Here is a 103,226-nt window from a genome sequence, read left to right as displayed (position 1 = left end):
TAAAGAATGCTTTCAGCACCTTGTTGAATCATTGCCAGGTAGAATTAAGGCAGTTCTGAAGGCGAAAGAGGGTCAAACACAGTATTAGTATGGTGTTCCTAATAATCCTTTAGGTGAGTGTACAAGTAAAATATCTCTCAAGTATATTCCCATTAATATTTAAAAAAAATTAGCACACCAGGGTGACTAGGAACATGAAATTGTCTAGCTATGACTTGTTTCACAGGAGTATAAATATGAGGAAACACAAAGGCCAAATTCCCTTAATCATCGATCAACACAATGAGTAAAATCAAAGAATATGTTCTGATGTGCAGCAAAAGATTGTTGAGCTTCACTAAATAGAAAGTGGCAGTAAGAAAACAGCTAAAGCATTGAATATTTCCACCATCATTTTGTGCCAATCTCATAAGAAGTGAAGATTTTGTTCTCTTGAACACATGGGATGGAAAAGATGCTTTATTTGCAAATGTTTTATGTGATATTCCAAGTTAAATTGGCTATTTTGAATGGAAAAATAGCTAATGTGTTACCATAAAAACACACTGCGCTTGAGTTAAAGTTCAACTTGACAGCGTCTCGAATATTTACAATCAGATTCATGTATTTCATTTCATGTCACAGCAGGCCTTTTTACACCATTTATGATCAGGTAATCACACCATGTCGTTCATAAATACAAACCCATTTGCCAATTTTCAGCATTTCTTCTGCATCCCATTTTTTAAATAACCTCGCAGAACCTTTTCCATACACGGCTGGTCAGAGCATCAGACGAGAGCAGATGCAGCCACTGGGTAATTTGTGTTCAGTCGCCCTCTCTCTCTCGTCTCTCTTTCCAAATGGAAATCAAGCTGTAGCTGTAGCACTATCGGTTAGCAAATAGCCCGGTGTACTCCGTGTGCTTTGTGGATGTCCAGATAGAGATAACCTTCAAAGCCTATTACCACCAGACTATCTGACAGATCCACAGCGCGTTATCAACTCATGCAAGATGTGTCGAGGGTCATTTGAATTCTAATAGGGTCATCTTTAGCTCCCCAAAACCTTGTGAAACTATGTTGTTAGTGGCATTATCAGATGTTTGATTCAACCTTATTGGGAAACTTGTTTTTTTCTTTCACACCTCCGACCTATTTAGATGCAGCCTTTTGTGTCAAGAACGAATTGACTCGAGTGAACCCACATCTCGCTTGTATGACGCTTCCCACACTTGAGTGGCTGCTTAATGTAATGGGTGACTCAGACGTCCTTTTGCCATTATCAATGATGAATTTGTGCAAGGGCTCTCGGAGGCATGTCGCTTTGAGAACTCTTCTCCCATGACTTTTGTGAAGTCTTTTTTAAGCTTCATGTAACATTTTCAAGGGCTGTTTTTATAAATGCCTCTTTTAGTTACATTAAATGCACTAATCGTGGTCTTAACATTTTCTAGCAAGGACAAAACTTCTAATTGACTCAGACTTTAAGAAATGGTTTCCGTATGTTTCAACAACAATCTTGAATGCTTGCTTACAGCTGCAAAGCTGAAGCGTTGGCTTACCGAGGCGCTCACTGAGGCTGTCAGTCGAAGACATGGCTTTAATACAGGTGCAGTATTATCGACTAGCCATATTGACCGGATATGCGCTCTTGTTGACATGGGTCACAGATTGCCTGTTCCCATGGTTACAATTAAAACAGGAGAAACTCAGATAGCATTTAAGGGGGATTTCTCCTGTCGTCCTGATAGCAGATTCCATCTGATGGAAAGAATTATGATTGCTTTTTTGTTGTTTTCAAAGTGAGACAACAAGCTTCAGTCTCATCAGATCACTGTAATGCCAAACTATTCGGATTCATAAATAGCCTAATGTCCTCGTGTATTGTTAAACATAATGTAGTACTTTCAGTGCATCGTTTCTGTGGACGATCTAAATTTGCACAATCGCACAGATTAGGCTGCACTGTCTTTGGATATTGGATCACATTTATACCGCTTTGTTGCAATCAGTATGCGATTGTATCCATTTGACATTTTGCAGCCGGAAGCTCTACTTGTCCAATGAACCTTTCACTAACAACAGGAGTTCTTATTCAGCTTCTGATTGCTGGGTCAGGGCCGTTTCATGGCATGCAGGCTCTGAAACTGCTTTAACCCTGCGGCATCAGCCAATAAGCTCATTTATTAAAATAGTGCTGTTATGAAAATCAGAATTACTGGACACACTTCTCTGGAATTTGTTATTTAATGTAGATAGTCAGTTAATGATCTTTGTTAAAAATATTTCGAATAATGATGATAATGGAGATCAGAAAAGATATTGATAAAAGATATCGATATTCCTTTTAGAGGTGATTTTACAGGTTTGTGATTCACCTCACACACCACAGAACTGGTCTAGACATTCACTGATGGTTTGTAAACTATAAATGGACTGATATAGCTCTGGTACGCCATGATGTTGGTCACATGTTCAATTCAGAGTGCATTTTATATAAGTGTTAAGGTTTAGTTTCTTTGTGTTTTAGGGTACGTTTACACGACAACGATATGCTTAAAACGGGGAAGTTTTTCCTTTGAGTTTTCCGCGTTTTGTTTCATCGTTTTATTATATTTTATTTTATATTACTATTTACTATTTTATTGTTTGTGCTTATTTTTTATTTTATTTTGTTTCTGTATTTGTCTTTTCTTTTTTGTTTCATCATTTTATTTTATTTAGCTTTTTTGTTGTTTGTGTTTAATTTTGATTTAATTTTATTTTTTTATTTGCTTTATTTTATTGTTGTTTGTTAAAAAATAAAAAATAAAAAAAATGACCAAAGTAATTACAAATAGTCATCAATGAAATTGACCCTTCGCTAAGCCACGCCCGAAAACCGCCACAGGCCAATCGTGGCTTAGCAACCGTAACTAGGCGCGGGAGGTCTGGCAAGCTTTCGAGCGAGGGAAACATGCCGAAGCGTCGTGCGTATGGATTGTGCAAATCTGATACCCGGTATCCTAAAAGTTTGGACGGGGTGGTGGATTTTGTTCCCTTCCCGAAACCTAAAACCCAAGGGGAGAAATGCCGGGCGTCATCTTCATTTATATAGCGTTTTTAACAATGTAGATTGTTCCAAAGCAGCTTTACATTGATAATAGTGTAACCCCATCATCTCACAAGGGATGAGGAGAACTCAGAAAGGGCCACAACCACAGTGTGTTTCGTTGCAAATATAGCAAAGTTTATTATACAAGATTCACAAAAAGCACATGGGGTAATTGGAGATGGCAAAGAGAATAAAAAAAACAAACAAACAAAATTGTAACCGTTACAGACAACAGGGTTCCCAATCCTATCCAATGGAAATTGCTCTGAAACTATGTGCACACTCACAAGTTCAATAAACACACTTTCACTCCAAACTCCACAAGTGTAAAGTAAATCAAAGCACTACCATCTGTTCCCAAAACCTTACAGAGTAAACCACATACAAGAAAATGGGAACCCCACCGTCAGTTGTAGGTCCACAACAAACAAAACCAGAACAAAATAAAACAAAACAAAACAAACAAAGACAATTTCACAGATTAAATCAATCCCTTTGCCACTTCCATACACAAGACCCAATTCAGCATTAAAGTCATCTCTTCAGACACCCAATAAGCCACCAATGCTTTCACTAAAGTAAACGGCAATCATGCATCATCTGTATTCTCAAATATATCTGCTTAATTCTCTGAGGCACCAATCAACACCATTCCCATAAGAACACTTCCCACTTCAGTTCTATAAATCAACTTGGTTTTTCATCTGCTATTACACAGCCTTGAAAGACACCAAACAGCTTTTCCTGTTTGCCACATGGTACCACAAAGAGGAAGTCTAAACAGTTTGGTTTCCCTTTATAGTATCTTAATTCATGGGATTTGTAGTCCATCCAATTTGTAGTCCTTCCCCTTCTACCCCATTACAATAGGAAATTAAAAGTAAAGTGTTTTAGCTTTATAGCAGCTCTAGAATAAAGTTATTGTCCAGCTCGTGGATCAAGCAGTGTGATTAAAGGCAAGACGGAGGCTCACTGACATAACTTAACGTTACTTAAAAATATATTTCAACATTTTGTTAATCGACGGCCAAACCGTTACCCCAATCCGATCGCGACTCTCCTGTTAGTTCTAGTAAAAGTAAAAGGTAGTAGTTAGTAAAAGGAGGGAACATCACGGGGCTTGCCGGAGATCTCCAAGGAAAAGGTTGGTATGCAAACTTAATCAGTTCATAACAGTAAGTTAGTCCGACGTGTGAGCAGTAACGTTAGCCTGGCGCGCTAAAAATATAAGCGGGACAATGGTATCATTGCAAAGTGGTCAGGCTAATGTCTTGTGTTTATTCCACAATACATATGGATAAGCTGTTTGTTTTATAAATATTAGAATATTTTCAAATTTCACTTACCCTACTGGGCATTCACAAAGCTGTTCCTCAAATTTGTGTGTTTCCCATTTGAATGGTCAGCATATGAGGCGGTTGCTGCTTGCGCTGGGACCTAACGTTATGCTTTAACTTCAATTTTGATGAAATTATTCTCTAATCGTTTGCATATTATGTCGTGGATATAGCCCTCGAATGCATACTGCAGTATTGCACTCTCATATGTTCACCTGTTTGCCAAAAATGACTAATTATCTCCTTAGGAATGTCTGAAACCAGTGCATACATACTGTAATAGACGTGCCAGGCGCAAAAGCTTGACAGGCGTAGCAACAGTAACTAAGGAGGGCGGGGCTTAGCGAAGGGTCAATTATGTGGTTAACTGAATATTAATGTCTAAAGCCAGCAATCTCTTAAAACTGATTTTTACTCGTTTTAGGCAGGTTGCTATTTATTGCTGGTTCATATCATAAAATACAGAACCACAGAGAATAGCGCTCAACCATAAATTTGTCCTCCAGTATTGCACCATCAGCACTAATGGCGGTTTAAAAGCGCTCAATCTTCAGGCCTGTACTACTAGCATGACACGGACTTTGATCAAGCATAGGCACCATCAGCTGAGCCATCTGTGGCTTGCCTGTATTTGGAGAGGCTCTTAACAATGTTCAGATGGGCTGGAATGGAAAGCCTGAAGTTTGTGTTCCTTTTTAGCCTCATGAGCATGATGAATGCTCGACCATTTTAGCAAAGACTGATGGTCACTGTGTTTGCGAACAACAACAAATTAGAAGGTGAATATAGACGGGAAATAAAGCGGAAATAATCCTAGTGTGCAGTCATTTTGCAGCAGTACATTACTCATAGGTCTGAACATACTATGTGGAAACAGTAAATCTTGCACTGGAGAGACACTAAAAAGAATATTTACAACACAATATGCCCTTTATCAAATGTTAAAGGGATAGTTCACCCAAAAATGAAAATTCTGTCATCATTTACTCACCCTCCAGTTGTTCCAAACCTGTATGAGTTTCTTTCTCCTGCTGAACACAAAAGAAGATCATTATTTTGAATGATGTCTGTAACCAATCAGTTGATGGGCCCCATTGACTTCCATATTTATTTTTCCATACTATGGAAGTCAATGGGGCCCATCAACTGTTTGGTTACAAACATCTTTAGAGTGGGTAAATTATGACATAATTTAAATTTTTTGGGTGAAGTATCCCTTAAACCTTTGATAAAGGGCAGACAGAATGTTTTGTTGTAAATTTGTTCTACTAGGGCCATTTGTGGATATGTACGAATGTATGTCTGACCATAGACTCTACATTTTTAACCTGCCACTTGGTTTATGACAAGCTGACAGATTTATAAGGACCTCAAGTAAATCTATTGTTCTTCTTGAAAGATGTCCCTTAGGTGTGAGAGAAAGTGTTGATAACCTGTCCGTTATATTTTTTTAGAAACTTATGATTAGCCCTTGATGTTTTCATTATTTTGCTCTGGTACAACAGCATGCAGAATGAGTAGGATTGCATCTCTGAGTTCCTTGCAGGCAACTTTCTTCGGCCGTCATGTGTAACACTTAATTTGTATCTGTAAGGGCCCGAATAATCCATTTCAAGGCTAGGAGGTCTGAAGTTTAGCATGAAATCACGCACATGCACTCTGAACGGTTGCACCTTTGTGAATATATAGGAATATTTGGTTTCCATGGAAACTGTTTCTAAACAAACTGATGCCTTCACACAGAACACTCCTTTCATTCTCCAAGGGCACTGAAAAATAGAAAGAACAATCCCACCGTCTCTCTTTTTCTCCCTCTCTCTCACACACTCTCTTTTCTTCAAATGCAAAAGAGGGAAAAAAACCACACTGATAAATTGTTCTCTGCATGATTCTTCTTTCTGGTCAAAATCAACAGGTCATTTCTCACTTTACCCTTGCTAAAGATGCCACACATTTGAGAAAGCATCATTCATTAGTGTAAAGCACAGCATGTATGTTAATATATTTGTTTTTGAAATGATCAGATTGTTCAGTTTCTTCTTCAACAATGTGTGTTCAACTGCTGAGATGTTAAAAGACTATATCATAAAAAAGATTCATGTGACTCTGATGGAGTTTTTTTTATTGTCCTTGACTTGATTTACTTTGAAATAGAATTGCTCCCAGATACATTTACCGTTTTATTTATTTCTAACATAACTTGTTGAATTCATCAGTTGACTTTTTTTCTCTTCTTTTTTGTAATTATACACATCAGCAGTTTAAAAAGACATACAAGTAAAAGGCTTTGGTCAGGTCATTACTCACATTAATCATTTTCACTTCTGACCAAAATTGTGTGCTTGTTTATTGTTGGCGAATTTGTCTAAATGGCATATATGGGGACATTAATTTTGTACACACCTTCATGTCGTTTCAAACATATGCAATTGGTTCTTCAATCTTCAAACAAATGTTATGATGTCAGTCTTGCATCATATATGCCATATTTGAAATGAGAGAAGCAGGGGAAGATTATAATGATTTATATTTTGGTCCATATATCATGTTACTTCAGAGGTTCAATTCAATTATGTGATTAAATATTAATGACTAAAGCATGAATCTCCTGAAACTGCCTTTTACTAATTTTTAGGCAGAAAATAATAACAGCATTGGGTTTTAGTAAATGAGGAAGAGTAAATGTTGGTCATCCAACCATTTAAGTTGTTGTCTTATATGGGTTTTAGCTGCCAAAATAATAAATAATGTAGGCAAAGTACTGCTACAAAAATAGTGACACTAATATACATCCAGTCAACTTACACTCAGTTGTGGTTTATGCATATGAATGTGTAGACTGAGAGAGAGAAAACAGCATTAATACAAATACTAAATAAAATAACTGATTAAAATATGTTTTCCCTTCACACAGCTGTGTCCTTCAGTGGGATTTTGTGACGTCTGATGGAGCTGTAATTATCTATAAGCCCTTTTACCTGAGGTTATGAAGCACTGTACAAGCACAAGTACAAGGGAGGAAACTTACCACACAAACAACACCTACCTTTGTCTCTTAGCAACATGTGAAGTTCTCCTATTTTTGCCTAGAAAGAACAAACAAGAATCTGCGTTCACGGAATGTCATGCTGATGAACTAGATGTTTATTGTGTCCATTACTTGTATGACAAGACTATGGTTAGATGAGTAAAATCAATAATGAAGAGTAAATAGTGGGTGCCATTAGAGCTCTTGCTGTGGTCGACCCTCAGTCATGTAGGCCTATTTTGTTTTCAATGCTGTTAATAGAGGAAAAAAAACAAGCACACGTACTTTCATAAAAGACACCATTTGGGTTTTACTGAGCCCTTTTTCTTTTTTCGCTTCATTCCATTTTTGTTTCTAAAATTGCCATCTAGAATGGACAAATATGTAATAGCAACCGGATGATATTCCATAGTAAGCCTGCATTAGTCTATTGCTTCTTCTCAACCTTTCAACCTTACTTCAGGAGCGTTTTATGGCCTATTTTGGAAAATGTAGTAGTATCATGTAACATGATAATCAGACCACCATATTGAACGGGGGTTTTTTTGCCACAGGGTTTAAGGGAGGCAGTGCTCCTTCAAAAAAAATATATATATATATAAAAAATATATATATATTTATTATGAAACATGAGATAAAGTAGTCTATAAAGCACTCATTTTTCTAAAATGACTGTCCAGCAGCAACAAGGTAGGCAGATCTCTGATCATCACCGTGATACACCTAACCCTAATCATAACTTTTCCCTAAAATCAGAGGGAAACGATAATCATAATCCTTGTTGTAAGACAAAACTTGATATAAACTGTAAACTTGTCCCTCAAATCTGATTGGTTTATTGAAATTTTGTTCCAGGATCAACAAAGATGTTGACTCAGGGGCTTTGTGGGGAGGTGAAAAATCATGTGGTAGACGCTGTAACTGGCTGATCACGCTGTTTGTGGAATAGTGACGATGTTCATACAGTTTTGCAAATGTGTCTGAAACTAGTGAAAATGGATGGACTAATTACCAAATAAACGACACACCCTCTCAATCTTCAACTAGGCTGCATCTAAATAAGCATACTTCCCTTAACTTACAGTATTCATTTTGAATGTTTCTGAAATGACTCAGATGTTGCTGTGGGTCACATGATATTGACAACATGGCGATGGCATTGTTGGAATTACCATAATTACAAGATTTCGGACTTGTAATTCTTGTAATTCCTAATTGTAATTGTAATTCCTGAACTTGTAATTCCAACTTGTAAACTCTGAATTTTCTGACAGCTTGGACTTGTACCACGTGACTGATGTACCACCTGACTGCTGCAGATTCAGTTTGGCGCTGATAGTGTTGCCATAATGTCCGTTCATTCCAGCACGTACTGATTTTGCAGAGTTAGACGGGTCAATATTTGAACGTCCTAAACCTAATCTTACCCATAACTTAACAAAAACACCTTCGTACTACCATTGGTCCATGGGGTGTAAGGTGAGGCTCCATCTTCTTTTACGTGGAAATCTCCTCTGGTTCATTTCTCCAGTTCAATTCGTCAAGGTCGGAAGTCTGCAAGTAAAAACATGAACATACTGAAGAGCTGCTTTATGGTAGAAAACAAAGTTGTACTACACTGACAATGTTTTTCTGTAAAGCTGACATATATAAATAAACGTGACTGAATTGCAGAGCTCATGCAAACATATTAACGTTGCAACGATCAGATGCTTTTCTTATCAGATTATTCGAATAGAAGGTGTTTTTTTAAGTCGAACATAATTTTGTGGGAATAAGACTTGATGCAATTTGTCTTTAATCAAAGCATGTCGTTATAAACATATATAAATAAGCAGGCTAATATATCTACACACACACAGTCTTGATTTCTTGTAGGCTATCTATTTAACCCAGAAACCATTCAAACACCAAATGGAACAGGCACGTGAATTTATATTGCTATAAAAACAAGACAGATGGACTTGCCTGTCTTCATTTCAGAAGACCACAAGCCATCACTCGTTAATCCTGTATTTAGGCTACGTCTCGCCTCCACTGCCCCACACAATCACACACATCCTTCTTTGACAAACTAATGCGATTTTCCCCATCTTATACGTCTCTTTGAATTAAAGCTATACTAATGTCCACATACTCTGAAGCGCTTCACTGGCTTTACTGCTATATTGTATATAAACCGCAGTCTCGCCGGTTGAGTTCTCACGCGACAGTGCGCGCGTAAAATGTCTCCAGACATGAAGTTTGGCGCGCGCCATCTCATAAAACACTAAAACTACTTCTTCAACGGTAGCAGTGTCTTACACTTTCAGATTCTTAAGACATTTTGGACATTTTGAAGACAACTTTATTTCCGCCGATATAGGCGAAGAGTGGCAGTGAGACACTACAGCTGGTTAAAGGAGACCGTCACATGAGATCTGATGTCATACGGGACGCGCGGCAGAGGCAGCTGCTCTCATAAGGTGGCAGTCAGTCATCAATTGAATAGGAGCAAAGAAATCAACGCATTGCGCACAGACATCATTGTTGTTTTAAAACATTGGGATTTTCAAATTAAATTAGCGGTTTGCAGTTTGTAATAAGGTAAGACTGTTATATTTGAGTGTTTTGCAAACTGTGCAACAGACATTTTAGGTGTCAAGTGCAATACAGTATCAGTTATCAGTATATACATACTGTATATATTTTAACAAATGCATATTAAATAATTATGTTGCAAAAAGCTGTCAGCTATTTTTTGTTTACCCTTTTTATAATATTTATCATGCGACTGAACTTTTCCAGTGACATTTGATCTTATTTTGCAAACCAACAGACGATGGACAGCAACGTGGTGCAGATTTTTAAGGAGGACAAATGCCCCTTATCTCTCCCCGAGAAGTGTTTGCCCAACTTCACATGGCAGTCTGCTGTCTCGGACATTTATAACTATTCACTGAACGAAAGCTGGACGAACGAGCAGGAAACTAGGTCCCCTATCATTCCGATCATCGCCGCCGTGTACTCTGTGGTGTTTGTTGTCGGACTGGTGGGAAACTGTCTTGTGATGTATGTCATTATCAGGTAAGAAATACCATTGTCCTAAGATGTACTGCCCGTCATTGATTATCAAATTGGGTCCTTTAAATCTCATTTTGAGAATATTTATCAAAAAATGTGAATAGCTGTTGATAGACTTTATTTTTAAACAGTCATTTGAAACGTTTTCAATTGGATGGTTGGACGAAATATCTGTTTTATGGAAAACATTTAGCGTTTTGCTCCCCCCGGTGGAGTAATATATAAACGCACAATGCAGTCAAAATTACCTTGACATATAGTAAATATATGCTGCTTTGAGCAGGGTCTGTGTCTGCTCCACATTCTGTATACACGAATAGAAATCATACTAAAACAGGGCTGTGATATATATATATGCCACTTCAGATGCAGCTGAGTAAAAACTCATTTTGGAGACAACATTTGAGATAAAAACTGCACAGATCATGCTTGTTGAATAATAAATCGCAGCACAAGCTGTTCCACTGCAGATATAATCAGAAAAAAATTAGATGGGCTTGACCTGTGAATGATATAATAATGCCTTTACACAACCGGCAAACCACTGAAAGACAAATGTTCCGTATCATTTGGGAATTTGCTGTCAGTTTGTGTAGTATACGACCTGAAAGCAATCTCATGCATGAATTTATCACACTGATGGGTTGTGTTTCATTAATTTTGACACTTTCCGGCTAATTCAATTTTCCTGAAAGATACACTAAAATGAAAACCGCCACCAACATCTACATCTTCAACCTGGCTGTTGCCGATGCCTTGGTAACCACCACCATGCCCTTCCAGAGCACAGATTACCTACTGAACTCCTGGCCGTTTGGTGAGGTGGTGTGTAAGGTTTTCATCTCCATCGACTACTACAACATGTTCACTAGCATCTTCACTTTGACCATGATGAGCGTGGACCGCTATGTGGCGGTCTGCCACCCCATCAAGGCCCTGGACTTCCGGACTCCGATGAAGGCTAAGATCATCAATATCCTCATCTGGGTGTTGTCCTCGGCTGCTGGGATCCCTGCAATGGTCCTTGGGAGCACTCAGACAAACAATGGTAGGGATGAACGATATAAACACTACTGTAACACCTTTCTGTCTCTCATAAGTCTATTCTGCTCACCCAGGCTGCATTTATTTGATTAAAATGCAGCAAAAAGCAATAATGTGATGTATTACAATTTAAAATAACTGTTTTCTATTTTAATATATTTTAAAATGTAATTTATTCCTGTGATGGCAAAGCTGAATTTTCAGCAGCCATTACTCCAGTTTTCTGTGTCACATGATTCTGCAGAAATCATTCTAATATGCTGATTTGGAAACATTTCTTCTTATTATCAATGTTAAAAACAGTTGTGCCGCTTAATATTTTCGTGTACATTTTGATACGTATTTTTTTCAGGATTCATTGATGAATAGAAAGTTCAGAAGTATAGAAATCTTTTGTAACATGATAATGTATTTACTTTTAATCTCTTGCATTCTTGCCGAATTAAATGACCAATTTCTTTCAAAAAAATATACATAAATAAAAATCTTACCGAATAAATAGTAGTGTATCGGCTATCGGCCAACATTGGAATCTTTTCAGGTGTCAATATTGGATATTTAGGGTAAGTCCCTAGTCATCTAACACTGGTTAATGTAAATCTTTAAAAATACTGAGAATTTAATAACATTGTTAAAAGTTATCTTTAGTGAATCTCAAAATGAATATTTCCATTCTGTACATTATCATGTTGTGATGCTTAAATTTACATATTTTTTTGAAACATTCTAGTGTTTTATTTTGTATTAATTAAAAAAAAAAATAGCATATAGAATTCTAATATTGGCAATTATTGGTTATTGGCCATAACACGAAAATAATGATCAACTCAACAGTCAGAATTTCAATATCGATGCATCCATAAAACATGGCACTGAATACCTGTCAATTTTAAGATTCAAAAGTCAAGAAAATAATATTTGTTGATGTGGGACCAAAAATAAATCCAAAAACAAATGTCCTCTATTAAATGATGGGACTGTCAGTTCTCTGATTAACCCTAATGTATTTGTTGTTCCTTCCCACCGTGGCTTCATTATAGCATGCATGATTAACCTGTTTTCACTTCTGATTAATAATTAACTGGTGTTGTTATTTTCTTCTGCAGGCACGACAGAGTGTGCTCTGCAGTTTCCAGACCCGTATATCTACTGGGACACAGTAATGAAGATCTGTGTCTTCATCTTCGGGTTTGTGGCTCCCCTCCTCATCATCACTGTTTGCTACACGCTTATGGTCCTACGCCTTAAAAGCGTCCGCCTGCTGTCGGGCTCGCGGGAAAAAGACCGCAACCTTAGACGCATCACCCGCCTGGTGCTGGTTGTGGTCGCTGTGTTTGTGGTGTGCTGGACGCCCATACACATCTTCATCTTGGTCAAAGCTCTCGCGCACGGAGTGCCGGAGACCACAGCGGTCATGGCCGCCTACTTCTTCTGTGTGGCGCTTGGATACACCAACAGCAGTCTCAACCCCATCCTGTACGCTTTCCTTGATGAGAACTTCAAACGGTGCTTCAGGGACTTCTGCTGCCGAGGTCGGGCCAAGGGGGACGGGCACGGCGTCAGTCGGGTCAGAAGCACTCTTCGTGAGCACACGTGCCCAGCGGAGGCCAAACGGGACGGAGGCCACGGTCGACCCGTATGACTAGCCGTGGAGCTGTCAACCTTTCATGGTCGAGAGGACTCGAATGACCTTGGACTGACACAGATCACCACCGCCATCTGAGGAAGAGATTGTGCCCTTTATGTTTTAACATTTACTAGCTTTAACATTTGCTTTACTTATTTAACATAACTATGGCTCGAGTTTGCAAAAACTGATCGTTTAGTGAAATCATTGTCTTGTTTCGTATGGCCATCCATATTCCGATTTTTACAGTATCACCTCATTCATAGAACTTTTTTTTTTTATGTCCATAGACCAAAGATGTTGTATGGTTAAAATGTAATTGCGTAATGTTGTTATAAATCCTTTGGGATATATAGTATATTACTAGCCACTATATTTTAATTCAAACATATAGTTTCCTTGGGTAGATATGATAAAACACAATGTAGACAAAAACAACAAACATTTTATGTTTGCATCCGTTTGTACTGTTAATTGTTTATTTTGGATTGTAAAACAGCCCTGTTTTCTATTAAAAAAAATAAAATAAAAAAACAATGTATAATAATAATCAGATTCAGCAGTGTCACATAATTATGACTCAGGAAACTATAAATGACGGAAAAATAAAAATGTATGTAGTCTATAGCAGTTAGTGTTATCGGAACTGCTTACTGTCTGAAATGTGCTTTATATTCTCTGTATTTGATTTAGATTGAAGGATTATGTATGAAAAGGATTATGAATGATTGTGGATAAAGGATTATGTATCCAAGTTGCCTTGGGAGTCTAAGGATTTTTGAGCTGTTTTTTGGGGCATAGGGCTTTAAAACAACCGACTGAAGGACTGAATCTACTTAGTCAGGTTGTTCTTGCTTAATAATACAGTGTATTATCCTTTCTATGAACCTGGGGGGAAATGATGTACATCTCTATTGCATGTTTGACAATGAAAATGTGGAAATCTTTGAGTAACGTTTATGTAAATACAGCTTATGATTAAAATAAAATAAAAAAGCATTCATGTGATAAGGCAGAGTGGCAGTAAAATGTCTCAAGCAAAACACTTCAAACAAATGTGTCAGGTGCCTTACACATTGTTTTGTATTGATATTGTTGACGTAAAAGTTGATTTTAATTAAGTATTTCTATACAGTGTATGTATACTATCAGAGAGCAGAGACATTCTGCCTAAGATGGCTTAAAAGTGTAATCTTTTATTGTTTTGTTCCTTGGGTGTGTGTGTGTGACTGGAGGCAGAAGTCTGTTATTGGAATATTCACTCATCAAAATATATATTATGACATCATCAGTGCTCTATTGCCACAACAGTATTAGGAATTAATTGCAAAATTCTTGTTTTGAAAAACGTAATGCCCTTTGCGCTTTTGGTTTTTCGTAAATCAATATAAATTACATTATTGCAAGTTTTTGGTCATCTTAAATGCTTTATTGGACAATGCAGAGTGAGAGAAGCTTCTGTAAGTTCCACTGTACTTTTAGTAATGTGCTTGTACTACTATATAACAGCAGATTTTGAATGTCTTAGAAAGTTTCCCTCTCAGCTTGTTTTAATATGTGCAATTTTAAAAAGAATTCATTTGAAATCGAATGAAATGAGCTTTGCTTTGCAGTCAGTTGTACCTAGCTTGTATAATATTACCTGTATTTGAAAATTATATTGTCATTAAATTGAACTGTAAGAATCAGTGTTGAGATGAGTCATGTTGTGTTCAGATGTCAATATAATGTAGTATAAATATTTGAAATCATGGAGCTTTCATCCATCACAGTTGAATGATGTGACAACAAAGCCAGATGAGAGAAGCGTAACCACGTAACAAAGGCAGTATTGCCATGGCAACTTATTATGAATCGTATAGCATAATAATCAACCAGCAAGACACATTTTTTTTTCACACCTTTGATGTTTGTCAGTAAATTGAGAACAGCAATGAAATCATTTTAAATGATTTCATTGAAATGAAATGAAAAATAAGTCATAGAGGATGACATCATTATAAGGGGGGAAAAAAGAAAAAAAAAACTATGATTTGCCATCAGTAAGTTTATCATAGTCATTAAAAGTCATTGTATTAATATAAAACATCAATTATTCATAAATATAATAGATTTTAGTTTTTTACACTGATTTCTTTGACTTTCTTTCTTTCATGGAACACCAATAGAGATATATAGCAAAGTGTCCATGTACAATAGACTACTTCATGCTTTGTTCAAATCTTGAAAAAATGGTAGTCATCGGAGAACAGAAAATTACAGTATTTTTTATTTTTATTACAGATCTGTCAGCACCTTGTCAGATTATGGGCACTAACACTTTTCAGAGTTCGTTCAGTACTCAGTTGAATAGTTCTGGGTATTGCCGTTGCCATGGTAGACATTAATGGATAAACATAGCGCTTCAAGGTCACTCATCTGTGCGACTGTGAAATATCTGTTTTGTCAGAGCAGCTCTAGAACATGTAGGCTACAACTAATTTCCTTGGAGTCTGTGAGGTGTAAGATTACAAATATATTTTGAGAGTTTAGTGTGTTAATTGAAATGACAAAATTAGGGGAGAGCGGGGCACAACCTAACGCTTTTTGACTTTCTCAGTTTGTGTAAATCTGCTTAGGGTTCAGAGTATTTATTTTTTCCCAAATTAATTTCCCACATGTACAAATGACATGTGAGGGGCACATTGTAACATGACCATATGACAGCTTAAAATGCTATCTGATCTAATAAAATATATAAATATAAAAAGACAAACTCAAATATTTTCTCAATAAAACACAATTATTAACTTTTTCATATAAAATAATGTCATTTTTTAATAATTAAAAATAAAATATTTTTTGAGTTTGACAACAAACACCCCAGAAAATACAGCTCTACAACATAGTTAAAAAATAAAAAATAATTAATAATATCTTAACATTGACTCTCAGTCTATATTCACCTTTTTCTCATGTTTTCTCAATAGAATTCATAAAAGTAAAGAATAGAATAGCATAGTTCTAATAGGGGCACATTGTAACGCAGTGTTACAACATGCCCCACCTACACAATTTAAACTCGACTGTCTTCTGTTAGCGAAGCATTAAAGAACCATATCAACTGTTAAAGTTGCTCTAAGCAATGTCACACGTTTTTTAGGCTGAAACATTTTTTGTCACATACAGCAAACATCTCCTCACTATCCGCTAGCTGCCTTTCCCCTGAACACACTGTAAAAAAACACGGTCTCTGTAGACAGCCCAGGCTCCACAAACGGCAACAAAACGACACCAAAGTCTCCGGCACGTACACCACCGTCTCCGGCACGGACATCACCGCACGGACATCACCGTCTCCGGCACGGACATCACCGTCTCCGGCACGGACACCAACGACTCCGGCACGGACACCAACGACTCCGGCACGGACACCAACGACTCCAGCACGGACACCAAAGTCTCCGGTACGGACACTAACGTCTCCGGCAAGGACACCACCGTCTCCGGAATGGACACCAACTTCTTCAGAACAGACCCCGGCACGGACACCAGCATCTCCGGCACAGACACCAACGTCTCCAGAACGAACACCACCATCTCCGGCACGGACACCAACGACTCCGGCACGGACACCAACGTCTCCGGAACGGACACCAACGTCTTTGGCATGTCTCCGCTGTCTCTAGCACGGACAAGTGCACAGACATTACCATCTCCGGCACCGGCACGGACACCGGCACGTAAACCACCGTCTCCGGGCACAGACACCAACGTCTCCAGCACAGACACCTCCGGCACGGGCATGTCTCCGCCTTCTCCGGCACGGACAAGTGCACAGACATTACCGGCACGGACACCGGCACGTACACCACCGTCTCCGGCACGGAGACCAACGTCTCTGGCATGTCTCCGCCGTCTCCAGCACGGACAAGTGCACAGACATTACCGTCTCCGGCACAGACACCGGCACGTACACCACCGTCTCCGGCACGGACACCAACGTCTCTAGAACGGACACCAACGACTCCGCCACGGACACCAACGTCTCCGGCACGGACACCAATGTCTCCGACACGTACACCACCATCTCCGGCACAGACACCAACGTCTCCAAAACGGACACCACCGTCTCCGGCACGTACACCACCATCTCCGGCACGGACACCAACGTCTCCAGAACGGACACCACCATCTCCGGCACAGACATCAACGTCTCCGGAACGGACACCAACGACTCCGGCACGGACACCAACAACTCCGGCACGGACACCAAAGTCTCCGGCACGGACACCAAAGTCTCTGGCACGGACACCACCGTCTCCGGCACGTACACCAACTTCTCCGGAACGGACACCAACGACTCCGGCACGGACACCAACGTCTCCAGAATGGACACCAACTTCTTCGGAACAGACCCCGGCACGGACACCAGCGTCTCTGGCACGGACACCAACGTCTCCGGCAAGGACACCAATGTCTCCGGAAAGGACATCAATGTCTCCGGCACGGACACCAACGTCTCCTGAACAGACACCAACGACTCCGGCAGGAACACCAACGACTCTGGCACGGACACCACCTTCTCCAGCACGGACACCAACGTCTCCGGAATGGACATCAAAGTCTCCGACACAGACACCAACGTCTCCGGCACGGACACTGTCTCCTGAACAGACACCAACGACTCCGGCACGGACACCAACGTCTCTGGCAAGGACACCACCACCGTCTCCAAAATGGACACCAACTTCTTCGGAACAAACCCCGGTATGGACACCAGCGTCTCCAGAACGGACACCAACGACTCCGGCACAGACACCAACGTCTCCGGCAAGGACACCAATGTCTCCAGAATGGACACCAACTTCTTCGGAACAGACACCGGCATGGACACCACCATCTCTGGCACGGACATCAACCATCTGTTTTTAAATGTTAAAAGTAATTTTAAATAAATTATGCGTGAACAGGCGTAGATGCATTCAAATCAGACAGGAGAACCGTGACTGAGAACATAACGTTGGGAAGCGTGTTTGTGAAGGCGTTTGTGATATTACATTTTGATTTGATGCGGAAGGACTCCTTCAGAAGGAGCACCAGGCTGGCTGCAATTTGACGGTGCACGCAACATTTTTTTTAACAATAGCCTACCATCGCGCTATCATTGATATTAATTAATCTATTAATTAGATTGATTAATTTAAGGCAGCCTATGGTGGCATTTCACTGGTGAACAGGGGTTAAAGTGGGCCGGAACATGTACACACATTGGATGTAGATGGACCAAAATAAAACCATTAAAATATCAAGTAAATAAGTATTGTGATACTTAATTGGTGCCACAGTGACACTCTTGTCCCAAAAAGTATTTTTGTTATACTACAGTACTCATAGTCATTTTCCCTGTTGCATCTACACAAAATTTGAGGGTTCCCCCACCTGCCAAATCCCACTTTAACTGCAGACCGCAACATAGTGTCGGCAATAATTGTAGACAATCCATTTATTTATAGCTTTCGTTGGTATGCCTACATTTCCTATATTGGTTGGTTAAAAATATATGGGACAAAACAATTTCAAGGGAAAAATGGAAGGAGTAGAAAAACACACCGCAATAAGAAGTATCGATTTTAAGGGAAATGCTATAGCTATACTATCCTCAGACGTGACTTTTATTATGGTGTGTGAACTCTCCCACCAACCGGAACAAGCCCGTTGAGATAGTCAGCATTTAAATACCTCTACAAAGCAAATAAGTATAAATCCCCTTTAAATAATGAACAGAATTTTCGGTCGGAGTAAACAGACGCCTCCTCCCAACCTTTCTGACTGCATAGGCAATGTAAGTACTATGTTGTGTGAATGTCTTGCAGTCTCAGAACATCAGTGAAGCTGATTGGTGTTTGCATGGCAGACATGGATGTACAGTGGATGCTGTCTGTGTGGTGTTCCCGTTATAGGTGGATACGAGGGTCGAGTCGATCGATAAGAAAATAGCGAGAATCGACGCAGAGCTAATGAAGTATAAGGACCAGATGAAAAAGATGAGGGATGGACCCTCAAAAGTGAGCATCAGAAACTCGATTTGATATAACGTTACATACAACTATATCATTCTACTGTACAGTGAGATCCAAAAGTCTGAGACCACTCTGTTTTGCATTTTTAATACATTTTTGCATTACACATATTATCAGCATAACAACTAGGGATTTAAAAAAAAAAATGAAGTATTAACATTCCTTAGTATTTTTTGTCCTCCTTCTGGCAGCAGCTCCAATTTAGTATTATTGAGATATTATTATAGTTTAATTAATATTTTGTTTTTTTATATATATTTTTATTTTAATTTTAAATGATTGTAGTCATTCTGTTGTGTTTTTATAATTTTGAACTTTATAACTTTTTTATTTCAGTTTTAGTAGTTTTAGTAAATCAATTTTATTTCAAGGAATAATTTTTTGTTATGGTTTTAGTTTTTAGTAAACTATAACCCTGACTCGAGCTTCATTCATTCCTAATGACAATAAAACTTCATGATCATGTTATCCACCATAATTTGAGAATGATCCAAAGAGCATCTTGTGCATTAAAACATCTGACCTTTAGGTGTTCACAAGATCACAAATGTACTTCATTTAAATTGATTACTGACCCTGACTATATTCTTTTTGCATTGTATTTTCAAAATTTAAATTAGACCTTGAATCCCAGATTTTCAGAGTGGTCTCAGATTTTTTGATCCCACTGTAAATCATAAAGAATTCTGTAAGCGTGAGATGAACGATCTCTTTACAGAATACAGTGAAACAGAAGGCGATGAGAGTGCTGAAACAAAAAAGAATGTGAGTTTTATCCTGATGAATATTCATTTGAAATGTGTGAAATGTTTATTTCAATATCTAGTATTCTGTTTTCATTTCACATTGATAAAGGATGTTTTTAGTAATAATGTTAAATGTTTTTTTTTTTACTGTATAATGCAGGTATGAGGGTCAAAGAGATCAGCTTTCCCAGCAGTCATTTAATATGGAACAAGCCAACTATACAATCCAGTCATTAAGGGACACCAAAACAACAGTAAAGACTTGTTATTAACTTATTTACTGCTGTCCATAGATTCCCAGCACTTTTGAATTTCATTTATTCATTAATAAATTCCAAGAAATTTGATTTGCAAAGAGCCCACTTCTTCTTGCTTATATTGTATTTTCCTAATAAAGTAAATAATTTCATAATGCATTGTTTTTTACTTTCTAAAATGTCATTCTGAGAATAATAATAAAAAAACTTTCTTTTTTACTGGTATCTGTGTTATTCCGAGCACTAAGACATTTTTAGTTTCATTTATTCATTCATATTTAAATTTTTTTAACTGTAAGATTCTACAAACCTTTTATACTTTTTTTAGGTGGAGGCTATGAAGATTGGAGCAAAAGAAATGAAGAAAGCATATAAACAAGTGAAGATGGATCAGATTGAAGTATGCACACTAATCATTTTGATATCACTGTTTTTTTAGTAATGTTTTTGATTTAAAAATTTTACCAAATTTTACCACTTTTTCATTACCAATGTTTGTGACTGATAGGACCTGCAGGATCAACTGGAAGACATGATGGAGGAGGCCAACGAGGTGCAGGAAGCTCTCAGTCGCAGCTATGGCACACCAGAGATCGATGAGGATGAGCTGGAAGCAGGTTGAGTGTGTGTGTGTGTGTGTGTGTGTGTGTGTGTGTGTGTGTGTGTGTGTGTGTGTGTGTGTGTGTGTGTGTGTGTGTATTTGGAACTTTGAGCTTCACTTTTTTCTCTGTTGCAGAGCTGGATGCTCTGGGAGATGAGTTACTGCTGGATGATGACAGCTCTTATTTAGATGAAGCCTCGTCTGCACCCTCCATTCCTGAAGGAATACCCAGTGACACTAAAACCAATAAGGTGCAGATTGCATTGATAATATTGTCAATGACAAGATATACATATTCATTATCTTTTGGGAATATTTATTTTTGTGATTTGTTCAGTACATTTTCTTTGTTTTTGTATTTGTATCCCTCAGGATGGCGTTCTGGTCGACGAGTTTGGCCTTCCACAGATCCCTGCCACATAAGAATCTGTTCTCTGATCAGTGTTTTATTTACATGCGTTGAAGGAAGTTATTAGTGCTGGTAAATGGTATTGGACATGTTTTGTTGTATTCATTGCCAATCTAGCACTTGGTATTGTAACTAACTTGGTATTGTTTTTGTTTGAAGCACTATTTTAATTAGAATTTGGTCATGTAAACATGTTAGCCTGATTGCCAATGAGATTCCAGTTTTTAGAAATTTAAAGAAATCTGGTATATACACCTTAAATCTACCTACTAAGAATTTCCATTGTTTCCTTAGCATACCTTTATATCAATGCATGTCCTAACAAAAGTAATTCTGGATGATATGAGATCCAAACAGTTACAAAAGTCAAGCTACTTTAAAAAATATATATAAAAAAAATAATTACGAACATTAAAACATGTAAACCCATATTATTTAGTAATATAGCAATTTCAGTTAATATTATTTTTTTTACAGTTTTACAGTAATTTTTTTACAGTTAATATTAATGTCTATGCCCTTGCTTCACTCTGGACTCTGAAGCTTGCTGAAATGTTGACAGAATTACGTTGACACTGATCAAGTATTTCACGTCTGTAGTTCTGTGTAGCATGAATGAAGAATCTGCCTGGAGCAGCAATGTAAAGCAAGGCATCAACTGGTCTGAATATTCTTTGAATTATTAAAATGACCTGGTTTTCTTGATAATAAAGCTCATTAATGATAATACATCAAGATCTGAAATGTGAAATGCATCACTGGAGTCTGTAAGAGTTGCAATAAATGGTGGTATTTAAAAAAAATAGTGGATAATTTTTTTTGGAACCACTGGGCTGTTTATTTGGCAGTAACACATTTTAGAAGAGGAGCAGATTGTTTTCTATAAAATTTACATTTACATTTATTCATTTAGCAGACGCTTTTATCCAAAGCGACTTACAAATGAGAACAATAGAAGCAGTTAAACTAACAGTAGGACAACGATATGCAAGTGCTATGACCCTTCTCAGTTTAATCTAACGCAGTACATGTTACTTTTTAAATAACAGAAGAGAAGAGAAGAGAAGAGAAGAGAAGAGAAGAGAAGAGAAGAGAAAGTGTTAGTATTACTGGATCAAGTGCTGTCGAAAAATATGCCACAAGAACAATAAAAGTATTACATAGTCTCAAAAAAACCAAAAAAAAAAAACAGTTAAATAAATGTCGGTGCTTTTAAAACCCTTTTCCAAAAAGGATTCATGTAAAATCTAAATTTATTTATAAAATGTAAGAAATTAGATTTACAAAGAGCCAAAGTCCCTCTCTTTGAAATAGCCCACTTCTTGCGTATATGGTATCTTCCTAATGAAATAAATCATTGCATAATGCATTGTTTTTAATATGTAAATTAAAAAAACAAATATCAAGCACATCCCCGGTTTTCTAAGGGGCGTGACGCATATAATGCGTCACTTCCGGTTGCATAATGTACACATTCTAAAGTTGTGAAGCCTTAGCTAACAGTGTGCCGATATGGCGGAGAACACCTTGACTGTGACAGTTGCTTATGGTAAAGATAACTGACCATTTTTAAAATTTCAAAACATGAAGATATATCGAAAATAAATGTAGTCGCTATTTTATTGAGGTTAGCTTTACACTAGCTGTTAAAGCTAGCTAACGTTAACTGTAAAATGATCCGAACATCACTCTAAACCTAGACACTTATCTAAGGCTATGAATTTATATCTTGAGTTTTCAAGTCAATTGTAATCTGATTAAGGTTAAATGAGTGGTGAACGTTAACGCTGGATTTGCAGATACAGTTCCAGTTAGCTCTCTCGATCATTTTGAGTATTAAAAACCTGTGATCTTCTGTCTCAGGCACGACCAAACACAGCATCACTTTAACAGCACAAGATGGACATGAACCACTGTTGAAGGATTTGTGTGAGGCGCTGACAGAAGCCACAGGAGTACCAGCACCATCCCAGAAAGTCATATTTAAAGGTAATACAGCATATACAATGCTTTAGGCACATGCTCTGTTTCTCAGCTTCCTGTCTTTATACTCGCTCAACTGTGTTTTGCGTATTAACTACAGTAACTGTCATGAGTTGAAGCTTGTGAGCTCAACACGATGCAGTGTTTGAAATAAAAGCATCATTAGTCTGCCATTGCAACAGTTACAGTGTATTGCTGTTACAAGAGAAACCTGGATCACTGGAATTGTAACCTTATGTTGTTCTGATTGTAGGGAAATCATTGAAAGAGATGGATGAGCCTCTGTCCGGCTTTGGGGTAAAGCAAGGTTGTAAAATGATGATGATTGGAAAGAGGGTAAGATGTGTAATGTCATTCATTCATTCATAAAGATATATCTGTAATTATTTCTGAGTCTGACAAGCTGCTTTATTTTTACAGAACAGTCCTGAGGAGGAAGCTGACCTTAAAAAGCTCAAAGACATTGAAAAGTCAGTGGAACAAACCGCCAAGAAGCTTGAGAAGGTGGATGGTGAACTCACAGGACTGAAGAACGTATGTGTGACATGTTTTTAAAAAATAAGTCTTTAGGTGCATCCCAATTCACGTATTTATGGCACTATTCTATGCCTTTTTATAGTATAAATAGTGTGAAAATTGCGCTTCAAATATCTGGATGATGCACTGTATTAACCGAAAAAGTGGAATGTTGGACGCACTCAACTATCGTAGCTTTAATTACATACCGATGAGGGGCTAACAGATTCTGATGTTGGATGACAAAATAACCTTATGAAATTCATGGTTGAGTAGTGGATAGTGTATAGTATGTCATTTGGGACACATCATTTATTTTTCTTCTTGAACAGTGTACCTGCTGTACGAGGCTTGGCAATATGGTCATTCTCATAATTGAATTCATAATGTAATGATTTTCAGGGTTTTCTTGCAAAGGAGTTGCAAGCTGAGGCTCTTAACAAACTGGACCACAGAGTGAAAATAGCCTCCGAGCAGTTCATGAAGATCCTAGAGGAAATAGATGCACTGGTAAATTGTTTTTTTTGTTTCTTAAAGTTGCTCAAAGTAAAACCAAGTAAAAAACCCGTTACACTCAAATGTAATGTCACAATAAGGAAGAAAAGATCTGCTGCTACTATATTAAATGTATTTAAATCCTGTTGTTCAGTAAAGTCGCTTTTTATTTGTGCACTTTTGTATTGATAAACTCCAACATTATTTACAGAACTTGCCTGAGAGTTTTAATGACTGCAGGATGAAGAAAAAGGGACTTGTGAAAACTGTTCAGGTAGGATTATGCCTTATTGATATTAAGTTTTAATTAAACACTTAAGACTTTAACATACCAATGACCATTATTTGATTTCAGATCTTTAATAAATATTGTTCTCTTTATTTTCCTTGTGCTTAGGGGTTCCTAGCTCAGTGTGACAAAATTGAAGCTGGAATATCAGACCACTTGGCCAAGATTCAGACAAAAAACTTAGCCTTAGCGGAGTGATTGTGAATGAAGACTCCTGACATCAGTAGTTACTGGTGCTGCTCTGTGAGCAACTGAAGAACCTCACTGAGAGCTTTGGCACTGAAGGTGGTCCTGCAATTCCTACACCCCATGATCTACACATGCACCTGTCATACGGAGAACGGGCGGCATTTGATTACTTATGAGTTTATATTTTTCATGCTAAGTGTTGGAAATACTTCTGGCTATGGATGGGACTGAAGAGTTTTGACCATCTGGAACGTTCTGTCGTTTAACTTTGTTACCTAGCCTAAGTTTGACAGATGTTGGATTCATAATCTTGTTTTGGTCAAAGAGAAAAAAAAAATGAATGGTGCTGGAAAAATGTCTTTTTAAAGGACCCAATTAAATGATCGAATTAATTAAATAAATCAGCATTGTACAGTAAAACATTTGGATATAAAAACGTGAAATTGTTTTTTGAAAGCAAAGGATTGTAGCTCGATAGTCCTTATTTTGTTTATATCATGATTAAATCTCAGGGTGCTCCAAACCACTGGTAGTTGTCTCCATCGATTTCTGTCTCTGATGTTGTTGTGAAGTTATTGAGAGAAATTAAACATTTGAAAACAGATTTTGTTGTCTTAGTTGGCAGTTTATCTTATTCTATACAATCCAAAATCTAGGTTTCAATGAACCAGATTATTTTTTTTATTTATTTTTTGTGTGAATTTATTTTTTCAATGTCATTACATTATTTGTAGCATATGAAACAAATGGATTTTTTTTTTTGTTGAAAAAAATATATGACCTCTGTAAAGGCCACCAGGACTTATTAAGAAAATAAAATGGCATGATAAGACATGTATAGGCAAAAGCAATGTTTTTTTTTTTTTTTTTTTTTTCAAGTACCAATTCATTTTTAGGTTTCAGGCTATTTTTAACCAAATTTTGTATAAAGATGATTCTCAACTGTTATGAAAGATATTACAATGATTTTTTTTCATTTTCCTTTATGCAATATGTGTGTAAAATGGCTGTTAATAGGTAGTCCCAATCAATATAATGTATCTAATTTGCATATTAATGTGTTCTTGAGGCAACATAATGATCTCATATTTTATAGGGTTATTGATGTATAATATATTTCCCTATTCACTCGTGTCTCCCAAAATGCCTGATAAACATGCTGTAAGTCCTGTTGTCCTCAGTGGACATTGGTTTTGTAAAAGAAAGTAATATTCGGATTTGAAACCACATAACATTTTCCTGAGATGTTTATTTCTGACAAACAATTTGAAAATTAGATTTAAATGATAATGATAATATTTCCATAAGAGTGCTAAATTTGATCATTCAGTCAGTCAGTTATTTTTAAAGACCAAGGAGATGTAGTTGTCATGGTGAAACCTGAAAAAACATTTGGCATTTCTCTTTACAGGACATCTAGACATAAAACTGTGATGTGTAAGGTCTTAAAAAATTAACTATAATATAATGTCCTCTACAGAGGAAAAATGTCTAACGTTATCCCTCGGTCTCAGGAGAATAATATTAATGACAATACCTTGATTTTAACCGATTTCAAAAATTGTGTTTTTTAACAAAATAATGTTGGGATAAACTCCAAACTGATTTTGTTTGTAAAACACTGCCCATTCTGTAAAGAAAACTTGATGACTTACCTCACATTAAATTGTTTATTACAAAGTGTAAATATATATCCAGCAACTCCAGGCTACATTGAATAATTCCAGAATTTATTTCTCAACATTTACAGCAGAACAGCATTCATTCACTCTGAGGTTTACCACAGATTACAAGTCTTTATGTAATTCATAGTTATGTACAAGTCTGCATAGACTGTTTGACCGTGTGTCCACCAAAGCGTTTTTTCAAGCGGCTGGCGTATTTTTCAATTGTTTTCGTTTTAAAACGCCATGAGCGTAACGAGGCGCTGAGCTTTTTTTTTTTTTTTTTTTTTTTTACGCTGAGGCGCGCGGCGTTTTTTTTACCGGTCGCCGAGAGTTGAAGAATGTTCAACTTTGGGTAAAATGCAGCGCTCATCACTGTCACTTTTTACCCAACTGTCCAATCACAGTGGAGGAGAGGCGGGACTAATACCTCACCGACCATTAATTTAATTTAAAACAAGAGCCAGAGAAAATACGTTACATTGTATCTACATTTTAATATAGAATCAACACAGAAACAAAATATGTGCGAAATGAGATACTAGTAACACTTTCGCGGATATTCCGTATCATAACAAGCAAAGTGTCTCAACTGAAAAAAATGCTGCGCTGCCAAAACGCTCTCAAGCGCCCATAGCTAGGCGTTTTCAGCAGAGCGCCCAGCGTTTTCAGCTGGCTAAAAACGCTTTGGTGGACACACGGCCTTTAAGAGAAGGTCCAGTGCAGTCAAATGATCTCACCTTGCTGATGAATAAATCCCTTTGCACTAGCCCATGTGGGGATGAATGTGGGGGAAAAGGAGAAAATTAAACGCGTGTAGTATTACAGTGTAGTTTTCATTCGTTTCAGTTGTGCTCGGCCTCATCCTAATCATCCTTGTCTTTAGCGCCGTGCTTCAGGATGCGTGTGAATTCCACATAGTTGAAGTTTCCTTTCTTGTCAATAGGAGCCTCTCTAAACAGCTCGTCTACTTCTTCATCTGTGAACCTGTCTCCCATTGTGGTCAAGAGCTCCCTCAGGTAGTCCTCCTGAATAAAACCTAGAACAAATTAGGCATATTGGTTATCAATGCTGAAAATAATTTCATAAATGTATACCAAAAACAGAATATATTCTATTTATTTTGGTGAATACCTTACTTGCTTCCCTTACTTACCTGTCCCCTCTTCATCAAAACAAGCAAAGGCGTTTTTGATGACATCCTCAGGGTCTGTTCCATTAAGTTTCTCTCCAAACATTGTGAGGAACATTGTGAAGTTAATGGGTCCAGGAGCTTCATTCATCATCGCCTCGAGGTATTCATCTGTGGGGTTCTTACCTGACAATGAAATAACTTGTCAGTCAAAACCAGTTTGTATCGGATTAAAAGTAGATTTTAAGTTTTGTGGCATTTAAAAATGATTTGAATTTGTTTTTTATTTAAATTCTTTTAAGTTACCAATTATCAAAATATAATTATTATTTTTATGGAATATTGCATTGTTTATTATGATTGGTAACACTTTAGTTTAGAGCTCAATTCTCACTATTAACTAGTTGCTTATTATTAGCTTGCATATTACTAGGATATTGGCTGTTTATTAGTACTTATAAGCACATATTAATGCCTTATTCTGCATGACCATATTCGACATCCCTTAATCCTACCCAATTCCTCTACTATCTTACAAATTATTAATAAGCAGTAATTAGGAGTTTATTGAGGCAAAAGTAGTTAATAGTTAGTCAATAGTGAGAATTGGACCCTAAAATAAAGTGACCAAATTATTTTCTATGGACATCATTATATAAAAAAAATGATTGTACCCTCATAATCTTTAATCAAAATAACTCCCCCTCCCCTTTGCAACAACAGCTCTTCTCTTATGACGTGTTCACTGGCGTCACATGATTAACCCCCTGAGTTTAAATTCATTTATGTCATACTATATTTTGTTATTTATTATTTAAGTAATTATTTTGTTGTTTTAATTTTTTTTTTAAATTACGTTTTTTTCTCTCTTTCAATGTATGCTGCTTGGATTTTTTCTGTGTTTGTGTTTAAAACATGCTAGTTTATTTAAAGAGATATTTGTATTTTATTATGACTTAGTGTTAACCATTTCAGAACACTATGAAAAATATGACCATATGTAGAGATATGACCAGTAGATATGAACCATATTTTAGTGTCCACTGCAACAGTAATGAGCCCGGGAAAGTTACAGGTCGGAGTAATGGGCATGCAGAAAGGTGAATTGCTACAACAGAAATTAACCCCTAACCCTACCCCACACCCAGACAGACAGCTTTCACGACCAATGATAAAGACCTTTTCCCACACCCATTTCATCCTGCAGATACCCACACTTGACAATAACTGATCTGGATAGTAGCATCCAGAGAATTACAGATAATTATAACTGAAATCCCATATAACAGTATATAGTATTTTTTGGTGGCACCAAATGGCATTAAAGTGAAACGAGTGTGGGAAAGTGATGTCCCTTGGAATGGAGGAATGGAAACGGGGTCATTAAGTGTGAAGGGCAGAAGATTAAACCTTTTTGCTTTTGGAAAACTACTTTGTCCTTACCTAATGAGGCCAACATATCATGCAGATCCTCTTTATCAATGAAGCCATCACGGTTCTGATCGATCATGTTGAATGCTTCTTTGAATTCCTGGATCTGTGATTGGTCGAACATGGCAAACACGTTTGACGTGGCCCGCTGGGGGCGCTTTTTGGTGGTTTTCCCCTTAGCCTTTTTGCTAGACATTTTGACAGTTCTGTGCTATTAAAACTGAAATTTTAAAAAAGACATTTTGCTTGTTAGACAAAAACATTTAACACAGATTATAGGAGTACAGGAGCTATTCAAAAAGAAGAATGACTAAAATTCATTTAGCAACGATGCCAACCACAGCAATGACATTTACTTTATTTAAAACAACTTACTTTTCAGACGAACGGATTATTGTGTAGGCCTATACAATACTGTGGTTATGAGTTTGTTTAGCTAACTAAGTACGTTAATATTAGCTGATCAGCCTACTGGATGAATAACGTTAGTTGTCAAAAACTTAGCACTTAAAATCTTTAAAGCTTACGTTATGTTTATTTTCACACATCACTTCAGTTCGTTCGTCCACATTTAATGACTTTGTAACAGCACTAATGGCCAATAAGAAAGCTTGAAATGTTGACAGGAAGCAGCATAATAACACATAATTACTAAGCTAACTAGCAACGGAGCTGGCTTTTTTGTAGTAACGTTACGTTAGTCTGTGTCGTGTGCTATATAAAAGTATAAAACTATAACGTCACATTCAACACGTACAAATATTGGAGATTGGAGATACTCGTGCAGTAAATTAAGAAAATTAGACGTACCTATTCAGGTAAAAAGGCAGAACACCCAAACACCGGCTGCCACACTGAAGCACCACAACAGCACCCCTCTAGATTAGTGTAATGGGAAAGTCCTGTCGACATATCATTACATTACGGACTGGAATAGCCCATGAGTGATCCTGAGGGGGTGGGTTCAAATTATCAAATAGGAAAAACGCCAAATTGACTTCTAAAATGAAAGGTGAATTGTTACAGTAAGGTAACGGGTGTGTTTATGGTTATTATGGTTTTCATATATTAGCTATAGGTCAGATTTAGTTTAATTAAATTAGTTTAATTAAATTACAAAACAACAACAACAACATTGAACATGGTATCGGCGTCAAACTTCTGGCTTTTTCCCCCACAAGCATTATGTTACATAGACATAGAGCTAATTTAAAAAACAAAACAAAAAACATAACCTCAAAAATAGTTTTTATGTATAATCCTTGTGTTAACAAAATGCTCATATTTATTATTTTAATATGACAGCAGAGGATATCTTTCACTTTAGCTGGAAGAAGAAGACAGCATTCCAAATTGCTTATAAACGTATCTAAAATAATCATAACCATTTATATGAGACTTGCAGTTTCGATAGGTAGTTCAAGGCTTTGCCACTCTTGGTGGTTTGGATTGTTTTAGAACTATTTTTCGTTTGCCTGGAAAAATATGACAACATTTACACGACAACTGACTAAATGTGTTAAAAGGGGTACTTTAGCGCAAATGAACCTGTTTAATGTTTATAAAACGCAACATCACACGCAATCGCTTCTGTTTTACAGAACAGTGCTGATTACGTTCGCCACGCCACGAGGAGGCCTACAACAGCAGTCTTATTAAAATGATGTTACGTTGCTTTTGTTGTGTTTAGAAATTGAATTACGCGCGTTTTCAGTGTTCATGCTAAAACTGCCTGCCGCCTGGTCAGGGTCTATATTTAACAGACCCAGTGGCCATACAAGGTCGTGCCTGTACGCCACAATCTGCAGAGTGGCAGCATTATTTTTGTTCAGCATAGTCCCGTCCTGTCGGCTGCCCCATACCCGCCGCCGTGCCTGGATTTTCACTGGCTTCTCATTTTTTTGGAGTTTGTTCCTTCTTTTTGAAAAACCAACTTTGACCTGGTAAGTGACTTTATATTTCTCACAGAGGCTAGCCCTTTCTCAATAAGGAAGTCATGTTTAATTCATCCAATTGTGTGTAATAGGTCAGTGTGGATTTATGAATTAGTTGCCATCACAACAGACAAAACTAGTTGCTAATCTTTTGTGGTCTGATAATGTACTTTAAATACTAGGAGTTTTAATTAATTAACCAGTTTTAATTTTTACATTAATATGCTTTTATGATGTTAAATAATTTTAGTTATTTAAGTCCTTTTAATTATTTATGCCATTATAATTTGAAGAAGAATGTTTATGTTACTATTCTGAAACTGCAAACAAAGATACATAGTCAAATGTATTGGATATGTGTGTTGGCCCATACATTATTTCCAAATAGTCAATGTACTCTCAGAAAAAAATGTGCAAAAATTGTACATTTAGGGGTACAACGGCTTGTCAATGAGGCAGTGCCCTTAAAAGGGACATCATTGTAACTTATTTACCACTAAAAGGTTCATAGTAGTACCTTAAGGGTTCGTATCACTACTCTAAGGTACAAAGATGTCCCTTTAAGGGTACTGCCCCAGTGACAAGCTGTTGCACGCATCACTTTTTTTCTGACACTGTAAATTCATTATCAAAATTGTAAGTGTTTGCAGTCAGGTGTTGTTTTTTGTGCATTTGAATTAACATTCATTGGGAATTGTACTTGAGACTGCAAGCGGAGAAAAAAAGGTGTCCTTGGGACGATCTAAAAAGCACCTCAGGATGTCAGAATCCTTAAAACTTCAAAAGGAACAGCAGCAACGGGACCTTGAGACGCGTTATGAGAGCAGCTATCACCACAGCTCCCTGTCATCTGTTAGCCGCCAGTCTTACGCTGCTTATGTGGGCGGCCATGGGTAAGAGGACATATAGGGGACAGTGTCCCTGTGCTCATGCTGCCCTGAAGAATGGTCCCTGTAGAGCAACCCCCTCACAAGCACTGCTTTTTAGACAGATACCAGTGCTTTTATAACACATTACATGCTGCTTATTTGAAAATGTGTGCATCAAATGAAGTAACAACACCATAACCCTTTCATTATAACCTTATGATGTTTGTTTGCTTTAAAACAGATCAGCACAGTACCTCCAGAAACATCTTTGTGGTTTTTGTGTTGGGAACTATGAGCCTAATGTTATGTTACAAAGAACTAAGTACGCTAATGCATTTTCTTTCATTATCTGTTATCAGCTTCACTTTGTGATGACCACAAATGACATCAGTGCTTAGTGATCGCAATAACAAAACAATCACAACTAAAGCCAATCACAACATAGTTTCTAAAAAATCTAATCATACAGAAAGACTTTTTCTATGACATTTGCAGAGATGTATCATGTTTTCATCTTTTTTTAGTTGCTGAGTAGGCTAAATAATCATTGGTGGTTTTATATGGATGATATAGTGCGCAACAGTTCCAGAAGCAAAAAATCTGCTATGGTTTTTTAAGCTATGGAGTCATTTTCTCCATAGATTAATTGATTTTTTATGATAACATATAAACCTTTCAAGCAATGTTAAGAGATGATATATGCTTTTGTAGAAGCTTAACGTCAGTGTCATTTCAGCTATAGTTTGTAAAAAGTTGTTTAATAGTCAAATACCTGTTGAATAACTTCAACATCACTTCACCAGTCAGAGAAGTTGTTGCTGCCATGGAAATGAATATTGATTCTAAAGTGCTCAGCAGCAACCGCACACTCCTGTGACTCCTTGGAGATTTTTCAGACACTCTCAAACTACTATATTGTGTATATCAGAATGTGTAGTTAATCGGTCAAACAGATGTGCTGCCTCGAGCTCACTTCATTGGTTGAGCCTGTTGTGACTGACTGATTCTCACAGTGTTTACACTAATATTAGTTTTTAATGTTGTGATTCATCTCTTCTCTAGTTGGTTTGGTTCATACTCATAGCTTAAATCTTATACGAACATACATGGGGAAAACACTTATAAGAAATAAGCTTGCTGAGTGTGCTGGTGCTGCTGTGCTCTATTACAGAAGTGTTTGAAGTGTTTTTAAAAAAAATCTATTTAGGTCAGAGACTTTTGTTATAGAGGAACATATGTGCCATTGAGGACTGCACTCTGTGGCAGGAAGAATTTGAGCCTCTGTGGGAATGGGCCAAAGTTATTAATGGTCTCTGAAGGATTATTTTTGGTCACTGGAAATTGAAATCACAGTAGTTTAGCTGAACTGTAACTGTACATAAACTGTCCAACACTTTGCTGCTTGAGCTGCTTTAAATGGATAGTTCATCCAAATATTAAAATTCTGTCATAATTTACTCACACTCATGTCATTCTAAAACTTAATTCTGTAGAACACAAAAATATATTTTGAGAAAGTTTTGAATTAATTTGTCCATACAATGAAAGTCAATGGGGTCCAATGTTGGTTGGTCAGAGCAATCTTCAATGTCTTCTTTTGTGTTCCACAGAAGAAAGAAAGTCATACAGGTTTGGAACGACATGAGGGGGAGTAAATAATGACCGAATTTTCACTTTTGGGTGACCTTTTAGGCAGAATACCGAGAAAATGATGCAGAACACTATAGGTGCTCTCTGATATCTGATATTGTCATATTTTTTTTTACCAGTTATGACAATTTTTTCTGATGGTTGTTATTTGTGCTCCTTTAAGTATGACAAACCAAACACTCTTTACTCTGATATGGTTAATTTCATTTTTTAAACTTGTCGAATGTTCTTGACAGCAATTCTGAATTGTTGTAATATATGTAAATATTTCTGATTAATCAACTTATAATCTTGTATTGTTTAGCCTATAGTCGTTCAAGAGAACAATTAGCAAAATATGACAGCACTTTGTATTATTGTATTTCTTATGAAACAATATTCTGATAGACTGGAAGCTGCTATAATCCTAAAATATTTTGTAATAGTGTTAAAGATTAAAGGTTAAGTCTCTCAGATCACAGACAGAGCTCTATGATTTATCTATAAATCAGTCCAAAGCCTGTAATGTTGTTGGCAGTAATGAATGAGTGTCAGGATCATATACGATTTATCTCCTGCTGACATGACATTTCAAGTATGTTTATTTCCAACTGGTCATGATAATTCTTTTACCAACAATCAACAAAAATGAGCATAAAGTTAAGATAAAACTTTTTTGAGGAACAATGTAACATGTATAACTATTATGGAGTAAAAAAATTTGCTCTGTATATTGGTTTAATTGCTTTTTCTAAAGGGCTGCTTATTTCAGGCTTTTTACATATTTTTTTAATTATTTATTATTATTATTTTTTTAATGCTTAATTTAGTGGGTGTCTGTGCTAATATTTACTTTATACTAACGCACTAAGATTGACTTTCAACTGGCTCTATTCCATCCTATTCCATTAACCCTGCTGAAATATTCAACGTTTTGTTCCATTAGCGTTAGGAAACTATGAAGAAAAATAAACAACTGAAATTTTTTGATGGAATAATGGAATAAAGTATTTTCATCCATTTCCAAAATAGTGGCTTTGATCTTTTTTGCCATATAATCCTACTGTTTGTTTTTTGAAATTGCTGATGTTAACTGTTGTTTAGGCACAAGATCTCAGGGAAGAAGGAGAAGAAACTGAGCGCGCTCTCCAAAAAAGAAAAGCGTTCACACCTGGCAGTGGACACTGAAGACGAGGTCATTGGATACGTTGTGCCAGTCTTCAGAAGCAGGTGATTGCATAGTGCAATTAGGTTGTCTGAAATAACTTGGTTATTGTAGTTGATGTGGAATGTTTGCTTGCAAATGTCATCTAATTTTATCAATTAATTTTGACAAACTAAAGGGGACATGCCTTTATGATTTGCTAATTTAAATGTAACTTCTCATATTTTAGATCCTATTATAGATTTTATTATTTTGTTTTTATATGTAATTTTAGTTAAAGTTTTAGTAATCTTTGGTGTTTTTGTCATTTTTTATTTATTTTATTTCAGTTTTAGTTACATCAAGTACATCAAGTTACACTTAATGAAAAAAGAAATGTTATCTTGGCAACTTGCTGAAATAAGTACCTCTAGAACAGTTACATCTAACATGGAACTCATTTGTCAAACAGTAGTAGTCAATTTTTGGCCAGACTGTGCTCATTAACTTAATCCTCTGGATTAGTCATTTGGCCACCCAGGATCTGATGGAGACTCAGGAGGAGGTGAAGGAAGAGGGTGTGGGGTATGTCGTCATGAGGAACCTGTTCTCCAGGGAGACCGACTTCAAGATGAAAACCGTGAAGAAGACCAGAGAGACCAGTATGAGAGAGTCTGCTGAACGCCTGACTCTGAAGAAAAAGGTTTGACCTTATATGTTTAACAAGATGCTTGTGTAAAACATTGTGCCTTTAAATGTTAAAAAGGTTAGTGCAACTTTTTGTATGTCAGAACTGTATTTTGAGCATTATTGTACAGAGGTTATTCATACTGATTTTTCTGACAGTGTCAGTATTTATATGATTGTTTTATCCCAGGGTCTTAATTTTTTTTTTTTTTACTCAAGATACATGAGAAAGCAGAATTCCAAAAGAAGATGAATCCAGACAGTTTGACTCACCCCCCAGAGTTTATTGTGAAACCACGTGGCCAGACCGTGTGGGAGGGGAAGAGTTTGACGCTGCACTGCACTGTGGCTGGATGGCCCAAACCCCGCGTGGCCTGGTCAGAAACACTTCAGGATAGATATAATCATTAGTCATTAAACCAATGTTTAATTTAACCCTGTTCTGTTTCCCTCCGTCTAATTCTGCTTTTCAGGTACAAAAACAATGTTTTAATCGATGCTAAGGCTCACCCTGAGAAATACTTTGCAGAGAGCCAATACAACATGCATTCTCTGGAAATTAAGAAGTAAAGAAAGTTTTTATTTATTTGTTGAAGTTTTTTGGGATTCTTTATTATAATACACTAAATGTGTGGGATGATTTAATTTAGTAGTAATACCAGAGGGATGCAAAAAGATAAACAATAAGGGCACGGCTGTTACAAACTGCATAATTTTTTATTTTGTTGAATTGTTGAAATTATATCATAATTATTCTTGTGGGTTGCAGCTGTAATTTTAGCGACACTGCTGAGTACGGGATCTCCGCACTCAACGTGAAGGGAGAAAGTTCTGCGTTTGCTTCTGTCATTATTAAAAGTGAGTATTTTTTAATGCATTTCAAATCTTAAAACATTTTTCACATTTTTAATAAGTGTTTTACATGTGTTCAAAATCATACTGGTGTGGATTGACAGCTCAGATCTTGGCTTCATATAACAAGTCGATATTTTTCATTGACCTGAATTATTTTAGAAGTACTGTAATGATGTATATTTTTAGTTAATAAAGGTCATAATCAAGGGGTCATTCTGCAGTGCATTTTTTTTGTCTACATTATTATACTGGATGAAGAAACCGTGCTGTGTGCACCTACACTAGTGTGTAACTCTGGTCTGGTTTACACCTGCTGTCCTCTTGACATTCTATTTTAAGACTCTTACAGCACCTCAGTATGCCTTGTGTTATTCTAGAGCGTCTTTTCACTGCCTCTGCATAGGCTAATGCTATGAAATGTCTTGACTGGATCTTTATTATTTAATACATAAAGCTACATGTAACATTTATGTGCAAGGTCAATTTCAATATTTATAGGGAAAAAGATGGTTCTGTTTGCAATGCAGCATTCAGTTATGTAGTTTCATTTAAAAGCACCAAAAGTTTATTTGCACTTTCATTTTAAAGGATTCAAAGAAGGAGAAGAGGTGGTTGAAAGGCCCCGTAAGTTTCCCATACAACTTTATTCTTTTTTTTATTTTTGCAGTTGGACTCATATAAAGTACATGAACCTTTATATGAGTACAAATGTAATGTTTTGACCTTTACAGTAAATTGTAATAATATCTTTATTTGAATGTATAATAATATAATTCTTTGACCTTTTAGTTGTTTCTATTCATATTCTGCTCAGATGGTTACAGCCCTGAATATGGTGTGACCTTCAACACTGCAATCATTGACAAGTTTGACGTTTCTTTTGGCCGTGAGGGAGAAACCATGAGTTTGGGCTGTACAGTCATTGTCTACCCCACTGTGAAGCGCTACCAGCCAGATATACTGTGGTACAGAAATGGTAGGTATGAATGTATTGCACCATGTAGTTATTGTGCATCTTAAAAAGCTACTTGCAAATTCACTGAAGCATAAGTCACCATCTCCTAATCACTTTCGTCCTCTGTGTTATTTATTTGCAGTACCCATTGATTAAAGTGCAGTTTACAGTCTGTAATGATCCCTTTTCTTAATCAGGTGTCGTCTTGTCACCTTCTAAGTGGGTGCACATGCACTGGAGTGGTGAGCGAGCCACTTTGACTCTTGTGCATCTGAACAAAGAAGATGAGGGTCTCTACACCCTGCGTGTCAACACCAAGTCAGGCTTTAACACCCACTCTGCCTATGTGTTTGTCAGAGGTGAGTCCAATCTGCACATTTGTGCTGAGTAATCTTAAGTTGTCTCATTTCACTATGAAAGGCAATGTCTTATTGTCGGTGCACAAGTTGTGGTGCACTGTATCTTTAAGAAGTGAGTTGCTACAGTGTTCGGTTTCTCTCTGGGAATGTTGCTTCTATCTTTGGTTGATGGCACTAAAGACAGCCAGTGTGAAGAACAAGTTACACTATCGTTCAAAAGTTTGGGCCCTGTAACATAAAAAATATATATATATACTTTTATTCAGCAAGGATGCATTAAATGGATTTAAAAAATCTCTTACCGTAAAGAGAACTATAAAAATATTTCTATTTCAAATAAATGCTGTTTTAAACTTTGTTCATCAAAGAATGCTGAAAAAAAATGTACCATGGTTTTGCCATCACAGGAATAAATTACATTTTAGAATTGGATAAAACTAAAAATCCATTATTTTAAATTGTAATTAAAACAGAAATAAAATGTTAATGTCTAATGTTTTTATATATTTATTTATGAATAAAAATCGAATTATATCCACATCAGTGGATTTTAGAGTTGTCGTTGGCTCAAAAATGGGATGTGTTTTTTCCAGAAGTATTATACAAATGTTTTTTGGAAGTATCTTTTTGAAGCTTATATGATAAGATCATTAAAATACTTCCTAAGTTAAGAGAGAGCTGAAATTAGCTAGCTGTGTTCACAGAGTGGAGGCGTTGTCGTGTATCTTACTTTGCCATAATTAGATATGACAGCAGGGCGCTAATCAAGCTGATTTGTGTTTCAGATGCTGATGTGGAGGAGGAGGGGGTTCCTGTTGCTCCTCTTGATGTGCGTTGTCATGATGCTAATAAAGACTATGTGGTTGTTACCTGGAAGCAGCCTGCAGTGGAAGGCAGCAGTTCCATTATGGGCTACTTCATTGACAGGCGAGTCATATGCCACCAGCATTGGGATCACAAAGCCCATGTCAGTGCTCCTTATTTAAATATTTCTTTACAGGTTGGAGGTTGGCACTCATCATTGGACCCAGTGTAATGACACTCCGGTGAAGTATGCCCGTTTTCCTGTCACTGGGCTTATTGAGGGCCGCTCCTACACCTTTAGGGTGCGAGCCCTCAACAATGCTGGTGTGAGCCGTCCGTCCCGGGCCTCTGACACCGTAGTTGCCATGGACCCATCAGACCGGGCCCGTCTTAGAGGTGAAGGATATATGTAAAAGAATAACTACTGAATGGCGAAGAATAAAAACTGAAGAACAAAGACAGTCAGTTTTGCTTATGAGTATTATTTTTTTTCACAGCTGGCCCTTCGGCTCCATGGACGGGAATGATCAAATTCACGGAGGAAGATCCCACGGGTGAAATATTACACACACAATTTGTCTAAACTACTGTTCAAAAGTTTGGGGTTGGTCAGATTTTTTGAAAGAAGTATCTTATGCTCACCAAGGCTGCATTATTTGATCAAAAATACTGTAAAAACTGTAATATTGTGAAATATTATTACAATTTAAAATAACTGTTTCCATTTTATTTATTCTAAACTTTAATGTATTTCTTTGATGGCAAAGTTAAATTTTCAGCATCATTATCTTCTTCGGTGTCACATGATCCTTCAGAAATTGTTCTAAAATTCTGATTTGATGCTCAAGAAACATATTCTTATTGCTGTTTAATATTTTTGTGTGAACCATGATACTTTTCAGAATTCTTTAATGAATAGAAAGTACAAAAGAACACGTTTTGTAACGTTATAAATTATCTAAATGTCATTTTTGATCACTTTAATATGCCTTTGCTAAATAAAAGTATTAATTTTTTTTTTTTTAAATCTTAATAACCATACATTTTGAACAGTAGTGAAAAAAAACTAAATGCTGAAAACTAAAATCAATTGTATTAAATGCTACAAGTAAATTTTAGCATCACAGAAATATAATGTACAGATTTGTTATGTTACATTTAACAGTGTTAAATGTACTGTGTTATTTAAATAAATAACCACTATTGTGCATCTCTAATATGGAGCATATATTAAAGGGGTGGTTGAATATGATTTCACTTTTCTAACTTTAGTTAGTGTGTAATGCTGCTGTTTGAGCATGAACAACATCTGTTAAGTTATGACGCTCAAAGTTCAAAGCAAAGGGAGATATTTTCTTTTAAAGAAATCGTTTTTTAAGGACTACAACAAACGTCTGGTAGGGACTACATGACATTCCTCCCGGGTTAGTGACATCACCAACCCTAAAATTTACATAAACCCCGCCCCCGGAACACGATTTATAGATTATCAAGATAGAATATGCTAATCAATGACTAGAAGATAACTACACATAAGCTACATAAATTCACAGACTAACCATTCAGAAATGTTGTCTACATGTTGTCACTTCTTCTCGAGTCTCTCCATCTTTCTGACTTCGGTTTGAACATAAAAGGCTAAAAGTTTTTAAAATATCACTGCTTCACTGTGTGAGGTAAAAGGACACCGCCCCCTGTGCTGGGAGCAGCTCATTTGCATTTAAAGGGACAGACACAAAAATGGTGCGTTTTTGGTCGCCCTCAAGAAGTGACAATTTTAACATACTATATAAAAATATCTGTGGGGTATTTTGAGCTAAAACTTGACATACACACTCTGGGGACATCAGACTTATTTTACATCTTGTGAAAAGCGCATTATACCACCCCTTTAAGAAAACACATCTGGCCAAATCTGATTTCATGTTATAAAATAGGATATTTGCTGTGATTGTATGAAGCATTATTTCTCTTGTTTCTTTCAGTGGGTGTGGTCCCTGGTCAACCTACTGACCTGGCTGTCACTGAGGCGACTAAGAGTTACGTGGTCCTGAGCTGGAAACCACCAATCCAGAGAGGACACGAGGGTGTCATGTATTATGTGGAAAAGGTTAGGCAGAATGTAAACAGTTTAAAGTATTTGATTTCCCCTTGTATGTTTATCACATTTGAGACTAACATCTATTCCCAGTGTTTGGTGGGTACAGACACATGGCAGAGGGTAAACACTGGGATGCCAGTGAAGTCCCCCCGTTTTGCCCTGTTTGACCTTGCTGAGGGTAAATCCTACAGCTTCCGTGTCCGCAGCTGCAACTCTGCTGGAGTTGGAGAGCCGTCGGAGGAAACTGGGGCGACTACTGTGGGAGACAGATTGGGTGAGTATTAGCACTTGACACGACAAAAGAAAATAGGTTAGTGACACATGTTCTAGACTGCATAATAGATGGTATGTTTCAGTACTTCTGTGACAAGTGCCTCAAAGGTTGTACACTTGTATATTATACACATTCTAATCCTTCAGAAACAATCCATGGCAATGAATTTTGGACGGTACTAGTAGTATCAGTTCAGGAAAGAACTATTCAAAAGATTGCGGTCCGTAATATTTTATTAATCATTTTATTTAGTAAGGACACATTAAATTGATCAAAAGTGACAATACAGACATTTAGATTTCTATTTCAAATAAATGCTATTAGTTTGAATATCAAATAAACCTGGAAAAAAAACTATTATGGTTTCCACAAAACTATTAAGCAGCATAACTGTTTTCAACACTGATAATGTAAGAAATGTTTCTTTGGCACTAAATCTGCATATTATAATGATTTCAAAAGAACAAAAAAATGTTTTCCATGATTGCCATGATCCTGTAAATATAAGCGTAAGTATGACATGCCTTAAAACTGGATGAACTCTTAAAACTCTTGTTTTGTTTGTTTTTAGACCTGCCCTCTGTCCCAGGGGCTGTTGTTCCCATCAGAAACACTGACACTTCAGTGGTTGTGTGCTGGGGGGCATCTAAGGAGGTTAAGAATCTGGTGGGCTATTACATTGAGGTCAGCGTCAATGGCAGCGGTGTGTGGGTTCCTTGCAACAACAAGCCAGTCAAAGGCACTAGGTATGCCAACCAGGGGCTGACTAGGAGCTCTGAGATAGAAAATTGCTATAAATGTGCATTGTTATTAAAATTAGAGAGTTTTTTCAAATAAAAAACAATAAAACATCTAATGTAGATATTTATACCAAGCTATTGTTCTGTCACTGGTCATAACATGTCTTGAAACTTATCAATTTCTTCTGGTGTGCAGGTTTGTGTGCCATGGGCTGAACACTGAGGACAAATGCGTGTTTAGGGTGAAGGCTGTGAACGCTGCAGGATACAGTGGAAGCACCGCAGAATCTGAGGCCTGCATTGTGCAAGCGAGCATTGGTGAGTATTGCTGGTGCCAGTAACAGGCCAAGTACCCCTTGGTGGATATAGAGACTGAGCAGGGTACAAAGTTGCATGGCATGTAATTTACAAACTTAGTTTTGATGTTTACATTGAAAAGCCATTCAAATAGTTTTATTTCGCATTTTAATTTAGCTCTAAGGCACAATTAAATATTTAGCTAAACTTTAGCTTTGGTTTAAATTAAACAAAAACACTATATTAATTATTACTATTATTGTTACTACTACTACTACTAATAATAATAATTTTGATAATAACAAAAGTTAAAGTTTTTTAAAATGTTCAAAAAAATTTAATGTATGTAATGTTTTATATTAAAATGCATGTTGTCTATTGTTGTAGCTTTGGAAAAGAAACACTTTAAAAAACTTTCCTTGATTTGTGCCAGCACTTAGCACCATAATGTCCCATACAAAATCATCCTCCAGATTCAATCTATATGTGGAATATCTTCTTGCGTAGCCTCCAATGCTATCCTGAAGTCACCATTATATATAATGGCTGTGCTACTCATACTTTGCATATTAGTTTTGCCAAGCTAAAAAAACATAAAAATAAGCCTGCAATGCATGCTGCATTAAGATCTTATTAAAGCAAGTCCTGCCTCTGAATGCCCTGCCCTGCTATCAGTACTCCTTTAAGGAGCATTACCTGAGTGTATCCTGCGTGACACAAACATCCAGGTACTAAGATTAACAAAGCAGCCATGTAAAAGAGACTATAGGGGTATTTTGTTCACTTTCCCAGAATGTAAAACACATGTTGACTGAAAATCGGACAGTGTGCCTTGTGTGTTGTCATGCAGGTGTGTCTGTGCTGTATGTTTCGTGAATAACTGCAGGGTGTGTGATGCAAACCCATGCATGAGCAAGTTGGGTGGTAGAACAAGTTGAGCGAAGGTCATCTTGCATCCTTAGCACAGTAAGTATAAACCTGCTCAGACTTTGAAAAATCTATGTGTATCATTATACAGTGAGGAAAATAAGTATTTGAACACCCTGCTATTTTGCAAGTTCTCCCACTTAGAAATCATGGAGGGGTCTGAAATTGTCATCGTAGGTGCATGTCCACTGTGAGAGACATAATCTAAAAAAAAAAATCCAGAAATCACAATGTATGATTTTTTAACTATTTATTTGTATGATACAGCTGCAAATAAGTATTTGAACACCTGAGAAAATCAATGTTAATATTTGGTACAGTAGCCTTTGTTTGCAATTACAGAGGTCAAACGTTTCCTGTAGTTTTTCACCAGGTTTGCACACACTGCAGGAGGGATTTTGGCCCACTCCTCCACACAGATCTTCTCTAGATCAGTCAGGTTTCTGGGCTGTCGCTGAGAAACACGGAGTTTGAGCTCCCTCCAAAGATTCTCTATTGGGTTTAGGTCTGGAGACTGGCTAGGCCACGCCAGAACCTTGATATGCTTCTTACAGAGCCACTCCTTGGTTATCCTGGCTGTGTGCTTTGGGTCATTGTCATGTTGGAAGACCCAGCCTCGACCCATCTTCAATGCTCTAACTGAGGGAAGGAGGTTGTTCCCCAAAATCTCGCAATACATGGCCCCGGTCATCCTCTCCTTAATACAGTGCAGTTGCCCTGTCCCATGTGCAGAAAAACACCCCCAAAGCATGATGCTACCACCGCCATGCTTCACAGTAGGGATTGTGTTCTTGGGATGGTACTCATCATTCTTCTTCCTCCAAACACGTTTAGTGGAATTATGACCAAAAAGTTCTATTTTGGTCTCATCTGACCACATGACTTTCTCCCATGACTCCTCTGGATCATCCAAATGGTCATTGGCAAACTTAAGACGGGCCTTGACATGTGCTGGTTTAAGCAGGGGAACCTTCCGTGCCATGCATGATTTCAAACCATGACGTCTTAGTGTATTACCAACAGTAACCTTGGAAACGGTGGTCCCAGCTCTTTTCAGGTCATTGACCAGCTCCTCCCGTGTAGTTCTGGGCTGATTTCTCACCTTTCTTAGGATCATTGAGACCCCACGAGGTGAGATATTGCATGGAGCCCCAGTCCGAGGGAGATTGACAGTCATGTTTAGCTTCTTCCATTTTCTAATGATTGCTCCAACAGTGGACCTTTTTTCACCAAGCTGCTTGGCAATTTCCCTGTAGCCCTTTCCAGCCTTGTGGAGGTGTACAATTTTGTCTCTAGTGTCTTTGGACAGCTCCTTTGGTCTTGGCCATGTTAGTAGTTGGATTCTTACTGATTGTATGGGGTGGACAGGTGTCTTTATGCAGCTAACGACCTCAAACAGGTGCATCTAATTTAGGATAATAAATGGAGTGGAGGTGGACATTTTAAAGGCTGTTTTACTAACAGGTCTTTGAGGGTCAGAATTCTAGCTGATAGACAGGTGTTCAAATACTTATTTGCAGCTGTATCATACAAATAAATAGTTAAAAAATCATATATTGTGATTTCTGGATTTTTTTTTTTTAGATTATGTCTCTCACAGTGGACATGCACCTACGATGACAATTTCAGACCCCTCCATGATTTCAAAGTGGGAGAACTTGCAAAATAGCAGGGTGTTCAAATACTTATTTTCCTCACTGTATGTAACGGACAGGCGGGGAATCTCACAAAGAATATCCTCAGTCATAAATTTAAAAATACTAAAATATACAATTTATTATATTTAAAATGTGCACTTTTATATTATTTTTATTATAATTAAGCACATGTTTTGCCCAATTTGTTATTAGTGTAATGTGAACACTGTATTACAATGTGAAAACTGTATTACAGTAATGAAAATGGACACATAGTAATACCTATGAAATAAATTATATTTTTGTTAAATATGAATATCATTTTTATTTCTTATTTATTTTTCACATTACAGTTGGATACTGAGAATGTGAAAAAAGATTCATTTTATTAATGCAATATGTAAACTAAATCTAACTTTAATATTTTTTCATAACGAGAGCGGCATGCTTACAGACTAACTGATTTTGTGAAGATCACAAGCAATGTTTGCCTGTAATAATTGAATGTTGTGAATTAAAATGTTGTGAAGTTATTATTTTGACTGCATTGTTCAAAGAAAATAAAATGCAGAATGTGTGTATAAAGTAACATGATTTTGTTTTAAGAGCACACAACAGCTAAACTTCAAGTCATCAGACTTTGAAATGCTGATGTCCTGCAATGAAGATACACAACAGATCTTGTGCTCTTTCGGGAAGAATGTGCATTAGTTCTTTGTTGGGGTAACAGATGTAAAACTGTCAATGGGTGAATGGGTTGTTGGGCTAAACTAAGTCTTATCCTTCTATAGCGGTCCCAAGCCCTCCCACCGGTGTGACCCTTCTGGAGAGGGTCCGTGACTACATGGTGCTGGGGTGGCAAGCTCCTGCTAATACTGGTGGAGCAGACATCAGAGGTTACTACCTGGACTACAGAACAGTGAAGGATGGAGTCACAAGCAAGTGGCATGAACTCAACCTCCAGGCGGTCACTGGCACATCTTATAAGGTAGGTCATGATATCAGTGTTGGATTTAAGAAATAAAAACACATTTGGAAAACAACACATTTGACATTTTTGCTTCTAAAATTTGATGAAATTAACATTTAGGATGACAATGCTTATGATGCTGAAGATTGAAGACCAACACTGATGGTAGTGAATAACTGTTTTTCCTCTTTCTCTCCTACTGTCTCTTTGACTTAGGTGACAGACCTGAAGGAAAACAAATTCTACCAGTTCCAGGTGCGTGCATTCAATCAAGCTGGTATTAGTGAAGGCTCCATTCCCACTGTCAGCCTGGAGTGCAAGGAATGGACTGTTGCTGTTCCAGGTAAACCAGTCAGCATTTATATTAGGCAATGACACTTTTATAGACATACATTCTTGTTTAAATCAGTAAATGCGAGAGATTATAATGGGGAAAAGACAGACCACTCGTAGAAAAACGATTGGGAGAAAAAATCGTAATGCTCAATATGTTATATGAGCTATAGGAGTGTAAATTGGCTTTTTGAGTTAGTTTACTCTAGTACAGTGGTTCTCAACCTTTTTTACTCTCAATGCCTCCTATTATCCACACCAATATTAAAGGCCCCATGACTTTTTCATCTGTTCACGATTTCCTGGCTAAGAAGCTGATAAAATAGAAAAAAAAATATATTCATTATAAAATAAATTATATTAGTTATTTTTTACAGGTTTAGAAATCACACTATGTAAAATCGTACATTCAGGTTTTTTAAGACATTGAGAACACTATTTCTTCAAAGAAAAACAAACAGTTGTTGTTGAGGGTGATCAGGGTCACAGTGTGTAGTGAGCCAGGGTCCTTACTGTCCTTACCAGTGCCCGAATTCATGTACACAATATACTGATTCATGACCTAGGAAGCTAGGGAGTTGATTGAGATCCTCCCTAAATTTAATCAACAGCAATTACATGATCAGGTTTATTTGTCCATTTTACCTGAAGTGATGTATGACAGGTGTTTCTTTGTGTGCATTTTACTTTTCAACAAACCCAGGCCCAGCTTGTGGCCTCCGTGTCCAGGAGGTACGTAAAGACTCCATGGTGCTTCTGTGGGAACCGCCAACATTCGATGGCCGCAGTCCTGTGACTGGATATTATGTGGACTATAAGGAAGAGAATGGCAAATGGAGATGTTTCCAAGAGAGATCCACAAAACATACTTACATGCAGGTATTAAATGTGAAATTTCTTAAAGCGACTGGGTTGGTTCTCAAACTTAAGTCATTTTGTTTTATGCAGCTCATGTTTGTGGAGACAGAGCTGTTCTCATGGTGTAATTTCTAGCCAATTTCCTGCAACTGGCTTTAGTTTTAATTATGTTTTTGTTATGTGTCTTTATTTTTTGTGTCGAGACATTTAGTTATTATTCATAAGAACAGAAAGAACAAAATGTCAGAGGGCTTCTCACTCATAATAGTTTTCTCTGTTAAATAAAGTTATCTGGTCTACAAGAGGGTGTTTCATACAGGCTGCGCATCCATGCTAAGAATCTGGCAGGTGTTGGAGGACCATCAAAGCCAACAGATGCAATTTTGGCTGAGACCCGCCCTGGTGAGAATTTATTCAAGGACATGGATATAGCTGTGTCATAGAGGAAAACACCTGTCTATCTCCACCTGCACTTCTGATTTCTTTACACATGGTTACACAGGCACCAATGAGATTGTGGTGGATGTGGATGACAATGGTGTGATCTCTCTGATCTTTGAGTGCTCCGATCTTAAAGAAGACTCCCAGTTTGTGTGGTCTAAAAACTATGAGGCCTTCACTGACACGTCTCGTCTTACCATTCAGACTGCTGGGGGCAAGTATGTTGACTTCTGAACTGTCTAATATAGTCATGCAAAGTTTTATTAACTCACAATGTTTTGCTGAGTATTGAAACTTTTGGAGTTGAGTATTGAAAGTATTGTACTTTTAAAAATAAAAAACAACAACAACAACAAATACCCCATTCAGGTTTCTCTGACAATCAGAATCCAACAGATATTACTGAAGCTTTAACCTTGTATTTATATTATATTATATTAATTATATACAGAATATTACGATTAACTATATCTGCGAGTCATTTTTTTTATGCATTATTTTTGACAGATCCATTAATTTTCCTTTATGTAGGTCCAGAGCCATCTTTAATGACCCGTCATTGGATGACTTGGGCATTTACTCCTGTGTGGTGACCAACACTGACGGTGTCTCTGCCAGCTACACGCTCACTGAGGAAGGTGAGTCACTTTCCTTTAATACACAATCGCAGCTGGTGATATTCCATCCCATTATATTTCTTTGAGTGACGCTCATGCTTAAGAAGGGAACATAAGGAGATCACTGCTTCTCAGCATCAGCTGGAGTGTACAGCAGCTGCAGATTTCTTTTCCATAAACAATAAACAAATGGTTCCACACAACAAATAATTCACCTCAGTAATTTTCTCTTAGGGTCCAGTGAGAAAAGCACATAACATAAGTTTGATTATATGAAATGTTGTTTACTTTTTGTAGGACTTAAGCGCTTGTTGGACATCAGCCGTGACCACCAGTTCCCCAGTAAGTGGTTTAGCTAGTAGTAGACCAGCTGCAGATTTGTATATATATATATATATATATATATATATATATCTCTTGTGTATATATTATTGTGTGTTTATTATATATAATATGCTGTGTATATTACAGTATGCATACTTAATATGCATTTACCACTCAGTAGATTGTTATAGGTTAATTGTGAGCAATTTTCTTCAGTAATTCCCTTCAAAAGTGAAATGGCCATTGAGCTACAGGAGAAGGGCCGTGTGCGCTTCTGGGCCGAAGTTGCCAAGTTCACTTCTAACTGCCAAGTGGAGTATGTCTTCAATGATAATATCGTCCATGAAGGAAAGGTACGAGATATCAGAACATTTTAGCTCAAATGGACTTTACAGACATTATTTATCAAACAGTCTTGTACAGCATACATGAACATGTTTTGTTTCTTTTGCTTGTCAAACTCTTCAGAAGTACACAGTGAACTTTAACAAGACTACTGGCATCATTGAGATGTTCATGGACTCACTAGAGGTTACTGATGAAGGAACCTTCACATTCAACCTTGTTGATGGCAAAGCAACTGGTCGCACCAGCTTAGTGCTTATCGGAGAAGGTGAGGCCATGTCTTTATTTGTTTTGTTTTTTTGCCTATAGCATAATTGTACAAAGTCAAACTAATAAAAAAAAAAAAAAACATATAGGCAAATGTCTGAGACCAAATGCTTCCATTTCATAAATCGTAATTTCTAAATCATAACTACTACTAATATATAATATTAGTATTATATATATATTATATATATATATATATATATATATATATATATATATATATATATATATATATATATATATATATATATAATATTATTATATTATAATAATAATTAAAATCAATATTTTATTATAGAACAACTTAAGTGAAAAATTTGTGACAATCATACAAACAGAATTTTTTATATTTTTCATTAATTTCACATCATGACTTTTCTGGGGGGGTTTTTGTTTGTTTTTTAATTAATTAGATTAGATTAATTAGATTGAATCCCATATTTTGGCCCCACCATATATTTGTGGTCATTACCTGATCAAATATAATTTTGCTGCAATCCTAGCATAAACCAATCTCACTAGAACACCGACCTAATAGAGCTTTATTTGAGTATGTCCTTTAGGGGGCAGAAGAGTACCATTTACAAATTTACAGCTCCAAATACAAATGATCTAGACAGGTGGGCTGACAATGTGTTGTGTTCTAGCTCTGGGAAATGCTTATGAATGGCCTCTAAACAGTATTCGACACTCAAAATGAGCTGTTTTCTGCATGCTTTGATCATTTATTTTTATAATGCTGTTTTACAGAGTTTGCTGAGCTTCAGAAGAAATCTGAGTTTGAGAGAGCAGAGTGGGTCAGAAGGCAAGGTACGCTGTCCTTACACTGTCTTTTTTGTATTAAATCATATTTAATTTTTTCTAAGAATATTCTCCCACACACAGGTCCTCACTTCGTTGAGTATCTTAGTTTCGAGGTCACCCCAGAATGTGATGTGCATCTGAAATGCAAGGTAAGGCTCTAGGATTCAAAGGTAGGCACATGTAACCACCTTTCAGTGCTTCGGGTTGAAAAGATACTTGTTAAAATTCTTTCTCATGCTACAGGTTGGAAACATCAAACCTGCCACTGAGATTGCCTGGTTTAAGGATGGAATTGAGATTGAAGGGGATGATGAGGATGCCAAGAAGATCGGAAAATCTGATGAAGTGTTGACCTTTGACATTGGCAAGGTCAGACTATTATGGGGCTGTTTTTGAGCTGGGATTCCAGCATTCATATGATTTTTATAATGAATGCATTTTTGCTAGATGCAGTATTATATAGTACATATGCTACAGACTCTGCTATGCTACGCTAAAAACCACTCTCCTCTCTGACACACGGATTCATAAATGATGAGATATTTGCATAGTACTGGAGAATATTTGTTCTCTTCCTTAAGGAGATTTAATTTACCCTTCATGAAAAGTAATAGCTAATGTTTAAAATCAACATGAAATGAAACTTTACCGTATTTACTTTCTGAATACATGGTCCTGGTCTAATTTGTGTATTATTCATCCATACTTTTTCCAGAAATTCATCTTTGTAATCTTTTATCCAAATTTAATAACTTACTCCACCTTACTTCTATTTTCCGCTACTTTTTACTCATTGTAAAAAATCTTATAGCAATAATAGTAATAAATAAAATTAAAATCGCACATTATGGAAGTAAAATAGCCAGGTAAATATGAAATGGCATATGAATGGGGATACAATTGTTGCACTATTCCAAATAAATAGATTAAGATCCACAAATAAATGAAAAAGGTTTCACAAAAATCTATAAAATTCACAAATAAAAAAAAATAAAAAAAATTCAAATATGTTTTATGTCACAAACACAACTCTGCCTGGCGTTCATTTGTGAATCTCTTCTTGTGCATTTTTGGATCCTCGCACGCATTTGTAGATTTTGAAACACTTCTAACGTCAAGACGTGCAGACAAATCCACAAATAAGTGGACTCCACCCACCGTCTACTTAAGCCAGTCAGATAACAGCCACATTGCGCTGACCAATCATAGCATGTTCTCGCTACAACCAATCACACTTGCCTTTAAACTCGTGGCGCCACGGTTACAGATTCATTTTGCACCCCTGAAACAAGCAACTGTATTCTATGTACGCTTCGTTCAAACTGAGCTGAAGTGCTTTTTGTGTGGTTAAAACACCCGTTTCCAAAAGATTATTAGAGTTTAAGGCTTTATAAACTCAATGAATCAGGATAAACTCAGGATTATACACAAATTATGATCATTCACAGATCCCGAGCATCATGATCAGTAACACCCTCTCAACACCAGACACAAACGGCGCGACACAGTGCGTCAAAAGCAAATAGTATCAATTATATTCAATAATAATACTGTCTACACTGGACGCGACGCAGCGCAGTGCGACACGATGATTCACCGACAGTAAACGGATGCCCGTTCTACTTCTGAAGGACTACACAAATGATTTGCACATTTGCACGTGTCCAGTGTATAGAGCCTCACACAGGGTAGACATGATGTAAGACATGGCACAACGGCTGATTTTGCCTTTAAAAGCACAATCGTGGTGAAAAATATAGGACATAATATCATGTTTAATTCCAAATATGACCATCAGTGATTTAACCGTACGAGCCTCAGCATCACTGCAGCTGTACTGGGGTTTTGTGAATGGATAATGCAAATAAAAATCTTGCAATGCTGAAAAATACATCTTTGCTTTTATTTTGGATGCTGTCAGTAACTTTTACAATCAAAAACTATTAAGTCTGATTCATATGAAATATTATTTGTGTGTTCAAGTGTTTTAACCGATAAATAAATGCATATCGCTTGTCTGCTGGGCGTTTCACTTTTAAATGCATGATGATCTCTTTGAAATGCAACAACCTGCCATACGTTTAAAAAGAACCCACCTATATTTTCTCTACAAACAAAGGGATTCATACTACATGTAGTTAATGTTTAAAATACTAATTATAATGCTCTATAGATCGTTATATCCAAGGAGCTGCGCATATGCGTCATTAAAACTGCTTCACTGAAGAAGTAGGAAACGCTGTTGGCTGTTGTGTGACAGTAATTTCACCTATTACATAAACTTGCATGTTTATCATGAGGTTGAATCCAATTATTCATTGGTCAGCTACTTAAAATCCACAAATGCGTGCGGGGATCTACAAATGCACAGGAAGCGATTCAGAAATGAATGCAGAGTTGTGTTTGTGACATGAAACTCATTTGTACTTTTTTTTTTTTCAAATCTGATTTTATATATTTGTGAATTTCATACATTTGTGAATCTCTTTACATTTTTTTGTGAGTCTCAATATATTTATTTGGAAAAATGCAATAATTCTACCCCATACATATTGCACCTATGTTGGATACAATATTCTTTTATTATGTTTTTCATGTCCTGTACTTTGAACAGACAGGATGCATAACCTATTAATTTATGTATTATATTTATCAACATTTATGTCCATATATCATAAATATATGGTTCTTCCGTGTGTGAACCTTGGTTTAAAGGGAAGGCAGTTCCTGAAATCATTCAGATTCGGATGGCAGTTTGTAAAGTAATGGAAATTATCATTATGTGCCATTCTGACCTCCATTTTGCAATATTAATTAGTTATAAATATTGAAAGCCATCTTAGTTTGACTGAATTCAACTACCAATAAGGTGCCAGTCCAGATGGACTGAGAGAGGGGTGGATTTAGTGCATGCTGCAGAAGAGAGGCAAACTCCCTTGCCAATCCAGTAGGGGGCGCTGGCATTAACCGCAATGTTTGTTTAATTCACAGCTTGTTATTAAGAGTGAAAAGGCACAACGGAAAAAGAAAACTGAAACCGAAGAAAGTCCAAGCAAGCCAAAAGTCTGGAGCGTTGATTTATAAGTTGCCATCAATGTCACTGTGTTGTTATTTGTGATGGTGCTGTCTTTTCCTCTCTTACTCTGTTGGCCTGCAGCATCTTCCGCAGGAGAAAAGCATGGCTTTTCGGTCTTTCCTGTTTTGTTTATTTAAATGTTGTTCAAATATGTTTTAACTTCTGATTTGTATTGATAAAACTAGTGCCCAGTATCTATGCCTGACTGCTCCCTCAATTCCCCCAACAGATTTCAAAGAAAGATGCAGGAGTGTATGAGGTTAAACTGAAGGATGAAAGAGGAAAGGACAAAACTTTGCTGAACCTGACAGATGCAGGTAGGAACTACTTTGTCACCAGGGTTGATAAAAATTCTGAATTTAAGGATTGGCTCCCTTTCAGTCCATGAGATGGAATTTGCATCGAACTGGCCACATCACACAGGATGTTAAATTAGAATTTGAATTGGAATGACAGGAAGTGGAATTCACTCATTTGCAATTCAAAGAAATTCAGCACAGACACACAACAGAATTTCATTAGTCCAGCACTGCAACAAAATTGGATATATATATATATATATATATATATATATATATATATATATAAACACTGTTACAAGGGTGATTCAAATACAATGGCTGAGGGAGTGATGGCAAATTTGACATCATTCTTTCTTCTGACCAACATAAGCAATCTCTCTATAGTTTTTCCCTCTTTTGGAAAGTCATGGAAGGTCTGTAACTGATTTTGTCTTCTGCTATTAAAGCAAATGGAAATAAAAAAAAGTATATTTGCTGTCATCTCCCATTCACCACTATAGAAGTTTATAGTTTCCGCTTCTGAGAACCCCTTAGAAAATATATCAAATTTAATATATCATCGTTTATTCTTTGCATCTTGTTTGTCATAATCAGTAAATGTAGATTTAATTTTTTTTTGTGATTTTGTGATCTGATTTTTTTCTCAACAGGTTATCAAGCAGTGCTGAACGAAGTGTTTAGAGTTATTGGTAAGTGTTCTGCCATCAATCGTTCACCACTCAGTGTGATTGAATGTACAGTAACATGATTCTCCATTACGAATGTGCTCTCAAGCACTTGGATTGAATCAATGAATGTCATGTAATTTTCATGCATTTGTTTCTCTGTTCTTGTAGCCAACTCTTCTACTGAGGTCAAGATTATGAGCACTGAACATGGAATCATTCTCTACTCATTTGTTGTGCACTATATTGAAGATCTCCGTGTTGGCTGGCTTCACAAGTAGGCTTACTGCCCGCCTTCTCTATCCACTAGTGTCTGTGGTTTTTTTTTATGTGATTTAGTGTCACATTAAACTTAAAATTACATAATTTCTTCCAAAAACCAATCCAGTCCAAAGTTTTGTCAATTTGTTTGCTCACTGTACCATATAACCACATGAAACTATGGCCAATGACCTTGTATGTTTTCCCCTTTGTTTCTAACTGGTACCAGAGAATCAAAGATCTCCCACTCAGACAGAGTGCAGTGTGGAGTCACTGGAGAACAGCTGTGGCTCAAAATTAACGAGCCCACCGAGAAGGATAAGGGCAAATATGCCATTGATATCTTCGATGGCCAAGGCAGCGTCAAGAGAGTTCTTGACCTGTCAGGACAAGGTAAGAGCTCAGGTGTTTCAACACACAGGGCCTTGCAGTCCTTCTGCATTCATTAGAGGATGTACCCTAGTGAAAAATTAAAATGTATTTGAATTACATTTATTTTATGCTAAGTATACTACAAATACATTTACATATCTATGTACTTAATATAAATACCCTGCAATTGCACTTTTAGTATACTAAATTGGTATACTTAAAGTCTGCTAAATTGGAACTAATTTTGTACTTAATGCACGTTAGTTATCCGGAAATAGGGCTGAGGTCCAACTAAAGATATACTTAAGTATATTTGATTGTGCTAAAGTGGAACTCTTGGAAGTATACTTTAGGTACACTTTAAATATCTTGCAGACTGATATTATACAGAGATCATACTATCCTTACTAATAGTGATAATAAAACACATTTTAGGCTTAATATTAAGAAATGTGCATTGTGCCTTTAAGAAGTGCTCCAAATAAAGTTTAATTATAATATTTATATCAGTAAGTCTCAAGCGAAATGTCAGTAAATATGTTATTGGATTTGTAGTATACTTAGAATGAAATAATGTATTTTAAATACATTTTGGTACATGTGTTTTTTTCACTAGGGTAGCCAAATTACTTTTAAGTTTACTGTAATTTATTATATTTATTTTTATTATAATTTTTAAGTTTTTATATATATTTAAAAATATATATATTTTTTTATTTACATACCTGGTACTGCCTTTTATATTATTTTTCCCTGTCATTCCACTGCATAGTATGGGAGGAAGCATTTGAAGAATTCAAGAGACTGAAGTAAGTTTAAACTAAACCATCATATTCTATTAATGTGACAAGGATGTGTTATCTATCTCTTTTTCCATGGTCAAGACCTTCTTGCATAAGCTGTCACAATCACAACAATACTAAAATAGACCACCCATGAGTGCGTGCAGTGAAGCATTTCCTGATATTGAAAAGTGTGAGAAGCATGTATTACCTTTGCAGTCACTGACACTATTTAAAGACCTGAATAACTGTGTGTTTATCTCTCTTTCCTTCCTTAGGGCGGCGGCCATAGCAGAGAGAAGTAAGTGATTGTCTTTGTGTACAGATATCAAAGCAAGCTATACAAGCAATCCAATCTAACATTTCACTTGCAGAATTATTATTCTGTTTAATAGGCGTAATAAATATACCTAAATAAATATTTCAGACAGCTAGGAATGCAGTTCATTTCTTTAGAGAGAACAGATAACGATTTACTTCATCATGAAAACATAACATTTAAAAAAGCTTCTTGAATCTGCAGTTTATTAAATGATTTGTGTATCTATAGACCGTGCCCGTGTGGTAGGTGGCCTGCCCGATGTAGTCACCATTCAGGAGGGCAAGGTAATACAATCAATCATGTGCATCACATTTCTTAATGAGTTTATTGATAATGTGGTCTAACATTTTATCCCTCCTCGCCCTTTTCAGTCCCTCAACCTCACTGGCAACGTGTGGGGTGATCCGGTTCCTGAGGTCAGCTGGATGAAGAACGAAAAACCGCTGGTGTGTGATGAGCACTACACACTGAAGTTTGAGCATGGCAAGTTTGCCAGCATCACCATCTCCGCTGTTACCACAACCGACTCTGGGAAATATGCCCTGCTGGTGAAGAACAAGTACGGCACAGAGGCAGGAGCATTTACTGTCAGTGTCTACATGCCAGATGATGAAGCGGAGAAGTAGTAGTAAAGACGCACAGAGGGAGAGAGAGTTTTAACAAATGACCAGTATACCTTTCAAAGCATTTTAATTCAAAGCATGCACACCCACAGTGCAATATGATATGGTTTTACTTTAAATAAACTTGTTTGTGGTTAAAACAACTGAAGGAATTTGGGCAAGTTATGCCTGGATTTACTTCTGGGTTTTTCACACTATGCTTAACCCTGGGTTAAAATATTTTTTAACCCAGGGTTAACTATACTCTACTGGGTTAAGCAATGTTTCACATTTGTAAGGAGGTTAGGAAGGTTATGAAGCCCTGCTTCAGAAGTGTCAACCCCAAATTGTGGTGCCAATGCCAAACGTGTACCATGTGAATTGCTAACTTAGGCTAATCTATTAAATCATGTGGAAAAATTTACATATTGAGGTGTTGACCTCAAATTGTAGTACCAAAGGTATGCAGTCTAAATTTCTAATGTATAAACCTTATAAAATGCGGCCATTTATTAATCCTGGGTTAACAATTTTAAGTGTTCAAAGCCCATTTAGCAACTGAAGATATATGTATCTCATTGCTTTATATAATCACAATGCACCTGCTGCAGGTAATAAAGACAATATGAACATTTAAAATGCGTTTTGAATTAAAAAGCTTTGGGTGTTGCTTTATTTCTAAGCATAAACTGGAATGTAGTGCAAAATTAGTGTGTATCTCAACTGTCATCTCATTTTAATTAAAATTGGTGTAGTTTCCAGTGTGAATTTACTGTTTTTTGACAATGTATCATATTAAAAAATGGCCTAAAATTCACATTTAAAAGTAGACAATGTTAAAGTTGTCTAAAGGTTGCTAAACCAATGGAATTTTAGCAAATCCAATTCTCTCAAAAAAAAAAAAAAAATCTGGATAAATAGTCTCATTTTTGGTTATATGTCTGCTTAATCTTGCTTAATGCATATTGTGGCTTTATATGTAAACATAAACCTAGTAAATTAAGTTGGCACTGTTGCAAGGTAGTTTAATCTGTTGCTTTTCAGATATCACTGGCACAGCTATTGTTAAGAAGCTTTTGTTGTTTTGTGCTCATTTCATATGACAAAGATCTTAATCATAAAACCAATAGTCAGTGCTATGCAGTATTTAATAAAATAAGCCCGTTACAATGCAAAAAATGTGTTTGACTAGAAAACCTGCCCAACCTGGAGTGCCCTGGAACTGCCCTAAACATTTGCTTCAAGTGCATGAATATGAACACGTCAGTCAGGATTCGTAAATTAAACCGGTTGTTTGCTTTATAGTAACTGAACAAAATAATCACAAACAAACTCACAAAAGTAAAAGGAAGTGGTTGTGGACGTGATGGTTATCTCGTGAGTTCGAAACTGCTCACGGGGGAATTCTGCTTTGGCGGGTCACGTGACAGGCCTGTTTCTGAAGTGGCTGCGTCGCGTCACGTCACGGCCACCCGCCGCCGCTGTGTGAGCCGCTGCATGACCGGTTCGCGGTGGTCGTACCATTGATGTGACCCGATGAAAAACTGACCACTGTTATGATACACGAGGAAAACAGGAGAGATCCGTTCGGCGCTGAGAGGTGTAAATATTCGGTGCCGTCAGCCGTGCTCGTTCAGAAATGAATGAATAACGTCGGCGCGAGAGAGCAGCGGACAAGCAGACGGCGACATAACGTCCAATTTCGAAACAACAACAGCAACTGAAAGGTAAACATTACACGAGACATTTCTGAGTTAACCATTTTGGTCAAATATACCATATAAACGTATATAACATGTATTTTAATGACATAAACATGTTGTAATGTGACTGTATAACGTTAGAGATGTAAATGTCAGTTTAGCTGGTTCGGCTAGTCGAGCTAACCAGAATGCTGATGCTGTGACAGAAACATTCTCTGTAACCGAATATCTCGTTAAAACCAAACAAGACATGTATTTATTTTATTTATGTTATATATTTATTTATTCATTATTTATTTAGAATTGGTTATGGCTACATTTTGAGATAAAATGTCACTTATATGCTGAGTTGTATGCAAAATACGACAATTTCACTGAACAACAGCATTATGTCATTGCATTGGCCAACTGGAATTTTGCACACTGAGCATTAAGTGTGTAAGTGAACGCGATTTTTAGACTTCTCAATAAGAACGATTACAAAACTGTTGCTGTAATAACTGCTACAAACAATGAGGGCTGTTAAGCAATGACAGGCTCATACTTCAGTATTAGGGCTGATAAAAACAGCTGAACAGGCAAACTTGCCTGAACTTGTTTACAACTGCGAGCAAAAGCACTTTTGATTTTAACTAGGCCTAAGTATTATTGAGACTTTAAATGCACGACACCATGTTAACTTTTCTCTGCATCCATATTAGGTTACCCTTCATAGCGTAGAGAGTTATGTAGTATAATATAACCATCGACAATATTTTAGTATGACTTTGCTGTTCTCATATATGCTTGATACCAAGTCATGTTGTTTACTACTGAATGTCAAAGAATTGAAAATGAAACCTTAAACCTCAAGGGTGTGTAAACATTTGAGGAACTGAATTGTATAATCAAATTGGCTTTATAACTCTTTTACAGCAAGAAAGAATACACAAGACAGTATATTTCAGCTGACTTGATTGCCCTTTGTAACTGAACTTGAACCGGATCACCTTTTTTATGTTATGCAAGTGAATATTTTTCGACTTCATGCCGGGCCCCACATCTCATGACACAGCAAAGCACTAAACGTGAAGCAAAGCAGGTGGTTGAACTTAAAAGTTAGGTGCCATTTAGTAAATGCTCCATCCAGAATGACTCTTACTACAGAATTTGACCATTAAAAACCAGTAGAATGGGCTAAAGTGTGCTGCTCAAAGTCACTGAGCAAAAGTGATTTTGTTAAATTACTTTTTTTAACTGTTTTTCCCTGGTCTTAACTTGCAACCTTTGTGTCAGCAGCACAGCACAGTAATAATTTTGATATCCCCACCCAATAGCCATAAGTTCTTGCAAGTTTTTGTTTGCTTGTTTATTATGGAGATCACTTTGATTCATAATAACAGAGAGTCTAGCTAAAGAATAACTGTAATTGTGTTTTTGTGTACAGCCAGATATGACTGTGCAATAGCACTGTATCATTAAAGGTCAGCAGCCTTTGCTTACTTGGTCTGTCATGGCAAATAACAGACATTGCGTACTACACCTGATATTTTTCTAATGAGCAGCAGGACTGATAACATGTACCTAACAAATACACGTGCCCTCTGTAATTAGAGGCGTTCCTGGAGACCACAGGTACACAGACCAATTTGCATCCAGTCGAGGTATTGTTTGTCAGTTAAACAGAGCAGGTGAACATACAAACCTTTGGACGTCTTAGGTTAGAGTGCTTTATTTGACTAAATTGTAAATCAATAGAGACTATTCAGGATGTAAGATATATTTGCATCACACTGGCTATTGGTCGATTATTGGTTTTTAGATTTAATTACTTGTTTACTCTGCTGAAATCTTACTATAATATGTGTAATAAACTTTTTTTTTTAATTAAAGAAATTGTTCATGTATCCATGTTTTTGCATTTCACATGGATGTGTAGTGTAAGACTATATAGCTAGATTATTCTTTATTTTTCTTAATATGAATTATTCTTCATGCCTTTTAGTTTTGATGCAGTATTGTAAATCTTGTTTATTACATTCTGTGTTAATCTTAAGGCTACAAATAGTTATTATTTTCAACATAATCATTTATACCTAAGATTGTATGTTTACCCAACTCAATTTCAGACTACACTTGCAGAAGCCCGTTTATTTTATTTTATACCTAGAACTATTATCTAACCAGAGATTTTTAAAGACTAAATAGCACCCAGAGGTCTCTTTTCTCTTAATAATGACTTTATTTTAATTAGATCTCAAAATTAAGTTATCTATCTTTACTGTACATTTGTTGTGATGAATAAGTTTGGTCGTAGCATATAAAACAATGGATTTAATTTTAATTTTGTTTGTTTATTTACTTTTGACAAAATTTATATATTTATAATATTAATTAATTGTTAGCCGTAACATGAAAAGTATCGATCTGAATTTTAATATCAGTGCAGTCCTAGTATAGACTGAGATCAGGAATGAGATCAGTTTCATTATCGTGTCTCTGTGAGGTCCCATGCCGCTATAGAAGATATTCTGAGTTGAATCATTAACTAACGTAAGTCGAATGTTTGTCAGAATCAGCATGGAGGACGCTTTCCTCATGTGATTTCACAGACGGGTGCAATACAACTACTGTTTTCCTCCAGCTCCCTTTTTCAAGGCCCTTATCAGTGGTCAGCCCCTCCGGCCCCCTCGCCGGAAACAAGTCTTATCTGTTGCAGAACTGCTGACCCCTTACTCTTACCTCATTGGCTAGAGAGAGTAGGTTCTTGTACCTAATTGGTTGATTTCTCAGGCCTTCTCTAATATGACGTGATTTGACGAAACTAAAATACAGCTTCTGTTATTCAAGTGTATGGACTGTCAGAAAGGTTACGGTAGTTTATGTTTATGAGCAGATCCTAGAAGTTCAGTCATTCAAACCAGGTTGGTGGGCCACCTGACATAGTGTTTAGGGTGACAGAGGTAAATGGATTCTTTGTAAGGGAGGAAACTCTTGAGGTAAACGGTGATGAAAAGATTCCATCCTAGGGCAAAACCAGAACTCTCTGGCAGCTGCACTGAGGACAACAGTGAGCAAGATGAGTCCTCCTCATCCCTTAGGGCATCATCATGGGTGAGTGAGAAATGCAAATTAGACAGATCATTGATAACTGGCTGGGTGTGGAGTAAAGACTTCAGCTAAGCTTTAATTATCTGATCAGCAATTATCACCAAAAATGACTGCACATTGAGTGCATTTATGTGCGCATTTATCATGCACTGATTATGCCTAATGACATGACAGTGTTTTAGGTCACGTAATTGCCCTAAAACTTGTTTGTTTTTTTATCAGGTGAAGTAAACAGTTTATGAAAAAACAGATTGACACACCTATTTTCAAATCTTTTGTAATAAGTGGAGTTTTTGTTTTCCAGCTAATTTTTATTTAGTCTAAGATTTATGTTTGTTTTTTAGCGTAATGCTATTTGTCAGTGACTGGGGATTGCATCCGAATGGATTTTACAGATTTTGACAATACAATTATTGAATGAAATGAATTGTGTTGTGTTAGTCTTTCAGCCTTTTATTTGCTTACATTCTAAAACATTCACAGCCTTCAAAAACTTCTGGGCTTACATTAGGAGCTTATGTTTAGGATATGAAATTATTCAAAACGTATAGTTATAAAAAAAGATTGGTATTACATAATGATCTTTTTTTATAGTTGTTTGAACTATGTCCAGTTCAGTTTCATATGGTGTGTTGGAGCAATTAAAAGTTTTAAGTGTTTTGCACTTAACTTTTCACAGTAAGTTAAAGACTCAACTTGACCATCATATGTTGTCATATGTTTCACATCACATATTTAGATAAGTGGAGATAGCTGATATAAGTGTCACAGCTAAGATCCATGCAGTCCTCTATTAAGCCCAGTGTCCTCTATTACCCTGCAAATACATTGTGAGACTGGGGTCAGCAGAATCAACATTTTTTGTCAATCAGTGTCCCTTACCATTCAAATATTTGGCGTCAATAAGATTTTTGTTTTTAAAGATATTAATACTTTTATTCAGCAAGGATGCATTATATTAATTAAAAGTGACAGTAAATACATTTACAATTCTACAAAATAAATATATTTTAAATAAATTATACTTTCTATTCATTAGAATGATGAAAACGTGACGATTTCCACAAAAATATTAAGCAGCACAACTGTTTACATTGATAATAGGAAATATTTCTTGAGCACCAGCATTTTTTAAATGTTTTTTCAAGGATTATGTGACACTGAAGGCTGGAGTAATGCCTGCTAAAATTCAGCTTTTCCATCACAGGAATAAATTAAAATTTAAAATGTATTAAAATAGTTATTTTAAATTGTAATAAAAATTTAAAATATTATATATATATATATATATATATATATATATATATATATATATATATATATATATATATATTATATATTTTATTGTGTTTTTGATCAAATGTTGTTATTGGTATAGATTAGGGTGAGTATAAGAGACATAAAAACATCTTACCAACCCCAAACGTTTGAACAGTTAAATTAATTAAATGTCTATTTAGTACAATTTTTTTTCTGCCCCGTATGGCCAATTTTACCTCTACACAACACATAAGGTACTGTTTTGAGCATACTCTGAAATATTAGAGTCTGCCATTTGAAAGCATACTCTGTGTTAGGGCTGGGCGATAAAACGATAACGATAATTATCGCGATATAATTTTTCTCGATAAAACAATATCAAGAGTTCGATAATGTTTATGCGCCAAAAGCGGAACGAAACTCATTTGAACCGCGCGCCACACGGACCATTTATCCGCTCGGCTCAAAGTCCAAACGGCAGCGCAGCGCGAGCTCACTAGAGCAGATGCGTTTACTCTGATCGGTCTCGTCACGAGATCCAGTGAGAAGCGCTTGAATTCAGCGAAGAACACAATGTCTCAGTGATTTAAACCAGTTTAAAGTCAGATGAAACAGCGCTGTCAAACAGGAGAAACACTGTGCGCAACGATACAGTCAGAAGACTTTTCCGTCTACAAATTCCCATAATTTACCATGGACGTTTACTGTAACGTTATCCAAGTAATATTAACTGCACCATGAAATGTGGGATATACATATTGAATTGTATTATATTATTAATGTAGACATTGTATTAAAGGACTAATGGAATATAATTACAGTATTTAGTAATGTATTTAGGCTACTGTTTTTCATACAAATACCATAAAAAACAATAAAGTTAAATTTTTTCCATGATAGTGAGGTGCTGTAGGCTATGCCTGGTTTTATCTGTGGTTATCATGATCTAAATGCATGATACTGGATGACCAATGGTTAATTTTAATAAAGCTCAAACAGTCAGAATATTATATTTTACCAAATAAAAATGAGGTTGAGGTTTTTTTTAAACAGATGTTACTGTTTTTATTAATGAACATAAATTTAACATAGTAAATCTGCATCCTAACTCAAGCTAATACTACTGTCAACTCACTGTCAAATATGCGTTACGTGACAAAATATGTAATATTAATATTGCAGCCTGCACTGCAAACTGTGCTGAATATACGTCACATATATATCACAAACCTGTTTCAAGACTTAAAACAATATCCCCCATTAGCACATGCAGGAAACTAAGAAATTATTTTTTCTATTAAGATATTTATTTTGTTAAGGAAAAATGACAAATTTTGTCATTTGTCACAAACTCAGATTTGTGAAATGTTCACCTGTTTGGCAAGTGTTTGTCATGATATGTTCTGACAATAAAGAGTAGTTTAAAACCACAATTAACACTCTGTTTCTACAACTTTCACTTAGGAGCAAAAACCTGCCTTTAAACTTGAAAGAAATAAAGATTTGGCATTTATCATGATAATTATCGATATCGACTGATATAAAATAATTATCGTGATAATATTTTTTGGCCTTATTGCCCAGCCCTACTCTATGTACTGACATTTTTTAACAGTAATTTGCAGCATGTTATACATTTTACTTTAAGTGCACTTCCTGTTAGGCCAAGTGTTATTTACTCTTATGCTGTGCACAGCTTTTTGCACATCCCTTTTCTTTCTCTCAATAAAGGCAACTGCATGTGTGCAGAAACGTGCTTTATATGGTTTATGTTAATAGTGACTGTTGTGCCAAAGAGAAAGTAGGTTAGCCATGGGTGCAAAGTCTGTTAAGACCTTTCTGGCTGCCCCTATGGTTAGAAAGAATGCTCTACTTTTGTTATTTGCCTTTCACCAACCCCCCAGGCATTTATACAAGCTGTGATAGTATCTTGTGATTCCTTGATCTGATGTAGAAAAAAAAGAAGAAACCTATTTTCACATCATTAGACCTCATAACAACTAAAATTAGCCATGTTGTTAAATCAGAATTACTCATCGTCATTATCATAATAATACATTCCAGAAATAGTGTTTCTGTGAACTTCACTAACACAATCTACTGGGAATTAATTTAGCATGTCGCCTCGTACCCTTGGCATTAACCTTAAATTTAGACATGATTTTTTTTAAATAATTTAAAATAGTTTTATTTACAATTAAATCATTGTCATAGATAAACATGCTAGTCATACTTTTATACTCGTTAAACAGGTACTGGAAGTATGCCAGCAGCAATTCAACGGAAATGTACATTGATATTTACATTCAAAGTATGTCAGAAAAACAAAATTTTCTTTGCTCATCCTGTGTCCTTATGACACAGTTGTTTGTGATAAGTTTGTTCTCTACGTTCACCTTTTTGACCGTGGTGTTGAAACACATTCAGACGAGCACTCATGAAACAGCATTAAGCCGTCTGCGGGTCTGCTGATAAGAGTTTTAAAAAGGCAGACAGCCAAAGAGAAATGAGACTTTCACTTTCAACATGAGTAAAGGGGTGATTTTGCGACATTTGTCATGTACAAATACAGTATTGGAAAAAGAAAGCAGCGTTTGTTGTTTTATGGTTAAATGTGTTTTGCTTTCTGTTCCTCTTTTTTTAGGCGGGCACCATGAATTATGTGGGGCAGTTGGCAGGTCAGGTGCTGGTGACCATGAAGGAGCTGTATAAGGGCATTAACCAGGCCACGCTCTCAGGCTGCATCGATGTAGTGGTGGTCCGCCAGAAGGACGGCACCTACCAGTGCTCCCCTTTCCATGTGCGCTTCGGCAAACTGGGTGTGCTGCGCTCCAAAGAGAAAGTGGTGAGTACTGCAGTGCAAGTCGGATGTTTTAAAAAATAAATTAAATAATTGTGGGCTCATCAAACAAGTCCAAAGCATATAGTTTTTTCTCAAGCAACTGAGTTTCTGGAAACTTTACATAACAAAGAAAAAAGAAAAATCCACAGACAAGTCAATATTAGCTTTTCTGCTTTCCAGCCTGGAATCTATTATGATAGTATTACTCACTATTGTCTTGCACTAAAATGGCTGAATTTTAGAGCAAACACACGTACAATCAATGAAGTTCAGCTTTAATCTGACAGAAGTCTTCATGATTCTGATATCTTCAGATATGCCTTCATCTGTGCCTGTCTGTGATGGCTCATTTGAAAATACTGTACCAGCTCTATAAACATGTTTCTGTGCTGGCATGTTCGTGAGAAGATTCCTGCAGAGAGTACTGCATATTAACAGACAGTTTTCCATGTGTTATAGGCTCTGTGAGCGTTAACAGAACAGGCTAAATCAGTGCTTGAATGGAAAGACAGGAAAATCTGGATTTATTTATTGTCTTGTGAGAGCGGAAGCAGTGTGTACAATTGTTCTCATTTAAACAGTGAAATGATGTAGTTGTTGAGGAAATGGACTGTAGACTTAATCAGTCTGTGCATTCTATTCTAAGTGTTTATCTTCAGCAGTAAATAACAAGATTGTAGGCAATAAATAACATTTGAAAGCATTCTGGTCATATTAAAGCCATTCTGATGTTTTCAATAATCTATAGTACACAGGCAGAATGTGTTAGTGTTTAGCATAAAACATTTAACAGTGTGCATGAGCAACAGCAGTAGATGGGGGATGGAACATTTCTCACTATCTACAGGATGTGTGAAGAGGTTTAGAAAGAAGTGGTCGCTATGGCAACAGGTTTCTATGACTAAAAAGAGATAGGAAATGGAAGCAGAGGTGTAAGAGTTTTGTCAAGGTTGCCTCTGTGATTGGAGAGATTCACTTCCTTTGAAAGGTATTTCAAGCTCAGTTTTGCCATTTTTAATCCCAGTTTCTCACTGGAGTTTCTGGCAGAGACTGTGGTGTAATGCATTCGCCCACAGTGCAGATAAAAGACAGCTGACCTCTCTCTCTTACCACCATTATGAAATAGATCTGTGTTGTTTAACTAAATAAATGATATTGCTGATACAAAACAGTAAATTAAGAGTCACAGCCGTCCCTCTCTTCTCACTATGCTGTGAAATTAAATCCAGATTTTGTTGTCCATAAGCACACAAGTAAGAGAGCTCTCTGGTCGAGATTTACTCAGGGTCATAATTTATACTGACATTAATATTTTGCCCCATTACTCTGCACCCAACAGGGTTGCTGGGTACATAAATCACCCAGCAACTGTGATACTGAGGCTCAGATGCCTAAAAATAGACAAAACAAGTTGGTATGAGAGGAGCCCGAAGAAACAATTTTGAGAAAACAGAAAAAAAACAGGACACAGGGGAATAAATTGTATTTCCTTGGAGGTCTGTCTGAAGGATAATGTTTCTCTGGATGTCATCTGAGACTCAAACAGCTCGATGTCAGGCTGCCGTTGTGCTGGGTCGCAGTATCAGGTGTGTGATGTGATCATCTTTGCAGGTCATCTGGCTCAGAGCAGCACATATTCACTAATTGTGTTTGGTGACTACTGGCAAAATCCTCCTCCATGGGTAGTGTGTCTCCTGTGAGCAAACGATTAAAACTGCATGGGTGGACAAGAGAGGAAACCTTCTGTTTGTCCAAGTTTGGATGTGCACTTGTGGGAGAGTGAAAAGTCATGAGTTGAGAAAGGAATCACAGTGTAAATGTCAATGGATATTGGCTTTTTAAGGTCATCTAAAACACATGCCGTACATAGATATTTTTTTTAATGAAAATATAAATGAACATTTCAAAGGTCAGACATCTGATTTAGAATCAAAGTGTCAGACAATTAGAAAAGCACAGGTCTTAAGTTATAAGTTGTAACTTATTGAAAGTTTGAGGCTACATCTTTTGATGGCTTCTATATTAAGGCTGTTTTAAAAGAATCCTCTGCACTTCCTTCAGATTGACATAGAGATCAACGGGGAGCCGGTGGATCTTCACATGAAGCTGGGAGATAATGGAGAAGCCTTCTTTGTGCAGGAAACTGAGGAGCAGAATGTAAGTCCCCTAGTTCACAGGTGCTGTCTCTCATACTAATCACTGCACCAAACATCTTCATATGTTAGTATGAAAATGGAATTTTGTTTTGAAAAACATTTGCATTGCAAAGACTGCTTATCTGCCATTCTTTTTTTCTAGGAGATTGTACCAGCTCACCTGGCCACTTCCCCCATCCCCACTGAGAGTCACCTGTTTTGGATCGGAAGCGATCACAGGCCAAGTCAGAACCTGGATGACGATCCACTGGACCCCGAGGACCCTCCTGATCCCCCTGTTGCCAGCACAGGGGGAGCCAAGAAGAAGAAGAAACGGAGGAAGAAGCATAAAGGCGACCCACGGCGAGAGGAGCTGACCCCACCTACCGTCATCAGCTCTACTACCCCTTCAACAGAAGACATATTTGAGATGGAACTGAGTTCTGATGAGGATGCTGCTTCCAACACCAGGTAACCAAATCACAGATGCACCAGACCTACTGATATCTGATGTTGTGGACATCTGTGATTAAAGGAAATCTTTCTTTCAGATCATCTTCAATCAATACAGTTCGAGAAGTTGAACCCAGGATACCAACAGTCCGTCATTCTTTAGACAACTACCCTTACTCTGACGGAGACTGGTCTCCATCAAACAGGTTTGTTATATTGCCACACCTCAAAATATGTTGATCCTTGTAACATTGGAGGACTGGTTTTAGACTTTAGACTTTTTTCCTTTTTTTTTTTACTTTCACTTTCCCTTTTGCTTTTACCAGTTTATGTGAGTTACTGTTTGTTATTATATTTTGAGCAGTCATGCCATGTCAGAGGCCTTTTCTCCCAAGAGTGACTCTGAACTGGTCGTTCGGCCCTCAGAGAGCCTGCTCAAAATGGAGTCACACATGCAGTGGACATGGGGAGAGTTTCCAGAATCTACCAGGGTAAATTAAATGTCTCAAACTTCTTTTCTTTGAAATTCATGTTGTTTAAATTTATATCATTCACATGAAAAGTACTCCAGATTTCCATAGAATCTGAATGGCTATCCTTCATAATGTTCTAGATGTGTTTGTTTGTTTAATAAATAACAAATTTGATCATATTTAAATCCATTCTGCTGGAAAATCCATCCCCCAATTTTTAAAGAAAATCATTTTTTAAAAATCTGCAAATTCTGCCTAGGCAAAGTAATAAGTGAATATAGAATTTAAAAAATCATACTTTTTTATGCTATGATTTTGAGTTAACAGGTCATGAATAAATCTCTGCTCATCGCCACTTTCAAAAATGTGATTCCCAGGTTTCTAAGAAAGAGAAGATGGAGATTCCGAAGACTGTGACCATAACGCCTTCAGAGAACACTCACTTCAGAGTCATCCTCAGCTCAGAGGCCATGGAGACGGATGAAAGAGAACGGGCCTTAGGGGCTCCTGGCTGTACCATAGTCAAGCCTGAACCCCGCACCCCTATGACCCCCAAAACTCCCACGGAGTTGGAATTGGAGACGGTACCTAGTGGAATGTTGACCTCCACTCCTTCATCCATCCTCCCTGCTGCTCCCACTGCTCCCATTGCTGCCTCTGCTGCTCATGTAGGTGCAGACATGGGAGATGTTGGCCCCAAGACTGACTCACCCTCCAAGAAGAAAGGTCGGCCTATTAAGCACCACTCCCTTTCATACTTTCAAGGAAATTCTGCCCATAAACTGATTTTGCCAGTGACTGTTATCTTTATTTGATAGTGAAAGTGTGGGAGTAGATAAAGTTTAAATAAAGTTGTGGCTGATTCATGTTTAACAAGCCTAATTCAATGTGTTCTTGAAATAAAAATTGTGTACCTAAATCAATCTAATGTAGTTCTATCAAGATAATACCTCCTCAGTTCAGAGGGCTTGTTTTAGCACTTTACTGATTTAAACCTAAAATGCTGACTGCAATTTTTGTTCAGGCGTCCCAAAAAGAAGTCAGCACCAGGGCCCAGAGGACATCTACCTGGACGACCTTAATGTTCTGGAGCCTGATGTTGCTGCTCGTTACTTTCCTAAGAGGTAGAAAGCGAATCACACATCTGACCTACAGTATATTGCTTTTAAGATTAGATTACGGTACTTGGAGCAGTTCATAACAAGTTTATCAGGTGTCATGTGACCTTGATGTGTTATGTGTATTCACAGTGATTCAGACTCCGGCTCCAAGCACTGGATGGATTCTGGGATGCACTCAGGCTCTCAGTCCCCACAGTCTGTGGGCAGTGCTGCGGCCGACAGTGGCACTGAGTGTCTGTCTGACTCTGCCAGTGACCTGCCTGATGTCACTCTGTCTCTGTGTGGAGGACTCAGTGAGAACGGAGAGATTTCGAAAGGTATCTGAATCTTTCTGGTGTGTTCATTCATGGTGCGGAAATCACAGCTGTAGCTGTGGAAACAGTGGATATGGTTAATTCTGTTCATTATAATAATTAATGCATTTAGCACGTGTTTTTATTCAAAGAGATTTGCAAATGAAAATAATTCAAGTGATTTAAATGTCTCTTTCTGCTTGTTTCTAGAAAAATTCATGGAGCATATCATCACATACCATGAATTTGCAGAGAATCCAGCTATCATAGACAATCCAAATTTAGTTGTTAAAATGGGAAACAGGTTGGTTTGGATTTAAATAAAAGAAAAATATATTATAAATATATTTGTATAATGCTCACATTAGTAAGTAAATTGCCTTTTTTGTTCTTTGTTTTTTTTTTAGGTATTACAATTGGACATTGGCTGCCCCTTTGATCTTAAGTTTGCAAGCATTTCAGAAGAATTTACCTAAGGTATTTTGTTCTCCCTAATAGTATATTTTTACTTCAGAAACCCTTCAAAAGTGCTGTGACGTACTCTCAAATAGTAGATCAAATAGCTGTTGTCAATTATATGTTCAGGCTACAGAGGAAGCTTGGGTGAAAGAGAGGATGCCAAAGAAATCGGGCCGTTGGTGGTTCTGGAGAAAGAGAGCAGACAGCACTATTAAACAGGTAAGACCAGAGCGTTGTGACCTTTAGATATGTATACCATTTAAACATAAAGTTTTTTATGAAGTTATAATCAGGGAGTAGGAACAAAACCTTTAAGCAGTTATTGTTCTTTAATCCCACTGCATTCCAGCACTAGTCTTTAGACTTCTGTCAGCAGATCTGATTACACAAGCATCAACATTCACCTAATTGCCTTATCAAAAGGACAAGCGCACGTCTTTGTTGTAAAGAAGATGAATTGTGCTGCCTCTGAGATCTTCTCTCTAGAGCTTCTGCTGTCATTCAGGCCTCATACATCAAGCTCCTTCGCTGCCCTCATCTGGCACTTCTGTAATTAGCACCACTTTGCGGTGTGGAATTTTACAGCCTAGAATTAGGCCAGGCAGCTCATCAGACTATTAGTAATAACCTGGAGGCATGAGGATGAAATGGTCATGTAGTCAGTCACAACATGTCACAACAAAAGCAAATGGTGACATGTTTACACAGATTTGTTATTGCAGTTTTTAAATGTGTGGCAGTGTGATTTGATGTACTAATGCTTTTTTGTCTTGTTATACAGTCAGAAAGCACTGGAAAGCTGGAAATGAAGCAGTCCCAAATGGAGGATGGCAGCTCCTCTTTGTCAATGGAAAGTCATGCCCGCAAGTGAGTCAGAATATGGAATATGTGCAGATAATAATGAAACTGGTTGTTGTCCCTGAATATAGCCAAAGGTTATAGACTAGCTATGTTAACTGGCTTAGTTGTACAAAAACAAGTAAAAGATAAAAGTATCAGTTTTATCCTTGACCCTTCATCTGATTGATTGTTGACTAGTTTTTCCCCCCTTAAAGGGTTAGTTCACCCAAAAATGAAAATTCTGTCAGTAATTACTCACCCTCATGTTGTTCCAACCCCGTAAGACTTTCGCTCATCTTCAGAACACAAATTAAGATATTTTTGATGAAATCTGAGAGCTGGCTCACTTCTTTATAGGCTGCAAGATAATTGATATCTGCCAGCCCAGAAAAGTTAGTAAAGACATCGTTAAAATAGTCCAAGTGACTACAGTGGCTCAACCTTAAGTTTATCAAGCGACGAGAACATTTTTTGTGCGCAAAAAAAACAAAAATAACGCTTTAATAGCCTACGTTCTGACGTACAACCCAGAAGCGCTGTGCTGTTACGTGAACTCACCCAGAGGCCCACACAGAAGAAAATGAATAGTTGAATGAAGTCATTATTTTTGTTTGTTTTTCGCACAAAAAGTATTCTCGTCGTTTGATAAACTTAAGGTTGAGCCACTGTAGTCACTTGGACTATTTTAACAATGTCTTTACTAATTTTTCTGGGCTGGCAGATATCAATTACCTAGCAGCCTATGAAGGATTTCATCAAATTTCCTCTCAGATTTCATCAAAAATATCTTGATTTGTGTTTCCGAAGATGAACGAAAGTCTTACGGGGTTGGAACAACATGAGGGTGAGTAATTACTGACAGAATTTTAATTTTTGGGTGAACTAACCCTTTAATACACAAGAAGTGAATCAGGACGATCCAGCCTACTTTCTGTTTTGTCTCATTCTCTGTGGTGCCCTTTTAATCTAAATTAGGAATGGATGTAGTTGCAAATTTAGTTCACTGATTCCCTGTTTGCTCTGAGTGCAGAGTGGACACCAGGGACTCATCCAGCGATGAGGAGGGGAAGGAGGTGAGCGCTGCCGCATCATCAATGGAGCGCAAGGTCCATTCTGAACCACACGGCCACACATCCACTCACTCCTACCGCAAGTCCCTGCGCCTCTCCTCCGACCAGATTGTGAGTCTACATTTTTGTTAGAAGAAGGAGACGGAAATATTTAGTTCTGTAGACATACTCTATGCTAAAACAGTCACTTTACACAGTGACTATTATTTACATAAGCATCTTCAACACTTGCTCAAGTGGTTTTGACTGAAATATCCAGAGTTCTGTTGCCTGTAGTGCAACTGCTCTCTGTGAGTCAGTTGATTAAAGCTGCCTCTTAAGCTTCCTTCAGGAATTTATGTAAAAGCTCTGTGACTCATTCTGAAAGGGTAGTGTCATGACGTTGATTTTCACTAGACCGCCCCCTGTTGGCAGCTTGCGAAGCAGTTATGCAATAGAAAATCTACTTCATTAAATAAAGCTTATGTCTTTTCATAAATTTATGAGTTTATAAATTCATGAAGACTTTGTAGTGTAGATGAACTGATTGCATTGCAAAATTAAGTCTCAGGACTCGGGTCAAATTAATTTTAATCTTTAATCTTGTTTCTATTATTCAATTATTAAAGCACGTGTTTATTTATATATTTCGCAGGATTTTCGCAAGTGTGTGGTGCAGAGGATTATGTATCAATTAGTTAATTAATATTAGTTAACTATACAGATAATGTCACAATCCTAAACCCATAATTTGTTGCAATTGTGGTAATACAGATAGAAAAGATGCTATGTGGTGTTAAAGAGATGCATTGATCAGGTGGTATTGATTTACAGGCTAGTTTGAAGCTCAAAGAAGGACCCAACGATGTGACATTCAGCATTACAACACAGTACCAGGGCACGTGCCGCTGTGAAGGCACCATCTACCTTTGGAACTGGGATGACAAAGTTATCATCTCAGATATTGATGGAACCATCACCAAGTATGTATTCCACAGACATGCATCACATTAATGAAGAACATTTGCTGGGTTGTTTGTTGAAAATCCACCTTTGTTCTTCATTTTTATAGTTTACTGTAGTCATGAATGAGGGGAAAGGCTGAGGTGTGCATAAACATTTCCACTAGTTACTGCAGAAGGACTCATTCACTGCCAGGTTTTTTACTGCCAGAACCAAAAGAGGTTTATAGATCAAGGCCGAGCTTGTTTCATCAAAAACAAGTACTCAGGGTATGTGGCAAATAATGAACCGCTAATAATGATCTTGCATCGCAACCCACTCCACTAACGCTTACAATGACGAAGACTATGTGCATTTAACGGACAATGTCTCCCTGAGTTTTTCTGGCTGTTTGATGGAGTTCACAACTCCAGTATTAGTGTGATACCGGTCTGCCATTTTTGGTTTTTAATTACTGCAAAGCCGGCTGTAATATAAACGCATCTATGCAAACGAATGCTCTCCGCCTCCAGACTCGTGCCCTCAGTGGCTGGTGGGTGGCAAACATCAAACAGGCAGATTGACTGCCGCTTATTATTTCTCTGACCTGCTTGCCTGACACATCTCTGTGAGTCTGTGAAGCAGGGCGGCTGACTGTGGGGTGCGCCCAGACCAGGGTTGGACTAGGAGGAGGATGTCACCGTAATGAGCCAATTTAAATCTTGCTCTCTCTTAATGCCACTCAGAAAGAGTCTGAGATAAAACGCTAAAGTGGGGAGAGGATCCTCATTAGTAGATGACACAGAGTTTTGCCCAAGCTGAGAAAAAAATCTCTCTTCTTCGCAAGTCTATTAGTTCTAAGAATAAAAAGAATGTCAGAAGCTATATTTAGGAACCCAGTTGAATGAGACTTGGACTTCCTTCTAAGTAGAACAAATATGCGCCAGAGGATTTTGCTCCTTTTGCTAGTAGATGCCATGTTCACCCATATGTTTATGTGCTTTCAGATCAGATGTGTTCGGGCAGATTTTGCCTCAGTTTGGGAAGGACTGGACGCACCAGGGCATTGCTAAACTCTACCACTCCGTGGCTGAGTAAGTTTGCATTCTTAAACCTCAACCCCATGAAAATGCATTCCTCGAAGACATGTTTTAAAAGGGCTCGACTAAGAGTCTTGAAACACTTGTTTTGATAAAAGGGTGCTTGTGTTTTCCAGGAATGGATATAAATTCCTGTACTGCTCAGCAAGGGCAATTGGCATGGCAGACATGACGCGAGGTTATCTGCAGTGGGTAAACGACGGAGGCATTATCCTGCCCCGTGGACCCCTCATGCTCTCTCCTAGTAGCCTCTTCTCGGCATTTCACAGGTATTATACAAACTTCATAGTTTTTAAGTGATAGGTCAACCACATTTCGTTCCAAACAGGTATGACTTTCTTCTGTGGAACAGAAAAGAAGATATTTTGAGAAATGCCTCAGTCAGTGGTAACCAAAACATTCTTTAAAATATCTTTTAATTGTAAATGAGTAAATGACAGAATTTTCCTTTTTGGGTGAACTATCCCTTTAATAAGCAGAATTAATTCTAATAATAATTAAAAAAAACAATGAAGCAGAATTCATATACAAGTTCCAAGTAGTTGATTTCATTTATTCCAAATGTTTTCTTTGTCTCAAAGGGAGGTGATTGAGAAGAAGCCAGAAATCTTCAAAATCGAATGCCTTACTGACATCAAGAACCTTTTCCTGCTCAACAAACATCCCTTTTATGCTGCATTTGGAAACCGAACGAATGTAAGTTGGACTGCAGTTAACTTTCTTTTCAATGCATGCTGACCTCAGCAGCAGAGTCAAAGGTCCGCATAAAGATTTATGTGTGAGGTTTAGAACTTAGAAGCGCTGTCCCCTCAGGCTACACGCTCATGACCAGCTGCTACAGACCGGTTAGCTGAATAAATTCTAATGTTTGGGTGGAGGAAGACATTGGATGTTTATTCAGGCACGAATGCATAGGTTTCATCATAAAATGTCAGAAACTAGCATAGAAGGATATTTTTGTTTGTGGACTTTGTGGAAAGAACAGCACAGATTGGAGTCTGATCTTCTGACTGTGTATTTCAGGACGTCTTTGCCTACAAGGAGGTTGGAGTGCCACTCTGCAGAATCTTTACGGTTAACCCCAAAGGAGAGCTCATACAAGAGCAAACCAAGGGCAACAAGTCCTCGTAAGTGCGCACATTGATCTGCAGAGTTACATCAAAGTAACTCTGAAGTCAACCTCAGCTGTCAAAGATTATGCTGATGCGAAGGTGGAGAGCTGATTCTTGAACTTTGCTCAAGGTCTTCTTGAGAGTCGAAGGGTGCTTTTGTTTGTTTAGCTGTCTTACACTCTTTCTCTTTCTGTTTGTGTGTAGGTACAGTAGATTGAGCGAGCTGGTGGATCACGTCTTTCCCCTGCTGAGTAAAGAACAAAGTTCAGCTTTCAGTTTCCCAGAATTCAGTACCTTCTGTTTCTGGCGTCAGCCTATTCCTGAGATCCGTCCGGAGGACCTGAATTTATAGACCATGCCTGAAGGCCCATCTATTACATGGTCACGGTCATCCCTGCCATTGGAACCATTAAATGGTATCCTGCAACATCTCACATCTCTAGTTAAAGATAAATAAAGTGGCCACCGTATTCCACCTGGGAAACATGAACTCCACAAAAAAGAGAGGAAACATCAAAACACACCCCAGAGTCACATTAATGGGATGTAGGCAGAACTTCCACAAACTAAAACACCTGGTGCTGCTCCATAACAATATTTCTAATCTCTATCATTTTGATTAGCTGCTATAAGTTAGGCTGCTTCAGATCTGAAGGAATTTATTGCAAATGGGCTAATGTTTACAGTATTAGAAAGACGATCAGTGGCCAATTGGCCCGTGGAATGAATGTGCACTGCACAGCTGTTTGTTTGGGTATGTGTAAGGTTAAAGGTGGCATAAAAATATGCTTACAATTGAAAGTAATGAACAAAGATATTCTTTACAACCACTAATTTGCATTTATAGAGCATAGATTATTTATATACAAAGGCTTTAGTTAGAACTAACTAATTAACATGCACTGCCTCTAAGATGTGGTGACGGTATGACAGTTTGAATATGCATTGCCAGATGGTGTGAAATGAGCTCTGAATCTCGTAGATACTGGAATACAGAATGAGCCGTGCCACGTGAGGACACAGCTCATCATTTACAGTTCAGCAGATTTAGCGCGTTCAGCCTCGTATAGTCGACTGGATTTGTATGAAAAGTACACCGAGGAGTTCATTGTAATTGGGCTTTCTTGTTATTTGCCAACTGTTGACATTTTCATCGTCTGGTTGCTGCAGAACGCCTTACCGATCGCACTTTTTCAGCTGCAACCAAGAGAGGAAAAACATCAGATCGTCTTGCACTTAACTCACGACGGAATTGCAATAACGTTCAAAGCTTTTTAGCAGCCTTTTGTGCACAATGCGAGGATTTTATGTAAACCTCAGCAAGAGATCTGTATTAAGTTATGAAGAGTGTAGTATATATTTGCTTTCAACCTTGAAATAGGCTGCAGCCCGTGAGAGAGTAGTGGTATCAAATGGTCTTTAACATTTTATTTGTATTTTCCACTAACTAAGCCTTTGCATGCTTCATTTGGAATATAAATAGGACAGTTTATGTTTTAAAAATGCTTTGATGCTTTCCGTTGGGGTAGACAGTCTGAAGGGTTGTCACTCAAATCCCTGAGCTGCAGAAACTGAGGGTTTATTATTGGAAAATATTGAAGCTGATGTGCAAGTGAAGGAAAAAAAAAAGTGATCAGATCTTTCTACTTGATCACCATTGACGAATGCTCCCTTTTTTCCACTAGCTGGTCTCTAAGCTTTTGGCCACATATGGGCTTTGGTCAAGTTGCTTTAGAATCTCATAAGGGTAAGTTTTAGAGCACTGTGTGCTGGATGTTAAAATAGATGTACAGAATTAGAGCACAGTAAAATCATTTCTTTATGTGTTTATTTAAGTCAAATCATTGTTTAGGGAAAAATTGGGGCATTTCATGGTTCAGTTGACTTGTGATTTAATATATGTGTGTGTTGCGCTTCTTGTCTGCAGTTATGATGTTTGGAAGTGAAATATGTTTATTGTTAACAAAGGAATCCCATTCTTTCTATGAAAGTAATACCTCTTGTGTGAGATGAACACACTCATCTTGTATGAAACTAAAATTGATGGTAAAAAGAGAAAAAAAATGTTAACAAAAAAAAGCCTCTATTCATTGATGAAAATGCTGTTATAAGTGCTGAATGTGTTTTGTCATTCCTCTTGATCTTTGATGCCTTTTGTTTTACTTGCTTTTATTTCTTGCTGTGTACTCGAATGGGATGGTGTGTTTCATGGTTTAACTCCACAGGTTCACATTGCGTTTGACCAGCATAAATACCTTTAAATGGATAATTGAACTATAAATTTGGACGATGTTTATGAATCTATTAAAGATGTATTTAATACAGCTGTGTTGACTCTTTATAGTGCTAATATAATTTGTCACAATGAATGAATTGGTAATTTGCTCTGCTTAAGAATTTTTATTTTTTCAATATTTTGTTAACCTTTAATTAGTAGAATAGTGTAGATGACACATGAAGTAATAGAGAGGGGAACAGGCAAAGGACCTCAAACTGAGACTCGAACTCGGGTCGCCTGAAGCACAGCTGTGCCATACATCAGAGCGTTGCCTGCAAGGCTGAGTTGATGTCTTCTGGGTGTTTTTAGTGTACATTTTATACTTGGCTCAATAGCCCAGTTTGTGGAGGAAATTAATTTGATTATTTTTACTCATTTTAAAGATTATTTGGATGAAATAATGTAGGCTTCTTCTTGCTAAAGACGACAGATCCGTTTTTAATTTCCCACACCCAAATGTGAATTTTGTCACATTTTTGAAGAAAAAAAAAACATTTTGTCTCACCCAAAGTACATTTTGTTACACTGTATTGCAGCTGTACATATATATTTTTTGATCATATTTTGAAAACAAAAACAAAAACCTTGTCCCATACCCTAAAAATAACATGCACAAGCCCTTCAATCTTGGTGTTTTATTTTTATTTAATTTTTTATAGATAAAAATATTTGCTGTAAAAGTGATATTCAAACTGAACTGTTTAACCATTTTTAAATGGATAAAAAAGTATGCATTTGTTAATTTAATGTTGAAAAAAAATATATATATAAACCTGCTTTTACATTTATAGATATTTTTTAAGATCACAATTTTACAATAAACTATATAGATTGTTGCAAATATACGGATTACTACTTAGAGCTAATGGTATGCTCAGTTTCTTTGGCAACACACTTGGTGCATTGCTGATTGATATTTTAACACCTCAAACACACTCCACCTTTAAAATTCTAAGTAACAAAACTCAATCTTGTGTTTCTGATAACCAAAACCAAAAACAAACTATTACACGTGTAGTCTTAAGGTGCGGTCACATTTACAGTTTTTCAGCAAATTTTCACAGGCCAAATCCAGTCATTTCAATAGGAATTCATGTGATTGGGAATTTGAAAGATTTCCCCGTTCAAATTGGTCACGCCAATTCGCCTCCTTGAAAATGTTGCAGAAATTTTGCTAATGAGACTACACCTTTACACATAAGGCAACATTCTGAATGGTTAAGTTTGTATTAAAAGTCACATTAGGAACCCTCTCAGTGACAGGGTTATCTCTTTGCCTGCGGGGAGTAGAGGAATATAGCGCTGAAGGTGGAGAGGATCTCTCTAGATTCTGAGATCGCTAGCTTCCCGGCGGTGCGGACCAAGGCCACGTTGTCACCTCGCCGGAGAGGGAGGATGAGGCTGAAGGACGCAGACCCCCCACACGCGCACTGATCTGGGGTCAGCCGCGGGTGGCCACTCCAGTAACCCGCTGTGTCCAACTTCTGCACGCTGCGATTGGACACCGAGAGCACAGCTTCTGCATGCTCGCCCTGCGGAGCTGTTAGAACTGCAGTCACCAAATAACGGCCGTCGATGGGAACCGCGAAGATCCCTGCAGGGGGGGAGGTGACACATCAGCGGCCAAATAGGATATAGGTTGTACACTGAAAGCCCATACGGGGAAACCTCTGGAAACTATCAAAAATGTCTTCTTGAAGTAAAACCAGTTAGGAAACACTCAACTTTCATCTGAACACGTTTATCTCAAATAGAGTTTGAGGGTTTCTGTTTACCTGTCTGAGGGTTATAGTGTCCTCCATCATTGACTAGCACCCTATTAAAGCGGATGATACCAAAGTCCCCTGAGAAAGTTTGCTGTGTAAGGCCAGCAGAGAAAGAAAATGGGTCCGTCAAGGAGTTCTGCTGTGACACTATTGGGAAGAAGAGACATGTTTCAGGTTAGACATTCAGATCTTGACAAATACATTTTGATCTTTACAAGCAGAGTCCAAAATTAACTTTGACATACCTGCCAATGGTGAGTCAGAGACATTTTTCACTGGCCATGAAACCAAAAAATTCAGTTTATATCTCATTTTATTATTTTTATACTATTATAGTATTTATTCATATTTTGAATTTGATATTGTACTTTTTTATTTTAATTTTGTGCTTTTGTCATTTTATTATATTTCTAAATATGTAGCTTTTATTTCACTAGATTTCAGATATAGTCATTAGTACTTCAGCTTAAACTTACTTCAGTCTGTATTTTATTTCAAATATATTTCAATTATGGAAGACACTATTGGAAGAGGTGTTAGTGAGGCCAGTAGGGGGCGCTCACCCTGTGGTCTGTGTGGGTCCTAATGCCCCAGTGTAGTGACGGGGACACTATACTGTCAAAGAGCAACGTCCTTCGGATGAGACGTAAAACCGAGGTCCTGACTCTCTGTGGTCATTAAAAATCCCAGGATGTCTTTCGAAAGAGTAGGGGTGTAACCCCGGCATCCTGGCCAAATTTGCCCAGTGGCCTCTGTCCATCATGGCCTCCTAATCATCCCCACATACTGATTGGCTTCATCACTCTGTCTCCTCTCCACCAGTAAGCTGGTGTGTGGTGGGCGTTCTGGCGCAATATGGCTGCCGTCGCATCATCCAAGTGGATGCTGCACATTGGTGGTGGTTGAGGAGATTCCCCCTTCTATGTAAAGCGCTTTGAGTGCCTAGAAAAGCGCTATATAAATGTAATGAATTATTATTATAATTATTATTAATTAACAAAACAATTGTTCATATTTTTAGTTATCAATAACAACACTGCCTTTGACTTAAATTTATTTTACTTAACTGACAAATTCATTGAGTTTTAAGAATAAATCAAATACACAAAGCATAAATCAATTTATTAAGGTCTATGCTATGAAAAACGTATTTAAGTAAAGTCGTTAGAAGGCACCCATATTAAGAGTTTTCTTGATGGTAAAGTATGTCATTGATTTGAATCATGCACATCACTTCCATCTGACTATCAGTTCCATTTTCCCATGTGTTATGTTGCAGTTCCTAATAAATAAAAGTTATCAGGCACTGACAAGGAATTTGCCAAAGCCCATTTTTTCTTGCAACTTGCACTTGGCAAGTGTTCATTTTAGACCCTGTTCACAAGTTACGAAATTGTAAATAGCTGGAATATTTCAAAATCCTTTTTTATTACAACATAATATGATATTAACTATTTGATTGTATTATAACTTGTTACCTGGAGTAGCAATGAGTCTTTGATATGCAGGGCTCCACGGGACATGGGCAACTGAAATGAGAATTAATACTCGTAATTATGTACATTTTTAGCAATTTTTTCACCTAAAATATGTTATAAAGAAAACACTGAAAAGAAAGAAAAAATATACCTGATGAATGAGGTTGTTTGGTATCATATGAGACAGGACTGACAGGAGCATAACCTATGGGAAGAGGAGGAAAAAACTATCTAATTTTGTGATGCTTCAAGCATGAGCTTCCAAACATTTCTATTATTAATTCTACTTCATACCTGGAGCACCAGCAAATCCTTTCACAGGTGTTTTTGAGTCCTCTGAGCTCTGATCCCGTCTGACCGTGACCCTGCGCACATACCCAGGTGGGCCAGCTTGCCCCGTGACCACCACTGGCTGGTGTACGGCAGGTTGGTGGGGTTGAACGGGGTGGATGGGATGCCTGGGGTTGCTGGGTGGCTGAAGTAAGTAGGGCTGGCGTGGGACGTATGGCTGGCGCACATGGGGTCGGCCAGTGGGGACTGGCACTGTTCTATGGGGTATGATCAAAGGGATGTGGATATGAGGAACATAAGGTCTCTTGGGTTGTGTTGGAGCTCTAGTGTCAGGGAGTGGGACAGACGCAGGTCTCGCTTGTCGAACAGGCAGTCCTGTGAGAAAAAATAAAATAGAGATTTAGGATAATAGACCCAATTGGCCATTAAATAAACAGGTCAATAACATACACTACCCATTAAGGGTCTGTCAATTTTTTTTAGATTATTACAATTTAAAATATATTTTTTATTAGAATAAATTTTATTTTTGAAAAAAATTGTGTCAACCATATGGGAAAAAAAAAAAAAAAACGTTTTGAAAAATATTTAAGACAGTTGCAAGAACACAAGAAATGTGCTCTTTGTATTCATGTATTCATTCATATGGTTTCGAAAAACGTAAAATTTGATGGCTGTTTGTGTGTGTGTGTTTGCGCGCGTTAATGAGGTTAACATGTTTTTTCTTCATTATGGACACTGGACAGATATACGACTCTTACATTTTTACTTTATACCCCCCTAAAATATCAATATCATTTTTTATTGAGTAATTTAAAACATCATTATAGAAGATGTATAAGTCAATCTACTATATGTGAACTGCATTTTGAATGTGTTTTTGTGAAATTAATCGATTAAAGGGAGATTTCACCCAAACATTTCACCATGTCTTCTTAAACCTGTATGACTTACTTTCTTCTGTGGAACACAAAATAAGATATTTTGAAGAATGCTGGTAAATAGTTTTGGTCACTACTGACTTCCATTGTATGAAGAGAGAGAGAAAAAAAACAGACATATCACAATATAGGCAAAATATCTTCTTTTGTGTTCCACAGAAAAAAAGTCATACAGTTTGGGAATGACATGAGGGTGAGTAAATGATGACAGAATTTTCATTTCTGAGTTAACTGTCCGTTTATTAGATAAACAGGACATCACTGACCCAAACACAAAATGTAGCCTAAGGTTATAGGAATGCCAGCTTGCCAGCCCTCTTTTTAAAAGAATCTATAAAGCATTTTAATGGCGTTGGACACAAATTGTAAAAGCTGTTAACCTTTGATTGTACTAATATTTCAGCCAAAGTACTTTTACCAATGCTTGTAAATAAAACACCACAGAGAGCTTTAAATGTTCAATTCAAGTGTTTTTGAACTTCACACTTTGGTTATAAAGGCTTTTGGTTATGCAGTGCTGTCAGTTTGGAGTCTAATGAGGGAGAAAATCTTCCAGTCCTCAAGATCTTGCACTTCTCTCACTCTTTTCCAAAACCTTGCATTTATTTCTTTAATCCCCTTTCACTGACAGTGGGTTACAAGCTTTTCTACAGCGATGTGAGAAAACAACTTTCCTGTCCTACCAGATGCTGCTGTCTAAATTGAGAAGTGTAATGCGTCATTCCTGACATTAGGGTCTATTTGGAGTCCGGATTCTATTGGCTGTAGTAGGAAGTGATTCAAAAGAGGGGCGGAGCTCGAGTCCCATGGGTTCACTTCAAAGCTAATCAACTCATACTGGCAAAATGGACACAGCTAAAATCCTGCGTCAGTGCCGTTTGTCTGCATTTAAGATGTTGCCCAAATATCGGATTTCACACAAACACATTCCCACCCACATACATTAAATCTCCCAAGGGATAATATGCATCTATCTGTGGGTTTCCCAGAAGCCTGTTTGGCAGTCTGAGCAAATAACAGACTCATCACACGCATAATGCCTCACGGCAGCAAGACAAACACATGCTTCAGTGTAAATCGTGGAGATGCTGATTTTAAATACTGGATGCAGGGACTCATAGCTGTGGGTTTAATGAGTCAAAAGCACTCAACTGAAATTAAGGATTCACCACCCTGTGATGTGGAGAGAATTACTTAAAAACATATTTAGATGATGAATGGAAGATCTGAATGGTCTTTCTGTTGACAGTTTTGGGTTTGGAAAGAAAAAAGCTCTTCAGGGTGTGGTGATTTTGTGCATGGATACATGAACACAAACACACAAAGTGAAACAACTAAGTGCCGGTTCATAGAGAATGTGTTTTGGCTGATATTAATCAGCAGTTGAACGGAAAAAAAAGCGCAAGGTCTAGAGATGCGTTTTTTAAAAGTTGAACAACTTTTAACTTGAGCGCCACGTTTTTAGAATGCCGTATCAAGCACAAGACGCTGTAAAAGACATGGAACGTGAGCGCAATGCTAAAAAACGTGCGTTTACATTGAAAAACAATGGAAAAGTAGCGCAGTGGAATGGAAAAACGCGTTCTGTGTGAACTGTACCCTGCTGTAATGGTCAGACCTTTTGGCCTGATCCAGTCAGAGAACTTCCACATTGGTTTATCTAGACCCAGAGGAACTTTAACCTTGGGCCAAATGGGAACACCTTCAAGTTTGGCACATAAAAGTCTGTTTATGGCTTCACACAATGTTACATGAAGTAAAACAAGAGTATAAACACATTAAGTGAGAGCAGGAAAGACTTTCCCTGACATCCTCTTGACACAGAGATATTAATCAGCAGGAAGAGAGAGAAAGGAACGAGGACACGGCTGATAAGAGTGTGGGGAGGAAGGGGACACTATTCAAAGTTCATATCCATTTTTGGGGGTATCAAGAGAATGCCAAACAACATCATTGCCTAACAAATGTTTCCACAGTACATGGAAAGGTTCAAAATGTATTCAAGAACTGAAATTAAGTCATTGTCTCCAAAGCAAACAGTGAAGAGTTTTCTGAACACGCCTGATTTGCGGCCAGAAAAATTAATCATCATTAGTTGAGGGTGTTTTCTATGCCTCTATCCCTCAAAAACATACCCAGGCTTAATTGATGCCCTGAACCATGAAGAAGAAACTAATGAAAAATCAATGAAGAGCCATTAGAGTAAATTACAAGAAACTGAGCTTGGTCGGTTTGTCACAGACACACAGCAGGATGGGCCATTCCAGTATTGTGCAATGTGCCTCTGCCATGATCAGCGGCCAAAGAGTTTGAGTAATGCTGAAGCTATTCAGGGGATAAGGGCTATTGTGTTTCTGACTTGAAAGTTTTAACTGTATCATGTCCCATAACTACGGATGGGAATCAAGAAAGATTCAATGGATTCCTTTTAACGATTCCAGATCCATTAATGAATCTTTTTAGAACTTGTATAATTTGGAAATAAAGAAATGGAATTGAATTGCCACATTATGAATTAATGTCAATAACAGATAAACGTATTGTTTTAAATTGAACCACAATACTAAACACACAATGTGATCTTACATATCTCAATGGGTTTTTTTTTCCACTGACAAAACTAAAGTGCATCTTTAACTACATGTTTTTAAGAATCACAGTTCAGCTGCATGTGTCTGATTCATTAAAAAGAACCGGCTCATAAGAGTCAATGTTTTGGCAGTCTACACTAGTTGCGCTCTGTGCTTTTGATTCGCTAAAAAGAACCAGCTCGTATGAGTTATATGTTTGGGAATTGAGCCACAGTGGTTGCACTGTCTCTTTCGCACTATAGATTCAGTAGCTTTGTTGCTGCGGTGCTGAATAAATAGTGAAGGAAACATCCGACCACAGCGGATTTAGCTTTTCAATTGGCTGCAACACTTTTTTTTAGGTTAAAGGACACATTTATTGTGTATTAACACTTCATAAGTGCCCTTACATTTATATATATACAGATCTTTGACAATGGGCCCATCAACACAGTCTGTCTGCTGTTTGGCCAGAGCACTAGGGAAAACGTCTTTTGTTTCTGCAAGAGACGGACCTCCACCCTTATCAGGAATGATGACATCACCCTTTAACGGGAATTTTAAGAGAATCTATGTTCTCTAGTGACATCACAGTCATCTCATAGCTGAACATCTGCAGAGGGGTGTGGGAATTCGTCACCTCCTGAGGCCCGTACGTTGACTTTGCAGCTTAATGAGTAACAGATCCTCCTGCAACTGAACTCGCTCGCCAGTACTAAATGTTATGGGCGGCGAAAGCTGGGCATGACTAAAAGATATTCGAAGACCACACAACTTCTCCACTCATAAAGACCACTGAACACTGAAGACCAATGTTTCTGTGACGCTAAATATAAACATACTTTGAGCTATGTACAGTATATTTACTGTGTTGTATATATATATATATATATATATTTTTTTTTTTTTTTTTTTTTTTTCATATATCAGTTAAAATGTACTGATCAAAGTAAAGTGAGTTAAACATTTCAGCAATTCAGTTAATAAATAATAAATCATTTATGCTTTCAGAAGACACGTAATGTTGTTAAAAAACGAAAACTATGATTGATCAAGTTACATAAAGATCACATACTAAGGATTTGTGAAAATAAAAAGCAAAAGGATCCATTCCAACATGCTTAACTGTTGTTTTGACATATTACAGGCACATACAAAGGCCACAGGAAACCTTTGCTGGCCCCCTGCCTCTCAACAGCTTGGGGGCAAACAGGTTATTGTATATGAATCCCCTTATTGGTTCAGTATGGAGAAAGGTTCCACTGCAAAACATAGCATGCCATAGACTCCACACTGTTAGATTAATGGAAATACCACATTTGGTACCCAATCCCAATAGATGACGCCACAAGAATTGATATTTACAAGTTGGAAGGCAAATACAAAGACTGACTTTCAAATGCTTCCGTTTCCATTTTCCAAAACTAACCTGTTAAAAAAATAAAAACGTGTTTCTCTGGCTTCCTCATTTTGCCTTTAACATCTGAAAGCTTACCTTGTTCTTTACTTGTATGGTCCTTAAGGATCTGCTTAGCCATTCCTGCTAGCTGGCTCTGAAAATTCAGAAGGGAGTTCTGAAGCGCTGTGATTTCTCCTGAATGACTGCCCAGAGTGCGGTTCATCTGTGCCACCTTCTCCAATTCTCCTGAAAAATCCTGGACATTGTTTGTTCCACCGTCAAACCTTCCACAGATCTTCTCCAGAGCCGTCACCCTGTCACCCACAGCCGACATACCCTCAGCTACTCCAGCTGTGTCTAACTTACACGCGCTCAACTCTGTGGCCACATGAGCGTTCAGTGCATCCACTTTGTCTTTTAGCTCCTCGATCTGGTTGTGGGTTGGTTTGCCAGTTTCTACCCGGAGAGAAGGACCGCTTACCTGTCCTGTCTGGCAACAAGTAGAGTTCAAAGTGTAAAGGTCTTGGCTAAATTTGCTAACTGTGTCTCCCAATCCCGTTATAGCTCCAGTCAAGCCATTAACGTTGTCAGTCAAAGCATTTAGTCTTTTGCTGGTGTCCTGCATATGTGCATTGATGAATTGTTTTTCAGGTGACATCCTGATAGTATCCTCTAATGCATGAATCTTTGCTACGTTGTTCACAAAATCAGAACGTAAAGCATTCAGATCATTTCTCAAGACCTTTAGAAGTTTATCCAAACCTTCTGGCTTTTGGGAATCAGTAGGTAGGTTGGTTTTGCAGTCGGTTGCGCATATCTGCCCAAATGCATTAAACTTGTCCTCCAACCCCTGTATAAGGTGCCTGTTAGCATTAACCTGAGTTTGCAGTGCATCATCAGAATCGCTGGACATCCCTGGGAAGGAGTTGTTGCTCATCTCGATCAACATGGAAGTGAACTGATCCTGCATAGCATTGAGTTTCTGGTCCAGAAGTTGACGTAGCATAGCTACTTCATCCATAATTTCCTTGGTAAGTTTTTCATCCACATAGAAGCAATAAGCCTCTGCGTTCCTTTCAGTGACGTTCATCCTGTCCTCCAGGTCCTCAATGCGTGAACCAAGGATGTCTTCCATCTTTAGCGAGGACAGATGCTCTAGCTCGTTGTCCACTCTGGCGTTCAGGACACGATGAGCCTCTGCCACTCGAACAACTTCCTTCCTCAAGTCGTAGTAGTCACTATCGTCTTTTCCAATGGCTGTTTGACGGTTTGCGCGCGTTACACCATCTGACATGGACAAATCCAATCTGAGCTCACGGATCTCCTTTCGAAGCTCAGCTTCCTTGTTGTGCACTAGATCTGTGAGGCTCAAATAGCTGCTTTCCTTTCCTTCTCCAGATGCTTTTTGAAGAAATTGAATCTTTTCATCACACGTATTTTTCAGCTTAGCCATCTCGTCTTCCATGTTTACAACAATCTCTTTCTTGAGCTTCTCAAATTTCTCATCAATATAAGTCTGTAGGATGTCTATATCTTGAGCAGCAGCACCTGTGACTGGTAAGCCTTGAGAGGTACTATCCATAAGCATTCGGATCTGCCCGTCATGCCCTGTCACTGTTCCCCTCAGTTCCTCAAGAGCTTCGTCTTTGCTTTTGAGAGCATCTGTCATATCGTTGAGCCTGGCCAACACCGTCTCGATTTCTCTTTCTCCATGAATGTGGCCTCTCATGGCCTGGTGGCCGTCTAAATGCACCGCACTCTCCTCCGTGCCTCCCGTTCTTGCGCTGTCAGGTGAAGTCCTGTCATTGAGGAGGGTAATGAGCATCTTGCTGGTGTCCTCCTGTAAGTCTGTCCGTAGGTTCTCAGCCATACCTGTCATGGCTGCTTGAAGATCCAGCACAGTCTGAGAGAGACGCTGCACTTCTTCCTCCAACATGCGTGTTTTGTCAGCTCCTCGTCTGATATCATATTGTCCGGTTTCTCGACGTTCTGGCCCTGTAGTAAACATAAAAAAAGAAGGCATTAACAGACAATAATAAATTAATATATATATATATATATATATAAAAATGTAACATAAATAGTTCATACAGCATTATTTTCAGCATTATTTTTTAGTAAATAGTGAAGTCATCTGTAAATATTTTTATTTTTTTCCATTGGTTTTCTCGAAGTGATAATCGCTTTATTCTCACATTATGAGAAGAAACCTAAAAAGCTTTATGACCTGCATATATTCACCTCTGACACATCACTTTGATATTGTAAAGTGCTTTTCACACTTGAAATAGTTAACCCTGGGTCATTCTAAACCCCGGGTAAACTGAATCCAGGGTTATCTCGCTTCACGTTTCACACTGCTCATAATTTACCCGGGGTTAACATTAATCCTGGGTATTCATAAATACACATTCATGGAAAAAATATATTAAGCGCAAGGGGCCCATAACGTAAGATACAAGGTAATGGAGCCTTTTATACATTTTCGTGTTTCTTTAGAAATAAACAATGGACAAACAGAGTCTTTAAACGCCTCAGATGTAAAGTTATTCGCTGTCAAAGTGATGCCAAAATGAATGGGAGTCAATGGAATGCTAACAGCAGGTGATGGCTTGTTAGCCAATGGATGCCCCCATAGAAGGTACGCTTTCCGGGTGCTGGATTACCCCCTTGCTCCGGAGTCGGTACGGATCCACTTTTGCGACATGACTGAAGGGCGGTGTCACAACGCGACAAAACCCCTCATTTGTACGTTGATGGGTGTTCCTCAAATTTACCGCTATGGCCGTGGTTTTGAGCCAGCGGGGAATGTTGTGTTTTTAAAACATTTGTTTGAAACCAACCCAACTTCTTCCCATCTGCTGAATTAACATTTTATTTTACACTGTGCAAACTCATAAAACCCACCAGGGACTCCAGCGACCTCTGCCACCCTCCTTCAGGCAGAATTACATTGCTCATTGTCCCTATAGGACAACAAAACTGGGTCGTATAGATTTGGAAATGCTGCAACCGCCACAATTAATTTCTCCTCCATTTTCGCTACTCGGAACTAAAGTTTCCTGAGCAATTTTGTAGTAGGATGTCTAGAACAAAGGACCCGCGAGAGACTTCCCCCAGTCTCCATGTGCTCTACTTCTATTGGATAGTCGCGTCGCGTTCAACGGACTCATTTCCATAAAGATGGGCATCGGCCAGATTTATGACGGGAGAGCATTTTTTCAAATGCAGCGCCACCTTCCCGGGATGCTTTGCGGGCGCGTTAAAGTCGCTTGACGTCACCAGAGCCCGTCTACGGAGAGCCTGCCCACTCCCTATTAAGTCCTATTGTACCGAATTTTGGTTGTAGTTCCACCAGAGTTCCACTGGAGGCGATCGCCCATGAGTGCAGAATGAATGGGAGTCTATGGGGCTAGACGGCTAAATGTGTCTCTTTCACCCGATTGCCGTTGAGAAATCTCAGATTTGATTGTAGGTTTTGCAAGTTCAACATGGGTTATAGGTCGAAAGTTGAATGAACGAGTACTTAAGTCCTTTTGATTTCTTACAGGTTGAGTTGTTGTTGCCCATAACACGTTAGCATTCTGCTAATGAACGCTGATTGGTCAGTGAAGGACTGATTACGACCAGAGATACCGCTTGATGGTATCGTGGCATCCGAAGCGGGACCAGAAACAAACATAACAAAAACTCTTCTAGCACGTGTATTTACCTGTGTCAGCTGTGTTGTCGATGCCTGGAGAGAAAAGAAAGTGCAGAGCGTGAAAGCACCAAGGTGACTGAAGGATTGCCGTAAAGCAGTATCTCTGGTCGTACGATGTGTATGACGTCATTGACACTTTAAAAGACTTTTTAAAGCAAATAAGTGACACCCAGCAATGTGTAAATTCTTTGCATCTCCTTTCGAATACAACATTCAAATTACTAGACAAAAAATTATATCCTGAGAAAAGTGGATTTTGATGTGTATAGCGCCATAGACCTCCATTCATTCTGCACTCGTCATGTGAGCGCCCTCATATGGAATCAGAGTGGAACTGCAACCAGTTCAGAAGCCGGAAGTGTACTGAGAAACTTCTCCCCTTATTAGACATTCTCTGACGTCACCCAGAATAAAGTGGAGTGCGGTGCAACAGAAGTGTCACACGGACAAGTGGATCCGTACAGACCCTCGTCCGAAGCAGACACATGCAACTTGACGCAAGTGACACAACCCATAGCAACGCGTTGTGGCAACGACACCGACCTCAAATTGACAGAAACGTGAAAATAAACGTGAATTTAGGCTACTTTAGTTTTGTACACATTGTCATGTTAATTATTATCAAATGCATTTTGTTTTATTGACCACAATATTATCATTGATATTTGTTTGAGAAGGGCACTTTTGATTAATTTTGAAAAAGGGCAGGGGCTCGAGCACCCAAAGCCCCGGTGCTAACCCAGCTCCGGAGCAGGGTTTCATAACCCCGGGTAAAAAGCGGTGCTAACCCCGATTCTAAATTAAGTGTGAAACGTTCCTTTACTCTGGGTTAAAAGCGGTGTGAAAAGCCTTTAAATGTGGTCTGATGTTGCATGATCACAAAACAGCTTGTACATTCTGATTTAGATGATTGTTTGCTCTTTTTTCTATTGCTGATTTGACACACACATTTGTTTGGTGAAGTTCAAAAGAGACTCACTTATGATAAAGAATTCATTCAGTCGTGTTTGACAATCAAACAATTTGTATATAGGCTAATGTATAAGGAAAAAATTGCCTCAACCAATGCTGTAAACTATAGGGAACCCCAGTTGGTAGCCTATTTTAAAATAATATTAAGGGTTCAAATTAACCAATTTGTATAGGCTACTTGCATTTAAATTATACATAAGGACGTTTTTTATAATAATAACGTTATAACCATTGAATGGCATGTTATGTTTCCACTACTTTTTTGAAAAACTATCATAAAAATGGGTTTATTCAAACATACAATAAATACAGAAGAATATGTTAAGTAAGAATACAATGAATAAGCAATATAGTGCATATATTTTGCAAAATGTTCCTCTCTAGAGCTTTTTCTAGACTAGCTGACTAACAAGTTTATGGTAATTAAATGGCTTTTCTGAGGTTAGCATTACCTGAAATTGTTTACACGCTGTTTTATTGAAGTCCTTTCATGGTTGAAACACTGATGGAGCATTTACATGTGAAATGAAATGGATTTCGGTAAGTTGTACTGTATCTTTCGACATACCTTCTGATGTTCGAATCGTTCATGATTATTTTGTGCTGTAACTTAAGTAAAGTGAAAGAGAGATGATCCATTCAAAACAAGCGTAACAAAACCAGTCCAATTGCTATTTAAAACCCGCCCAATCACGGCCAAAATGTGCCCAATCCAAATTTTCCAAATTCCATACTTTTTCAAACAACGTACTTTGTGCAGGTCGAGTTTGTCCATGCTGTGGCTGTTGTGGGTATGATTGTGGATATTCTGTCTGTCTGTTTGGAGAGCCTTTCACTTCTCTGCAGTCTGGGCCCTGGTATCCCGGGCAGCACCTCCATTCTAACTCAGTCACAGTCTTGTATGCTATCTTGTAAGTCGGCCGAAACTGAGTACGGTATCTGAAGAAGAAAAAAAAATCCCAAAACAAACATGATTAGAATGACTTGAAATTACATGGAAAAAAAAAACCCCGCACAATTAAAAAACCTTGACTCCACAATCTCATTTTAAAAAATGACTTGATCAAACCATCTTTTACAAGGCTTAAGCTACTTATTGCTATTACTTTGTTTGAACCGTGAGTAATGGACCATGAAGCATTGCCCCTATTACAGGATGAAAGCAAAGGTAAAGGCAAGCATTAACTTGCGCAGACGGAGGGATTAATAAGAAGAGTCTTCTGGCCTAGTCTGTTCAGCTTCACTTAATGATGTTGATCTTGTTACTTCTGATGGATAATGCTGCAATTAGAAGTGCCATCATTCTAGTTCTTATGCCACAGCAAGTTGAGCCAAACAATTAAAATCACAGTTGCTTCAGATGACAGCAAAAGAGCCCTTGGTGAAATGCTTCTATAGTGCAAAAGTGAGTATTCAGACAAAGCCACATATGACAGCCTTGAATTCCTTACATGACCTCAAATGTGACCTCAATTTTTTATATTAAAGATAATGAAATCAACATTAATCACTGAAGTGTAATCTGTATTAAATAGGCTACTCAAAAGCTGCCTTAAATATAGCTTTGATTGCCTGTATGTCAAAATTCCATTGTAATTATTTAAACTTAGTGTAGTTTAATGCATACTGTAATACCTTGCGGTCTCCACATATTCAGTTAATCAAATACTTGTCTGACCCAAAGGGCTTTTAAAGCAAACAACAGCTTGCATGATTTCTTGTGACAGTAGTGGTGCAGCACTCAGTTCATGAATACTGTGTGTAACATTTTCTGAAAAAGCATCACAATTCTGTCATAACAATTATAGACTATGACTTTCAATTGAATAAGTGAATGTCTTTAATGTACCCTAATATAAATGTTTACTACATATTAAGCAACACTGACCACTTGTCAGTGCTATATATAACAAAAAGTTATATATAGCAGCACTACATATTATTTATATAAAGCCAACAAACTGTGAACAGCTTGTGTACATCTTGGACCTCACTCTTGTTGACATAGAATCTAATCTCAAACACAAAAAACACCAGTTTGCTCCAAGAGTGCTGACATTTATTGAGCACTGAGACATTTTAATGATTGTATCACTCCGCTTTTGTTACGTCATTCCAGACTAGAGTATGTGAGCTGTGTGGAAAAGCGTTTTTTCCCAAAATCGGAGCATGTGTTTTCTGACAAAAAAAAAAAAAAAAAAACGTGTTCTGGAAAATCCAGAGTTATTACAGGCCGTACGGGGCGTGGAAATCTCTGTCACTCCGTTCCACTCACATACACTGCTCCAGAACAGAACGCATGCGTTTGCGCTGCAAATATTTTACCATGGCTAAGTAAGTTATTGAATATTAACAATTTTATATTTCTTGTTTGTAAAAGCAAAATTTACACTCACAATTAGTTATTGTCGTCCATAGAAACTCCTGTGTATGTTTAACTGGGGTTAGCATGAATCATGGATTTGCTGTAGTTAGTAGTGTCTTTGAGTCCATAAGGAGCATGAGAACTACCTAACATCAATACTTCCACATGCCCCTCCCGGTCTCTCGAGTACTTACATCATTTGTGGCTCACAGTCAGGCTGATGCTCGGGACACAGCGCGCGTTCAGGTTCAACGTGACTTTCCACGCTGCCTTGAACTGCGCAGCTTATGTTCTTTTGGACAATAAAGGCGCACCAGTTTCTGTACAAGAAACAGATACAAAAAGAGAGACCAGAATAAGCATAATTTGAGATGGTTATTTTTGTTGTTTGAGAGCAAAAACAAACTCGTGTATTTTTTCATTTCCTAATTGTATTAGTCCCGAATGTGAAAAAATGGTGTTAAAGTGAAAATGATCTTCTTTCGAAATGAAAGCAAATGTTTTTAACACCCTGAAAAAAAAAGAAAGAAAAAAAAAAAACCTTGAAATGAACACTGAGAAGAGGAATGTTCAATAAATCGATTGACCTCTTACTTATAACCTGTTGTTTCAGCGATTAAACACAACCAAATAATAGCATTAAACGTCACTCCAGGAGATTGCTGTGAGTTAAATAATTTGTAAATCATGAGATACAGAGAACAAATAGCCTAAACACATTCTCATTGACGATCCGCTGTTAACATTAGTATCATTTATTGAGCAACTTACTTATTTCTGTGCCTGTGAACGGCTCCTGAATATGCGTTGCCCTGGAACAGACTTGAGGGATATCCATGAGTGAGAGGAAAGCTTATGATAAATAAAACTGTTAACTGTACACTAGGGAAAGTTGGCTGGTAAGTCATTGTCTAAAATCTAAACAGTCCAAAACCTGCGCAGTGTCAGCGCGAGAAAAGTTGAGCAGCGTTTCAGGCTCTGGAGACCAGAGAATAAAGAGAGCGCGTTCAACTTACTGCTAAGTTTGACAAAGTTGGAGGAAGTCAGAAAAATTGAAGGTGGACTCTAGTCTGCAGGGGTTCAGCCAGCCGCCTATCTGAAAGAAGAAGGGGGTGGTGGATGGATGGGGGTAGGGGAAGTCATCGGAAAAAACAAAAACAATAGCGCCCCTGCATACCCCACCAAGCGTGTTTTAAATGAACACGGGTTGAGAGCTCAATCGAAAACATCTGGCTTTATCTCTGTTACAGGAAACTATTATTTGGTGATCGTGTAAACGCAAACCTTCCCAAAAACAGTGAATAAAAAAGAGAAATGCTTCGATTTGTTGTAAAAACATTTGACACTTTTAACCCCATTGCTATTTGTGCTTATCAGATCATATTCTTGCCTGTATTGGGTATAGAAACAAACGTCTTGGCTTCAAATGCTGATCAGGTCATTTTAAAGCAATAAATAAGCATGGATGGATGGATCATAGATGGATGGATGGATAGATACTATACATGGTGTGATATGATTAAACATGATGTAACGATAAATAGGATCAGGGGCATTTCTACAGTTTGATCACCAGGGGCACAGGTCCCCAAAAATTGTTACCATATAGGCCTACTTAAAAATTTCTAGGGGATCCGGGGATTATTTAAAATCATTTTACTTCAAAAATATTTCACTGATGATGACTCAATTAAGCCACAAGTGATGCCAAATTAGAAGGGATAAGCAATTATTTTAGCAGTAAACAAGAAAATGTTATCGATCAACTCAAGCATAGGCAGAACGTGTGTGAAGCTGGGCAAGGCTTCCTCCTCTTCTGGCCACAGACTTTGAGACTAGCATAGCATTTTCACTCAAACCACTGACTGCTGCTGCTTCTGATTGCTTTTAGAGGTAAAGCTTGCCCATAACTGCTGGACAGTTTTCTCCGTAATAACAGCATTGGCGATTTGGCAATTGGCCTATCTGTGTTTGCGCTCTGGATAGCGTCAAAGGTTTCTATTTACAACGCGTTACAATTTTGTGAGACTAAGATGAGTGACAGCTTTTTAGTGTTAGACCAGTGGCCACGCACATGCTGCAAAGTTTCGGGATTGACATACGCATATAAAAGCAGGATTCACTCTCGAAATTGCAATAATTGATATAGTGATGATGGGACAAAAATATATGGCGAAAAACACCCCGGGCCTGGTCCAAACACAGGAATTGGCTACATTAGGTAAGGCAATTAGCCAATTAATTTACCATGCCTAAGCACGCATATGCTTACATTTCTGTTAAAATTAACAGTGTGAACGTAACTTTACTTTAATAACAAATAATTTATCGGGAGTGTTTATGCTTGGATGTTTAGGTTAGGCAACATGTAGGCCTACGCCTAACTTGAAACTATTTATTGGAAATCTATTTTTGTGTTTTTAAAGGGGAAAGGTTCCCTCCACTGTGGTGCCAAGTAAATTAGATCTGGAAAACGAGATGTCCTCATTCTACTAAATAATACAAATTCACGTAGCCTACTAGCTACTCATTTTCTTAGAAATACGCAGGATTTCTTTGCTTCAGCTGCCATTAAGGTCATCATTCAAGTTTTAAATAATTCAAATGTAAATGATAACGTTCAATAAATAGGAAAGCCTATTTTCAGAAATATCTATCTTCTGTAACCTACCTCATCAGACACTGTTTTGTCAGGAAAATTTTACTGGGGTCTGTGCAGTTGAAAATACTTATTCTCTAAACCTAACTTCAGAGCCTGAAACTGTTGCATAAAGTAGCCTGAACAGATTGTCTGGTATTATTTATGACTGATGCATCACACTCCTGACAAAAATGCACGCCTTTGTGTATTCATGGTCAAGGCTTACATAGTAAGAACACTCAATCAAACATACGTGATTAAATCACCGCAGATGCAATTAATTATTCTGAGTGAATGTTAATGAGGTAATTACCAGAAAATGGGATTAAACAAAAACAACAAATCACAGTTATTCAACGTGATGTTCTTGCATTCGTATTGGTTTTGGCTGTGCTCGTGTGGTCATACTCCAGCAGAGGGCAGTGTACACCCATGAAATTTTGAACGCATAACGACAAAAAACGCTCAGCGTGAAGCGTCTAGGCTTACGAAATCATGCTGTTGCATGTCATCTATCGCGTTGCTGAAAACGACTCAAGATGCATGTGCAATCATCATACAGATCTCCTATGAGACAAGAAGTTTTTCCTTATAAAAATGTACATAGATTATGAACTTATTAACATCATGCAATTGAAAACAAATATAGCCACAAATACATAAAAAAAAATAAAAAAAACCTTTTGACTGCTTCTTATCAAAATATTTAGTTTGAGCTGATTTGCCTATAAATTGATTATATAGGCTATATATATATATATATATATATATATATATATATATATATATATATATATATATATATATATATATATATATGCGTGTGTGTGTGTGTGTAAGAATAAAATAATTATATAAATGTCTATACAAAATTAAATGAAAAATATAAATGTAAGGATTGTACACAGTACATTTTATAAAAATTTTTGAATGCTTCATTTTAAATTAAATCATCACTTATGGTTGTATTTTTTAGAATGAAAAATCTGTAATGCATTTTTTGATCTAGAGAGCTCAGATGGGCCCACGGGCAACTAAAATTGCCAGAGGCTCTACCATTATTTTTTCAGCTCTTATTTTGGGGTAAATAAATACAGATGCTTTATAAACAACTGGCATGCAAGTAGCCTACAACCTTAGGTGGAGTGTGTCAGGTGTTTAATTCATTCTACCACTTCTGGGTGTTTACTCTGAAATGCACATGGTAGGCTATATTAAGTAGGCTACCTTACTTTTTTTTCCTAATATAGTTACAAATTAAAAAAAAACTTTAATATACTGAAAATATCTCTGGGCAATATGGGTTGAGACATGTCACACTTATGATGGATTATAAAAGGATTCCGTGAGTGACCCGTGTTCACGCGCTTTGAACAAAGCACTTCTTTTTGAGGGCTCACTAGTCCAATTTGTGTCAAATCAGGCTGTATAGTTAGTGGCAGCGTGTAAAGCACCTCTGGACCGCGTGCTGCTGGGCAGTGTAGGATATGTCACGATGAAGAAAGTGAGCTGAGTTTGGTGTGATCACTGCTCCACACTCACCGCAGCATAATGCCGCTGTCCTGACAGAGAAGGTGAGTCACCGTGCAAGGCTGCTCTTTCCCTGCCAGGACTCGGCGCCAAAGATTGGCCCACAGACCGACCGAGCTCGCACACTTCTGCAGCACCAGTCTGTGCCCACACCATCACCTCGATGTGTTTTTTTTTGTTCTGCGTCGCTTTGTCTTTAGTCTCTGTTGTTTGTGTGAAAATCCTCCTCTCAGCACTACGCCCCCTCTCAGGCAGGCGGGTGTCAACGGGAGGCGCAGAGATGGAGACTCTCACGCTGTTTATGGCTAGGTAATGGATAGCATCTCACTCCATGCGAACAAAGGGCAGAAAGCAGCCTCGTGTTCCTCTTTAGGGTTTTGCTCTGTCTTTGTGGAGCGTGAGAGATTCATCTCGCTTCTTTAATTAGGATAAAATGTTGCGTTTTTAGCACAAAATCTGCCTAGTTGAATCTAATTAGCAGTACACTCCAGGTAACCTTTATAAGTGCTACTTGGGGAAGTATTGTAATGCTTGAGAAGACATTCCTAAATATAATGTTTGAAACTTGCTTGCTGTAGGCTATACCCACTGCGTTTGAGAGCTAACAAAGCAAGAGTTTCTCATTCTCTCCCTCACAGATCAAACAGACATACAGAGGATTGTAATTTATTGGCTCTAAAATGTTAATATGGCCATAAGCCTTACTCATGAATTTTTGATAAGGGCCATGGCAGTCTTGTCACCTAAAATGTTAATGAGGTGAGATTACATTGGGCGGGAAGGTCCCTGTCAGCAACTGAACAAATAGTACGCACAGATGAGCTAAATTTATAAGACTTTCTGACGAGAACAAGACAAGCAAAGGGCACCGGCATCTTTTCAGGTTGAGCCAAAATGATGGAGAACGGAGATAATGAATTGCACCAAGTGCATTTGCTCAAGGATAATGAATCATTTGTTTAATGTAATGTTGTAATTTTTCCAAGTCTTTTGCTCCACCTAGGCTACATGACTCTGAAATGGGTCACGATGTACATTTAATTAATCTCCTCCTGTCGGATGTAGTCTGAGCATGTCGTCCTCGTGTCATGATGGCTACGTCATCAGCCTGGATCTAACGTAGAAAACATTAATCTGTTCTTATCTAAAACTTGAGGGTTAGTTGTTGGGGAATGACGTGCAGGGAACGATTATTCAAATCATTATATTCCTAATGTTCCAGTTCAATGAACTCGACAAATCCATCATTGATTCATCTCCATTGTTTTAAAGCTCCCACGCATTTTCACAGCACTCGCAGTTGTCACTCCCCCATGTCTTTAGCACTTTTTTTCCTGAAGGCATTCGTTACCTTATATGCATCCTGTTGAATTAAATAGCTTTATTTTCCACGTTTTGATTTCATTAACTATATTCAGCTGTATTACTTGTATGCACTGAATTGACCTGTTAGAACATTCCACATCTTTGTGGCACCCACTCAGATGTCAAATAAATAAATAAATAATAAAATGTTTCTGTGCTGCTTTCAGATGTTGGATAAAGGGATAACCTTGAGCGCCGGCATGACGTGACTTTGCTCTCCTCTTTTGCTTCAATTAAGTGGAAGTCTTTGAAAGAAGCTGCAATCCTTCATACTCAAATACCACCCCAGCATCTGTCTAATCAAATATCTAAGCAAATGCGTGCAGATGAATCAAGCTTTTTGAGTGAGATGCATTTGCAAGGCCTCAGAGGACATGCATTCTGGTCAGGCAAGAAAAGAGGTGTCGGGCAAGTTTGGGTGCAACATTACACTTTTCACAGGTGAAAAGAATGTGTACTGAATTGATGTTGATGATAGTAAGGGCCCGGGGGTGGGACAAGCGACTTTTTTTCCCCCTGAGGCAATAACCTGAGGGGACCTAGTAGCGCACCTGATCATACTAACCTGAACTCATGAGAGAATGTAACTACTTCATGAGTTGATGATGTAGTATAAATAGTATAAAGTATAAAAAAACTTAAGCATAAGGTCCACCCAAACCCCACCTATAAATCTAACCCTCGGTGGGGCGTAAGCAGATTGTAAGAAAAATTTACAAATCAAATCATATAAATTCAAACAAATTCACCACCGATTCACCAAACCGTAAAATAGTTACAAATTGCATTGAGAGTATGTGTATCAGATGGGCTTTAATATTAGTGGGCTTTAGCAAGAAAATGTTGTCATGAGGTCTAATGTCAGGGAAAGGTCACCCCAAAAAATATAATTCTGTCATTCACTCACCCTGTTGTTCCAAACCTGTATTACTTTCTTCAATGGAACACAACAGAAGGTATTTTGAAAAAGGCTGAAACCATCTTCTTTTCTTTTTTTTATATTTTTTGTTTTCCACAGAAGTCATAAAGGTTTGGAACTTACATTAAGATAATCTAAATGATGACATAATTTTCATTTTTGTGTGACTATCCCTTTAAATCTTTGGCGAAGTGAGTCTGGCTAGCATGAGAATCATTAGCATCAATATGCTAATGCAAGAAGCCTACAATATGAAGATAAACTTCATCTATAGGCTACTAGGTTCTTCAATGAAATCTGAATATACGTTTTATGATTTCTGCCATTGTATATTTCACAGCCAAGGTAATGTCTGAAATGTTTTCTAAGCACTTTGTCTGCCCACATCACTATGTGGTTTCTGACAGTGGAGACAGTTATTAGGAGACTCAGATCAATAATACATGCTAAAGACCAACTAATGCTCCATGGAGACAGACACCATTTGTTCATCCTGTGGCTAACATCCAATCTTGAGTTTGTAGTGAGTTTGGCAGGCACACTGATTTGGTCCTTCATCAAGCAACAAGTTACAGCCTATGCACAACTGAGATTCAATGCGTTATGGAAATGAGATCATTCTTTATTTGATTAACGTTCCAAAGAGGAAGCCACGTGCCGAGCAATATTTTTGAGACTTTCATAGAATTTATTTTATCGACTAGCGGCAAACACACAAAAACAACAGAGCCAGAAGAAGTGAGAAGAGGTAGCAAACAAGCTTATTGCAGCCTTCCCTCAGAGAAACGCTTTCATCCTCATATTGCTCTAATGCTTCAAAAATCAATACCGGGCTGCCAAACAGGTCAAAATGCAATAAGTGTGCAATCTGTCCGGGAAATAACATTGGCAGAAGCCAGTGCCACTGTCCCGCGGGACTGCTCCTCTCCCTCGGCCAGAGAGCGCAGGGTTAATGCATTTCCCACATCACTGATCCCAGAGCAGTGCAGTGCTACGTCAGGCCACGCCATCTGAAATGCCAGATAACACGAAAAAAGACAATAGTTTGATTATCTCATTATGTGCTGATTGGCCCAACTGTCTGTTTCCTCTTCTGTGACCGTTTTCCGGTCTCATTTCCAGGACTGGACATCTCTGTGTCATGTTCTTTTTAGACCATTAGTCCACAATTAGAGCAAACGCAGAGCGCACTGTGGAGGAAGTGACCATGCAGTGGTGTTCACAGCTGAGTGTGTGTCAGCAGGTCAGAGTTAGTCTCATGCCTCAAGACTCGCTTAAAACAAACAGCATCGTCGTACAATTGGTTATCGTCACATTTTCTTTTGAACCCTTTTTGTATTTCCATTTGCTCCAATGCTAAAAGAAAAAACATCCTTGATAGCGTTTCCATGACATTCCAAACCATGGAAAGAAAATATAGAGAGATTGATTACAGCAGTCAGAAGAGAAAATTGTTAAATTTGCCATCACTCCCTCATCACTCGCCGTTGTATTAGAATCACCCTCGCAGCAGCGTTAATTTGTTTTGTTTTTTGTCATTTACTGCCAAGATAATATAACACAATATGTCGCGTTATAAATGTTTATTACAATTTTTAAAAAATAAAAATGTGAAAAACTTTACTATATTTGTGATACGTCATCACAGTCTGTGAAAAGGATTCATTATGTTCAGGATTGGACCTGAAGTGCACTTAATGTGCACTTGCGGTCTTGTGAACTTACAATGGTGTGGCCCACAAAACCATAGGGTGTCCCATTTGTCATTTTAGGTTTCAGAAGGGTGCTTGCGAGAGCCCCCTTTACGGCCGATATGCACCCTCGATGCACACTTTCGCTACACTTGCACTGAAGCAAGCCCTGCGGCAGACTTCTTCCTGACAGTCATAGGTCCAAATGGAACCATATGCCCTGGTGATCTTCACATTCGTGACGGAATGGCGCCCATTGTAAGTCCACAAGACCGCAAGTGCACATGAAGTGTGGCATTTGGGACAGGGCTAAGAGGCATTATTAGCAGCTTCAAAATCTCACTGGAAGTAATTAGTAATCTGGGTACTTTTCACCTAATATTTTGTGAATACTGTAAATTCAGACATACTCATCTTTCACATAATTTTTTTCACCTACTAGTGGGAAATATGCGATTTCAGATGCAACCTTTATGGGTGAATTATTGAATTACTGATTCGTTCACAACAATGACCAATTCTGGAAGGAAGCAAGTGACTGTTGCTATGAGTTGATTCCTTGAACTATTCGTTCAAATCGCTGATTCTTTCAGGAACGAATCAAGTGACGGCATTTATGATTAAGTCATTGAATCATTCCCCCAAATGACTTGTTCAAAATGCTGATTCTTTCATGAACCGTATTTATGGGTGAACCTGGAATGGAGCTGGAAAACGATTGGAATGTGATTACAGACCAGGTCGTTTTGCCTAATGCTTTTATTTCTTGTAGAGCTGTGTTGGTAGTGATGTTGTGAAGTAATTTTGTTTTTTAAATCAAATATTTTTTCCATTCTGATCCCACATCAGAACAAGTACTGTACTTTCATAAAAAAACTAAATTGTGTGATTCTTAGCCTCATCGCACTCTTGATGTGAGTGTCTGCGTAAGCCAGACCTGTTTCCAGTGTTTTAACGAGACAGGAGATGTGGGCTTGTTCATGGAAGAAGATTGTGCTGCCATGCAACAAAAGCAATCAGGGACTCGCTGCTTAGGCAGAGAGAACCATTGTACAGGTTGATTAAGTCTAAAAAAGTGTTCCCAGGGAAACGCAGGTAAAACTATTGAAATGGCTCAACTTGCGACCTTGGGTTTTTCTCATCTGTAAGTCAGGTGGTGAAGAATCACTCTAGTATTTTTTTTTTTCCCATGCTGTTTTGCCCAGATAAAAACAGCACATATCATGTGCGTGAGTGGCATATTTTTCTGCTCTCACTGACTTAGCCTAAAAGGTAAATGGAATAAAGACTATGCCACAAGTATTTTAAAATATCCAAATATAATTCTTTTTTAAATGCATCATTACATTTTTTTAAGCTGATGACATAGTTTAACATGGTCAATTCAACTGCAGCAGTCATTGCAAACTCTAAAGCAAGTGAGTGAGATCTGAATTTCAATTTGGACTGTTTACACAACCATCCCCCCAAAATGCAAATCTTATTGCTTATTAAAATGCAGCATACAATAAAGGAGGATCTATTACACAACACTGGCAGGGTCTGTTTCTCTGTTATCATTGTGGAGACTTGGGTTAACCTATGAGGAAAAATTTCACCATCTTAGAGTGGGCTCAGAGCCATCAGCAAACTGCCCGGCTCAGACTGGGATGGCATTTTCATTCGACCTTAGGGTGACATCCTCATAATGGAAAGGCATCAAAAAGCTATCTGTAAAATGGAATGGATTTCAATCTCCGATGCCTGCATTGATATGCAAAATCGGTTCATCAACTGGATATAAATCTCTGTTAGATGAGTGTTGCCATTTCTACTGAATAGCCCCATTTTTCGATCACTGAAGGGCGAGACAAATATTTATACAATTTTGAATGACAGATTTTAGTTCATTCTAAACAGAAAAGGATGCCTTTATTTGTAAAGCTCATGCCTCAAATTCTCATTTTTGTAGGTAATTGAAAATACAGCATCTTATCATTCATCATTTTGCAATGATTCTTCATATTTATTAACATAAATATGTGACCCTGGATCACAAAACCAGTCACATGTTGCACGGGTATATCTGTGGCAATAGCCAACAATACATTGTATGGGTCAAAATTATCGATTTTTCTTTTATGCCAAAAATTATTAGGATATTAAGTAAAGATCATGTGCCATGAAGATATTTTGTAAATTGCCTATCGTAAATATATAAAACATTTATTTTTGTGAGTGAATGCAGCACAATCACGAACATAAATGGACAACTTTAAAGGAGATTTTCTCAATGTTTAGATTTTTTTGCACCCTCAGATTCCAGATGTTCAAATAGTTGTATCTCGGCCAAATATTGTCATATCCTAACAAACCATACATCAATGGAAAGCTTATTTATTCAGCTTGATGCATAAATCTCAATTTAAAAAAAAAAGACCCCTGTGACTGGTTTTGTGGTCCAGGGTCACATGAAAATATGGCATTTAGATGCATATGCATAGGATCAAGAATAAGAATGGGAGTTGTAAAGAACTGAACGATCGGACTCTGATTCCCTTAGTTTTGCTTGTCTCTTGGTTTCATTAACAGTTTTTACTTTTAAGTGAAATATATATATATATATATATATATATATATATATATATATATATATATATATATATAATTTGGCAATCGAACTGCATTTCTTTGTCTCTCTTTATATATATATATATATATATATATATATATATATATATATATATATATACACTCACCTAAAGGATTATTAGGAACACCATACTAATACTGTGTTTGACCCCCTTTCGCCTTCAGAACTGCCTTAATTCTACGTGGCATTGATTCAACATGGTGCTGAAAGCATTCTTTAGAAATGTTGGCCCATATTGATAGGATAGCATCTTGCAGTTGATGGAGATTTGTGGGATGCACATCCAAGGCACGAAGCTCCCGTTCTACCACA

The 103,226-nt window shown here is 37.6% G+C and overlaps 7 protein-coding genes across 9 annotated transcripts; 5 read left to right on the top strand and 2 right to left on the bottom strand.

Moving 5' to 3' along the window:
* The first annotated feature begins 9,851 nt into the window (after positions 1-9,851).
* Positions 9,852-14,859, top strand: oprk1 (opioid receptor, kappa 1). The gene is made up of 4 exons (XM_084120927.1): positions 9,852-10,026; positions 10,259-10,506; positions 11,199-11,551; positions 12,654-14,859. The coding sequence occupies exons 2-4, from the start codon at positions 10,262-10,264 to the stop codon at positions 13,187-13,189; spliced, it is 1,134 nt and encodes a 377-aa protein (XP_083977053.1). The 5' UTR covers positions 9,852-10,026; positions 10,259-10,261; the 3' UTR covers positions 13,190-14,859.
* A 3,976-nt stretch (positions 14,860-18,835) lies between these two features.
* chmp5a (charged multivesicular body protein 5a) lies at positions 18,836-22,052 on the top strand. The gene is made up of 8 exons (XM_084120938.1): positions 18,836-18,998; positions 19,117-19,221; positions 19,955-20,001; positions 20,143-20,236; positions 20,568-20,639; positions 20,748-20,856; positions 20,976-21,091; positions 21,213-22,052. The coding sequence occupies exons 1-8, from the start codon at positions 18,933-18,935 to the stop codon at positions 21,261-21,263; spliced, it is 660 nt and encodes a 219-aa protein (XP_083977064.1). The 5' UTR covers positions 18,836-18,932; the 3' UTR covers positions 21,264-22,052.
* A 630-nt stretch (positions 22,053-22,682) lies between these two features.
* Positions 22,683-25,325, top strand: bag1 (BCL2 associated athanogene 1). The gene is made up of 7 exons (XM_084120939.1): positions 22,683-22,798; positions 23,113-23,238; positions 23,486-23,568; positions 23,653-23,766; positions 24,151-24,258; positions 24,455-24,517; positions 24,641-25,325. Exons 1-7 carry the CDS (start codon positions 22,762-22,764, stop codon positions 24,728-24,730), a joined length of 621 nt encoding a protein of 206 aa, XP_083977065.1. The 5' UTR covers positions 22,683-22,761; the 3' UTR covers positions 24,731-25,325.
* A 1,052-nt stretch (positions 25,326-26,377) lies between these two features.
* On the bottom strand, positions 26,378-29,859 carry myl12.2 (myosin, light chain 12-2). Its single transcript, XM_084120940.1, has 4 exons — positions 29,759-29,859; positions 28,961-29,168; positions 27,542-27,703; positions 26,378-27,424 (listed from the first exon to the last, which is right to left on the bottom strand). Exons 2-4 carry the CDS (start codon positions 29,142-29,144, stop codon positions 27,252-27,254), a joined length of 519 nt encoding a protein of 172 aa, XP_083977066.1. The 5' UTR covers positions 29,145-29,168; positions 29,759-29,859; the 3' UTR covers positions 26,378-27,251.
* Positions 29,860-30,732: 873 nt separating this feature from the next.
* myom1a (myomesin 1a (skelemin)) lies at positions 30,733-56,265 on the top strand. Of its 2 annotated transcripts, XM_084120917.1 has the most exons (38): positions 30,733-30,891; positions 31,588-31,775; positions 34,485-34,610; positions 35,050-35,227; positions 35,431-35,588; positions 35,685-35,777; positions 35,981-36,069; positions 36,655-36,690; positions 36,881-37,042; positions 37,219-37,380; positions 38,166-38,307; positions 38,381-38,580; positions 38,682-38,738; positions 40,170-40,294; positions 40,376-40,559; positions 41,131-41,305; positions 41,496-41,617; positions 44,952-45,148; positions 45,347-45,473; positions 46,167-46,342; positions 46,609-46,723; positions 46,824-46,980; positions 47,294-47,400; positions 47,677-47,721; positions 47,920-48,056; positions 48,172-48,316; positions 49,066-49,125; positions 49,201-49,268; positions 49,363-49,488; positions 52,111-52,182; positions 52,425-52,512; positions 53,148-53,186; positions 53,334-53,439; positions 53,653-53,816; positions 54,568-54,604; positions 54,856-54,878; positions 55,128-55,183; positions 55,271-56,265. In XM_084120917.1, the coding sequence occupies exons 2-38, from the start codon at positions 31,642-31,644 to the stop codon at positions 55,523-55,525; spliced, it is 4,443 nt and encodes a 1,480-aa protein (XP_083977043.1). In that variant the 5' UTR covers positions 30,733-30,891; positions 31,588-31,641; the 3' UTR covers positions 55,526-56,265. The 2 variants fall into 2 exon arrangements, with proteins under 2 accessions (XP_083977043.1, XP_083977044.1); XM_084120918.1 differs by lacking the exon at positions 52,111-52,182.
* Positions 56,266-56,766: 501 nt separating this feature from the next.
* Positions 56,767-76,697, top strand: lpin2 (lipin 2). 2 transcript variants are annotated; one of them, XM_084120923.1, is made up of 20 exons: positions 56,767-57,228; positions 64,199-64,399; positions 66,458-66,553; positions 66,695-67,002; positions 67,083-67,190; positions 67,349-67,475; positions 67,835-68,183; positions 68,482-68,581; positions 68,708-68,895; positions 69,082-69,175; positions 69,279-69,348; positions 69,457-69,549; positions 70,112-70,197; positions 71,201-71,351; positions 72,054-72,202; positions 73,169-73,255; positions 73,378-73,530; positions 73,843-73,957; positions 74,285-74,388; positions 74,578-76,697. In XM_084120923.1, the coding sequence occupies exons 2-20, from the start codon at positions 64,208-64,210 to the stop codon at positions 74,723-74,725; spliced, it is 2,718 nt and encodes a 905-aa protein (XP_083977049.1). In that variant the 5' UTR covers positions 56,767-57,228; positions 64,199-64,207; the 3' UTR covers positions 74,726-76,697. The 2 variants fall into 2 exon arrangements, with proteins under 2 accessions (XP_083977049.1, XP_083977048.1); XM_084120922.1 differs by lacking the exon at positions 56,767-57,228 and adding an exon at positions 60,024-60,297.
* A 581-nt stretch (positions 76,698-77,278) lies between these two features.
* On the bottom strand, positions 77,279-93,345 carry emilin2a (elastin microfibril interfacer 2a). The gene is made up of 9 exons (XM_084120921.1): positions 92,908-93,345; positions 92,331-92,456; positions 90,523-90,710; positions 85,193-87,091; positions 80,190-80,561; positions 80,047-80,100; positions 79,896-79,946; positions 78,427-78,564; positions 77,279-78,245 (listed from the first exon to the last, which is right to left on the bottom strand). The coding sequence occupies exons 1-9, from the start codon at positions 93,042-93,044 to the stop codon at positions 77,917-77,919; spliced, it is 3,294 nt and encodes a 1,097-aa protein (XP_083977047.1). The 5' UTR covers positions 93,045-93,345; the 3' UTR covers positions 77,279-77,916.
* Positions 93,346-103,226: the final 9,881 nt, after the last annotated feature.

The sequence above is a fragment of the Abramis brama genome, assembly GCF_963993115.1.
Source record: "Abramis brama genome assembly, chromosome: 7".
In the NCBI taxonomy this organism is placed as follows: Eukaryota; Metazoa; Chordata; class Actinopteri; order Cypriniformes; family Leuciscidae; genus Abramis; species Abramis brama.
Note: the sequence above shows the minus strand (reverse complement) of the source record. Positions and strands in the feature narration are given on the sequence as shown.

Coding starts and splice junctions, on each gene's coding strand:
- oprk1 (XM_084120927.1), top strand. CDS start 10,262: ATGGACAGCAACGTGGTGCAGATTTTTAAGGAGGACAAATGCCCCTTA. Junction 10,507..11,198: donor GTGATGTATGTCATTATCAG/GTAAGAAATACC, acceptor TTTTCCTGAAAG/ATACACTAAAATGAAAACCG. Junction 11,552..12,653: donor GAGCACTCAGACAAACAATG/GTAGGGATGAAC, acceptor TTTCTTCTGCAG/GCACGACAGAGTGTGCTCTG.
- chmp5a (XM_084120938.1), top strand. CDS start 18,933: ATGAACAGAATTTTCGGTCGGAGTAAACAGACGCCTCCTCCCAACCTT. Junction 19,222..19,954: donor TGAGGGATGGACCCTCAAAA/GTGAGCATCAGA, acceptor ATCTCTTTACAG/AATACAGTGAAACAGAAGGC. Junction 21,092..21,212: donor GTGACACTAAAACCAATAAG/GTGCAGATTGCA, acceptor TGTATCCCTCAG/GATGGCGTTCTGGTCGACGA.
- bag1 (XM_084120939.1), top strand. CDS start 22,762: ATGGCGGAGAACACCTTGACTGTGACAGTTGCTTATG. Junction 23,239..23,485: donor CCAGAAAGTCATATTTAAAG/GTAATACAGCAT, acceptor TTCTGATTGTAG/GGAAATCATTGAAAGAGATG. Junction 23,569..23,652: donor TGATGATGATTGGAAAGAGG/GTAAGATGTGTA, acceptor TTATTTTTACAG/AACAGTCCTGAGGAGGAAGC.
- myl12.2 (XM_084120940.1), bottom strand. CDS start 29,144: ATGTCTAGCAAAAAGGCTAAGGGGAAAACCACCAAAAAGCGCCCCCAG. Junction 27,704..28,960: donor TGATATGTTGGCCTCATTAG/GTAAGGACAAAG, acceptor TTTCATTGTCAG/GTAAGAACCCCACAGATGAA. Junction 27,425..27,541: donor TTTTGATGAAGAGGGGACAG/GTAAGTAAGGGA, acceptor AATTTGTTCTAG/GTTTTATTCAGGAGGACTAC.
- myom1a (XM_084120917.1), top strand. CDS start 31,642: ATGTCAGAATCCTTAAAACTTCAAAAGGAACAGCAGCAACGGGACCTT. Junction 40,295..40,375: donor TCATGTATTATGTGGAAAAG/GTTAGGCAGAAT, acceptor ATCTATTCCCAG/TGTTTGGTGGGTACAGACAC. Junction 47,722..47,919: donor CCGTGACCACCAGTTCCCCA/GTAAGTGGTTTA, acceptor AATTTTCTTCAG/TAATTCCCTTCAAAAGTGAA.
- lpin2 (XM_084120922.1), top strand. CDS start 60,193: ATGAAAAGATTCCATCCTAGGGCAAAACCAGAACTCTCTGGCAGCTGC. Junction 67,003..67,082: donor GATGCTGCTTCCAACACCAG/GTAACCAAATCA, acceptor TCTTTCTTTCAG/ATCATCTTCAATCAATACAG. Junction 67,476..67,834: donor AGTTTCCAGAATCTACCAGG/GTAAATTAAATG, acceptor TGTGATTCCCAG/GTTTCTAAGAAAGAGAAGAT.
- emilin2a (XM_084120921.1), bottom strand. CDS start 93,044: ATGACTTACCAGCCAACTTTCCCTAGTGTACAGTTAACAGTTTTATTT. Junction 90,711..92,330: donor GACTGTGAGCCACAAATGAT/GTAAGTACTCGA, acceptor TTTCTTCTTCAG/ATACCGTACTCAGTTTCGGC. Junction 80,562..85,192: donor CCATACAAGTAAAGAACAAG/GTAAGCTTTCAG, acceptor TTTTTCTCACAG/GACTGCCTGTTCGACAAGCG.